The sequence below is a fragment of the Salvelinus alpinus genome, chromosome 32 (genome assembly GCF_045679555.1).
Source record: "Salvelinus alpinus chromosome 32, SLU_Salpinus.1, whole genome shotgun sequence".
Taxonomy (NCBI): domain Eukaryota; kingdom Metazoa; phylum Chordata; class Actinopteri; order Salmoniformes; family Salmonidae; genus Salvelinus; species Salvelinus alpinus.
Genome location: NC_092117.1, coordinates 17232853 through 17362658, shown reverse-complemented (window position 1 = coordinate 17362658; position 129806 = coordinate 17232853). Strand labels below are relative to the sequence as shown.

Genomic DNA, 129806 nt, shown 5'->3' with positions numbered 1-129806 from the left:
TTCTGCTGTGTGATATGAACCACAACTGGCCATTCGGCTCTCTAAAGTGGGCATTGATTGTAGGTCTGGATCCAAACCAAACCAGGGTACAGGTCTTTGAGTCCATAACACAATACCATGTAGACAATTCATTGCAATGACAAGATGATGTGAATCATCTAAAACCAGCGATGAAAATGTGGTTGTTTTCATTACATGTCATTGAAAGGACACTTGTCGGTCGATAGAGCATATCAGGTTTTTGACTCTTTATAAGCCAAGGGCAGACAAAATGGTGCGCCTTTGGCCTTGCATTGGAATCAACAGGAGAATGGAGGCAATGTAAGGAGCTTGCAACATCACAACAAACGGTCAAAGCAATATTTTCACCATATCTTGCACATTATTCCAGAGCTGTGTTGTACACGACATGCCGTAGATCAACGACATCCCACACTGCTTTATAATTGGCCACATCTCACAATGTGACTGCCCATGGAAAAGTCGATTTTCTCAAAGAGAGAGCATTATCTGCTGAGCATGTTTGGGGATATTTGGAGTTGAGCGCACGCCGAATGGCGATTGGTTTTCATGCTCTGCAAGCTTACTCGATGATTACTTCTCTCATTACAATTCGCAGACACAATCTTAAATAAGGACTATCCGAAATGTGTGTCATGATTCTCAATTGAATGATTCCATGATATCTGTAGCAGTATTTCTCTCAGGTACAGTGACCTCATCCCAAAGGTATAGGCTCTCTGAGAATCAATACAGAGGAAACCAGACATGTGTCATCTTGGACTACTATAATCTTATTTCTTTGACTTTCTATTACATCATCACACAGGTGTTCTATCGATCACTTAAAAAGTAAAGCTGTGGCAATTACAGTAGATACCATTAAAAAGCAACATGTCACATAAAGGTTGGCGCGATGGATCATGAAAAGGAATACCTATGCAGTATTGTCCTAGACAGAGACTGGCCTGATATCATCATGGAGAAAGAACTAGATCCTACTAATTTGTATTTATTTTTTATATACAGTATAGGATCTTCTCCGTTAATCAGTGTTTCCATCATCCCTGCAGACTCCCTTCCACACACCTTCCTTTTTACATTGGTGAGACAATGATTTATTTAGCCAGACAAGATAAGCCTCCTGTCACGACTTCCGCCGAAGTCGGTCCCTCTCCTGGTTCGGGCGGTGTTCGGCGGTCGACGTCACCGGCCTTCTAGCCATTGCCGATCCACCTTTCATTTTCCATTGGTTTTGTCTTGTCTTCCCTCACACCTGGTTTCAATTCCATCAATTACATGTTGTGTATTTAACCCTCTGTTCCCCCTATGTCCTTGTCCGGAATTGTTTCTTGTAGTGTTTGTGTACGTTATGCTGGTGGATACCGGGTTTTGTTTGACCCATTCATTGATTGTTCTGTTTACGGTGGTTTTTATGTTTATTAAACGACACCGTTGTAAATCAGTTTTCGCTCTCCTGCGCCTGACTTCTCTGCGGCCAGTACGCACCCCGTTACACCTCCTTACTTCTTCCTGCGGCAAAAACCCCCCTGCTTGGTTTCCTCATTGATTGATGCTCACTTCCATTTTGATTGGCACATCCTCTGGTACTATTGGTCACACACTAGGCACACTAGGCAGCTGCAAACCAGTGTTGACAAACCTGCCAGGGAGAGTACAGTACATTCTGTTTTGTAGGTCTGAAATAGCAACTCTTTGACTCTTTTGTTTCACAAAATGTCAGTCTATTTCCCATTAAAAGACTGAATCGATGAATGAAATCCCTTAATCCATTCATTAAAAAAGCTATTTGATTATAATGACAACAATACAGTGTTCAATTAACATTGCGTGGGGGTGTTCATTCATGTCTAATCAAGGTGAAGATAAGACGTCATCCCCATGGATGCAAAGCCTCAGTCACATAACACATGACAGCCTAGTTCTCTCATCTTTCCCAAATCTTTTCTCATGCCACCTCTGGAAATACATTTGTTTCTGGGGATGACTTCAGTATACCATGACCTCTTCTCTAGGTAGGCCAAATGGCTTTTCTCTTACTGTGTGTGATGGTTACATATACTATAATGGCTTGATTCAATCCATTGTGCTGAAGAGCTGCACTACAGCGCAATAGAAATGTAAAGGCAATGTTCCTGGCTTCCCGCGTCAGCGGAGAATGCGTTCACGGTAAACGCTGGATATTTTGGCTCAACGTTACATTTCAATCGCACTATAATACTGAACTTCAGCTCTACGGATTGAATCGTGCCCTAAGTCTCAAAAGGCTATACTTTTTCAGAGACCAGCTAAGCTGGGGGGCTAATGCAGCCTTCCCCAAAGAACTCAGTCCTGTGAATAAACTCACCACCTCAAAGAGACGTTTTATGCATAATGAAGCATGTATAAAACATGCCAACGATGTCGTCATAGAGAAGATAATGCAGAACATATAATGCTATCTAATGACTGAGTCATAACCTTTTTACTGTTCCATTAGAGAGCATTGTATGAACATTGCAAGGTTATAACCCTAGCCTATTAACTGGGTGTAGCCTCAACACGGCCCAAGTCATTCCAAAAAGATCATACAACTTGTATGATGTCATTGAAATGCATGGCTTCCCTCACAACAACACTTCAGATGCTAGCTCTGGGGCATGGCTGTATTTGGTGGAGCTGTATGTGTATGTGTGCGTCTGCGTGCGCGCGTGTGTGTGTGTGTTTGTACGTGCGTCTGTGGTGTGTGGGGGGGGAGTTTCACCCTGGCAATCCTGGCCTTCGATCGTAAGGAAGAGCAGAGCCCCAGACCTGCAACACACTACACACACACCAAAACCCCTGCTGTTGTTTTCAAGACTAGAACCCTCCAGGTTTGACCTTTCAGACAGACTATAGATCGTTTTTAAAGGAGCAATCTACAATTGGTACACACATTTTTTTACTTTTAAATTAATGATATTGTTACAGTCATACGTCACACATGTTCATGTGTGCTATCTGTGTACTGTATCCTATCTGGGAGAGTTGTTATCCGACTGAATGAAGGTTAAATTATGCTCGCATGGCAGTGCATGATGGTGGATAATGTCCCTTGTGCTAGAGTTACAGCACCTGCCTGTAGAAGTGAGGGTATATAATAAACCATAGATTTGTGTTAGTATACTACATTGTCGTGTGATATTGCGCCTCCTGTGAGTATTAGTTGTCATCTAAATGGGATGCTAGCTGTAGACGACATAACGCTCTAGTAAAACCATAACAATATATACCCATTGACTCGTGAAGAATATAACTTATAAATGCCTCCATTCAACTGCCGTAACCCATCAGCACCCAAAATATGAGCTGTACTCCATTGTTTGTTAACAATGCGATTGTAAACAAACCATATATAGCCTCAAAACATGGTTGAAACTATAATTTTTATTTCATGGATGGTCAGTCCTCAAATATTTAGCTTTGTCTATGAATTTGACATTTCTCCAGTTCCATCCCTCAGTGTTTAAGCAATATACTTGTGGTTTGACCAATTGTTTGAACTGCAGACTGCCATTTTTTAAAATATTTATACATATTTATTTCACCTTTATTTAAACAGGTAGGCCAGTTGAGAACAAGTTATCATTTACAGCTGCGACCTGGCCAAGATAAAGCAAAGCAGTGCGACAAAAACAACAACACAGAGTTACAAATGAGATAAACTAACGTACAGTCAAAAACACAATAGGTAAATCTGTATACAGTGTGTGCAAATGAAGTAAGGAGGTGAGGCAATAAATAGGCCAATAGTGGCGAAGTAATTACAATTTAGCAATTTACACTGGAGTGATATACAGTATGTGCAGATGAGGATGTGCAAGTAGAAATACTAGTGTGCAAAAGAGCAGAAAAACAAAAACAGAATATGGGGATGAGGTAGATAGTTGGTTGGATGGGCTATTTACAGCGATCGGTAAGCTGTTCTGACAGCTGACGCTTAAAGTTAGTGAGGGAGATATAAGTCTCCAACTTCAGTGGTTTTTGCAATTCGTTCCAGTCATTGGCAGCAGAGAACTGGCGGGGGGGGGGGGGGGAGGGGGGGGGGGGGGTGTTCCTATGGTGACCAGTGAGCTGAGATAAGGTGGAGCTATACCTAACAAAGACTTATAGATGACCTGGAGCCAGTGGGTTTGGCGACAAATATGTAGCGAGGACCAGCCAATGAGAGCATACAGGTCGCAGTGGTGGGTAGTTTATGGGGCTTTGGTGACAAAACGGATGGCACTGTGATAGACTGCATCCAATTTGTTGAGTAGAGTGTTGGAGGCTATTTTGTAAATGACATCGCCGAAGTCAAGGATCGGTAGGATAGTCAGTTTTACGAGGGTATGTTTGGCAGCATGAGTGAAGGAGGCTTTGTTGCGAAATAGGAAGCCGATTCTAGATTGGAGATGCTTAATGTGAGTCTGGAAGGAGAGTTTACAATCTAGCCAGACACCTAGGTATTTATAGTTGTCCACATATTCTAAGTCAGAACATCCAAACAACTCCCAGGCTTGATTTGTCAAATCTCAGCGATCGGTTGAAGAGCATGCATTTCGTTTTATTAGCATTTAAGAGCAGTTGAAGGTCACGGAAGGAGTGTTGTATGGCGCTGAAGCTTGTTTGGAGGTTTGTTAACACAGTGTCCAAAGAAGGGCCAGATGTATACAGAATGGCGTCGTCTGCGTAGAGGTGGATCAAAGAATCACCCCGCAGCAAGAGCGACATCATTGATATATACAGAGAAACGAGTCGGCCAGAGAATTGAACTCTGTGGCACCCCCATAGAGACTGCCAGAGGTCCGGACAACAGGCCCTCCGATTTGACACACTGAACTCTATCTTAGAAGTAGTTAGTGAACCAGGCGAGGCAGTCATTAGAGAAACCAAGGCTGTTCAGTCTACCGATAAGAATACGGTGATTGACAGAGTCGAAAGCCTTGGCCAGGTTGATGAAGACGGCTGCACAGTACTGTCTTTTGTCGATAGCTGTTATGATATTGTTTAGGACCTTGAGTGTGTTTGAGGTGCACCCGTAACCAGCTCGGAAACCAGATTGCATAGCGGAGAAGGTACAGTGGGATTCGAAATGGTCGGTGATCTGTTTGTTCACTTGGCTTTCAAAGACTTTAGAAAGGCAGGGCAGGATGGATATAGGTCTGTAACAGTTTGGGTCTAGAGTGTCTCCCCCTTTGAAGAGGGGGATGACCGCGGCCGCTTTCCAATCTTTAGGAATCTCAGACAATATGAAAGAGAGGTTGAACAGACTAATAATAGAGGTTGCAACAATGGCAGCGGATAATTTTAGGAAGAGAGGGTCCAAATTGTCTAGCCCAGCTGATTTGTAGGGATCCAGATTTTGCATCTCTTTCAGAACATCAGCTGTCTGGATTTGGGTGAAGGAGAAGCTGGGGGTGCTTGGGCCAGTTGCTGCGGGGGGTGCTGAGCTGTTGGCCGGGGTTGGGGTAACCAGGTGGAAAGCATGGCTAGCCGTAGAAAAATGCTTATTGAAATTCTCGATTATCGAGAATTAAGTTTGAATGGGTGATTTAAAAAGCAGACATTACTCCATCAAACACTTAAAATATTGTTTCAATATCACAAATAACTCTCAAATGTTACCTGTCTATCTACAAGGTGTCGCTAAGACTTCCCCAAAGGATATATATTTTAAATGGAAGTTTACCAATAGCTTCTGCACCCCATATTATGAGTTTTCTGCTTCTCTGCTTTTCATACAGACATGACTGACTGCTGTTTGAACTCATAGTGAAAAGCACCTAACACACCAAAGAGAAGTCAAAATAATCAAACTATTTAATTTCCGTTGCCGGAGAAACCATGAATAACCCTCCAAATATAAAAGTACCCAGATGAAAGCGCATTATGACTGTCAGCTAGAGAGGAGGCATAAGCAAAGATGAACAAAAAACAATGTGTGAACTGCTCTTTGTGTCTGTCGGGTAGTGAAGCAGACGAGGGGGCGTTAGGGTAGAGGGGATGATCATGGGTATCACACCTGCATTGATTACTAGGCCACAAGTGCCACTGGAATTGCACATTCCGATGGTGTTTTGCTCTCTCTCACTCTCTCTCGCTCTGTCTCTCTCTCTTTCTCGCCCTCGGAAACCACTGCCTCAGACTCTGTGAGATTAGATATCTGATGTTTGTGGTGGTTTGTGGACATAGGGAAAAGTCAGAGATTTCAATACACGTCTTGAGGGTGGGACGGAAAGCCCCTCAGATTGCATCTGACAATGACATTGTCATTAACTACTACAGTACCCTGGAGCATCAACAGAACAGGAGCCTTTAGATCAGTGGTCACCTCATTCAACTAAATCAAAAAGACCTCGATTAACTGATTGCCTCGCCTGCAGCTCTCCAAGACTGTTCTTTTTTATTTTATTTTTTTTATTTTTTTTTAGGGGTGGATCAGCTTTAATATTTTAGAAAGATTGTGGCTTCTGTCGATGTAATCGTCTGCATAATTTTCAATCCCCTATATATATTTTGGTCAATATAATATTTAACATATATTTTTGTTATATATTTTCCTTCTTTATTATTTTCCCCTAACCCTACCACCCCTCCCTTAATTGGAATATACAAACGGACATCAAACCTTAGGTTTAGACTTCCAGCTTATACATACTACACACACTGACAGTGTATTTTATATTAGTTACCTTTTGTTTCATTTTTAGTCCCAGCCTTCAGCTACCCTCAACCCCTCCCATCTATCTCTGAAGACCATACAGTTTTGATTTCTAGCTGTCATATATTGTTCCACTGTGCTGTGATGTTTCACAAAAGTTCAGAACCTTTCTATTCTCATAGTTTCTACAGATTGTAAATTAAAGATAAAAACCTTTGCTAAGAGTATTATTATAATATTGATCGATTGACAGTGACTTATCAAATCACTCAGCAGTGCTATTGCAGAGTTAGCTCCAAGTAAACGTTGCATTTTAATAGCCATTCCTGAACCTGCGACCAAAAACAAGCTACACTTATTTTGGCAGTACCAAAATAAGTGATCTAATGATTCTGTCTCTTCGCAGCAAAATCTGCAGAGCTGGGATGGTTGTATCTCCCATATATATATATATACAGGAGCCTTTAGATATATATATAACATCATATTGGTTGCAAGAATTTTGTATAATAATTGACATTTTAAAAACTCTACGTTTTGAATCCGGCGTCATTTTGTGTATCAGTTCATGTAATCGGTACATCAAAAATCTCATCCCAACTATTTTGCCAGCTGTATGGTGGAGCTGTCCATTTTGGGGTCCTTAAATGAAACTGTTAACTGCATTTGTGACTTAACTCCACCAGGTCTATTTATGATATAATTTAGAAAGATTATACCGTTTATTTTTCAATTTTATTATCAATTAGTATATTTGAGTTTAACCATAATATTTGTTCTCATATTTGTTCAGTTTTTTTTCTGGTGAATTAAACTGAAATTGCAACCAGCTTTCTATTGCTTGTTTTAAAAGTAACCATATTTTGGAGATTATTTCATTTTCAAATAACCTGAAAGTCAGAAGATGTAATCTGAATGAAGGGAAAAATACTGTTTATTTCCTTCTATGATCAAAAATGAACACTAACAGTGGTAAAGTTCACATTATCCTCTGTTTAGTGGTATGTGCACACATCACTGTTTGATAGCATCACAACAACGTTTTTTTTAAAAGCACATATTTAGTTAATCCAAGAATACCTGTGTTGTTGTCAGGGTTATCTGCCTCTAAACACACTGTGTTGGTTAATCACAGCCCACTTTAATAAACGTTGTTTCAACGTAATTTGTCAACATTTTGTGACCTGGAATCTAAATGGAAAATACGTTTTATTTGAAAAAACTTTTGTTGAGAGGGGTGAAATTTAAACCACAGAATTATGCCATCATGGTAACCAAATTTCAACATCGACAAACATTGTATAATATATGTTGAGAATTTGTACCTTTAAAACAATGTCAGATCTTCAATGTTATATCCACTACCAGAAAAAAAACTGTGAGCTGAGCAGCACCTCCTACTGGAGAATTGATCTCTTCAGTTACTCTTTGGTCTCCCATCAAGGGTTTTAACCATGCCCAGCCCTGCTTAGCTATGATATTTCCCACTGGTGACAGGTATCATTTCAACGTTTATTCCACATTGGTTCAACGTAATTTCATTGAATGACGTGAAAACCATGTCGATTCAACAAGTGTGTGCCCAGTGGGTTGTCACTGACTATTACCAATGTGCTAGCATGAGAATTATTGTTGAGAGATCGCCACTTTAAAAGTAAATGTATTTGCTCACTGTTGCTATCAAAATCATTCCAAAGGGTAGGTAACAGAGCAAATGAAATGTGACCTTCCAGACTTGGAATTGTATCAACTCGCCGCCCAAGGCTTTTACTTGCAACATATAGTTAAATACACTAAAGAGGAACAATGGGTATTTAATGAAGATGCACATGATCATCCCCATAATGTTTTCATGTGTCTATTTTCAAAGGATAAAGATAAGAACATGAATAACTTCATAGTTAAGAACACTATAACAACATGGAAGAAAATCCAACATATTGTACAAGTACCAATATCACTCCCTAAACATAACCATATGGAACAATCCTTGGATAGCATTTCCGAATTCACCCATAATTTTGGTAATAGGAAATTCATTTATTTCCATGAGAGCATTAATAAGCCATTTTGGATTGACCAATGTAGATATTTTCAAAATACATGCAACTTAAAAATGTTATATCCCAAAATGTCGATTTGAAATCTTTCGGACATCAGAGCAATCTTAAAGGAATCCTATTTGGGTCAGAAAAGGATATTAATATGATAGGTAAGCTACACAAAATCTTGCAGAGAGCCTATCCAACTGACTATCTCTTAGAAACAAATACAAACTTTTGGAACCAAGACTTAAAAATAACTGATTTTGGCACAAGACGGAGGGAATGTTGGAACATAAATAATACAATTACAGTTAACTAAAATGTATGCTTAATCCAGTATAAACTAACGTATAGAATGTATAATACAAGAGACAAAATTCCCAAATTCTACAGCACAACGCCAGAGTCATTGTCACGAACGTCAAAGGGAGAGAGAGAGGACCAAGGCGCAGCGTGTGAAAAATACATCTTCTCTTTATTTAGAAGAAGAAAAACTAAACAAAACAACAAATAGACGAACGTGAAGCTATAAATGACTAAGTGCAAAAACATGCAACATAGACACAGACATAGACAATTACCCACAAATGCATGATGCCTATGGCTGCCTTAAATATGGCTCCCAATCAGAGACAAATGAAAGACATCTGTCTCTGATTGAGAACCACTCAGGCAACCATAGACATACCTAGAAACATTCACTCAACCATAGACATACCTAGAAACATTCACTCAACACAAACCCATACACTAAACCCAACACCCCCTTTACCATATAACCACCCAAAACACAAACATTCCCCATGTCACACCCTGACCTAACTAAAATAATAAAGAAAACAAAGAATACTAAGGCCAGGGCGTGACAGTCGTGTCTTAAGTGTAAAACGAACAATGACTCAATAATCCACGCCTTCTGGGAATTATATAAAGTCCAAAAGTTATGGGCGGAGTTAGAAAGTATTACAATGTAAATTTAAATTGAATCCATCTGTCTGTATATTTCAAGACATGGCATATAAGGGTGAAGTGAGATATCTGATGGGTTGGACGATGCTCTTCTCGTCAATCATCTTGAAAAAAGGTATACTTTAAAGCTGGAAATCAACCAATCCTCTGTCGTTAACACAATGGAAAGGTCAATGCGTTGAAAGTGTGTGGGCGACGGAGAGAAACAAAATGGTGCCATTTGAGGCCATGTGACAGAGAGTAATGCGGGCACTAGAGATGTGAGCATGTGGGTCTGGGCAGGTGTGATGTCAATGTTTGTGTGATGTTGTCGGTTGTATGCTATGTGTTGTAAAACACAAATAATAATAATCTCATCAAAAATAAAGAAATGTGTCCATACTTTGTCACTCATATATAATCAATTATGCTATTTAGGCCTATATAGCATTTGCAAAGTCATCAACAGCTTTTGTTTCACTTCAACCCTGAATTCAACTAAAAATAGGCAAAAATAGGCAATACAATAGGCCTAGAGTTTCAAGCTCTGGTTGATTTAAATGTAAATATCAATATTTGAAGGAGTATCTTCTGCTTGGATAGTTATTGTTGATTGATATTGAAAACCAAACACAATTCAATATCACTATTGAAATACAATATATAGCATATTAACTTGTCAAAAAGGTACCAAATGATATGTTCGATTCACGTCTCCAACTCAACCAAAAATAAAAGTTAAATAATGGGATAAAGCCATTGGCTCAGACAGAACTATCTAAGCAGTAGATACCTTTTTTTATATATATATATATATATTTCACCTTTATTTAATCCAGGTTAGCTAGTTGAGAACAAGTTCTCATTTACAACTGCGACCTGGCCAAGATAAAGCAAAGCAGTTTGACACATACAACAACACAGAGTTACACATGGAATAAACAAACATACAGTCAATAATACAGTAGAAAAAGTCTGTATACGGTGTGTGCAAATAAGGTAGGATAAGGGGGTGAGGCAATAAATAGGCCATGGTAGTGAAGTAATAACAATATAGCAATTTGACACTGGAATGGTAGATGTGCAGAAGATGAATGTGCAAGTAGAGATACTGGGGTGCAAAGGAGCAAGATAAATAAATAAATACAGTATGGGGATGAGGTAGTTGGATGAGTTATTTACAGATGGGCTATGTACAGGTGCAGGGATCTGTGAGCTGCTCTGACAGCTGGTGCTTAAAGCTAGTGAGGAAGATATGAGTCTCCAGCTTCAGTGATTTTTGCAGTTCGTTCCAGTCATTGCCAGCAGAGAACTGGAAGGAAAGGCGGCTAAAGGAAGAATTGGCTTTGGGGGTGACCAGTGAGATATACCTGCTGGAGCGCGTGCTACGGGTTGGTACTGCTATGGTGACCAGTGAGCTGAGATAAGGTAGGGCTTTACCTAGCAGAGACTTGTAGATGACCTGGAGCCAGTGTGTTTGGCAGTGAGTATGAAGCGAGGGCCAGCCAACGAGAGCGTACAGGTTGCAGTGGTTCTCTGGCAACAGCTCTGGTGGACATTCCTGCAGTCAGCATGCCAGTTGCATGCTCCCTCAAAACTTGACACATCTGCGGAATTGTGTTATGTGACAAAACTGCACATCATAGAGTGGCCTTTTATTGTCCCCAGCACAATACACCTATGTGATGAGCATGCTGTTTAATCAGCTTCTTAATATGCCACACCTGTCAGGTGGATGGATTTTCTTGGCAAAGGAGAAATGCTCACTAACAGCGATGTAAACAAATGTGTGCACAACATTTGTGAGAAATACGCTTTTTGTGCTTAAGGAAAATGTTGGGATTTTTTATTTCAGCTCATGAAACATTTTACATGTTGCGTTTATGTTTTTGTTCAGTGTACTTTTGTAATCTTAACTGCAATCCAGGTCATTTTTCTCTGCTATTATACGAAGTGCATTGAAAATACATTAGACTGTTTTATAAATAAAAACAATATATGACATTGTACTCCCATTTTAACTTTGCTGTGCTTTAAAATTGAACCCAGTTAGGCACTGAACAACAGTAAATTGAACCCATCACTCACTCTCTCTCTGACTGTTTCTCTCTTTGTTCTTTCCCTCCTTTTTCTCACTCTCTCTTTTTATCTTAAATCTTCTTATTCTCTCTTTCCACCTCTCTCTCTCTCTTATTCGAAAACGTAATTGTTGTGCTATCATGTAAGTGCTATTCATATTCATCACTGCAGGTCAGAGACAGACTGAGGGCCGGTAGATTCCTTTGTCCAGCGGGTGATTCGCTGGTTTGTTGTCATAGCCCGCTGGGACTTAATTTGTCATGTTCACCTCTGCTGTGATGTTTTCATTGCCTTAGTGTGAAGATTGAACAGACATGTCTTGTTACTGTATTCACAATCAAGATCATTCTGCTGAAGACCGATGACTCTTACCGTAAAGCAGCAATCTAGTCAATGTCGGTCTAAAACCCTTTGTCACCAAATCTGTTTGTGAATTATTTGTTCAATATATTATGTACTATTTCCCATAAACTTCAAAACAAGTATATTTTTGCAACAAAAATACTCATATTTTGCTGTTTTTACAGTTTAATAATGGATGTTGAATGTAATTGTGATACCAAAGGAGTACAATACTGTGTAAATGGGCTTTATATACACTGAGTGTACAAAACATTAAGAATAATTGCTCTTTCCATGACATTGACTGACCAGGTGAATCCAAGTGAAAGCTATGATCCCTTATTGATGTCACCTGTTAAATCCACTTCAAACAGTGTATATTAAGGGGAGGAGACAGGTTAAAGAAGGATTTTTAAGATTTGAGACAATTGAGACATGGATTGTGTATGTGTGAATCAAAATATTTAAGTGCCTTTGAATGGGGTATGGTAGAAGGTGCAAAGCGCAATGGTTTGAGTGTGTAAAGAACTGCAACGCTACTGGATTTTTCATGCTGAACATTTTCCCGTGTGTATCAAGAATGGTCCACCACCCACAGGACATCCATCCATTTTCACACAACTGTGGGAAGCAATGGCGTCAACATGGGCAAGTATCCCTGTGGAACGCTTTTGACACCTTGTAGAGTCCATGCCCTGACAAATTGAGACTATTCTAAGGGCAAACGAGGGCGTAGAACTCAATATTTGGGAGGTGTTCCTAATGTTTTGTAAACTCAGTGTATATGAGGCACCTGACATGCCTGTAACTGTTGCTTTATTTTCCCCAACGGGTATCAAGATCAACTCTATGACTTCTGTTTTCCTTTCTGGGAGTGAAAAACTCCACCGCATTGGTTTCTTCATTCTATCCTGCCTTCCAGTGTAAATGAAACGTAAACTGGCTCTTGCCATGCCAAGGCTTAGCATCAATATAGCCCTGTGTCTGGAACGAAAACCTCCGTCTCACAAACAATTTCCATTATTAATGATCTCCAGCAAACAACCGCCAACGCATCTCAGCTGCAGTGCTGTTCTCACCTAACCTCTCTCCCCCGACAGAGAGAGAGGGAGACAAAGAATGAGAGAGTTAGAGAGAGACAGAGTTCGAGAGAGAGGCAAAGAGAGAGAGAGAGAGTAAGAGATATAGAGGTAGACAAAGAAATACAAGTGAGAGAGAAGGAGAGGGAGAAATGGAGAGGTTTGAGTAGGAAGAAAGGAGATATAGCGAGAAAGATGCAGCTAGGAGGAAGACAGGAGAGACACAGGAGAGAGTGTGGAGGAGGGAGAGAAAAGATAAATAGAGGAAGTTAGGAAGAAGACAGGTGGTGGCAAAAAAAGACAGAGACAGAGATATAATCCTGCCATTGTTATTCCACACACACTCTCAGTGCGAATGTAGGATAATTGGAAAGGGAGAAACAAGCGGGAGAGGTGAATACGTTGTGTCCCTTAATGAATTAACTTCCTCTGAAAAAACCTTGACATGCAAATCAAGAGAGGGAATGAATCAGTCATCCCACTGGGCACACACACTGGTTGAATCAAAGTTGTTTCCACGTCAATGAAATGACGTGGAATAGACATTGAATTGACGTCTGTGCCCAGTGGGATCTGGAGAGAGAGAGAGATTAGACACAGAGCGATAAAGAAGAGACAGTATGAGAAAGACAGTAGGCAGAGATAAATAAGAGAAACAGAGAGGCAGAGAAGGCAGCGATAAAGAAGAGAGAGAAATGGGAAGAATGACAGTAAAGATAAAATAAAATTACTATAGCTTGACAATTAAAGACAGTTCATCGTCAGATTTGATTCACTTTGGCTGATTCACTGTGACTTGAGTACAGATGGTGTATTGAACCTGTGTGGAGAGGCATCCATATAGCCTACAATGTTTGACAGGGGGATCCCTTGTCACCAACCTTGTTTGGGCAGTAATGCTCTATATCCTTGGCATTCATTTATAATCAATGTCTATCATATTATTCAATCACCATTTAAGCATTGTGAAATGACCGTGGAAGGTGTTGCTACCCATTGTCATCAGACAGGGAGTTCGTCTGGGTTATTAGTGGTCTGTTTTAATTGCCATTACCGGTGGAGAATACAGAGTGCCCCTGCTTGCCAAGCTCCTCAGAGTCTGAATACCAGGCCCAGCTCTAATTAGACAAATATTTGTCTAATTTACTCTATGAGCTGGATGAGGTCCTCTGATACTGAAATAGGCACTCTCATGCCAAAGCACCCATTCCAGCACCTGCCTAGTTAACGCATAGGTCAATCACACCTATCCTGGCCCTTCTGGCCAATTACCAGACGAGCTGAAAGGTGTCATAATGTGTAGCCTTCCTGTGTTTATGTGGCTTCCGAGAAGAGGTCTCGACCTTTAATGGCACATGAGGGATGTCTTGACAGTCACAGGAAAGAGTGCACTTGACCTATGACTGCAGGGTCTCTGGTGTGAGCCTTGCTCTGGCTTTCCCCACTGACTTGCTTGACATGCACAAAATGTAGAATCATGATTATGACAGTAAATGTAGATATTACTTTCATTTACCCTTCAAAATATAAAAAATTATGTATATATATATATATGAAATATATACTTAAAAAAATATATATATATCAGCATTTACTGTCAGTTAGAGAGGTATATTTCATTTTTCTTCGACAGCGCCTATCATAAGTATTCACCCCGCTTGGATATCTTCACATTTTATTGTTACAAAGTGCGATTAAAATGGATTTAATTGTTATTTTTTTGCCATTGATCTACAGTGAATAGTCTGTAATGTCAAAGTCAAAGAAAAAGTATGAATATAAAAAGATAAATGAAAATAAAACACTAATATACCTTGATTAGATAAATCTACTCACCCCCCTGAGTCAATATATGTTAGAAACACCTTTGAAAGCGATTACAGCTGTGAGTTTTCTTGGGTACGTCTCTAAAGCCTTTTTCACACTGCAGGCCGTAATGCTCAGATCAGTTTTGTTGTTTTAAATCAGTTTTGGAATACTGACTGTCCAAACAGCAAATCAAATGTGACCAAATCAAATGTGTGTGTTCAGACAGCAGTCATTTTCTGACATGGCTATGCTAGTTGTCGTAGTAATGTCGGGTGCGTGCGCAGTGGTGTAGGCTGATTGGTGGTGATGATCGTGCTTCCTAGCACTCAGAAGTTAAGTAGCAAGCTAAAGGGACAACAATGCCTGCTATGGATGTTTCCTAGTTGCTTTGAATGTTAAAAAACATAGTGTAAGAACACCTTTAAAGCCTCAAAGTGTAAGATGACCCAACTTTCAAAACGAGTCCTTATTGGCTAGCCACAGCAGTCAACTAGCTAGCTAGCTGTTAGCTTTCTAGCACATTCATGTATTTGTTTGTAAACAATTAACAAAATAGTTAGCTACCACGTGTTAATGTCAAACTGTCAACACAGCAGATTGGAAGCAACAAGATATGCCAAATAACAATCTAAAAACCACTTGAGGACAAATAAATCAGATTTGACTGTTTCGACACAAGTCGCATGGCCAGGAATCGGATTTGTATGAAATGAGGCTTGAAGTATCTGATTTTATGTGCTTATTAGCTGTTCAGACTGCAGGAAAAATATTTTAATCAGATATGCAAACAAATAGGATTTGAGTCACTTCAAACTGTCAATGTGAACAAGGCTTACTGTAAGAGCTTTGCACACCTGGATTGTGCAATATTTGTCAATTATTCTTTTCAAAATTCTTCAAGCTCTCAAGGTGTTGGGTATAAACTTGGCCAATCAGGAACATCCACTGGCTTCTTGGTAAGCAACTCCAGTGTAGATTTGGCCTTGTGTTGTAGGTTATTGTCCTGCTGAAAGGTGAATTCCTCTCCCTGTGTCTGGTGTAAAATAGACTCAAGCAGGTTTCCTCTAGGAATTTTCCATGCTTAGCTCCATCCCATTTCTTTTCATCCTTATAAACTCCCCAGTTTTTGCCGATGTCAAGCATACCCATAGCATGATGAAGCCACCACCATCCTTGAAAATAAGGAGGCAGAGATTGGTGCCAAACATAACACTGCATTTAGGCCAAAAAGTGTATTCCTTTGTCATGTTTTTTCCCCCCAGTATTACTTTAGTGCCTTGATGGCACTATATTTTTGTTTTGTATTTTTTTAGGTCACTATTGTGGAGTCACTACAATGTTGTTGATCCATCCTCTGTTCTTTCCCATCACAGCCATTGAACTCTGTAGCTGTTTGAAAATCACCAATGGCCTCATAGTGACATCCCTGAGCAGTGTCCTTCCTGTCCTGCAGCTCAGTTCAGAAGGATGACTGTATCTTTGATGTGTCTGGGTGGTTTAATACATCATCCACAGCATAATTATTAACCTGACCATGCTTAAAGAGATATTCAATGTCTGATTTGTTATTGTTACCCATCTACCAATCACTGCCCTTCTTTATTAGGCGTCCTGGTCTTTGTAGTTGAATCTGTGCGTGAAATTCACCACTTGACTGATGGACCTTTCAGATGTTTTATGTATGAGGGACAGAGGAAGGGGTAGTCATTAAAAAATCATGTCAACCCCTATTATTTAACATAGAGGGAGTCCATGTAACTTATGTAATTTGTTAAGCCACATTTTACTCCTGAACTAATTTATGCTTTCCTAAACAAAGGGGGTGATTGAATATTTTATGCAAAAACTCTATTTTAGTTACTCCATTTTATTCGTATTTTGTGTAGGACAATGACAACAACAAAAAATCACAATTTAATCTATTCCAACAGAATTTGAAAAAATCCAAGGTGGTGAATACTTATGATACCCACTATATCTGTATTTTAATGGCAGATTGGGGAGTCTACTGCTACATCTGCCTGTCACTCCCAGATGGGTGTGAGCTTTTCCAATCATGCCACAAGACCAGCTGAAGACCACCTGTCAAGACCTGACGGTTAGGTAGGTGTTTGTGTGCATATATATATATATATATGTATGTATGTGTGTGTGTGTGTATGCTTTTCAGCCTAAGCCACAAAGCAAGCGACACCTGCTTCTACTTAGTCCACAAAGACATATTATTCAGTGGGCTAATAGAATGATTACACAGCTAACAAGGGCAAATAAACACTTGGTCTGGAATGTTCTATTTACATTACCCAACGCATCATCATAAGCTTATATACAGTGCACAGTGTACATTCTGCCAAGTGGCTAATTGCTCATGTGAGAGAGCTCTGACGAAGGTAGGAACCGGGAGGGCAGCTGACCTTGTACAAAAGGAGATGACGATAGTACCGCATCACGCAATCACCACAAAGCAGCACGCAGAGCAGCATGTTTGTGTGTGGGCCCTGATGGTCTTTCCCTTTTAAAAGGACATTAGACCTGATGGTAATGGTATCTCCAAGCTTTCCATCTTCTCTCCACATAAATAGTAGCCAGGCAGCCTCAGAGCACAGTCCATTAGGAAAGTAAACAGCAGGTATTTTTCATAGGTAAGAATCGAGGGTCAACATGGCTAAACCAGACTCCTGGGATACAGTCTGTGATGGTGCTGTAAGTATGATGATAACACAGGCTTTTAACACCACTGATAAACATGTAGATGGAAGGAATAGAAAGGTGAAATGGAAAGTTAGAAAGTGGACAGAGGCAAGAAAGACGAGAGCAAGGTAAATAACATCCCGTTTGCATTTCAGCTGTGAGAAAAATTATAATACAATGTGATAATGTATGTGCCACCAGTCAAACATTGTGCCTCACGTAGCTACATCTGTGGAGCTGTCATCACTTTGATTTCATACACGCCTTGAAAGATCTTGCGTTGCTGTAGGTGTGTGAGTGTGTGTGTTTGTGTGTGTAAGTGTGTGTGTGCAACTGTGTGTTTTTCCATGGCATGGTGTCCCCTGGCTTTCTCTGATTCCTCATGGTCCCATTGTGGGTTTAGCCTCCAGTCAGCACCCTCTGTCCATCTGTCCATGGGTCTGATGGAAACGAGAGACAGAAGGTGCACTAACAGGAGAGGCTCTTAGCAGAGAGGTGAGAACATACACACTGATCCCCTCTGGATTACTGCTGGTCACTGTCTCTCTGTGACTCAGAGCCTGCCTGCACTGGATGGTAGCAAACACAATAAGCTCTCCAATGTATATAGTGGCTTTAAATATTACCTTTTCTCTTCATTTCAGTCATATACAGTGCCTTCGGGAAGTATTCAGACACATTCACTTTTTCCATATTTTGTTACATTAGTCTTATTCTAAAAATTATTAAATTCAATTTTTTCCTCATCAATCTACACACAATACCCTATAATGACAAAATACCCTATAATGTTAGAAAATAAACAGGAATACCTTATTTACATAAGTATTCAGACCCTTTTCTATGAGATTCGAAATTGAGCTCAGGTGCATCCTCTTTCAATTGATCATCCTTGAGATGTTTCTACAACTTGATTGGAGTCCACCTGTGGTAAATTCAATTGATTGGACATGATTTGGAAAGGCACACACCTGTCTATATAAGGTCCCACATATGACAGTGCAATGTCAGAGCAAAAACCAAGCCATGAGGTCGAAGGAATTGTCCGTAGCGCTCCGAGACAGGATTGTGTTGAGGCACAGATCTGGGGAAGGGTACCAAAACATTTCTGCAGCATTGAAGGTCGCTTCTTCCATATTTCTTAAATGGAAGAAGTTTGGAACCACCAAGACGAAGGGCCTTGGTCAGGGAGGTGACCAAAAACCCGATGGTTACTGACAGCGCTCCAGAGTTCCTCTGTGGAGATGGTAGAACCTTCCAGAAGGACAACCATCTCTGCAGCATTCCACCAATCAGGCCTTTATGGTAGAGAGGCCAGACAGAAGCCACTCCTCAGTAAAAAAAAAAGGCACCTAAAGGACTCTCAGACCATGAGAAACAAGATTTTCTGGTCTGCTAAATTGAACTCTTTGGCCTGAATACCAAGTGTCACATCTGGAGGAAACCTGGCACCATCCCTACGGTGAAGCATGGTGGTGGCAGCATCATGTTGTGGGGATGTTTTTTAGTGGCAGGGACTGGGAGACTAGTCAGGATCGAGGGCAAGATGAGCGGAGCAAATTACAGAGAGATCCTTGATGAAAACGTGCTCCAGAGCGCTCAGGACCTCAGACTAGGGCGAAGGTTCACTTTCGAACCGTAAGCACACAGCCAAGAGAAATGCAGGAGTGGCTTTGGGACAAGTCTCTGAATGTTCTTGAGTGGCCCAGCCAGAATCCGGACTTGAACCCGATCGAACACCTCTAGAGAGACCTGAAAATAGCTGTGCAGCGACGCTCCCCATCTGACCTGACAGAGCTTGAGAGGATCTGCAGAGATGAATGGGAGAAACTCCCCAAATACAGGTGTGCCAAGCTTGTAGCGTCATACCCAAGACTCGGGGCTGTGCTTGCTGCCAAAGGTGCTTTAACAAAGTACTGAGTAAAGGGTCTGAATGTAAATGTGATATTAAAAACATATATAAATTAGCAACATTTTCTAAAAACCTGTTTTTGCTTCGCCATTATGGGATATTGTGTGTAGATTGATAAGGGAAAATGTGAAAAAAGTCAACGGGTCTGAATACTTTCCGAATGCACTTTATTTAGTGCTATTGAACTGATACCACTGTAAAAGTTTTACCTATCAACTATAGGTATTTTGACCATGGTTTTCAAATTACTTATAGTCTTACATTTCTGTGTGGAGAATGTTTACCAATCTCCCAGGCTGCAATTTATAGGCCTTTTTTAATGTTGCCTTGATTTAATATAATAGACCCTGCAATGTTCAGAAAAACAAGCAACAGAGAAAATAAACCAACAATGAACTTATTTGGTATATTCAATTTGGTATATTCTGTCTAATATTTGTTAGAACAGAGAGATAATCTATCCAATAGACTATTTAAGATTCATCGTCCCCTTGTTAAACGGAAACACAAACACAGAGGGATATACGGCACTCCAAACAAACCCTACATTATCCATTACGAGGAGGCCAATAAAACTAGAGTCTGGATTGTGTCTGGATATGTTGAATAAGAATCCCATTGCTCAATCCCTGGCTGCGATGGGGAAGGATACACAAACTAATCAATACAAGGTCCATTAGGCTTAAACCCAGCTCATCCATAAACTGCCATGCAGAAGACTGTAAATGAGCAACAGAATACCCAGGGACACACAGATAGGATCCTGGTTTACTCATACAGTTGGAACAGGAGGGGTTTGGTGATGGTATTGTGATATATAGTATTCTATAGGGCACTTCAATATTTGGGTTTCTATTTTAACAAACCTAAAGCAATGGTAAATATTAGCGCTGGCGGTAGCGTTATACGCTCAGAGGTGTGTCTGAAATATTTTAGCGATTTTCACATGGAGGTAATAGCAATAGCTGGCGGTGGCGCGAAAGGGCTGCGTTTTGATGAATAAATTAGTTGTCTAAGGCTTGGCACTTCAGTTGCCATTCAGAAGATGCTCCATGGCTAAATATGTGGTTGTTCAAGTTGTGTATTTCTGTTTTTTTTTATATATCAATGCCAATTCAAATGCTATTCTGTTACAAATAGCCTACAGAAACAAAAAAACAAAATGTAGGCCTATCCCATATTTGCTAAATATGTTAAACATGTTTGCAGTCCACATTGTTCTAAGTAGGCTAATTGCATGGCTTCAATATGAAAAAAAATAAATAATTAAACATAGCATTAGCCAAACTTTGTCAATACGTACGATTACATTCACTATTGATAAGACCTAAAAAAGATGGTGAATTAAACAACTTGTTTTAATATAGACTGTCTAAATACAGATACAGCACAGGAGGTTGCTGAGTGGAGGACGGCTCATAATAATGGTTGGAAGGGAGTGAATGGAATGGCATCAAACATGGAAACCAAATTCTCAAAGATGCTAACGAAACCTTGACAACCTTGTACCTAGCAGGTGTAGATTCTGGTGGGGTGACCCCACCAGGTAGTGACAGTGCTGGCAACACTAGCTGCAGTAACCCATGGGGAGGGGGTCACATTTGGACAATCAGAGAGGGGGCATATTATTGTGGCCCTGGTTTCACAAAATAATCAAAGGTCTGACTGCACAGAGATGCTTGAGGAAATGGTCACAAGGTGGGACCAGCGTGTGTGTGTTTCAGGGGATATGGGTGTATCTGATCTCACCTAGGACTTGACAATGGTTAATCAAATCTCCCCATTTTTGCATGCCTTCTCAAACAGCTGCAACTGTACACTATATGCATTCGTAAATCAAGTCCTTTCTTGAGTTGGCCTCAGGAACAGAACAACTGTTGAGCATCTGCGCTTATGGTTGTTTGTGGGGCAAAGGGGTTGTGTGTGTGTGTGTGTGTGTGTGTGTGTGTGTGTGTGTGTGTGTGTGTGTGTGTGTGTGTGTGTGTGTGTGTGTGTGTGTGTGTGTGTGTGTGTGTGTGTGTGTGTGTGTGTGTGTGTGTGTGTGTGTGTGTGTCTCCATCCCACATCTGTTGCTAGGGGGCAATGATGATAGGGACAATTTTTTAAATATTATTATTTTTTTCACCTTTATTTAACCAGGTAGGCCAGTTGAGAACAAGTTCTCATTTCCAACTGTGACCTGGCCAAGATAAAGCAAAGCAGTGCGACACAAACAACAACACAGAGTTACACATGGAATAAACAAGCGTACGGTCAATAACCCATAGAAATAATAATAATAATAAGTCTATATGCAGTGTGTGCAAATGGCGTGAGGATGTAGGCAATAAATAGATAGAAAGATGTGCAGATGATGATGGGCAAGTAGAAATACTTGTGTGCAAAAGAGCAGAAAAGTACATAAAAAAACAATATGGGGATGAGGTAGGTAGATTGGGTGGGCTATTTACAGACGGGCTGTGTACAGCTGCAGCGATCGGTTAGCTGCTCAGATAGTTGATGCTTAAAGTTAGTGAGGGAAATATAAGTCTCCAACTTCAGCAATTTTTGCAATTCGTTCCAGTCACTGGCAGCAGAGAACTGGAAGGAAAGGCGGCCAAAGGGGGTGTTGGCTTTGGGGATGACCAGTGAGATATACCTGCTAGAGCGCGTACTACGGGTGGGGGTTGTTATCGTGACCAGTGAGGTGAGATAAAGTGGAGCTTTACCTAGCAAAGACTTGTAGATGACCTGGAGCCAGTGGGTCTGGCGACGAAGATGTAGCGAGGGCCAGCCGACGAGAGCATACAGGTCGCAGTGGTGGGTGGTATATGGGGATTTGGTGACAAAATGGATGGCACTGTGATAGACTGCATCCAGTTTGCTGAGTAGAGTTTTCGAGGCTATTTTGTAAATGACATTGCCGAAGTCGAGGATCAGTAGGATATTGGATGAATCACAATAATTCTTTGCTAAAATAATAATTGCTTGCCAAAAATGAATGCAATCCTGGTTATAGGTAACAATCATTTGCATGAACTGCCTACATTATTAGGCATATTATTTGTTAATTATGGAATTTTTATATATATATTTTTAAATAGCGATATATAATGCAAATCGAGGTGAGGGCGATGTGTTATTGGACCATAAACAGATATGGCTCATTTATAACGTTCGTCGTCTGGAGGAGAAGAAGAGGACCAAGATGCAGCGTTGTAAGTGTCCATAATGTTTTAATAATAAAACTGAACACTGAAACAAAAACAATAAACCGACAAACGAACAGTCCTGAGAGGTGAAACACAAAAACACTAAACAGGAAATAACCACCCACGAAACCCAGGTGGAAAAAGGCTACGAGGTATGATTCTCAATCAGAGACATAGATAACCCACCCAACTCACGCCCTGACCACACATAAAACAAAGAAATAACAAAAGAACTAAAGAACTAACGTGACATCATTAACCTATATGGTCCAAATAATAATGATCCATGCATCTTTGAAAATATATATAATAATTTATCAACCCTACAAGCAACACAAGACTATTGTTATGGTGGGAGAATTTACACGTGGGCGAGGAATGTAATCAAAGCCTAAAATCTTACTTTTTCCGACATAACATAGGTACAGCAGATCCCCTTATTGTATAGGACACTTTTAAATGTGCCTTTAGAGGCCATGCAATTCAGTACTCATCTCTAAAACAAAAGAGTCCATATTAACAAAGGAAATGGAAGGACTAACAGTACAGATACTGTAGATAGCAATAAGAAACTGTACCATAGAGGCGCAGAATAAGTTAGAGGAAAAACGTGTTTTATTATTCCAAAAATGGAAAAACAGAAAAGTATTTTTTTGTTCTCGATTTTTGCATATAAACGAAAAAACAACAACTTTATATTTCAATTTTCACAAGTGGGTGGGGTTAAATGTTGAATGCCTGTCATTGGCCAAATGAACAGCCAACACTTCCTGTCCCTTCAAAATAACAGTTCAACCTTTTAACGTCGTTGTATTCATCTACCATCTATTAATAGCTATTAATTCATCTATTAATTCCAAGATGAAGTGATATTTCTCCATTTCTATTACGTATTTAAGATGTAGTTGTCACAAAAATGTAAGTGTTTCTTGACGCATCCATTAGCGGTGAAATCCTCGCTTCCTCCATCCTTGTTTCCACCATTCCTCGACTCTCAAGGTGTATTGGAGGAGTAGGTCCGCGGGGAGGAACTTTCAAACCTCTCCCCCAATGTGCCTTGAGAGGGAGGTGAGAAATGAAGGAAACAAGGGCAGGAAGGAAGCATTTCAAAGCAAGTGGGTGGGTGAGTAAAGTGTAATATAACCATAAAGAAAACATAGTGATACAAAAGTCTGACTGCTAGTACAATTTTTAGACAGTGCCTGAGAGTGTAGCCGTGATATACATGCCCTGTCTAGACACAACAGTCAAATTCTTGCTTCCTCTTCCCTTCATTCCTCACCTCCTTCTCAAAGCACATTGGGGGAGAGTATTGAAGGTACCTCCCCTCGGGCCTCTTCCTCTGATGTGCTTTGAAGGAGAGGTGAGGAATGGAGGAAACAAGGACGGAGAAGGCAAGGATTTGACGGCAAGTGGGTGACTAAAATGCAATATAAATATAAGGAAAACATAGTGATACAACCGTGGTACTGCAGGCATTGTTTGAAAAATACGTCTTATTTTGGTTGATATTTGGATTTATGTTGACATCTGATTGAACAGTTGTTGCAAATACTACTCAATTAACCCTAACACGGAACTCAAACCGGCTGCGCGCGTTCGCCATCGTGCATAAATGTATTTTGTCCCCCTACACCAAACGCGATCACAACACGTAGGTTAAAATATCAATACAAACTCTGAACCAATTACATTAATTTGGGGACAGGTCGAAAAGCATTTAACATGTATGGCAATTTAGCTAGTTAGCTTGCACTTGCTAGCGAATTTGTCCCATTTAGCTAGCTTGCTGTTGCTAGCTAATTTGTCCTGGGATATAAACATTGAGTTGTTATTTTACCTGAAATGCACAAGGTCCTCTACTCCGATAATTAATCCACACATAAAACGTACAACCGAATCGTTTCTAGTCATCTCTCCTCCTTCCAGGCTTTTTCATCTTTGAACTTATATGGTGATTGGCATCTACACGTTCATAGTATTACCACGACAACTGGCAAAACATTTCATCTTTTAATCACCCACGTGGGTGTAACCAATGAGGAAATGGCACGTGGGTACCTGCTTCTATAAACCAATGAGGAGATGGGAGAGGCAGGACTTGCAGCGCAATCTGCGTCAGAAATAGGAATGACTTCTATTTTAGCCCTTGGCAACGCAGACGCTCGTTGGTGCGCGCGAGCAGTGTGGATGCAATAATTGAATAACATGGATCTCTAAATGTATTTTGCAACGCTCGCGCACGGGATGTGTCCGGTCTGGTCAGCATGTTTGGTCCATGTCTGCGCCCCCGCATACATCAAATTAGCATAATACCAAAATCCCCATAAAAATCTGTCAGTTTAAGCTAGATATACAGTGCATTCGGACCTGTTGACTTTTTCACCATTTGTTACTTTAAAAAAAATCCTCATCAATCTACACACAAAATCCCAAAACGATTTTTTGCTGATTCATTAAAATGTCAAAATGAAATCACATTTACATGAGTATTCAGATGCTTTACTCAGTACTTTGTCGAAGCACCTTTGGCAGCGAGTCTTCTTGAGTAGGACGCTACAAGCTTGGCACACCTGTAGTTTAGGGAGTTTCTCCCATTCTTCTCTGAAGATCCTCTCAAGCTCTGTCAGGTTGGATGGGGAGCGTTGCTGCACAGCTATTTTCAGGTCTCTTCAGAGATGTTCGATCGGGTTCAAGACGATGCTCTGGCTCCTGTGTTATCTTGGCTTTGTGCTTAGGGTCGTTGTCCTGTTGGAAGGTGAATCTTCGTCCTAGTCTGAGGTCCTGAGCAGGTTTTCGTCAAGGATCTCCCTGTACTTTGCTCCGTTCATCTTTCCCTCGATCCTGACTAGTCTCCCAGCCCCTGCTGCTGAAAAACATCCCCACAGCATTTTGGCAAACTCCAAACAGGCTGTCATGTGCCTTTTATTGAGAAGTGGTTTCTGTCTGGCCACTCTACCATAAAATGCCTGATTGGTGGGGAGCTGCAGAGATGGTTGTCATTCTGGAAGTTTCTCCCATATCCACAGAGGAACTCTGGAGCTCTGTCAGTGACCATCGGGTTCTTGGTCACCTCCCTGCCCAGGTTCTTCTCCCCCGATTGCTCAGTTTGGCTGGGCGGCCAGCTCTAGGAAGAGTCTTGGTGGTTCCAAACTTCTTCCATTTAAAACCTCTTAAGGATCTGAACTTTTTTTTTCAAATTTTTGTCTAAAATTACATACCCAAATCTAACTGCCTGTAGCGCAGGACCTGAAGCAAGGATATGCATATTCTTGATAACATTTGAAAGGAAACACTGAAGTTTGTGGAAATGTGAAATTAATGTAGGAGAATATAACACATTAGATCTGGTAAAAGATAATACAAAGAAAAAAACATGGTTTTTTTTGTTGTTTTTTTCATAATCTTTGAAAATGCAAGAGAAAGGCCATCATTTATTATTCCAGCCCAGGTGTAATTTAGATTTTGGCCACTGGATGGCAGCAGTGTATGTGCAAAGTTTTACACTGATTCAATGAACCATTGCATTTCTGTTCAAAATGTTGTATCAAGGCTGCCCAAATGTTCCTAATTGGTTAATTATTAAATTTTATCTTTCATAACTGTGCACTCTCCTCAAGCAATAGCATGGTATTCTTTCACTTTAATAGCTACTGTAAATTGGACAGTGCAGTTAGATTAACAAGAATTTAAGCTTTCCGCCCATATCAGATATGTCTATGTCCTGGGAAATGTTCTTGTTACTTACAACCTCATGCTAATCACATTAGCCTACGTTAGCTCAAACGTCCCGGGGTGGGGGACCAATTCTGTAGAGGTTGAATGATGGAGGCCACTGTGTTCTTGGGACCTTCAATGCTGCAGACATTTTATGGTACCCTTCCCCAGATATGTGCCTCGACACAATCCTGTCTTGGAGCTCTACGGACAATGCTTTCAACCTCATGGCTTGGTGTTTGCTCTGACATTCATTGTCAACTGTGGGACCTTACATCGACAGATGTGTGCCTTTCCAAATCATGTCCAATCAATTGAATTTACCAAGGATGATCAATGGAAACAGGATGCACCTAAGCTCAATTTCAAGTTCATAGTAAAGGATCTGAATACTTATGTAAATAAGCATGTAAGTGTTAATAATTGTGAAAAAATTTGCTACAATTTTTTACTGTTGATCTTTGTCATCATGGGGTATTGATTTTAAAAAGTCTGTAAATAACAAAATGTGGAAAAAGTCAAGAGGTCTGAACATTTACGAATGGACTGTATCTGTTTATTTGCATTGGATGCATCTCAATCCACTGTTAATGGAATTTATCTGTTAATTGAATGATTCGAATATTCCACTCTGAAACCATGTAATTGTATGGAATTGATTAGAATGTATAAAATTATAATGATGTGTGTAGTTTTAGTCAGTCAAACAATATGTCTATTATAGTGTCTTGAACACAGACTGTCTGAGCAAGATTCGGGGCCTACCTTGGCTAGGAGCCACTGAGAGATTGGGGAGAGGACAGGGAGTGATTCTCACGGTGTTCTCACGGTCCCTAATCTTTGTCGGCTGGGTAGCAGGACAGTGTGGGCGTAAGATACCTACTGTTTGTGTGCAAATGTATGTGCGTAGCTATAAAATGGATGTCTTTGTATTATTGACTTTAGAACGTTCCCGTGAATAAACCTTATTGACTATTTTAGCTGGTCCTCTGTCTGTTTCATTTCAATCAGTATCTTACAAATCCTGATTAGCAGACTGAGTAGTTTAATTGAATTGGTTTATGAACATTGAGAACATTATTCTCTCGACATCCACCCGATCCGCCGATGTAGCACTTTTGCCTAGGCGGTGAAAGGTAACAAAGCTAGAGTGATGTTTGTCAGACCATGATCATCTGTAGCATCCAAACGGTGTGGTCTACTTTTTTGACCCCTCTTTTCTTTTTTTGTACTATTTTCTACATTGTAGAATAATGGTGAAGACATCAAAACTATGAAATAACACATATGGAATCATGTAATAACCAAAAATCTAAATATATTTTATATTTGAGATTCTTCAAAGTAGCCACCCTTTGCCTTGATGACAGCTTTGCACACTCTTGGCATTCTCTCAACCAGTTTCATGAGGTAGTCACCTGGAATGCATTTCAATTGACAGATGTGCCTTGTTAAAAGTTAATTTGTGGAATGTCTTTCCTTTTTAATGCGTTTGAGCCAAACAGTACTGTTGTGACAAGTTAGGTTTGGAATACAGAAGATAGCCCTATTTGGTAAAAGACCAAGTCCATATTATGACAAAAACAGCTCAAATAAGTGTAACGCAGGTCAACTAATGTTGAATACTTTAGATGTTGAATAAAATCGTTACTGGTGAGATTCCAGTAACCAATCATATTATACTATATTGCTATTGATATGTTTACGTTGACAGCTATTACAAATCAGCTGTCAGAAGCTGCATGATGAGCAGTTTATTTTGAGCCAATCAAAACTCAATATTCTCTTAGTCCCTCTCCTAACCTCACGTTACTCACCAGTCGGCATCAACATCTTCCTTATACACCAGTCTGCGCCAACATGCTGAAAACGAGCTAGAATGGAACGTGAAGAGCTACCGCCATTCCATGGAAGAAAAACAAAGTTTCAAATTGTTGAGAAGTTGTATAAAACGGAACTAAACAGAGAGAACTGGATATTAACACTCACGTATCTATTCCAATGCGCTGTGAAGGGATTGGGGGAAAGATTGACGGCAGGATTTGGTGAGTTTTCGTATGTAGAACGAAATGCAAGTGATTAGGCTAGCTAAGCTATTGCTAGAATTTTGTGCGTGTTCATACTGAACCAAGCATACGCACAAGCCGCTAACATTTAGGCTAGCTCAGCTATCAATCAATTGAAATAGCAAACGTTAGTGATCATGCTAATCATGCATGGCGAACTATTTTATTTTTCATACTTTTATCAAATGTGATTAATTAGTATCATAATCCATTTTTGTACACTGTTATGTTTTAGATGACTTTATAAGAAATGACGTGTAGGTGTAAGCACTAGTACTTTTCATTTGCCCGGGCTAGTCTATTGTTCAGTCCACGTGGGCCTGGTGCTGTAGTTGTGTAAAGTCCTTTGCATTGCCCAGGCTAGTTATTGTTCAGTCCACATGATCCTAGTGTTGTAGTTAAAGTGTAAAGAATTTTGACTAGGTTTTATTTTCTTAGTCCTGTAAGAGATTAAAGCTAAGCACTATATTAATGGTTATATGAAAGTAAAACAGGCCAGGTTTTTTGAGTAAGGATTCAGTTCCAACAAGGATGGCGAGCCGCACGAATCCAGGACATTGATAAAATGATTTGCATGCAAATATTTATTTTCCTTGGAGGACACTGAATTGGCACTGCCATGCTACGGTGGGGTAGGATTTTTCTTACAAGACATCATTGCATCATACATTCCAGTGGGATTGTTATAAGCACATGCTACACTTAAACACCTTGTAGTGTTTATTGATAGGCACAGTCACTCACATTTGATTCCATCTCATATTGGTTTATGTCAGTATTTATGAATTGGTTAGTGTTTTTCTGTGGATTCATGTTTATTGTATTGCTATTGAACTTTGAACAGTGAAATCTGAGAGACCCTCAGATTAAGATAGAGTTGGGTGCACCCTAGTGAACTGTAGGCAGGATATATGGCCGATATTGTCTCCCTGTTCGGGCAGTGCTCGGCGGTCGTCGTCGCCGGCCTACTAGCTGCCACCGATCCATTTTTCTGTTTTTTCTTTACACCTGTGTCCTATGATTTCGGTGGCTCCGCTGCCTGCTATTCTTTGTCCGGGATTATTGGCTGTTGTTGCTATGTTAGGGGTGCGTGTTTGCGCCACAGGGTTTTCTTTCTCACGGTCGTTGTTGTCACGGCCGTCAAAGGAAGTGGACCAAAGCGCAGCGTGGTGAGTGTACATTTTCCTTTTAATTTAGAAATGTCGCCAACAAAACAACAAACGAAAGAAACAACCATGAAGTTTACAGGGCATTAGTGCCACAGACAAAGTTAACTTCCCACACAGAAAGGAGGGAAAAGGGCTACCTAAGTATGGTTCCCAATCAGAGACAACAATAGACAGCTGTCCCTGATTGAGAACCATACCCGGCCAAAACAAAGAAATACAAAAACATAGAAAATAGAACATAGAATGCCAACCCAAATCATACCCTGACCAAACCCGAAATAGAGACATAAAAAGCTCTCTAAGGTCAGGGCGTGACAGTACCCCCCCAAAGGTGCGGACTCCGGCCGCAAAACCTGAACCTATAGGGGAGGGTCTGGGTGGGCATCTATCCGCGGTGGCGGCTCTGGTGCGGGACGTAGACCCCGCTCCACCTTTGGCTCACCACACTTTGGTGGTGCCTCTGGTGCGGGGACCTCCGTCGCCGACCCCGGTCTGGGGAACCTCGTCACGGGCCCCGGACTGGGGACCCTCGTCGCGGGCCCCGAGTCTGGGCACCCTCATTGCGGGCCCCGGACTGGGCACCCTCGTTGCGGGCCCCGGACTGGGCACCCTCGTTGCGGGCCCTGGACTGGGCACCCTCGTTGCGGGCCCCGGACTGGGCACCCTCGTTGCGGGCCCCGGACTGGGCACCCTCGTTGCGGGCCCCGGACTGGGCACCCTCGTTGCGGGCCCCGGACTGGGCACCCTCGTTGCGGGCCCCGGACTGTGCACCCTCGTTGTGGTCCCGGACTGGGCACCCTCGTTGCGGGCCCCGGACTGGGCACCCTCGTTGCGGGCTCCGGACTGGAGACCGTCGCTGGAGGCTCCGGACTGGAGACCATCGCTGGAGGCTCCGGACTGGAGACCGTCGCTGGAGGCTCCGGACTGGGGACCGTCGCTGGAGACTCCGAACTGGGGACCCTCACTGATGGGAGGAGACGTATAGACAGCCTGGTGCGTGGGGCTGCCACAGGGCCCACCAGGCTGGGGAGACATATAGGAGGCCTGGTCCTTAGAGGAGACACAGGATGAACCGGGCTGTGGGGGAGCACTGGAGATCTGGTGCTTACCACGTGCACCTCTCTAAGGACCAGGAGGCACGTAACAGATATCTAAGTATATTGTACTATTGATGTATTTCATTCATATTGAGCTCATTGTACACATTTCACATATCAATATTTACTCAAGGTGAATGATTTTTTGTAAGTATTTTTATTTACAAAATACAAGCCGGTGTTCTTTTCCTAATTTATTCACATGTGCGGTTTTCATTTCTCCCTACTGCTCCAGTAGTGAACCTAACTGGTCCAATAGAGTTTAAGCTTAAACATACTAGTGTTATATAATAGTGTTAAGCAATTGTTACATAAGCAAAGAGAAACGACAGTCCATCATTACTTTGAGACATGGGCAGTCAATAGAGAAAATTTCAAGAACTTTGAAAGTTTCTTCAAGTGCAGGCACAAAAAAACATCAAGTGCTATGATGAAACTGGCTCTCATGAGGATCGCCACAGGAAAGGAAGACCCAAAGTTACCTCTGCTGCAGAGGATAAGTTCATTAGAGTTACCAGCCTCAGAAATTACAGCCAAAATAAATTATTTACTGTGTTCAAGTAACAGACACATCTCAACATCAACTGTTCAGAGGAGACTGTGTGAATCAGGCATTCATGGTCGAATTGCTACAAAGAAACCACTACTAAAGTACACCAATAATAAGAAGAGACTTGCTTGGGCCAAGAAACACGAGCAATGGACATTCGACCGGTGGAAATTGGTCCTTTGGTCTGATGAGTCCAAATTTGAGATTTTTGGTTCCAACCGCCGTGTCTTTGTGAAACACAGAGTAGGTGAACGGATGATCTCCCCATGTGTGGTTCCCACCATGAAGCATGGAGGAGGAGGTGTGATGGTTTGGGAGTGCTTTGCTGGTGACTGTAATGGGTTAATTATAATGCCATGATATGTGCCTGTGTTGATGATGTGTGGTATGATCCCATGTACTGTGTTGTAATGTAGATGTAATATCCTTGGCATGTTAGTGCAGTAAATTGAGATGTGTGATTTACAACAGTCAGAATGACTCATAAAAATTACAATTGAACAGGTAAAGAGATATGCTTAGATAATTTATGCAGAAAAATATACATATTTTTTACATAGAATTAGGCATAATGATCATGGCTGTAGATTGCAGGCAAAATATGTTTCAGGGGTTTGAAAAATACTATATTCCCCACCACCCCACCTCCATCCTCACATACTTTGTGCCTCCTGTTAAATAATTGGTGCGTGACACCTCTGAGTGGGAGCCTGGCAACAATGGAGCTAATGGAACTTATTCATGGTTTTGACTTAAATTGGTACAATTCTGGTGTCACGACTTCCGCCGAAGTTGGTCCCTTTACTTGTTCGGGCGGCGTTCGGCGGTCGACGTCACCGGCTTTCTTGTCGCCACCGATCCATGTTTCATTTTCGTTTGGTTTTGTCTTCATTATACACACCTGATTTCTATTCCATTAATTATGTTCCTTATTAAACCCTCTGGCTTCCCTCTCTGTTTTGTGCGTTATTGTTTGTCATGTGGGTTCTCGTTGTTCGTGCTTTTGTTGATTGTATACGTTCCTTGTTGGAATCTTACCTTTTATTGAGTAAATCTTGGATTATTACTCAGAACTGTGTCCTGCGCCTGACTCTGCATTTATTCTATTTTACCAACAGGCTCACATCTGGCTTCTGTTAAGATATCTTAATGTTTTTTGAACGCCTATACATCTATTTCCATGATCAATTTCCATGAGGAGTAGGAATTATGTCCCAGCTAATCTAATTATGGATTATATAGAGAAAAACATGACGGATGCAACAATGTTTAAATGACAATGATGTCAGTTCTGACTTTTTCCATATACATGTGCATTTTTACAATTGAAATATCCATTGCAGCAAAGCGGTAATGAACGTTAAAGTGCATTATGTAATATGTAGGTAAATTAGGGTGCACAATACTGACCATGCAGGCTACATTATGATACACTGACACCCGGTTCTGTCTCCCAGTAGGGGTTACAGTACACTGGCTTGGCTCTCTCAACCATTCCACTGGATCATTCACTCTGTATCACTGCCACAGTCACTGCCACAGTCACAGCTACACACCCACTATATATTTACGTTTAATCCAGAGCGATTTGCAGGAGCAATTAGGGTTAAGTGCCTTGCTCAAGGGCATATCAACAGATCTTTCACCTAGTCAGCCTGGGGTTTTGAACCAGCGACCTTTTGGTTACTGGCACAATGCTCTTAACTGCTAGTCTACCTTCCTTTCACATACACTTTTGTTTCACCACTTAATTGCCTTACTTAGCCTTGCTGCTCGTGCAGTGGATAATTGGTTGTTATGACAAACACTAGGCCTACACTGAGCTGATACATGTACAGAGTACTGCAAAACCACCATTGCCAAAAAGGAGCCAAAATACCACTGGAGTGACAGGGCCGATTTCTGATGGAAACATGCCACATCCCCAGAGCTAAATGGATGGAAGTTATGAACTATTTCTTTCTGCTCTCCTGTCTCCCCGGTAATCTGTAAATCGATTTGAGGGGGAGCTATGGTGAGGATAAAGGGTAAAACCGAAGCACTACCGTAGCCTTCCCCGCTCCACTCGCAGTGAGACAGTCATGTCTAACAGCCCTATCTCTTGACATTCAGACTCATGTCACGTATGAGGGGAAGGTTTAGATTCAGCGGGAGGGGAGAGTCCACACGCTAGGGAAACTGCCACCTAATGATTGGGGAAAGTGTCAATGCTATCATGCATATTCATTGGTTATTATCACTCTTTAGAAAAAAGTAAGTGAGATGTCAATGTATTGGTGCTTCATGTGAGAAGGACTGCCTGGTGGAGTCTTTAAAATATTCTGATCGTTTAGCTTCTCAGTGCACTGCATCTTGACTTGAACAGCATCTCGAACCTGAAGAAAAACCTGGTGATGAGCATCACATGGCAAATTCATTTCAAATGCTGCTATTTGGATTGACTCTGTTGTGACACATCAGTTTGCTTAGATAATGCACATCAACTCTATTTAGCTCTCTCACTCACTCTCTCTCTCTCTCACATACACAGCTGTGTTTTCGTGAAATGTCAGGACTTTTTGGAGTGTATATTTTTTTTCCCATTACAAATCCTATTTTCCCTAACCCCTACCCTAACTCTAACCCTAACCGTTAACCTATCCCTAACCCCAAAAACCCTAAACATAACCCTAAACCTAAACCTAACCCTAATTCCAAAACCCTAAACCTTAAGTTTAAAATTGCATTTGAAATTGCATTTGACCTGACTTTTCAAGAAAGTTATTGTTTTCTTACCTTTCCCAGACATTAAGGGGAAATGTTAGGACATTGGGGTCCTGATAATGTAGGAAAACATGTGCACATACACACACAAACCCACACACAAACAAACACACACACACAACACACTCTAACCTATTCCCCCTCAGGAGACTGAACGATTTGGCATGGGTCCTCAGATCCTCAAAAAGTTATACAGCTGCACCATCAAGAGCATCCTGACTGGTTGCATCCCCGCCTGGTATGGCAACTGCTCGGCCTACAGAGGGTAGTGCATACGGTCCAGTACATCACTGGGGCCAAGCTTCCTGCCATCCAGGACCTCTATACCAGGCGGTGTTAGAGGAAGGCCCTACAAATTGCCAAAGACTCCAGCCACCCTAATCATAGACTGTTCTCTCTACTACCGCACGACAAGCGGTACCGGAGCACCAAGTCTAGGTCCAAAAGGCTTCTTAACAGTTTTTACCCTCAAGCCATAAGACTCCTGAACAGTTAATCAAATGGCTAACCGGACTATTTGCATTGTTGTCGTCCTCCCCTCCACATTTTTACGCTGCTGCTACTCTCTGTTTATTATCTATGCATAGTCACTTTACCTCTACCCACATATTACCTCAATTGCCTTGACTAACCTCTGCCCCCGCATATTTACTCTGTACCGGTCCCCCCTGTATATAGGCTTGATACTGTTATTTTATTGATGCTCTTTAATAATTAATTTTTCTATTTTCTTCTCTTTTTTTGCATTGTTGGTTAAGGGTTTGTAAGTAAGCATATTACTGTTGTATTCGGCGCAAGTGACAAATACAATTTGATTTGATTTGATTTTGAATTGCCCAGAGAAAACTGCTCTCTGACATTGCTCAGCATGTCTCTGTCAGCTCTTTGCCTGTTCTCTCAGCTCTGCAGTAGGTACCTCTAGTCTAGCAACCTCTGATCTGATTGCTGAAGCACTGGTTAACATTAGAGGAGAGACTGGTCTGACTCTAAAGAAACCCACCCTCCATAGGTCTGATTGGGAAGAGATTGACTTGCATTGCCCAAGGTGAAGTGCTATTTAGGTCTGATTCCTACTAAAGTTAACCTTGCTTAAAACTGTATTATTGTGTGATTTTGTCTTTAATAACCAAACAATCAGTGGTCTTGTTTATTAAATTGGAATAGACATTCCCTGAGGATTCCCTGACCACACAGCCATGGCTATTTATTTGAGTAGCTCAGACCATATTAACTTGGGGTCATGGCAGGTCCATTGTGACCCGAAATGGGATTGTGGGGGTGTGAAACGTCAGGCTCAGGTGATCACTGTAGTACAGATGTGGACTGAAGCGTCACCCGGAAATTGTACAAAGAGCCTGATGTCAATTCACATTTAACCAGCTAACCAGCTGCCAATGATATCTAAATAATACCATTGTAACTGTAACATATGAGTGCAGAAATATTAGTTGTCAATGTAAATATACTATCGGATATCGGAAAATAATTTAACATTAATTTAAACACAATCCTTCCACAAAGGTTTCAACATATTTTGGTGTTGTCCTGAAAATATGATTTCAGTTGCTGACATACTATCTTTCATGTAGGCAATAGTTTTCTCAGGGTACGTAACCATGGCGATAGTGGTACTGTATAGTAAAGGTCAACTACTGGGATGAGCAGTTCTTCAGACTGCCAGTAATGTATTATATGATGTCTGTTTCCTTTATGTGAATAGACTGTGAACTATAGATACAATAGGTATTTTCATGGCAATCTTCCTCCTGCTTTCTTTGCCTTCTCAGGGTCACAGACACCTGGCCTCGCTGAGGCGAGAACTTTGTGAGGCTTTCTAAGGCTCAGATACACACACATCATATTTTAACACACTGCATTTATGACAGAGTTTAGAGACAGTTTATTGGTGTTTCTCTTGTTGTTGTATTCAGGTGGCTTTATCTATGGCTCTGAATATATTGTTCTGTTGCAGTTTTTGTCAGAGATAATTGCGGTATCTACAGTATATAATCACAATATGTACGTTGTACGACAACAGCATTACATGAATTTTTGTATCAAATCTCTGAAAGTTAAAAACGTCAGATGTTTTTCTATCTACCAGTTCATCTATTTTTCCATAAAGCCCATCCAGCTGATGCTTGTTACACAACCTGCTTCAGACGGAGGTCAAAGACTCTGGAAACGCAAGATCTATCTGGAGCCTGTCACGATTATATTGTGGCTTTCACTCAATACAACCCTTTCCACTGCTGAACATGGGCTGTAGACATCCCCAAACTAAGAGGATCAGAAAAAAACGTATGAATCCATATACATAAAAACAGGTGTTCATAATCAGGGAGTGTCTATGGTTAGAGAAAGGTCTCTGCAAGTCGTATATTTTGTCTTGTACGGATGCCATAATGACGTAGGTGCTTTGCTCCTACTTGTGATGGTGTTATGTAGAGGGAACTGCGCTGCAAATGACCAGAAGCTACCAGAACAACAACATGGCTGCCGTGGGTGTGAGAAATTTACCTCACAAAGTTCCATCCTTTTTGCCCTTTCACATGCGTCACTACAGAGCAAACGAATGGGCTTTGGGGGAGGCAGGAGTCCGACAAACAACAACCAAGTGATCCATATTCTGAACGGACTGTGTGTGATGTGTGTATTACCTTGAAAGGACACCGCCGCTCCTGAACCAAACTCCTTATTGACAGACAGGTGCGGTCATTTCTCCTCACCTGTCACACACACTGTCCTTCAGGAGAGAGAGAGGACAGATTACAAAAGAGCATGATTACCTCAAACAGCCAAAGCACTAAGACCGAGTCCAGTTTAATATACCCTTTCATAGCTTTTCTGATCGATGTACTGTTAATACGGCTGAAATTTACATAATGATTTTATGAAATGCCTATCTTATCACTATAATATTCATTTATTCTCTATTGTTTCCCATTGAATGCACTGTTCCATTGCTCCAGGCAAATGGAGAGCCTATATGGCCAAGTAGCCTCCGGTTGTCATTCAATTGTTCTTACTGTCTTATATTTTCAGCACATTACTTTTGACCTTTGACCCTTTGGTGACCTCATTACTGCTAGCCAGGAGGATTGTTTCTGTGTACCAGAGTTAATGGCTGAATAGCCAACATCTTTAATGGCTGTGAATGGAATGCAGGAGAGCCTTCCGTTATTGGTCTCTGACTGACTCTGACCCATTTCCTTTTCACGAAGCACTCACCTTTAAACCACACCCCCTGATGCCAATTCCCTGAATCATTATGGTAACCATAGGGATGATTCATAACAGAAAGGCATGGTTGGGAGCAAGGGCTCTTGTCTGAATGCAGTTTATTCAGGTGTGACATAGTTCACTGTTCATCATGGAAACCAATTTGATGGACTAGTATGAGAAAAGGCCACTACACAATTGAAACCCTTAAACACACACACACACACACATCATAGATGCACTCTAGGTGATAAATCATTACCGTCATGGTGACAGCTATGACGTTTCCGAACTCAGGAAAAGGAAAGAAATGTTAGGTGTTGATGTCACAGGAGATGTGATTTTTCATCGAGAAGGGAAACACTTTACAGGTCTTCACACCCGACAGCAAATGGTGCGTAGAATTGCAAAGAAAAGTATGCACAATACTTTATATAAATGTTGGAAGTGGATAATTAACTATAACGTCCATTTGTACAGTCAATTTATCTAATGTTTTGCACAGTCGATTTCATCTTTTTCAAGAGTAGCCACATAAAAATTGCAGTTGAAGTTGAAACCATGGTAATAACATGACAGCATCAACAATGCCATCTGTGTGTCTCCAAAATGAGTGTGAAAAGGCCAAAGAAACATTAGCCAACACAGTTTAACAGGCACACACACACACGCACACACATGCACACACGAGTTTCACGTTTTGGGGAAGCTCTTTTTTCACCATACAAATTCACCTTTATAATAAAGCATTGAATGCATCGATCATGGCATTTGCAGACTAATGTAAGCCTAACATACCTAATGTGATGAGTAGATTGGATAATCATCATTTCGGCTATTAATATAGCTCAATATAATCACTGTGCGTGGCTGAGCGTGTAGTAGCATAGGCCTATAAGCCACATCAGATATGTTTCTTCTCTTTCCTTTGCACGGGAAAAAATGTGGCCTTTGAAAAACACGTCATGCAATTCTACTACACTTTATATGACTGGAGACATTACCAGAATACTTTTTTTATGCAACAAATCACAGGGTAGCCTAGGCCTACTCTGTTGTCACTGACAAACAGATCAATAAAAACGACCTCATCTTGAATCCAACCATCTACTTTAGGTCCACGAAAAGGGGAGACACAAATTGTACAATATGACCTCCATCTAGCCTGGTGGAGGACATTATTGTCCAAAAAAACTCTCCAGTGGCACTGACCCAATTATAGTTTGTTGAGAACTTTATTCATAAGAGGAGGGAACATTTATGGACATTACAGCATAGGACAAAGGCCTCAATGGGATAGGACAACCTGCTGTGTCGACTATTGGTTGTTCCAGCCCAGCAATAGATTACATTTTTATATGACACTAAAACACCTGAATTAATTAAACACAACCAAACAATCAAGAGCCCTGATGGTATAGGTGTCCTGAAGGAGTGATATTTTAACATTAGGTGTGATTTTCATTTGTTTATGTACTGTATGTTGGTTCACCAGCTGACCTCTATCAAGACACCCATGTCGACTGGATTCCCACTGTGAAGATGAACAAAGCTGCAGCAGCATCAGTTTCTACTTCTACTACTTTGTCCAAGTTTAAACACCTTACTTCGAAGAATCAACACTTTATTTCATAACATTTCAAAGTGTATGGTAACTCATATGTAAAGTTTTGACATTTTAGTAACAAGTAGCTAGGCTATTATTACTAAAGCATAATTATAGGTGAACAAAAAAAAGGCAATACCAGAGGTGGCCAACCTCACCGCACTGATCACTGATTTAGTTAGAGTGACCCGGCCTATAGAGCGCCCGTCCAGCGCTCTAACATCCATGGGAATGGAGAGGGGTTGAGTGGGGATGCCCAGCTCGGATATCAGGGTAACGTCCATAAGACACACATCGGCCCCCAAGTCGATGAGTACCTGGAGAGACTTGGACTGGTCGCCCCAGAGCAGGATAGCATGGAGAGGGGGGCGAGTAAGGGGAGAAGAACAATTATCTTTAAGAACCACCAGAGTACTCACTCTAACGAATGAGCTAGGTCTCTTGAAGGGACAGGTAGACACAAAATGACCGGCAGTACCGCAATACAGACAAATCTGGGTGTCAAGTCTGCGTACACATTCGGCTGGAAACAGCTTAGCCTTGCCGAGCTGCATCGGCTCGGGAAGAGGTGAATCGGCAATCTTCAGAGGCTCTTGGAGGAACTTGGGTAAGTTCGAATCCTCTCGGGGACGTAGACGCCGGGGACTTCCGGAGTTCATCAGATGCAAGGTGGGATCCATGAGTGAGCGATTGGGACCTCAATCAGACCTCTTCTCCCTCTTACGTTCCCGTAGGTGACTATCGATCCGGATGATTAAAGCGATGAGTGAGTCGAGATCCGTCGGTAGTTCCCGGGCTGCTAGCTCGTCCTTTACGTCCTCCGATAATCCGTGCAGGAACGAGTCAAACAGAACTTCTGGGTTCCAGGCACCATCCGCTGCTAGCGTGCAGAAATCCACCGCATAGTCCGCTACACTGAGGGAGTCCTGCCGAAGCTGGAGTAACTTCCGGGCAGCCTCACTCCCGGACACCGGAGCCTCAAAAACTTTTGTCACCTCTGCCACGAATCCCTCCAGACTGAAGCATACGGCCGACTGTTGTTCCCAAACAGCCGTAGCCCAGGCGAGGGCTCTCCCGGACATCAGTGTGATGAGGTATGCTATCTTAGAGTGGTCCGAGGGGAAGGAGGAAGGCCGCAGCTCCATGACGAGAAACGCCCGACAGGTGTCCGACTCTCCATCGAAGCACTCTGGGGGAGGTAAGCGGGGTTCCCGGGAAACCGATGTGACGGGGCTGCTACCAGCCAGATTACTAAGGGGCTGGGAGGTTACCATCATGGTAGGCTGCCTAGAAGACAACCCACGGAATTGCTCCCGCAAAGTGTCCAATGCTTGGTCGTGACGTTCAGGGGTCAATAATCCAAAGTAGTGGGGCAAAGGTACAGGACAGCAGGCAGGCTCAAGGTCAGGCAGAGGTCAGTAATCCAGAGTAGTGTGGCAAAGGTACTGGACGGCAGGCAGGGTCAGGACGGGCAGAAAGGTCAAAACCGGGAAAACAGGAACAATCGAGAGAACAGAAGCAGAGGGAAAAACCGCTGGTAGGCTTGATGAAACAAGATGAACTGGCAACAAACAAACAGAGAACACAGGTATAAATACACATGGGATAATGGGGGAGATCACAAAGACAGGTGAAACAGATCAGGCGTGACAGACACAAACTGAAGGAAAAAAAGCACCCCAAGGAAAAGCAAAGCAAAAAATATGTGTTTTGCCTGACTTGCCTAGTTAAATAAAGGTAAAAAATTGCCTGTGAATTAAATTTGCGGCTAGATTCTCACTCTGTTCTTTGACTCGAACAATAAGTACCTCGGTGTTCTCTTGATTAAGCTGGAGGAAGTTGTGAGCCATCCAAGTATTACATTTATTTATTTAACCTTTATTTAACTAGGCAAGTCAGTTAAGAACAAATTCTTATTTACAATGACAGCCTAGGAACAGTGGGTTAACTGCCTTGTTTTTTTTTTGTTTTTTTTTACCGTTATTTTACCAGGTAAGTTGACTGAGAACACGTTCTCATTTGCAGCAACGACCTGGGGAATAGTTACAGGGGAGAGGAGGGGGATGAATGAGCCAATTGTAAACTGGGGATTATTAGGTGACCGTGATGGTTGAGGGCCAGATTGGGAATTTAGCCAGGACACCAGGGTCAACACCCCTACTCTTACGATAAGTGCCATGGGATCTTTAATGACCTCAGAGAGTCAGGACACCCGTTTAACGTCCCATCCGAAAGACGGCACCCTACACAGAGCAGTGTCCCCAATCACTGCCCTGGGGCATTGGGATCTTTGTTTAGACCAGAGGAAAGAGTGCCTCCTACTGGCCCTCCAACACCACTTCCAGCAGCACCTGGTCTCCCATCCAGGGACTGACCAGGACCAACCCTGCTTAGCTTCAGAAGCAAGCCAGCAGTGGTATGCAGGGTGGTATGCTGCTGGCCAGGGGAAGAATGACAGATTTTTACCTTGTCAGCTCAGGGATTCGATCTAGCAACCTTTCGGTTACTAGCCGAACGCTCTTATCCTTAGCCTACCTGCCGCCCCTCAATAATACAGTCTAATAATTTATCTGTGGAGCTAAAATCCTCCAAAATCTTTACAGTATGTAAAGTTAGCTAGCTAGCTGGCTAATTATAAATTGTTTTTTTAAATCATTTTCAAAATATATTTAGTTGCTTGAAAAAGTTCTCCCACTGCCTCTGTTTTCTTGGTCCTTCGAAAACGAAATATTGCGCAATTTTCCCTATGCTTCACGGGGTAGCAAAATGCAGCGAGCCATGTGGGTGATTGGAGGACACAGGGCAACAAAGTTCCACCAGACTGACTCTGGTCTTCCAACATGGCCGCCTGGTGTGGTTGCTAGTCTATTTGTGATGCAACTGCGACCCCTCTATAACTGTCACGTTCCTGACCTATTTATGTTATTTTTGATTATGTTTAGTTGGTCAGGGCGTGAGTTGGGGTGGGCATTGTATGTTGTGTGTGTTTTGGTGAGTCTATGGGTGTTGTATGTGTATGGGATAGAGTATTGTTAGGTTGTCTAGTTATGTCTATGGCTGCCTAGATTGGGTCTCAATCAGAGACAGCTGTCATTCATTTGTCTCTGATTGGGAGCCATATTTAAGGTAGCCATAGGCAGTAGGCTTTTGTGGGTAGTTGTCTATGTAGAACGTTTGTAGCCTGTGTGTGTGCACTACGTTATTTAGCTTCACGATCGTTTGTTGTTTTGGTAGTTTGTAAGTGTTTTGTTTCGTTTTGCCTTCTTCTATAATAAAGAGAAGATGGCTTATTTTCCTCATGCTGCGTTTTGGTCCGAATCTCTTCCACACGATCGTGACAGAATTCCCCACCACAACAGGACCAAGCGGATTGAGGAAGGAGAAAAGGAACTTAAACAATGGAGAGAAGAGGAATGGAGTTGGGAGCAAATTTTCAATGGAGAAGGACCCTGGGCTAAGGTTGGTGTGAATCGCCGCTTGCGGGAGGAGAAGGTAGCCACAGCCCAGGAGCGCTGGTATGAGGAGGCAGCACGTAGGAGAGGCTGGAAGCCCGAGAGGCTCACCCAAAAATTTCTTGGGGGGGGCTAAAGGGGAGTGTGGCGAAGCCGGGTTGGATACCTGAGCCAACTCCCCGGGCTTGCCGTGGAGTGAGAGGGCGTCGTACTGGTCAGACACCGTGTTATGCGGTAAAGCGCACGGTGTCCCCAGTACGCGTGCTTAGCCCAGTGCGGGCTATTCCACCTTGCCGCACTGGGAGGGCTAGGTTGGGCATCGAGCCGAGTGCCATGAAGCCGGCCCAACGTATCTGGTCTCCAGTACGTCTCCTCGGGCCGGCGTACATGGCACCAGCCTTACAGGTGGTGTCCCCGGTTCGCCTGCATAGCCCAGTGCGGGCTATTCCACCTCGCCGCACTGGCAGGGCTACGGGGACCATTCAACCTGGTAAGGTTGGGGAGGCTCGGTGCTCAAGAGCACGTGTCCTCCTTCACGGTCCGGTATATCCGGCGCCACCTTCCCACCCCAGTCCAGTACCACCAGTGCCTACACCACGCACCAGGCTTCCAGTGCATCTCCAGAGCCCTGTTCCTCTTCCACGCACTCTCCCTATGGTGCGTGTCTCCAGCCCAGTGCCTCCAGTTCCGGCACCACGCACCAAGCCTCCTGTGCGTCTCCAGAGCCCTGGACGCACTGTTCCTTCTCGCCCTGAGGTGCGTGTCCTTAGCCCGGTACCTCCAGTTCCGGTACCACGCACCAGGCCTATAGTGCGTCTCAGCCGGCCAGAGTCTGCCGTCTGCCCAGCGGCGCCTGAACTGCCCGTCTGCCCAGCGGCGCCTGAACTGCCCGTCTGCCCAGCGGCGCCTGAACTGCCCGTCTGCCCAGCGGCGCCTGAACTGCCCGTCTGCCCAGCGGCGCCTGAACTGCCCGTCTGCCCAGCGGCGCCTGAACTGCCCGTCTGCCATACGCCGTCTGAACTGTCCGTCTGCCATGAGCCTGCAAAGCCGCCCGTCTGCCATGAGCCTGCAAAGCCGCCCGTCTGCCATGAGCCTACAGAGCCGTCCGCCAGACCGGATCAGCCAGAGCCTTCCGCCAGACCGGATCAGCCAGAGCCTTCCGCCAGACCGGATCAGCCAGAGCCTTCCGCCAGACCGGATCAGCCAGAGCCTTCCGCCAGACCGGATCAGCCAGAGCCTTCCGCCAGCCATGACCGTCCAGAGCCGTCAGCGAGCCATGACCGTCCAGAGCCGTCAGCGAGCCATGACCGTCCAGAGCCGTCAGCGAGCCATGACCGTCCAGAGCCGTCAGCGAGCCATGACCGTCCAGAGCCGTCAGCGAGCCATGACCGTCCAGAGCCGTCAGCGAGCCATGACCGTCCAGAGCCGTCAGCGAGCCATGACCGTCCAGAGCCGTCAGCGAGCCATGACCGTCCAGAGCCGTCAGCGAGCCATGACCGTCCAGAGCCGTCAGCCAGCCATGACCGTCCAGAGCCGTCAACCAGCCAAGAGCGTCCAGAGCCAGCCAGCCAGGATCCGCCAGTCATTCTGGTGTTGCCCCTCATTCTGGTGTTGCCCCTCATTCTGGTGTTGCCCCTCATTCTGGTGTTGCCCCTCATTCCGGTGTTGCCCCTCATTCCGGTGCTGCTCCTTATCCTGATGATGCCCCTTAATTTAGGTGGGGTTATTTGGAGGGTGGGCATTGTGAGGGGGATAAAGAAGCGGGGATTGATTATGGTGGGGTGGGGACCTCGCCCTCAGCCTGAGCCACCACCGTGGTCAGATGCCCACCCAGACCCTCCCCTGAACTTTGTGCTGGTGCGCCCGGAGTTCGCACCTTAGGGGGGGGGTTATGTCACGTTCCTGACCTATTTATGTTATTTTTGATTATGTTTAGTTGGTCAGGGCGTGAGTTGGGGTGGGCATTGTATGTTGTGTGTGTTTTGGTGAGTCTATGGGTGTTGTATGTGTATGGGATAGAGTATTGTTAGGTTGTCTAGTTATGTCTATGGCTGCCTAGATTGGGTCTCAATCAGAGACAGCTGTCATTCATTTGTCTCTGATTGGGAGCCATATTTAAGGTAGCCATAGGCAGTAGGCTTTTGTGGGTAGTTGTCTATGTAGAACGTTTGTAGCCTGTGTGTGTGCACTACGTTATTTAGCTTCACGATCGTTTGTTGTTTTGGTAGTTTGTAAGTGTTTTGTTTCGTTTTGCCTTCTTCTATAATAAAGAGAAGATGGCTTATTTTCCTCATGCTGCGTTTTGGTCCGAATCTCTTCCACACGATCGTGACAATAACTCTGCCATATACTCAGATGTGTGAGATTATGGGCATTTTGCCTTAGTCTTTTTGCTGTCAAAGTAAATGTATTAGTTTTCAAATAAATTATTTCTTTCAACTATTTTCTTCACTTTTTTCATTATTTTCTAAATATTATCTGGATTCAGTGTTCTCATGACTATCACTGTAAAATTAATGGCACATATTTTTGCACCTGATCCTCCGACTCTATCTGAACTGTTACTGCGCCACACCAAGTAAAAAGGCTGCCGGGTCCTCTATCTTAAACAACTTCTTCATCTAATCACCTGAATCTTCACAGAGCACTTGGCTGATTTTATACTAGCCACGCTGTATTCTGTGTTGTTGCTCCCATATTGATGCGGTAAGCTATTTGAGGAGCAGGTGTTAGGAGGAAGACGTATTTGAAGGAGATTTGTGCTGACATACCTGGCCATCCATGCAAGGGAGAGCTGACTAGGACTGGCAATATACACACATTCACGCACACACGCACACAGGAAAAGCAAGATAGGGAAACAAACAGAGAGAGAGAGAGAGGGTGGGGGAGTGGAAAGAGAGAGGGGGGTGGAGAGAGAGAGAGATGAGATGTGAAACAAAGCACACACACACTTACTTAGCAATCAGTTTATCAGCCGTGTACCCAATGGGCACCTACAAATGGAGTCCTCTCCTTGCCATTGTCCTGAGTAAATATCTACTCTCCTGGGACAAAGGCTGGGATGTTTGCCCGTCCAGAAAAATGAACAGTTTCAACAACAGTAACACCCCCCGGTCATATTAGGGCCCAGGAACCAAAGTGTTTGCACTTTAAATGTTCTGCCCTACTGCTTTAATCTTTTTCTCATTTCGACTTCAATTCTATCCAATCTGCAGCAAGTTAGGCTTTCATCAGTGGAAGACGTGACTCCCCACTGGGCGAAAACTGGTTGAATCAACGTTGTTATACGTCATTTCAACCCCCAGAAAATCAATGTAATGACGTTGAATCAATGTTGAAAACTGATTGAATTTGCAAAAAGTCATCAACGTAAGGGCATTTAATCTTTTAACCATGTCATGGTGACAATTTTTTGTTGATTTTACGTTGAATTCATGTTAGTTGTCAACTCAACCAAATGTAAATCAAAACTGATGTCGGTGCCCAGTGGGTCAGTTCTGCTCCCCTCTCTTTACTGTACTGAGAGACTCTCTGTAGTAGTCTTAGGTGAGTCCTCCTTTTGAGTCTTATCCCTTCAAAGTGTTATCTAGCTCAGAGTTTTGGTCCTACATGAGTTTACATGCAAAGATGGTCTATAATTTATTTTACGCGCATAATATAATACCATAGTGCTTGTTTCATATAACATCTGTCTAACAATATTTGCTCAAATTGAATTATTGCTAGTACAATCTGGAACAGTTATAATATCCAGATGTTTACACTTTATTACACTGCATATTTGATGTGATATTTTTGTGATATTATTTTATCTCTACTGCACATGGCAGGATCAATAACTTTCCCTGACTGCAGTTATCATAATGTGGGGATGAAAAAGCCACAGTCATGTTTCATTTCCCTCCTGTCACACAGTGAGTGACTCAGATGCTATACAGAGTAGAGGCCATCCATTGATTTATCTGGAAAACTCTGCAGTCATTGGGTGGTTGTGGTGTGGGTATGGGAGTGTGTGTGTTTCAGGTGTGAGCAGGGTTGCTGCCCGCACACACATAGAAACACACACACACAATCAGTGAGGTTCTCCCATGACTTTCTGTCACAGCAGCCCTGCCTGTCACCATGGCAACCCCCCAAAGCTAATGTCGTCTGACTGGAGAATAGACATAGGGCCCGAGGAGACATTTGCTTTGACATACACGGATGCATGCACACACATACATGCACGCACAGACGCACGCACGCACGCACGCACGCACGCACGCACGCACGCACGCACGCACACACACACACACACACACACACACACACACACACACACACACACACACACACACACACACACACACACACACACACACACACACACACACACACACACACACACACACACACACACACACACACACACACACACACACACACAAACAAGAGAGACACGCACAGAAACACACTAACGTTCACATATTCCTAAAGGAGCACACTGTTTCTGATTAAAAACAGCCACTACTTGCACTTGTAACAGTGCTGGCTTTATTCCAGACAAAGTCTATTAAAATGTTCTGTAGTGAAATTGTGCTCTGGGCTCCAAAAACTCAGACCAATTTGCAGAAAGGTGTGGTGAAGTATATTGTAGCGACCCTAACCCAACACCTAGTGACCTCACAAAGATCTCTTGGTGTAATTTCTAATGTGTTGGGTTAACAGTCACTGGACCTGTGTTTGAGTCCCGGCCGCGGCCCAAATTTATTACACTATTAAAACATGTCGCTAAAATAACACACTTCAATCAAATTCACCGCCAAAATATGGAACCTGGTTTCTAAAAACAAAATAACTACTTAATAGGACCCCGGCCATTTCTGAGGACATAGCTGGAGATCTTCAGTCCTGTCTTTTGTCATTCATAGCTTAGGCATACAGAGACAGTATGGTAGAAAAGAGACACAGCCAGATGCTACACCACATCACTGGTACTACATGTACACTGAGTGTACAAAACATTAAGAACACTTTCCTAATATTGAGTTGCGCCCTCCCCTTTTGCCCTCAGAACACCCTCAATTCGTCGGGGCATGAACTCTACAAGGTGTTGAAAGCGTTCCACAGGGATGCTGTCCCATATTGATTCCAATGCTTCCCACAGTTGCGTCAAGTTGGCTGGATGTCCTTTGGGTGGTGGACTGTTCTTGATACACACGGGAAACTGTTGAGCATGAAAAACACAGCAGTATTGCAGTTCTTGACACAAACCTGGCACCTACTACCATACCCCATTCAAAGGCACTTAAATATTTTGTCTTGCCATTCACCCTCTGAATGGCACACATACACAATCCATGTCTCAACTGTTTCAAGGCTTACATTTTTTTAAAACCTGTCTCCTACCCTTCGTCTACCCTGATTGAAGTGGATTTAACAGGTTACATCAATAAGATATCAAAGCTTTCAGCTGGATTCACCTGGCCAGTCTATGTCATGGAAAGAGCATGTTTTGTACACTCAGTGTATATCCCCAGAACACCATGTACTTCACTCGCCCCCCTACTCCGCTGAAGTGGTTGTTTGAGGTTTCAGAATGAATGCAACCTATTTCAGTAAGGGATTTTATTTTAGGATGAATGTTTATCAAGAGAAACAAAGGATATGGGAGAGTACTGTTTCATCTTCCAATGTCTAATGCTGTTGGGCAAATACTGCAGTTTTGAGAGCCATGGGCTATAGCTGTGCAGCTATAAATATTTTCCCTTGGTGACATTTTGCAGTTGAAGGGAACATAAACAGGTTTGTATTGATCTGGACAGATAGAGAGAGGGAGAGACTATTGATTTTTGCTTGTGACAACGCTCTCTTCTTCACTGGTTAGCCGTCAGTATCCAATGTGCTTCTGGTCAAATGAATAAATAGAATAATGAGTAAAAAAATAAATAATAATAAATCTAAAAGGATAAGAAATAAACAGATCTTGGAATTATCAGGAATAAACAGCCTTGGACAGCATAAAACACATTTTGTTGTTTAAGTGTTTAAGTGAAACTGAAGAAAATCGGATGGACACGTTGATGAATTTAATTCCTTCCCAGCTGTAACAGGGCGGTGGAAATGACGGTTTCACAGCCAATCAAACGGAGAGGAGAGATAAATAATGTCCACACATCCTGAGGAGGGAGTCTTAACTGAGAAAGGAAATATCAGGGCATGTTAAATCATGAAGGCCATTGTATGCAAAAGCATGTATTCTCTGAAAAACCTCTGTGTGTTTGTTTGTTTGTGTGTGTGTGTGTGTGTGTGTGTGTGTGTGTGTGTGTGTGCGTGCGTGCGTGCGTGGATGTAAGCGTGCATGTTTCAAAAGTGAGTCACGCTGAGCTATCACTTTAAAATGAGCTCATAAAGGAGACATTTCGATCTCTGGTCACGTTACTTTCACATCATGTAAATGATTCCCCACTGGGTGAAGATGTGTTCCTTAATAAACAGACAATGTCTAAACTACTACGAGCATCTCAATTTTCTTGTTTTTGAACATTAAAGTTAACTGCATGATTGATTCATTTCTAATCTCATTTTTGATTGGAGTCGTCCTTGATGTCTCCGGTGTGGGAGTTTATCCTTTGAAATGTAATGAGGCCCCTGGACAAAAAAGAAAAAGCGTATTTTGTTTCTTAATGATGAAATAACTGCACAAATCCCTCCTGTTGGCCTGGCTCCAAACTGAATCATCAGATTTTCTAAGGCATAGGGTTGCATTTAAGGGGCAATCTGTGATTTCTACATTTTTTTACTTTAAAATGAATGATGTATACTGTACATTGATTCTTGAAGAATATAACTTATAACTCCTGTTGGCCTCATGAGCAACTCCCTCATTAACCCAAATATAAGTGTGTTTAACTCCGTTGTTTGTAAACAATGTAACTGTAAACAAACACTGTATAGTTTTTAAAAAATAGTTTAAACTATCAGGCCAATTTCAACCATTATGGGCCTAACGTATTACCGCAAGTTCATCTCTTGTTAAACTGTCAATACGGGCTATGACCAGCCACACAGCTGATGTCAGTCGCAACCATTAGGCCTATTGGCCACCGTATTACCATTTCCGCTAAAGCCGAGATCAGTGTTAACTTAAAACCTGCTAATTGAGCAGACTAAGAACAGATGTACAGTATCTATTTGATAGTCATTCTGTAAAACTAAAATAAAGTATTTCCTCGTTTACCACTAAAATCTACTGTGGCAATTTACCCTACACATTGTATTAATTGAAAACTCATGTTGTTTAGCCTATAAATACTGTAGGTCTAATACATTTAATTAAAATTGCACAAAAATTGCATTCTATGTTGACATCAAACATTTTATGATGTATACTCCATTATTACATGATTACATTAATTCATTACAGGCCTTTGATGATTTTCGATGTTCTTAACGTTCGTTATTTAATTGGTAGCAGAAATAGAGAACCTAGACGCAGAACCTAGAATCAGTTGTCTGGTATCAGAAGCCATAACAATGAGAGATCAGTTCATCTACTCGTAAATTGTTGTGTGTTTTTCATTGGAATCAAGACTATTTTAGCAAGCAGGTGCATGTCATTTCCCGTTACTATTGTTTTATGAAAACTAGCGCTAATACACTGCAGTTCAAGTTGTTCGTTGCAATTTGCCAATCATTTTGATGCTGATCAAATGGTTAATGGATACATGTACAGTATGTATAAGCAACATAGATCAAATACTCAAATATTAGATGCAAGTTTAGCAAAATCACACCATTTTTCCAGTTAGTATTAATTGGGACTTTATCAATCACTATTCAAAAGAGGATTTGGGCACCCACTCTTGCTCTGATGCAAATTATTAATTAATAGTCACCAAAGTTTCGGAAGCTGCCTTCCTCGGGGTGTCATTACCAACCCATAAGCAAATGCAGTAACATTAGGAAATTAAAAACATGACATTTCAAATTCATATGTTTAGAATTCCAAAGCTGATCTGCATTCTCTCTCAAGGTGAGCATGTAGGCCTGAGTACCATTGCCATGGCAGCAGATGGGTCATTACCATACCTCAGTATCTCACCTTCACCACACATCCACGATGACCTTACACTGCCTTTAACACCTTTACATACCCTTCACACTCATACACACAGTGAATGTTCACTCACACCGAATAACACAATCAGTGTGTCGATGCGTTTATGAGTGTAGGTGTGTCTCTGTGTGTGTGCGTGCGTGTGTGGTGCGCGGACGCACACACATACAGTGCTTGTTCCACATTTTGTTACGTTTCAGCCTTACTCTAAAATTGATTAAATTGTTTTTCACCCTCATCAATCTACACACAATACCCAATAATGACAAAGCAAAAACAGGTTTTTAGAAAATGTTGCTAATTTATTATAATAAAAAACGGAAATATTACATGTATGTAAGTATTTAGACCCTTTACTCAGTACTTTGTTGAAGCACCTTTGGCAGCGATTACAGCCTCGAGTCTTCTTGGGTATAACATTTTTTTTTTTAAATTAATTTTAGAATAAGGCTGTAACGTAACAAAATGTGGAAAAAGTCAAAGGGTCTGAATACTTTCTGAATGCACTGTAGGTGCATGCATGTGTGGGTGCATGCTTGCATGTGACAGAGAGCGAGAGACAAGACTATGCAACCACATTTCTAATTAGCCTCATTGTAAGGGTATACTGGGAAAATTGGTTTTCGTGTTTACCTTTCTCACTGTGTTAATAAAATATATGCAAATATGCAAATGTTTATGAAAGAGGCAAGGAAGAGGAAACAAATAATATTTACTATATTTTAAAGTGACCTAATCATTTTTCCACTGTGACACTCAAATATTTTGTGTAAAACACAATATGCTTACTTTTTTCTGGCTTATAACAACCTTTGCTTGATTACGTAAATGCAGGTTTGACACTGCTACAAAGAGTTTCATTCAGGATAACAAATGAAATGAGGTAATACCATTAATACCACTACAGCAGGAGGAAGAGAATGTGCTCTTAAACATAATTAACTTCAATTTTCAGCCATTCAACATCCACAGACCAGGATGCATCCCCAGAGAAATTCCATCACCACAGATAAATACACAACTTGTCTGGTGTTCACGCTCCACACGGCGCAAAAAAAACTCATCTTTCTATTTCCACTGCTTATCTGTAAAATATCTTCTTGACAAATCTTCACATAATATTTCTTCTAGAGGTATTTACTACTCTATAACCTGATATCAAGTCGTTAGGTTGTTTCTAATAAATGTGTCATACCCAGCCAGATGATGAGGTTTTGCCTCATCAACTGCAAAATCAATGACACGCTTTCTCCTTCCTCTATCTGTTTCCAAGCATATCAAATTGATATTATCTTCCACTAACATTTAATCAGAATGTTTTCAGTGGTGCTTTTCATAACACCTAATCCTATGAAACAAGGTAACTCCCATAACCCTGGCAGGCTGACTCCGCGATCCTGTTTACTGAGGATCTAAACACATCCAAAATATACAGGAGGCTTTCCAACACACAGCAGCAGTATCCTACCCTCACTGTGATATTGTTGTATGTTTGGGTACTTGGAAACATAGAATTTCCACTCAGCCAAACTCCAACAACTTTAATATAGCCTACAGTAAGCTTAGAACATTTGTTTTCGTCATATTAGTGATAATTTGATCCCTGATTTGAGAAGATACAACATGTACAGTACAAACATTGGGATGAAAGGGGTTTTATTGAAACATTTTCGATATCAAAATACAAGAAAAGTCTTTGAAATAATAAAAACCTTGCTCCGCAGATCATAAGGATCTCTACTTCCGCATATTTCCTTTGTAATTCCCAGAAAAAAGCTAAACAGTTGATCAATAAAGAGACCTACATCATCCAGAGATTCAGAAACAGTAGAAGTCAACGTCCTGCAAGAGAGAACAAATGTAACAATGATCAAAACTACAACAATAAGTAATACTTCAGGATCTGTTGATTACCTGTGAGAATGTACCTACTGAGCGAGAATGAATGGAGACAAACAACATGTTGTTGGTAGCTATAGTGTTGAATGCGTGGAAGTTGAGGTAATACTCACGGCCGTAGGGATCTCCACAGTATCAGTATCCTTCTTAAACTTGGTAGTCTCCTTCACCAGGTTGCTGGGGAAGTAGCCGAGGATGCCCATCTGGTCCACATAACGCTCACTGTAAACCTGCCAGAGAGAGGAACATGGTGCTAGATAGATGTGCTCAGGTGTTTCACCATGACAGAAACATTCATATCTAGGGGGCAGGTTTAGGAAGAGCAGAATAGATGCATTTGTGTGATCGAGTCATATATCTGTGAGTTTCTGCCCAAATCTCACACATTCCACAACTCAAAATGATTAAACAATGTGACAGGCACAGCAAAATGCACCTCAAAAGGTATGAACCTCATACCTGGATGGAGCATAGAATCACCTGACTTGATTGGTACATTATTCATATGGAAAATGTCACTAGGGTCTTTACATTTCAACATGAATTGACAAAAACGGTTTGGATGGACCATTTTCTAAAAACATATTTTGAATAGTGATGAAAATGTTTCTGTAACTCTGGAAACAAACCAGTCATCACAGAACATACACTTCCAGACCAGAAGACTCCAGTGCCCTCCTCTGGTGTGAGTTTGGAGTACACATAGATCATCTGGTCCTTCTTGATGTTGATGAATCTGCAGTCAGGAGCGGTGAAGTCATCCAGAGCCACAGCCATAGAGAGAGCATCTGAGAGGGAACAACAACAAAAACAACATGAAAGCAAATGACCTACAGTATATGAAATAAGAAAACACATTGACTGTGCACTCTTTTGTCAAATCACATATAAAGCCAGTATTGACTGGATTGATTGATGGGTGCATGGTATTGTCACATCCCTCAAAAAATCCAGAATGTCTGAATAGAGAACAGAAATCCATACTCTCCAACAATGGTCTTCTGATCGGTAAGGTGCATAAAATCTACTGTACTCACATGAGCACTCCTCATCTGCACAGATTTTGCTGTTTGCCAGTTTGTCCATAAGAACAGCACTGGTGGTGGTCCGGTACAGAAATCCCAAAGAGAGGAGCAGGAGAGTGAAATGCAGTGGATGGTTCATCCTGAAGACTGTGAGAAAGTGAGTGTACTGTATGTGTGTGAGTGAGTGCGAAATAACTCACGACTGTAAACTTCCACACACTTCTTCTCCTATGTCTGGATGGGCAGAACCCTTTCATCACAGGCATTCTGACCAATCAGAGTTGACTGGCTCCACATTCCACATTCCTAAAAGAAAAAGAAAAAAAGTGGGCTGCAAGTTTTATGGGAAAAACAAAAGCCCTGCAGTGAGCTCTTATCAAAAACAGACAAGGATATTTGTATGTTTTCTTGTTTGTTCTTTTTTGTTTGGCAACATGCAGCTGCCTCAACAGGTATATCCTTAGTGCTTTATAGAACATTTGAGATTTGAGTATGATTGAACCACATCCACTTGATTTCTCCAGAGTTACATAAGAAACAGATAATATCTGTGAATTCTCCTTCTCCGCATTCTGTTCCTTCTCTAAATCCGAGGGTGTTCAGTGGCTTCCGAGTGGCGCAGCGGTCTAAGGCACTGCACCTCAGTGCTAGAGGCCTCAATACAGACCCTGGTTTGATTCCAGGCTGGGAGTCCCATAGGGTGGTGCACAATGGGCCCAGCATTGTTAGGGTTTGGCCGGTGTAGGCTGTCATTATAAATAAGAATTTGTTCTTAACTGACTTGCCTGGTTAAATAAAAAATGTAATTCAGGACATTACTGCATTTAGGGAATATATTCTTTCTGCCCTTCATTTCCACTAGTTCCATTTAGGCTAACAGGTTTGTTGTTTTGCAGACTACACCTTGGTGATATCCCAGCAGGAGCCTACAAAAGATGGGCCCTGTCTTCAAGTTTTACCTACATAGTAGCTGGAAATGGTGTCAGTAAAACTGGATTGATCATGCGTTCTAAAAACTGGTCAATTCTTAAATACCAGCATACGACTGGGGAAAATGAACTTCAACGCCCCTCCAACTTGTAATTACTAGTGGGAAACTTGTCTATCATCTCTGAACTCTGACGTCACATACTAAGGAAATTACCTGATAACAGCATTTTCTGCAGTTAAATGCAACAATAAAACATTATTTATAAAAGACAATCTATTAATGTGGATTTTTAACTCTTAATTTGTTAATGAGCATAATAGCTGTACTTTTAGTTTATGGTTGACGCAGCTTGTTTGCCATTAGCCAATTGTAGTTCTCTATGAGTTTAAAGCACGTGAACGCACATAACTTGTTTACAATATTGTTTTCAGAGCCTCTCACTTGTTTTGAGCAAAAGCACTAGATTCAATCTATATAGTCGAAGATCTGCGTTATAGTGCGATTGAAATGTAAAGGTAATTTCCATTTGAGCCAACCTATGCAGTGTTTACCGTGAATGCAGTTTCTGCGAAAGCAGGAACATCGCCTTAAAATTTAAATCACGCTATAGCGTGGATCTTCCGCGATACGGATTGAATCTAGGCCTAAAATTTATCTGCAGTTACGTCACAGATGTGACTTATTTGCATGTCAATAAAATATGCCTTGCTATTGGACAATTGTCTTGTCATGAGATTGGAGCAGTGTGTATTTAACAAATAGATGTTAAGTCTCCTATAGATGGGACTTTGAGTGGGTCTGGACCGGTTCCGACCAATGTTTCTGTGTACAGCGTGCTCTGTGAACAGCCCAACATGAATTGCTTTAGACTCCCGAAAGCGCTGGTTGTCCCGATTCATTTGTGCTATTGCAAGCGCAGCTGTGAGGTTCACAGACACAGGAAATCATCTATTTGCATAGGGAGCAACGCGTCACATGTTCTGGCCTATCCAGACAAAGGAAAGGTTTTCTAAGACTGTGAACCTCATATCTGTGGTATGGGAGAGTCTAGCGGATTCAAAAATAGCAGTTTCATCTAGCTTCATCTAGCTGTAATATAACATTCTTTTCTAGAATTGATTATTTTGCACAAAAGTCTTTGTCGTCAGTTATATGAAATGGTGCCAATATTGTACTGTCACTAAGAATGATCATATTTATTTTACAGTTATAAGAAAGGTGAAATCGTATAGTAAGTGGTCTATAATTTGATTGTTACTATGTTTAGAAAGCATTTCAGTCATTGCAAGCCCTATTGCCCCAATATGTTGAATAGGAAAAAAATCATATGATTTTTAATATTTTCATAATATTTTTACTTTGTACTTGAGCTTGTGTCCTCAAAAGTGAGTACACCTCAGCAATTTATAACTATTTTTATCAGAATGGTGAGTTCCAGACATTTCTAAAACTATGCACCATTACCAGTTATTGTTTATGGCTATCTCATGAAAAACAATTACTTTTGGGCATGTCTATTTACGCAGAAAATCTACATTTTGCCCTAACATTCAATTAAGTAACTATCCAGTGAAATTCTCACTTTTTAAAGTTCAAATTCTGTTAACTCCTACCCAAATAATGTTGTTGACTCATCCTATACTCGTATTTGTGGCCAAAGTATAAATAGGAGAAAAACCTCTTCAAAAACCCTACCTCAAACTTGTATCTCAAACATATCATTTAAAAATGTTTGCTATTTCCTCATAGAGTATGATGTCATACTCCTGAGGAGGATGAGATGGCCAATCAGCGGTCTACTCGCATTATATTTCAATGACTGGTGTGTGCCCACACCTTTCTGTTGTTAGGGTGCACCCGTACCATTCCAACACAGAAAATCCTTTTTTTTTTTTATAAGAAATTACCGTTTTTTTGGAAGGAAAAATATTTCACTCATATTGCAATTTATTATAGGTCATATTTCATAGATATCTGGAAACACTGGACTCGTCACGCCCTGATCTGTTTCACCTGTCCTTGTGCTTGTCTCCAACCCCCTCCAGGTGTCGCCCATCTTCCCCATTATACCTGTGTTTTCTGTCTGTCTGTGCCAGTAACGTTTTGTTCATCAACCTTACCAGCGTTTTTCCCCCCTGCTCCTGTTTTGCATATTGTTCCTGTTTGCCCCTCTTGACCTGTCGTTTGCCTGCCCCTGTTGCTGTAATAAACATTGTTACTTCAACACAGTCTGCATTTGGGTCTTACCTGAAACGTGATAGGACTGTTACTTTAAACCCATTTCATTTTGTGTTCAAGGTGGCTGCCGACAGGAGGTGATGCAGTCCAGAGGCATGGTGGATCCTTGGTTTCCAGAGCACGTTCGCTACTCTGTTTGGTGAGAGCATGGCTTATGGAGCTTGTAAGCTGAAATGTGAGAAAAAAATGGATGTGTGCCTCCTGGGCTGCACCACTTCCTGTGCCCCTTTTGGTTTGTTGGTTTTGTGTTAGTTTTAAGTGTAGCAGATGGGAATATGTGAAACTCACTCCTCAGCCTGAAGGATCACCACTTGCGCTATTAAATTCAGGAGCGTGACCTGTTAAAACCCTTCAGGACGGTGGTCACGTGTGTTTGCGAGGCAGAGGTTCGAGTCTCGATATGAGCTGGTTTGGAAGGGAGCAGTATGTCTAAGCAAGCAGCATGACGTCCTTTACAATGGTGCCACGACCCGGATTTGCAGGTGCAACTTGCACTCAGCATAACACTGGGGACTGCCATGTAAGAGGTTCTCCGCAGTCTGCAGCGTCTCGAACACCCCCGAGAGACGTTACAGCGGAGGATACTCTAGAGCCCGTCTACCTAGCGAGTCAGCGCAACAGCCCATTCAGCAACCCGCTCAGGTCAGCGGTGTGCGTCTATCCCTCCTGGAGAAATACGACGGTATACCATCCAAATGCCGTGGCTTCCTCCTTCAGTGCTCCCTCTATTTTTCACACCAGTTGGGAGCCCCCATCACCGAGAGGTCTAAGGTTGCCACAGTTATTTCTCTGCTGACCGGGCAGCATTGGAATGGGCTATGGCTCTCTGGGAGAGAGGCGAGGAGGAGATAGATTCTTATGAGGGGTTCATGGCTCTGTTTAAATGCATTTTTGCTCATCTCGCAGAGGGCAGAGAGGGAGGTGAGTGTCTGCTTCAGCTACAGCAGGGGAATCAGACGGCTGCTGAGTATGCGCTCACCTTCCGGACAGTAGCATCTTCCAGTGGATGGAATGAGCCAGCGATTCACACGCTATTTAGAAGAGGTCTGGGCGAGGAGGTCCAGACGGAACTGGCCTGTCGTGACAATAGCCTCACCCTGGACTCACTCATTGCGATGGACATCCATCTGGATTCCCTTCTTCCGGGAGCATCGGCATTCTCATCGCTTCTCTCCCTCCAACGAGCACTCGGGATCAGAGCCTGAACCCATGGAGGTAGGGGTCACATGCATTTCCGCGGCAGAACGACGCAGACGGATACAGCTGTGGCTATGTCTGTACTGTGGGCAAGGAGGGCACAAGGTCCAGTAGTGTCCAGTACTTCAGAATCTGGGATCCACTAGAGCAGAGGTACGGTCACGTGATGTTCCATCCCCTGGACCAGGAGTGAGTATTCCAGATTCAGCTCTTCCTGCTAGACTCTTCATGGTGTCCATCACTCTGGCTGATTGTCCCTGATGTACAGTGTCTACAGCTTTAGTGGATTTCGGCGCCGCAGGGAACTTTATGGATCAGACCCTTGCCTCCTCCCTCAACATTAGCATCTACCTGCTCTCCTCTTCTTTTCCGGTTCAAAGTCTCGACTGTCAACCATTAGGATCTGGCACCATCACACACATCACTCAACCACTTACCCTCACGGAGTCCAATCACCAGGAGAACATCCCCTTCATCACCAGTGCACCAGTTCACAAAACCATCCTCGGCCTCACTTGATGAGAATCAGACTGGTCACCTGAATGCCGGAGGAACTGCTTCCCTGTCCCCTGTGGTTCCACATCAGTTGAGAGTCCTGTGGTTGACCTTCAGCCCAACATCCCAGAGGAAAACCAGGACCTAAGTGAGGTATTCTCCAAGACCCGCGCTACCTGTCTCCCTCCTCATTGCCCCTGGGACTGTGCCATCGACCTGTTTTCCGGTGCTACACCTTATCGCAGATGCATCTACCCTCTGTCTGTGGCTGAGACCCAGGCCACGGAGAATTACATTCAAGAGGCCCTCCAACAGGGTTTCATCCGCACATCCACGTCTCTGCGTCGACTGGTTTCTTCTTCATGGCCAAGAAGGAGGGAGGATTATGCCTTTATATTAATTATCGGGGACTCAATGACATCACCACAAAGTATCCCGTTGGTGCCACCGAGCAGCTCAAGTTCTTCATCAAACTAGACCTGCGGAGTGCCTACAATCTCATCCGCATCCGGGAGGGGGATGAGTGGAAGACGGCGTTCAGTACGATCTCGAGCCACTTCGAGTACTCGGTTATGTCCTTTGGCTTAGCCAATGCTCCGTCAGTGTTTCAGGAATTAATCAAAAAGGTGTTATGGGACATGCTTGGACATCAGGTGATTGTATACATCGATTACATCCTGATCTTCTCGACCAACCTGGAAGATCACATCACCCACATTCGAGCAGTCCTGGAACGCCTCTTGGCCAATCGCCTGTTTGTCAAGGCGGAGAAGTGCCAATTCCATCAGGGGGTTGTATCCTTCTTGGGTTACCAAATCAGCCCGCAGGGAATGAAGATGCAGGACAAGAAAATAGATGCGATGAGGTCATGGCCAGTCCCAACCACCATCAAGGGGTTACAAGGGTATGACAATTAGAGGTCGACCGATTAATCGGAATGGCCGATTAATTAGGGCCGATTTCAAGTTTTCATAACAATCGGAAATCGGTATTTTTGGACACCGATTTAGCCAGTTTTTTTTTTACACCTTTATTTATCCTTTATTTAACTAGGCAAGTCAGTTAAGAACACATTCTTATTTTCAATGACGGCCTAGGAACGGTGGGTTAAATGCCTTGTTCATGGGCAGAATGCCAGATTTTTACCTTGTCAGCTCGGGGATTCAATCTTGCAACCTTACAGTTAACTAGTCCAACGCTCTAACCACCTGATTACATTGCACTCCACGAGGAGACTGCCTGTTATGCGAATGCAGTAAGAAGCCAAGGTAAGTTGCTAGCTAGCATTAAACTTATCTTATAAAAAACAATCAATCAATCATAATCACTAGTTAACTACACATGGTTGATGATATTACTAGTTTATCTAGCGTGTCCTGCGTTGCATATAATCGATGCGGTGCGTATTCGCAAAAAAGCACTGTCGTTGCACCAATGTGTACCTAACCATAAACACCAATGCCTTTTTTTAAATATATGCACATATTGCACTTTTACTTTCTTCTCCAACACTTTGTTTTTGCATTATTTAAACCAAATTGAACATGTTTCACTATTTATTTGAGGCTAAATTGATTATATTGATGTATTATATTAAGTTAAATAAGTGTTCATTCAGTATTGTTGTAATTGTCATTATTACAAATACATTATTATTATTATTTTTTTTTTTAAATCGGCCGATTAATCGGTATCGGCTTTTTTTGGGTCCTCCAATAATCAGTATCGGTATCGGCGTTGAAAAATCATAATCGGCCGACCTCTAATGACAACTTCTACCTCCTCTTCATCAGGATCTTCAGTGCCGTCGCCGCCCCACTCACCTCTCTCCTCAAGGGTGGGCCTCGTAGGTTGGTGTGGTCTCCAGCAGCTGACGAGGCCTTTCGTATCCTCAAGGGTCATTTCACCTCCGCCCCTTGCTAAAACACCCAGATCCCACGCTACCTTTTGTGGTTGAGGTAGGCGCATCTGAGGTGGGTGTGGGGGCAGTTTTGTCACAAAGACAGGGTAACCCATTGAAATTGCATCCTTGTGCTTTTTTTCTCCAAGAAACTGTCCTCCGCAGAGAGGAATTATGACGTCGGCGATTGGGAGCTCCTGGTGGTGAAGTTGGCATTAGAGGAGTGGAGACACTGGCTAAAGGGCGCCAAGGAACCATTCGTCATCCTCACTGACCATCGGAAGCTAAAGTACATACGGACAGCAAGGAGACTGAATCCGCGCCAAGCCAGGTGGGCACTTCTCTTCACCAAATTCGACTTCATGCTGACCTATCACCCAGGTTTTAAGAACATCAAGGCCGTTGCCCTTCCCCGTATTTATGATTCGGGAGAGGTTCCTGTCCAGAGAGAACCCATAATCCCATCCTCCCGAGTCATAGGTCCAGTGGTTTGGGACGTAGATGTGGACATCCGCCAGGCTCTAGAGAGGGAGCTCGCACCCAGGAATTGTTCTCACGAGTGCATCTACGTTCCCACAGGAATAAGGGATCGGCTGCTGACATGGGCACACACAGCTGTCGTTACTGGACATCCAGGTATTTCTCGCACAATCCACTCCATCGCTGAGAAGTACAGGTGGCCCACCTTGGTGCAGGATGTCACTCGGTATGTCAACTCCTGTTCCATATGTGCTCAAACCAAGTCTCCCCAGAATGCTCCAGCAGGTAAGCTCCTGCCGCTTCCCGTGCCTCAGCAACCTTGGTCACATCTATCCATTGACTTTGTAACCGATCTTCCTCCCCTCTGATGGTTTCACCACCATTCTGGTGGTAGTGGATAGATTTTCCAAGTCATGTCGCTTAATCTCTCTTCCTGGTCTCATCATTTGCTCTCCAGGTCGCTGAGGCAGTCTTCCAGCAGGTCATCCGGCATTATGGCCTTCCGGAGGACATCGTCTCTGACCGTAGCCCCCAATTCACATTACGAGTATGGAGGGCCTTCATGGAGAAGCTCGGGGTCACGGTCAGCCTCACTTCCGGATATCGGCCTCAGTCCATCGGACAGGTGGAGAGGATGAACCAGGAGCTGGGGAGGTTCCTGAGAAGTCATTATCAGGACCGGCATGGTGAGTGGGCACGATTCCTTCCCTGGGCAGAGTACGCCCAGAACTCCCTACGTCACTCCTCCACTGGGTTGACCCCCTTTGAATGTGTTTTGGGTTTCCAGCCGGCCCTGGCCCCGTGGACCCCGGGCCAGACCGCGGCTCCTGCGGTAGATGAGTGGTTCCGGCGCATGGAGGAGGTGTGGTGCAAAGCACACGTGAGACTCCAACATTTCCTACCCTTTATATGTCACTCTCTTATGTTCACTCACCAGTTGGTATTATTCTTGTGTAGCCACATGGAATTGTCTCATTCCAGGTTTTGGTTTATTAAATGTTTCACCTGCTTCCAAATTCATAGCTCCATTATTACAATGATACAACTTAAACAAGTTGTAAATGCAACAAGTACTGATATTGTATCATATAATAGCACTAATAGCTTTCCAAGAAAATAGAATCTGAGACATAATTGGTGCAATAAATGTTGACTAATTATTTATGGAAATAAATGACCTAAAAATAGGGTTTTGTAAATCCTGGTGGATTGTAGTATGACATTGAAATATCTAAAAAAAAATGTAGTCAGTCATAATAGAACTTCCAAAACAGCATTCAGTTGAACAGAATAAAATGTGCAGCACAATAAGCAGTGCTATTAGCTAACACATAAAATATTACAATTAGAAGCACACACAGCAAGCTAACAGTTATCATTAATTAAAAAAGCATTTCATTGTACTGCAGTTTTATTGCAGTTTAATGGCAGTGCATTTTTGTAATGTTATTATTGTACATGTTTCTTTAATGCTGGCAGCCTAAAACAAATGTTATGGAAGCGATTGTTGCGAAAGCCAACATCACCTACAACAGAGAAAGGTTGATTGTCAATGAATTCAATTATCTTGGCGTTATTGGATTTTGGCTTTGAGTTGTCTCGCTGAAATGTTCTTACTCTTTCAAATGACTGCTCGACTTGTTGACTGCTCGATCCACACAGCAGACATTGTGGGCTAGGTTAGTGTAACAGTATAACTTTAGACCGTCCCCTCGCCCCGACACGGGCGCGAACCAGGGACCCTCTGCACACATCAACAACAGTCACCCACGTGTAGTATCTGGGATCTACATCTGTTTATATTAGTTACTATGCTGTTACTAAGCGGTGATGTATTACGACAGTGTTACGTTACTACACCTAATAGGAAATGCACATGCGCAATAGTGTGCCCGGGAACTGTAGAGCACGACTAAACGAAAACTAAGTGTACTCCCGTCTCCTGCCTGGTCATTTCTCCACAACACAAATATTACAGTGGCGACGAGGTGATTAAACTTCTTTAACGGACATTGCTTGAAGGGAAGAATGTTGCGTGAGTAATGAAACTCAAAATAATTATGTAATTCGTCAGTTATTTTTTATTTTCTTTCGCCAGTAAAAAAAGGCTAAGCACTACTAGCAGGTACAGTGTTCAGGAGCTGCCAAGTAGCAAGACTATTGGAGTCCAGAATAGCGACACTGCCCTCTGGTGGTTAAATAAAAAAGACTGTCATTGAACCCATTGAAATTAGGCGATCTCGGTGGAGAAATATTGTCAAGAAAGAAAAAAAAAAGGAAGAAGGAACGTAACACGGTGTGTACATTATTACAAATGAGTGCAGTGAATGAAGTAATTGCAGAAACTTCCGAAGTGAAGAATTAGATGAAAATTAAGGAATACAAGGAATAAGGAAACTGGAATAAGGAAAATGGCAACCATTGGTCGAGTACCAGAGTTTGGTCGAGTACCAGAGTTTGAGGCTACAAAAGAGGATTTTGATTCCTATTTGGAGCGTTTTGAGCGTTGGCTGGCTGCAAATGAAATCAAAGCTGAAAAGAAAGCAGACGTATTTCTCAGTGTTTTGGGTCCAACTGAGTATGGATTGCTGAAAGGTCTCATTGAACCAATAAAAGCAGTGGAGTTGAACTATGCAGAACTGACTGAAACTCTTTCAAGGCATTTCAAGCCTAAGCCAATTCTCATTGCAGAACGTTTCAGATTTTACCAACGTCACCAGAGTCAAGGGGAAACCGTGGCTGACTACATCCTTGCTTTGAAAAGGCTGGCAAGTACATGTGAGTTTGCACAATTTCTTGATGATGCTCTTCGAGACAAGTTTGTATGTGGTCTCACAGGTGAAGCATATCACAGAAGGCTTCTGTCAGAGAAGGACCTGACCTTTCGGAAAGCCTGTGATATCGCACTTGGACTCGAGCTTGCCCACAGGGATACTATTGAGCTATCGGGATATGCAGAACGTCAGAAAGGTGTTCACAAGGTCAGTGATGCACGTGGTGAAAAAGGCTCACAAAATTCACACTTTTCTCAGTCCCGTCCTCAAGGTTACACAAGAACAAAGCAGCCCACATCTCAAAGGTCTAAGCCAAGTTGCTACAGATGTGGGGGAGATAATCATCAGCACAGTGAATGTCGATTCCAAAATGTAAAGTGCCACAATTGTGGAAAGGTTGGACATTTACAGAAAGTGTGTAAAGCCTCAAAACGCACAGCAAGAGCGCACAAAGTGTCAGACGCAGCACAAGAAGAGGAAGGTACAACTGAAACAGTATTGGAACTGTTCACAGTGTACACAGCTCAACAACAAAAAGATGGAATCTATCTCAACATGGAGTTAGCGGGAAAACCAGTAAAAATGCAGCTGGACACCGGAGCGTCTGTATCTCTGGTTCCAGAGAGACTCTACAAAGAAAAACTGAAAGAGTGCCCTCTTCAGCCAGCGTCCATCCGCCTTTCTTCATACACTGGTGACACTATTCCTGTGTTAGGGCAGATCCAGGTACCAGTCCGGTATGAGGGGAAGGAGTGGACGCTACCGCTTGTCATTGTTAAAGGAGAAAAATCAGCCTTGCTAGGCAGAAACTGGCTACAAAAGATCAAGTTGAACTGGGGAGAAATCTTCAGTCTGAGAAAGGACAAACCAGTGAGTCAGGCTACACTCACTAACATGCTGGAGAAGCACAAAGAACTTTTCAAAGATGGCTACGGCGAAATACAAGACTTCACAGCAAAAGTCAGAGTGCAAGAAGGAACCAAGCCTATCTTTCACAAAATGTGCGGTGACTACAAGGTCACAGTAAATCGCTGCATACTACCAGAGGAATATCCACTACCAAACGCTGAAGATCTGTTTGCCACTCTAGCTGGTGGGAAGGTTTTCAGTAAGCTGGACCTGGCATTCGCTTATCAGCAACTGAAGCTGGATCCGGAGTCAGAACAGTATCTGACCATCAATACACACAAGGGGCTATTCAGATTCAATCGCTTGGCCTATGGAATCTCGACAGCTCCAGCGATATTCCAACACACAATGGGTCAGATCTTGGACGGTATAGACAACGTTGTGTGCTTCATGGACGACATCCTCGTGTCCGCACCAACCATTGGAGAGCACCTTGCTCCTGAACTATTACGGAAAGTTTGTGGCAAACTTGTCCACATTGTTGCATCCGCTTCACCAACTGCTGCAGGCAGATACAAAGTGGAATTGGTCCCCACAATACGAAGAAGCATTCAAGACTTGCAAACAGCATCTGCTAAAGAGCAAGTGGCTTGCCCACTACAACACAGAGATGAAGCTGAGACTCGCGTGTGATGCATCTCCATACGGAGTAGGAGCCGTCATCTCACATGTTCTATCGTCAGGTGAAGAACACCCTATTGCATTTGCATCACGGACTCTGTCACCAAGTGAGAAAAATTATGCTCAAATTGAGAAGGAAGCCCTGAGCATAATATTCGGAGTGAAGAAGTTTCACAAATACCTGTACGGAAGGAAGTTCCAACTGCTGACAGATCACAAGCCTCTGTTGGCCATCCTTGGACCAAAATCAGCTATACCAACCCTTGCTGCACTTCGAATGCAACGTTGGGCTCTGATATTGTTAGCCTACGACTACGAGATTGAGTACAGACGATCCATGGATCACGCAAATGCAGATGCACTATCAAGACTACCATGCAATAGTGAATCCGACAGTGAAGATGATAGAGCAGTCTTCCAGATCTCTCTCATTGACGAACTGCCCATATCTGCTTCAGGCATAGCAGAGGAAACAAGGAAAGATCCAGTGCTTTCCAAAGTCTTGGACTTAACATTAGGAGGTTGGCCAACCTTCGTAAATGACGATAACCTTCGTCCATTCATCGACAAGAAAGACCAGTTGTCCACTGATCAAGGATGTGTTCTGTGGGGATCAAGGGTGGTGGTACCTCACAAATTCCAGAGGAGACTGCTATCTGACCTGCATGAGGGACATCCAGGGATCACTCGAATGAAAGCACTCGCTCGCAGTTATCTGTGGTGGCCTGGACTGGATCAGGACATTCAACAGCATGTAGGCCACTGCTCACCTTGTGAAGCTGTTCGCAACAAGCCTGCTGCTGCACCTCTTCATCCATGGTCCTGGGCTGCTACACCTTGGGAACGCATCCATGTGGATTACGCCGAGATTGACAAGCAACATTTCCTTGTTGTCGTCGATGTCCATTCCAAGTGGATGGAAGTGTTCCCTACTCAACTGACCACAGCTGAGAAGACCATCAATCTTCTCAGACACCTGTTCGCATCCTTTGGACTAGTCAAGGAGCTCGTATCGGACAATGGCCCTCCTTTCACGTCAAACGATTTTGAAATGTTTCTCAAGAACAATGGAGTAAGGCACATCCTGTCACCACCTTATCATCCGGCATCAAACGGAGCAGCGGAGAGAGCCGTGCAAACCTTTAAGAAGGCCTGGACTAGACTCGAGGTTCAGTCTGTTCCCACCCAACAAAGGCTTCCCCGGTTCCTGTTTACTTACCGCAACACACCACACACAGTAACGGAATGTACACCAGCTGAACTGTTTCTGAGACGCCAACCACGTACCCGCCTGACATTGTTGAAACCAGACTTGTCAAGCACTGTGGCAAAGCACCAGCTACAGCAGAAGAAAGCTCATGACAGACACTCAAAGACTGTCAGAGAATTCAAAGAGGGAGAGAGGGTGATGGTACGTGATTTCAGACACCCCAAGCACCTGTGGAACTCAGGTGTGATCTTGCAACGCAAAGGACCTTTGACTTACCAAGTCCAAATTGGTCATCGCCAGGTCAACGTTCATGTGGATCATCTGCTACGGTCCAACGCCCCAGCAGAGAGACGCCGAGAGAACAAGAACAATAATGACCCCCAGGACTATTCTCACCGGAAGCCCAGGAGGAGTGGAGATATCCTATTCGACAGCGAAGGGCACCTCAAAAGCTTGACCTGTGAGTTGAGCTGTTTAAGGTAACAGACAGTAAAACAAACAAACACTTTAATATGTCCTAGATAAAAGGAAAGAAAAAGGACATTACCTGGGTTAGTTATTAGGACACAAACTCCATCTTCGGGGCAGAATAATCCCCTGGATTTGTGCTGGGCTCTGAAAAGTCTGCTTCAACCCAGTAGTTGAAAAATGTTTAAGAATGCATTGTTCAGGTATTGCATTATCAATCAATCAATCAAGTTTATTTTATATAGCCCTTCGTACATCAGCTAATATCTCGAAGTGCTGTACAGAAACCCAGCCTAAAACCCCAAACAGCAAGCAATGCAGGTGTAGAAGCACGGTGGCTAGGAAAAACTCCCTAGAAAGGCCAAAACCTAGGAAGAAACCTAGAGAGGAACCAGGCTATGAGGGGTGGCCAGTCCTCTTCTGGCTGTGCCGGGTGGAGATTATAACAGAACATGGCCAAGATGTTCAAAATGTTCATAAATGACAAGCATGGTCAAATAGTAATCAGGAATAAATGTCAGTTGGCTTTTCATAGCCGATATTTAAGAGTTGAAAACAGCAGGTCTGGGACAGGTAGGGGTTCCATAACCGCAGGCAGAACAGTTGAAACTGGGACAGCAGCAAGGCCAGGTGGACTGGGGACAGCAAGGAGTCATCATGCCCGGTAGTCCTGACGTATGGTCCTAGGGCTCAGTTCCTCCGAGAGAGAGAAAGAAAGAGAGAAGGAGAGAATTAGAGAGAGCCAAGATGTTCGAAATGTTCATAAATGACAAGCATGGTCAAATAATAATCAGGAATAAATGTCAGTTGGCTTTTCATAGCCGATCATTAAGAGTTGAAAACAGCAGGTCTGGGACAGGTAGGGGTTCCATAACTGCAGGCAGAACAGTTGAAACTGGAACAGCAGCAAGGCCAGGTGGACTGGGGACAGCAAGGAGTCATCATGCCCAGTAGTCCTGACGTATGGTCCTAGGGCTCAGGTCCTCCGAGAGAGAGAAAGAAAGAGAGAAGGAGAGAATTAGAGAGAGCATACTTAAATTCACACAGGACACTGGATAAGACAGGAGAAGTACTCCAGATATAACCAACTGGCCCTAGCCCCCCGACACAAACTACTGCAGCATTAGTAGTTCCCTAATATATTTACCTTGTTCTCTGGGAGTTAAACACTATGGGGGAGGAGTGTAGTATCTGGGATCTACATCTGTTTATATTAGTTACTATGCTGTTACTAAGCAGTGATGTATTACGGCAGTGTTACGTTACTACACCTAATAGGAAATGCACATGCGCACTAGTGTGCCCGGGAACTGTAGAGCACGACTAAACGAAAACTAACTGTACTCTCGTCTCCTGCCTGGTCATTTCTCCACAACACAAATATTACACCACGAAGCATCGTTACCCATCGCTCCACAAAAGCTGCGGCCTTTGCAGAGCAAGGGGAACCACTACTTCAAGGTCTCAAAGTGAGTGACGTAATCGATTGAAACGCTATTAGCGCGCACCACCGCTAACTAGCTAGCCATTTCACATCCGTTACATTAGGAATGCTGTGTTGCAGGTGTAGTGCAAAATTTTACGTGGAGTCATTATGTCATGTACCCACATTATATAGGTATGCACGTCAGCTTTGACATCGTTTTTTCACATCGACGTTAAATTAGACAACGGACAATACCGATGTTGGAATTTTTAGCTAATATTGTCCGATTCCGATATGTTCACGGATATATCGTGCATCCCTAGTAAACAGCCTGAGTCAACTATCTTAATATATTCACCATATTTGTGTAGCCAAAGATGATCTATTATATTGCTCAGCTCAGTCGTGACTAGCAAACTTTGCAGGTGTTTATCATTAATAAACAACGCCAAGCTGGTGGGTGGTACCGTTCAAATAAAACCCAACCCTGAAACGAAACGTAGGCTAAAAATAATGTACACATAATTTCATAGGAAAAGACACGTCATTGGCACGAATTTGTCACTTCAAGCCCAAATATATCAGTACAACAGCCGCGTGCAACACGGCATCTCGGAACACGCAACTTGTGTTCCGAGATGTCCTTGTCACTGATGGGCTATTGCAGCAGACATCCACACCAGGTTCCACTCCTATCAGCTAAAAACAAGAAGAAGCGGCTCCGATGGGCATGCGCTCACCAACACAGGACAATTGCGGAGTGGAAAACATTGCCTGGTCCGACAAATCCTGGTTCCTGTTGCATCATGCTGATGTACTTCTGCTACTCTCTGTTTATTATTTATGCACTGTCACTTTACCCCTACCTGCATGTACATATTGCCTCAATTACCTCAACAAACCCGTACCCCGGCATATTGACTCTGTACCACTTGTATATAGCCTTGTTGTTTTATTGTGTTAATATTTTTCCTTTAGTTGATTTAGCAAACATTTCTTACCTTTATTTAACTAAGCAAGTCGGTTAAGAACAAATTCTTATTTACAATGACAGCCTACCCCAGCCAAACCCAGATGACACTGGGCCAATTGTTCACCACCCTATGGGACTCACAATCACAGCCAGATGAGATACAGCCTGGATTTGAACCAGCGACACCTCTGGCACTGAGATGCAGTGCCTTAGATCGCTGCACCACTCGGGAGTCCTTTTGTTTTTAAAACCTTGCATTGTTGGTTAAGGGCTCAAAAGTAAGCATTTCACTGTAAGGTCTATGTGACAAATAACATTTTATTTTAGATGGTTGTACCTTATAAACTGGACAATGAGTGCATATTTACAGTTTGTGTGTGATATGAGGGTTGGATACATGCTTATTTCAAAATTACAAAGGAAAACTTTTATAAACAATGGCAACACTGCCATGTTGCACTGAACCTTGCTGTTGGAAAACGAAATAGTGTGCAACCTTTGGCTGTCACAGATGCACCTCCCCAAAAGCCAATATATTTTTTTGTGTATGACCACATGGTGGTACTATTGAACAATATACATGTTCATACAAATTGTTCCCAGTAGTAACAACGTAACCTCATGAAGTTTAGGCCTATTGGTTAGGTTAAAATACATATCTTAACTTGTATTAACTCAATATTTCTAACAAATGGTATTGCTACACAATCAGTTGGAAAGTTATTTAAAAGTTTACTTCATCTTCAAATATAGGTAATATGAATACACCTCTAAGTAGCTAATTTTGGCCGTGTTAAAACCGTGATGTAGCCTACAATGTGTAAATTGTTATTGACTGAATGATCTAAAAATAATATTGAGTCATTATTTATGATGCAAGTTGATTTGTAGATCAATCAGTCGGGAGTCGCTTGCACTGTGGGCTGCAATGTCGAACAAGCCCAAATATTTTGTATTGATAAAATATACTGACGTAGCAAGCTAGTTTAAATATGAATAATATAGGTCTGACGTAGATCCGCTGTCAACTCAAAACGAGTCAACGACGCGGAGTTGTTATTGTCCACTTTGTTGTTGGTGGGCAGGAACCCTAACCAGCTGGCGGTTGAGTTGTTCTTATCGATTTTTTAAAAACATTTTTTTGAAACTCTCCCCGTTAAAAATACGCTTGAATGTCTCGGTTTTAGGACGTTTTCTATTTCAAATCGTGCATAGCTAGCGTACACACGGTTCCGAAGTAATGGATTCGCGGGTATCAGAGCTTTTTGGATCAGGTTCCGGGCAGAAGTCTGGTTGCCAAGGAGTTGGATCTAACGTTAGTTCGGGGAATGGCTTCGGAATGAGTTCTAAAAAGTGTTTGAAGAATGCCAAAAAAGCAAAGAGTCGGTCATCCCGAAACTCCAAACCAAGCAATAACCCCCCATATCTTCCCCCGGCGAATCTACCCCCAGAGGTAAGCAGATATGCTTCCGTAGCCTGCAATTGGGTGGTACAGTAGCTAGCTAACGTTAGCTAGCTGACCAAAGAGAAATGGCTTGCAAGTTTATTACCCGCCAAATTTTTTATAAACACTCTTACAATTAGTTTGTGCATAACATACTTGTATGCATGCATATTGTCCAAAAACATGTTTGTAACCATCTTCTGTTTGAAGTTCTTGTGAACTGACTGCCCGTTTGAAGCAAGTGTCAGCAAGCAGAAAGTCATTTTTACACTATTAGCTAGCTTCCTGGCTACAGATGCAGTGACACGTAGGAAGTAGCTAAAGCTAGCTAGCTATGTTAGCTAGCTCTACAAAATACATTATGTAGCAACGTTGGTTGTTTATTGAACTGAATAGTTGCAGTAAAACTACTATAGCCAAGTTAGCCAGATCGTTCCCTTTTAATATATTGTATAATTGGCTCCAATGGTTTGTTGACTAGCTAACGTTAGGTAGCTAAAAAAATCTGGAACAGCTGTGTTTGTAAATAGCAAAGGGACGGCTTGCCTCGGCTGCTGAGTGTAGAGGACTGAAGCAAAGGCAGACGCCACTGAAATCATCTGCAGAGCTGATGAATTGCTTTCTCCCCCAGAGAGATTGAGAGATTTTGATAGAATAGAACCTCCTCACATAATAATTAGCTGTAGTTTATTACTTAGTCTTTTAGCTTTATTTCCCATTGACTTTAACTTGAGCTGCTGTGTGTGTGTATATATCTCTAAAACAAATTCATCAAAAAAATAAACGTCCCTTTTTCAGGACCCTGTCTTTCAAAGATAATTTGTCAAAATCCATATAACTTAACAGATCTTCATTGTAAAGGGTTTAAACACTGTTTCTCATGCTTGTTCAATGAACCATGAACAATTAATGAACATGCACCTGTGGAACGGTCGTTAAGACACTAACAGCTTACAAACGGTAGGCAATTAAGGTCACAGTTATAAAAACTTAGGACACTAAAGAGGCCTTTCTACTGACTCTGAAAAACACCAAAAGAAAGATGCCCAGGGTCCCTGCTCATTTGCGTGAACGTGCCTTAGGCATGCTGCAAGGAGGCATGAGGACTGCAGATGTGGCCAGGGCAATAAATTGCAATATCTGTACTGTGAGACGCCTAAGACAGCGCTACAGGGAGACAGGGCGGACAGCTGATCGTCCTCGCAGTGGCAGACAACGTGTAACAACACCTGCACAGGATCGGTACATCCGAACATCACACCTGCGGGACAGGTACATGATGGCAACAACTGCCCTGGTTACACCAGGAATGCACAATCCCTCCATCAGTGCTCAGACTGTCTGAGAGAGGCTGGACTGAGGGCTTGTAGGCTTATTGTAATGCAGGTCCTCACCAGACATCACCGGAAACAACGTCGCCTATGGGCACGAACCCACCGTCGCTGGACCAGACAGGACTGGCAAAAAGTGCTCTTCACTGACGAGTCGCGTTTTTGTCTCACCAGGGGTGATGTTCGGATTCGCGTTTATCGTTGAAGGAATGAGCGTTACACTGAGGCCTGTACTCTGGAGCTGATCAATTTGGAGGTGGGTGGTCACAGCATCATCGGACTGAGCTTTGCAGGCAATCTCAACGCTGTGCGTTACAGGGAAGACATCCTCCTCCCTCATGTGGTACCCTTCCTGCAGGCTCATCCTGACATGACCCTCCAGCATGACAATGCCACCAGCCATATTGCTCGTTCTGTGCGTGATTTCCTGCAAGACAGGAATGTCAGTGTTCTGCCATGGCCATTTAGAATCCCCATTTATGTAGGGCAGTGGTCACCAACCGTTTCTGAGTCAAGATCACTTTCTGAGTAAAAATGCAAGCTGAGATCTACCGCTCAGATTTGTAATTTATTTATTAACATGACTTAAAAAATGTAAGCCTATGCAACAATACATTTCAATATTTTGCTTTTTGTTTTTATTTTACTGGACTGATGGTCAGTCTCAGTGGAGGTAGAGAGTAGCAGACAAAGGGTCCACCTGCCTTTCCTCTGCTGACACTGACCAAAAAGCAACAGTCTTCCAGCTGATTGAAACTCGAGTCGCACCGGATTATTTCTACCTCGTGCACAAATTCATGTTACTCTTATGAGCAGAGAAAGTGAAATATTCCTTGATATCAAAAGATACAAACTGTTAATAATAACAACGCAAACCCATCAATACACTTTCCTACTCATTCATTACAGCTGCAGTGCTGGTTATAGCGCAAGTGGATGTAGGAAGAACACCAATTCTATGGTTGAATAAAAAGTGACAGTGCTGATTAAGAACAAACATGAACTTGCTCATAAAAACAAAAACAGCAGCTCTTTGCTGTATTCGTTGAGTATCTCACTATTAATGTTGAAACACTTTTTTATCTCACCGTATCAACTTTGCTATAGCTTTCTTTTATGCCTGCTACGTTACTGCCGACACTAATCTGAGCCAGCCAGCGATAGGCCTATAGTGCACATGATTTGTACCTTCAGACACATGAGATGGTACAAAATGGGAACACTTCGCCTACCCAGCCTCAGGGCAGCTGAATCGGGTGCACTTACCGCCAACTGCGCGAGAAGCACTTTATTGTTGGGTTTTGTGGTATGTGGTCTTTAGTTAAGAGAATAATCACAATCTCTACTCAAAGAGCAATTTAAGCCAACATTGCATCACATTACAGTTCTATTTGCATGTAGACTCTTTTATGGCTAGTTGAAACAATGTAGCAGCTTTAAAGTTCTTCCAACCACCCACTCCATTCATTTACTGTTGGATACTGCTCTTTCAGTCAGATTGTGGTTCTTTGTGCCTTTTTAGAGAACATTAGGTACCATTTGTCTCAGTTCTCTTCTGTCCAACATAACAATGCTGTCCTATCCTCTCTTTCAGGCTGAAGAGGGGAATATAGAGTACAAGGTAAGCTGAAATAAAATGTTATACATGTGTCATGACACACACCTTTGCTCACTCATTACTGGAGAATAGCAGTTGTCAGCTGATGGAAGGCCTACCAGTTTCCAATAATCTTACCTCCATCATTTTTTGTCTATATTTCAGCTTTACTTTACAAGTGAATAGCCTAGCCCTAGTTTATCACTGCAGGTGAAGGAGTCGGATGTGGAGGTCCTGGTCTGTGGTTGAGGCTGGTTGGACGTACTACCAAATTCTCTAAAATGACGTTGGAGGTGGCTTATGGTAGAGAAATGAACATGCAACAGCTCTGGTGGACATTCCTGCAGTCAGCGTACCAATTGGACGCTCCCTTAACTTGAGACATCTGTTGCATTTTGTTTTGTGACAAAATTGCACACTTTAGAGTGGCTTTTTATTGTCCCCAGCACAAGGTGCACCTGTGTAATGATCAAGCTGTTTAATCAGCTTCTTGATATCCCACACCTGTCAGGTGGATGAATTATCTTGGCGATAAGGTTTTTGTGTGTATGGAAAAGTTCTGGGATGTTTTATCTCAGCTCATGAAACGAGGGACCAGCACTTTTTACATGCTATTTTTTCCCCTGACTGTCTAGTTTTTATTTTGGTGATTGTTAGTTCTACGTACTTTATATCTGAATACTTTACACAAACGTTACACTGAGAACGTTTTACCATCCTGAAAATATAGGGCAAACACTGTAAATGAATAAAAGTCTTTGGGTGTTTTCCATGCTCAATAAAGGACAATGTGCCCTCAAATATTTGAATCACTTGGGTGTGACAAATATTCAGCTGACACTTTAAGGGCGGGCTTTAATCACACCTTACTGTTGTAACTAGAGGTCGACCGATTATGATTTTTCAATACCGATACCAATTATTGGAGGACAAAAAAAGCCGATGCCGATTTTTATTTTAAATAAAAAAATATATATATATATCATACACACACACATTTTTGTAATAATGACAATTGCAACAATACTGAATGAACAATGAACACTTTTATTTTAACTTAATATAATACATAAATACACACACACGCACACAGCTCTGAAGTGACAATGATACTGCTTAGGAGACAAATACTCTCAACTGTTTGAATAAAAATTGAGTTTAAGTTACCTGTGATGAATGTTGAAAACAGAAACTTTAATTTCTATATGCAGGAAATCCTATTTTAATAATGGGCATGGTAAGAATTGACAACCAAAGTGCGAGTCATAATTCCCATGACACCTTCTAGCAAAATCTGAAAAGCGGTTCCTTCATTTATTCCATAGGATATTTTTTAGATTCACTTAAAATAAGGTCTGTGTTTCGTGTAGGCTTACATCACTGCCAATTTTATAACTGTGTAGATATCCATAGGACAAGGTAACTCTGATCAATATTGGCTAAATATAAGCGAAGATAAACTTTTTTGTAGAGTGGATTTATGAAAATATGTTGACAAGCGTTACCTTATCCTAGTGAGATTTACACGGGTATCAAAACGTCGAGGCGGTTTAAGCCTGCATGAAACACAGACCTTATTTGAAGTAGATCAAGACATTCTCTATGGAAGACATGAACGGTAAACTAACGAAGGAACCCCTTTCAAATTCAGCCGCAAGTTATTACAGGAATTATAACGCGTCGACTATTTCTCTCTAAACCATATACCTTTGACTAATCCGGAAACTATCACCTCGAAAACAAAACGTTTATTCCGTTCCGTATTTTATCTAACGGGTGGCGTCCATGAGTCTAAATATTCCTGTTACATTGCACAACCTTCAATGTTGTCATAATTACGTAAAATTCTGGCAAATTAGTTCGCAAAGAGCCAGGCGGCCCAAACTGTTGCATATACCCTGACTCTGCGTGCAATGAACGCAAGAGAAATTACACAATTTCACCTGGTTAATATTGCCTGCTAACCTGGATTTCTTTTAGCTAATTATGCAGGTTTAAAAATATATACTTGTGTATTGATTTTAAGAAAGGCATTGATGTTTATGGTTAAGTACACATTGGAGCAATGACAGTGATTGATTGTTTTTTATAAGATAAGTTTAATGCTAGCTAGCAACTTACCTTAGCTTACTGTATTCGCTAACAGGCAGGCTCCTCGTGGAGTGCAATGTAATCAGGTGTTAGAGCATTGGACTAGTTAACTGTAAGGTTGCAAGGTTGAATCCCCCGAGCTGACAAGGTTAAAAATCTGCCCCTGAACGAGGCAGAACATTCCTAGGCCGTCATTGAAAATAAGAATGTGTTCTTAACTGACTTGCCTAGTTAAATAAAGGTGTAAAAAAAATGAAGGGGGGCAAATCGGCGCCCAAAAATACAGATTTCCGATTGTTATGAAAACTTGAAATCGGCCCCGATTAATCGGTCGACCTCTAGTTGTAACGGTGTGATTCGTCTCTTTGATAGATGAGATTCTCTGACATCCCTTTGCTAGTAGCAGTTGATCAAGATCAAACAAACATTGGATAACGATCTAGTGTGTGTGTGAACAAAATGATAAAAAGCCAAGAAACACAAAGACTAAGTCAAACTTCAGTAGACTTCCGGCTAAATTCGACAAACTTCTATGCTGGTGCGGTTCTAAAAATGAATCTTTCAGCACTTCACTCAGTGCACGCAATGCCCCAGGCACTGTTGCTGCATGTGAGGTGGGTTATATGGGACTCTACATAGTTGTTTGCATAGAAATTAGACATCATTCTGATTTTATATGGTTCTTTGTGTGATTAGCTACCCACTATGAAACAAAACGCAGAAATACAGTTGAAGTCGGAAGTTTACATAAATCTTAGCCAAATACATTTAAACTCAGTTTTTCACAATTCCTGACATTTAATCCTAGTAAAAATTCCCTGTCTTATGTCAGTTAGGATCACCACTTTATTTTAAGAATGTGAGATGTCAGAATAATAGTAGAGAGAATGATTTACTTCAGCTTTTATTTCTTTCATCACATTCCCAGTGGGTCAGAAGTTTAAATACACTCAATTAGTATTTGGTAGCATTGCTGTTTAAACTGTTTAACTTGGGTCAAACATTTCGGGTAGCCTTCCACAAGCTTCCCACAATAAGTTGGGTGAATGTTGGCCCATTCCTCCTGACAGAGCTGGTGTAACCGAGTCAGGTTTGTAGGCCTCCTTGCTCGCACACGATTTTTCAGTTCTGCCCACACATTTTCTATAGGATTAAGGTCAGGGCTTTGTGATGGCCACTCCAATACCTTGACTTTGTTGTCCTTAAGCCATTTTGTACAACTTTAGAAGTATGCTTGGGGTCCATTTGGAAGACCCATTTACGACCAAGGTTTAACTTCCTGACTTGATGTCTTGATGTTGCTTCAATATATCCACATTTTTCTTTCCTCATGATGCCATCTATTTTGTGAAGTGCAGCAGTCCCCCCTGCAGCAAAGCACCCCCATAACATGATGCTGCCTCCCCCGTACTTCACAGTTGGGATGGTGTTCTTTGGCTTGCAAGCCTCCCCCTTTTTCCTCCAAACATAACGATGGTCATTATGTCCAAACAGTTCTATTTTTGTTTCATCAGACCAGAGGACATTTCTCCAAAAAGTACGATCTTTGTCCCTATGTGCAGTTGCAAACCGTGGTCTGGCTTTTTTTATGGCGTTTTTGGAGCAGTGTCTTCTTCCTTGCTGAGCGGCCTTTCAGGTTATGTCGATATAGGACTTGTTTTACTGTGGATATAGATACTTTTGTACCTGTTTCCTCCAGCATCTTCACACAGTCCTTTGCTGTTGTTCTGGGGTTGATTTGCACTTTTCGTACCAAAGTACGTTTATCTCTAGGAGACAAAACACGCCTCCTTCCTGAGCAGTATGACGGCTGCGTGGTTCCATGGTGTTTATACTTGCATACTATTGTTTGTACAGATGAACGTGGTACCTTCAGGCGTTTGGAAATGGATCCCAAGGATTAACCAGACTTTTGGAGGTCTACAATTCTTTTTCTGAGGTCTTGGCTGATTTCTTTTGATTTTCCCATGATGTCAAGCGAAGAGGCACTGAGTTTGAAGGTAGCCCTTGAAATACATCCACAGGTACACCTCTAATGACTCAAATCATGTCAATTACCCTATCAGAAGCTTCTAAAGCCATGACATAATTTTCTCGAATTTTCCAAGCTGTTTAAAGGTACATTCAACTTAGTGTATGTGAACTTCTGACCCACTGGAATTGTGATACAGTGAAATAATCTGTCTGTTACCAATTGTTGGAAAAATGACTTGTCATGCACAAAGTAGATGTCCTAACCGACTTGCCAAAACTATAGTTTGTTAACAAGAAATTTGTGGAGTGGTTGAAAAACAAGTTTTAATGACTCCAACCTAAGTGTATGTAAACTTCCGACTTCAACTTTACTTTTCGCTATGGCAGCTATTTATTTTGGTATAAACCACAACTTGCACATATGCTCATACTTTACACCTTGCGAACTGAAAAAGTATAGGTGTATATGCAAGTAAAATGAAATTCACTCACAGAGAAGATGAAGAAGCATCATGCTCTCCCCCTGCATGTAAAGAAATTTGACTTCAACCAACCACAGTGCAGACAAATCACACTGCACACAGGTATCGGAAAGGCGAGACAAAGCAGTTTTTCCTGTCATCGCTCGCTTTGTGAGTGACAAGCGCCTATTTTTATTTTTTTATTGAACCTTTATTTAACCAGGTAGGCCAGTTGAGAACAAGGTCTCATTTACAACTGCGACCTGGCCAAGATAAAGCCAAGTAGTGCGACAGAAACAACAACAGAGAGTTACACATGGAATAAACAAGTGTACAGTCAATAACACAATAGGGAAAAAAAGAAAGTATATACAGTGTGTGCAAATGACATGAGGAGGTAAGGCAATACATATTCCATAGTAGCAAAGTAATTACAATTCAGCAGATTAACACTGAAGTGATAGATGAGCAGATGATGATGGTGTGTAAGTAGTGATACTGGTGTGCAAAAGAGCAGCAAAGTATATAAAAACAATATTAGGATGTGGTAGGTAGATTGGGTGGGCTATTTACAGATGGACGATGTACAGCTGCAGCGATCAGTTAGCTGCTCAGATAGCTGATGTTTAAAGTCAATAGATTGCTAGAAAGATGTATGTTTCTTCTAGCGGGAGAGGGATCGGTTGACTTTTTTGAAAGTAGCTTAGTTAAAGTGGAAAAAGTAGCTGGCTGAAAATGAGCCTGTAATCGGCTGTTTAGCCGACACCCGGCGCTAGTGGAAAAGACTGGACGTAGCTTTGTTTCACTCTTCTGTTCTGTATGTAAAGGTGTATTATGACCAAAGAGCAGTGAATAGTCTGGCTGCAACCCGAACATGTTCATGTTCTACCACAGTGGATTAGCACTGTCATTTTTAGGACCAGGGGCAGCTGCTGCCTCCAAACAAATGTACAAAGACATCCTACTTACAGTATTAGTTATTTTCACCACCTGCAAAATGCAAACTAGAAACATTAATTGGCCTGAACAGAGGCGTTAGCCATTTATTAGCCTGAACCGAGGTATTAGCCATACCATTCCTTCAGCTCTTTAGTCTCAGCTTCCTCTCCCCCTCTACAGCTGAAGCTGATCGACCCTACGCAATACCGCTTTGAACACCTGGCCACACAGATGAAATGGCGTCTACAGGAGGGGCGTGGTGAAGCTGTCTATCAGATTGGTGTCGATGACAACGGCATGCTGGTGGGCCTATCAGAGGAAGACCTGAGGTCATCGCTAAAGACCCTAGGCAGGATGGCAGAGAAGTACGACCCACACACCAACTGTTTAGATTAAATGTTTTTTTATTTAACCTTTATTTAACTAGGCAAGTCAGTTAAGAACAAATTATAATTTACAATGACTGCCTACACTGGCCAAACCCGGACGACGCTGGGCCAATTGTGCGCCTCCCTATGGGACTCCCAATAACGTCCGGTTGTGATACAGCCTGGATTCGAACCAGGGTGTCTAGTGATGCCTCAAGTACTGAGATGCAGTGTCTTAGACCGCTGCGCCACTCTGGAGCCCTGCCAGAATTCTCGTATACTCCATTTTTTAAAAGATGTGATGAAATTGTTTGTGCAATTCTTGTACCAGAAGTATTTCTGTGTTGATGTTGTACGTGTAATTGACTCTTTTCATTTACTTTTGACTTGAAGGGTTGGGGCTGACATCACCATTCTCAGAGAGAGAGAGGTGGACCACGATGCTGATATCCCTCGTAAGATAGCTGAGGTTCTCATAAGGAAGGTGCCAGACGACCAGCAGGTTAGTGACCTCATGAGAAGCTCATAAGCTGTTAAGTGTGTTTACATTGGCTGTAGACAGCGAGAGTCACTACTTGTCGTACTACTACTACAACATTTGCTGATAAGTTGGCTATGTGACTAGGTCAACATTCATACTATGTTATACGTGTGTTTTTGTATTTAGTTCCTGGACCTGCGGGTGGCTGTGCTGGGTAACGTGGATTCAGGAAAGTCCACCCTGCTAGGTGTGCTGACACAGGGTGAGCTGGATAACGGGCGAGGCCGGGCCAGACTCAACCTCTTCAGACACCTCCACGAGATCCAGACAGGACGCACCTCCAGCATCAGCTTTGAGATTCTCGGCTTCAACAGCAAAGGAGAGGTGAGGGAAAGGACTGGCCATGTCCCAAACTCTCAAATGTCTTTTTCATAACCACTAATAGATGAAAGGACTAGATAGGTTGGCTTGTGATTATTTATTTTTTTATACCTTTGACCTCTTGTGTCCCTCAGGTGGTGAACTACAGTGAGTCGCGGACAGCAGAGGAGATATGTGAGAGTGCCTCTAAGATGATCACGTTCATTGACTTGGCCGGCCACCACAAGTACCTGAAGACAACCATCTTTGGCCTGACCAGCTACTGCCCAGACTTTGCCATGCTGGTGGTCAGTGCAAACACGGGCATCGGTGAGTCTGACTGCTACACTTGACCCAGACTCTGTGGTTGTTTGTTAAAATCGCTTTTTGTTGGTTTACGTCAGGGGTCGGCAACAGGCTGCCCGCAGGCCAAGACCGGCCACCTGTGATTATATTTTTTTGCTCTCCCAAAGTTTTTAGCAAAACAATTGTCAACCCACGGCTAATTCTAGTTGCCTACCCCTGGTTTACATGAATGCTGTGCCTCTGTGCTTGTCCACGGCAGGTTATGCCTCCTAAAGGTCACAGTTATTCGTGTTTATCGTTGAAGGAATGAGCGTTACACTGAGGCCTGTACTCTGGAGCTGATCAATTTGGAGGTGGGTGGTCACAGCATCATCGGACTGAGCTTTGCAGGCAATCTCAACGCTGTGCGTTACAGGGAAGACATCCTCCTCCCTCATGTGGTACCCTTCCTGCAGGCTCATCCTGACATGACCCTCCAGCATGACATTGCCACCAGTCATACTGCTCATTCTGTGTGTGATTTCCTGCAAGACAGGAATGTCAGTGTTCTGCCATGGCCATTTGAGCACGTCTGGGATCTGTTGGATCGGAGGGTGAGGGCTAAGGCCATTCCCCCCCCAGAAATGTCTGGGAACTTGCAGGTGCCTTGGTGGAAGAGTGGGGTAAAATCTCACAGCAAGAACTGGCAAATCTGGTGCAGTCCATGAGGAGGAGATGCAATGCAGTACTTAATGCAGCTGGTGGTCACACCAGATACTGACTGTTACTTTTGGTTTTGACCCCCCCCCCCCCCCCCCTTTGTTCAGGGACACATTATTATATTTCTGTTAGTCACATGTCTGTGGAACTTGTTCAGTTTGTCTCAGTTGTTGAATCTTGTTATGTTCATACAAATATTTACACATGTTAAGTTTGCTGAAAATAAACGCAGTTGATAGTGAGAGGACATTTCTTTTTTTGCTAAGTTTATTTAGGTGCAGGAGCTCCACAATACTTTTGAGCTAATATTCTATAAGAGGAACAGGAACTCAAGCAGTAGAACATTTGAGGTGCCGGTACCAAGCTCCGATGAGCTCCTGCCCAAATCAAGCACTGCTTCTTATCCATTGCGCAAATATCCTACAGCTGTGTCTGTCCTGTGCTCACTGGCTCAGGAAACTGAGGTCCCAGAATATTTTATACAATGTTGCAAGTTTGCTAGTGCAAGCTTTGGGCTGGCCCAAGTTAATAGTTGATACAATGTTTCAAGTTTGGCTACACATGGCCTGTCTGAAATAAGGTGATTCATAGGAAATGTATTTTTAATCAGGATATTTTCTAACTACAGGCTGGAATGTTTTTATTTGTTCGCTTTGTCGGCTATTTTTACATAGTTGGCAACGGCATTCAGTTACTTTTTAGGTTTGTACCATTTTCATTTGGATAGAATTTTGATTAACGACATATGAATGATTTTGAGATATGAAGATGTTATTATAAATTAAACGAAACTGTTTAACGAAAATGTGCATTTGAAAACCATAACTGTCATGCATCTCGATAGAAATTGTCAAATAAATTGGCATTCCACATGAAAGGTTGCAGCCTCCTCGTGTAGCCTATTACCGGCAACTTCAGGAGAGTAATGGCAGAAATTGCGAAAGCCAACAGGAGTGGGAGGAAAATAGTTCAGTCTAGTTAAGTAATTTTTCTTCTTCTGGTTATCTAGATCTCTGGCGCCCTCTTGAGGCTTCAAACCCTTTAAAGTATCAGACGAGTTCAATACAAATAGTTGATTTTATTAAAGCGCATACTGTGTTTTTTATATATGGAAAATACACGTTTAAAAATGTTGAGCAATCGATTGTTCGGAAGAACAGACTTTCGGTCGACCAAGATTTTCTTTAGTAGGGGACAGCCCTAAGCAGGAGTATTGCACAATCTGACTCCAATCTACTCAAGTCCAACCCTCTTGTCTCTCTTCTGTAGCTGGCAGGCTAGCTATGTCCCAAGCTGGGCAGTACGGCTGTACAAACACACTGCAAAAAAACAAAAATGCACTGCTGTCTGGGCTTATGTAACAGACTACCCCTGCCGCCCCCTCCCCCAGTCAAAATCAAATCAAGTCCCAGACTAACCGCCGTTCCTCTGAGCCCCCTAACAGATGCTGGTCTGTAGATCACCAAAGGACGGACACCTGTTGAGTTAGTAAGCAGACACTTGGGATGTCAGTGCTGACACTAAAGGAAAGGTTCCGATTCTTGAAGTTCACCACTGTCCCAAGGCTTTCAAAGGCATTCTGCTCTTGTTTCCTTTCCGTTCCTTTGTACTAATACTTGAAGGGACTGGATAGGTGTCCTTAATATTGCTTTCACCTTTCAAGTCCTCCCAGATCAGTGGTCATGACTGAGGAAGAGGAGACAGTCTAAAATAGCTTTATCGGGACGTAGCTGAAATCTGAGCAAAGAAAGGAAACTGACACACACCCTTGCTTAGCCTTTTTTCTTTATTTAGAGATTATCTTTCAGTGGTTACTGAATAGCTCATTACTTTTTTCCTTTATTATAACACTATCCATTTGATCTGTCATTTGCCAGGATTAGCTAAAAAAAATTGTCAAGTGGGATTCGAACCCACGCCTCCAGGGGAGACTGCGACCTGAACGCAGTGACTTAGACCGCTCGGCCATGCTGATATGTTTAGCTTAATGTGCAACTGTTATATCGAACAGTCACGACCCTACCAAGACTCCCTCTCTCTGGGTTTCTAACTCTGTAGATAAGCAGTGGTATCTGCTTGTCTGCCAACAACATACTTTACTGCCTGGATATCAGAGTGAGCTTGAGTGCCTCAAGGGGAATGTAGGCAGCCTGCCAAGTTAACGCCTCTTGCCCTGTTTCAGGTTTTGGCTGTTAATCCTACATTTACAATAGGTATTTAGTATGACACTATTGATTTGCACTCTTAGTTGCCAGGAACAACCAAAATATTGTCTGAAGTGGGATTTGAATCCAAGCCTCCAGGGGGGACTGCATCCTGAACGCAGCGCCTTAGACCGCTCGGCCATCCTGACATGTTTATCTTTCCTCCTAACTCACCTACATGTCTAACGGTCAGGCGCCATTGGCTGCTTCTGGGTTCTAAGATGATTTGAATACCTTAGGGCAAAGATTATCTATTATATTGACAAAATAAACGGAGTGACCGCTCTAACAATAGAAATACATGTCCTCAATGATTAAGGCAGGCGAGATCAGGTGGTACCATTTCTAGCCAATGAGAGGCCAGATACGCTTGTGAACAACCAGCACAACTTAGTAGTTTTTCTCAAAGTTGCCAGAATGCCAGGTGCATCCACTTATGTCATTACTTTTGTAATAGCCTAAACATTATGGAACGTCTATTAGATCAAATAAGCATCACGTAATTCAGCACTCTCATAGACCAATAAAGGGCTTATGTCATGCAGACAGATTTTGTACAAGATTAAATCTCCTCGCTTTGCCTCTCCTCTCTGCTTAAAGCTACAATAGGCAGAAATCGCTCTGCCATTTCCTGGTTGCTAAAATTCGACTGGTTCGCCTAATTTTAGTTTATTTGACAGAGAATCATTGTACTGTCTAAATTGCTGTGAAATCTATTCAATAAACAAAAATATGATATTTTCTTCTGTTTGAAGCTGGGGTAAAAAGAGCAAAAACAACTTGCCCCCTTGCTTTCAATGAGAATGACAGATCAAGAACTCTAATTTCTACGTGAATTTGTTCAGGTCACCCATAAAGCTTACCTACTGTTCCTTTTAAGTGCTCTTTTGACAAGCGTATTAATTTGCTCACTACTTGCAGATGTGTTCATAACTTTCCAGACATCATGGCTGGTTCTGGGTTCCAGGATTATTGAATACCTTTAGGCTGTGTTGTTGTAACAACATTATTCATTTGTTCACCTATTAGTTGTGAGGGTTAACCAAAATGTTAGTGTCAAGTGGGATTTGATCCTACGCCTCCAGGGGAGACTGCGACCTGAACGCAGTGACTTAGACCGCTCGGCCATGCTGACATACCTCACCCTGCCTCTATTTCTCCCAGAACAGTGACAGGTGGAAACTTTTCAGCTGCAGCTGGTGAATACGGGCTCTCTTCCGTTACTGAATTAAAATGCATGAGATTTGCAGACAGTTTGTATGATTTCTTCTGAATTACATTATTGGGAAATTATTCAGACCACTTTACTTTTTCCACATTTTGTTAGGTTACAGATTAAACCCCCCCCCCCCCAAAAAAACGATTTGATCAATCTACATACAATACTCCATAATGACAAAGCATAAATACAGGTCTTTAGACATTTTTGCTAATGTATAAAAAAAGGATATCTAATTTAAGTATTTAGACCCTTTTACTCAGTATTTTGTTGAGGCACCTTTGGCAGCGATTACAGCCTTGAGTCTTCTTGGGAATGACGCTACAAGCTTGGCACACCTGTATTTGGTGAGTTTCTCCCATTTCTTCTCTGCAGATCATCTCAAGCTCTATCAGGTTGGATGGGGAGCGTCGCTGCAAAGCTTTTTTGAAGTCCGGCTCTGACTGGGCCACTCAAGGACATTCAGAGACTTGTCCCGAAGCCACTCCTGCGTTGTCTTGGCTATGTGCTTAGGGTCGTTGTCCTGTTGGAAGGTGAACCTTCGCCAAGTTTGAGGTCCTGAGCGCTCTGGAGCAGGTTTTCATTAAGGATCTCTCTGTACTTTGCTCTGTTCAGCCTCAATCCTGACTCGTCTCCCAGTCCCTGCTGCTGAAAAACATTCCCACAGCATGATGCTGCCACCACCATGCTGCTGCCATCATGCTTCACCGTAGGGATGGTGCCAGGTTTCCTCCAGACTTGATGCTTGGCATTCAGGCCAAAGAGTTCAATCTTGGTTTCATCAGATGAGAGAATCTTGTTTCTCATGGTTTGAGAGTTATTGGGTGCCTTCTGGCAAACTCAAAGCAGGCCTTTTACTGTGCCTTTTACTGATGAGTGGCTTCTGTCTGGCCACTACCATAACGGCCTGATTGGTGGAGTGTTGCAGAGATGGTTGTCCTTCTGGAAGGTTCTCCCATCTCCAACTCTGGAGCTCTGTCAGAGTGACCATCGGGTTCTTGGTCACCTCCCTGACCAAGACCCTTCTACCCCGATTGCTCAGTTTGGCTGTGCGGCCAGCTCTAGGAAGAGTCTTGGTGGTTCCAAACTTCTTCCATTTATAAATGGAGGCCACTGTGTTCTTGGGGACATTCAATGCTGCAGACATTTTTTTGGTACTGTTCCCCAGATCTGTGCCTCGACACAATCCTGTCTCGGTGCTCTACGGACAATTCCTTCAACCTCATGGCTTGGTTTTTGCTCTGACATGCACTGTTGGACATTTATATAGACAGGTGTGTGCCTTTCCAAGTCATGTCCAATCAATTTAATTTTCCCCAGGTGGATTCCAATCAAGTTTTAGAAACATCTCAAGGATGATCAATGGAAACAGGATGCACCTGAGCTCAATTTCGAGTTTCATATCAAAGGGTATGAATACTTATGTAAATAAGGTATTTTTTATTTAAAAAATTGCAAACATTTCGAAAAACCTGTTTTTACTTTGTCATTATGGGGCATTGTGTGTGGATTGATAAGAGAGAAAATGGTATCCAGTTTAGAATAAGGCTGTAACGTAATAAAATGTGGAAAACGTCAAGGGGCCCGATTTTACTTTCCTGTACTGTATGTTGGTTGGTCAAAATAGTCCACCGAACAGATACATTTATCCATGAAAATATTGTAAGTCTAATGTCCCAAATTCCTGAGCTGTCTTTATACTCTAATTTTACATTTGCATAACTAGTAACCAGACACAGGTATGTTTGTTTGAAAAGTGACCTTCAGCAATGTGTTTACTTGTCTGCCTGCCATACCACCTCCCTCCGTTTCACTGGCCCAGCCAGGTAGTGATTCTGAAGTCAGACTAATGTCCTGGGGGATATGGGTCAGGTATAAGGACCATCCATGGGACACACAGACAGACACACCTTGCAACGTCAGAGCACAGACTTTAATTATAAAACAGAGAAATGGATCTATGTAAGGAATAGGCCTAGTCTGGTCTATTCTCTGTGACCTGCCAAAAGGCCATGGAGAAGCTGGCCCATATTGGCTATGGGCCCAGATATAGAAAACTATCAATATTCAAGCATGTTGGATAAGAAGGGGACCGGCCCGCTAAGTCGAGGACAAAAATGTTCCTGAGCAGCTTCTACCCCCTAAGCCATAAGACTGCTAAATATACTGAACAAAAATATAATGCCACATGCAATAATTTCAAACATTTTACTAAGTTACAGTTCATATAAGGAAATCAGTCAATTTAAATAAATTAGGCCCTAATCTATGGATTTCACATGACTGGGAATATAGATATGCATCTGTTGGTCACAGATACCTTAAAATAAATAGGGGCGTGGATCAGAAAATAAGTCAGTATCTGGTGTGACCACCATTTGCCTCATGCCGTGTGACACATCTCCTTTCGCATAGAGTTGATCAGGCTGTTGATTGTGGCCTGTGGAATGTTGTCCCACTCATCTTCAATGTCTGTGCGAAGTTGATGGATATTGGAACACGCTGTCGATCCAGAGCATCCCAAACATGCTCAATGGGTGACATGTCTGAGTTTGCAGTCCATGGAAGAACTGGGACATTTTCAGCTTCCAGGAATTGTGTACAGATCCTTGCAACATTGGGCCATGCATTGTCATGCTGAAACATGTGATGGCGGCGGATGAATGGCACGACAATGGGCCTCAGGATCTCATCACGGTATCTCTGTGCATTGACATTGCCATCGATAAAATGCAATTGTGTTTGTTGTCCATAGCTTATGCCTGTCCATACCATAAACCCTTTGCCACATAGGGCACTCTGTTAACATTGTTGGCATCAGCAAACCACTTGCCCACACAACGCCAGTTGGACATACTTCCAAATTCTCTAAAATGATGTTGGAGACAGCTTAAGGTAGAGAAGTGAACATTCAATTCTCGGTCAAAAGCTCTGGTGGACATTCCTGTAGTCAGCATGCCAATTGCATGCTTCCTCAACTTGAGACATCTGTGGCGTTGTGTGACACAACTGCACATTTTAGTGGCCTTTTATTGTCATCAGCACAAGGTGCACCTATGTAATAATGATCATACTGTTCAGTCAGCTTCTTGATATGCCACACCTGTCTGGTGGATGATTATCTTGGCAAAGGAGAAATTCTCTCTAACAGGGATTTAAAACAAAATTGTGCATAAAATTTAAGCAAAGCTTTTTGTGCGTATGGAACATTTCTGGGATACGTTTTTTTTCAGCTCATGAAACTTGGGACCAACACTTTGCATGTTTTCATTTGTTGTTTTTTCAGTGTAGTTAACCAAATAGCTACTCGGACTATCTACATTGACCTTTGTTTTTAAATGTATTTTTAACACTCTCTTTGTCTATGCACTCTCACTGGACTCTACCCACACACTCACAAATCAAATCAAATTTTGTTGGCCACATACACATAGTTAGCTGGTGTTAATACCAGTCAAAAGTTTGGACACATCTACTCATACAAGGGTTTTTCTTTATTTTTACTATTTTCTACATTGTAGAATAATAGTGAAGATATCAAAACTATGAAATTACACACATGGAATCATGTAGTAACCAGAAAAGTGTTGAACTAATCAAAATATATTGATTCTTCAAAGTAGCCACCCTTTGCCTTGATGACAGCTTTCCACACTCTTGGTATTCTCTCAACCAGCTTCACCTCTCCCTTAAGTAAGCATTTCACTGTTAGTCTACACCTGTTGTTTACGAAGCATGTCACAATTAAAGTTTGATTTGACAGTGACACACAGACTTGGACATGGATCAGCTGATCGGCGAAGCTGCAGGCTTTTCAAGGCATGCCTCTTTTGCTAGTACATGCACACACAGATACTTTCCACTCAGTGAGGTGGGGTGTTTACAGAGCTCTGAGGCATCATGTTGAGCCAAGACATGCCTCTTGATGGGGCCCATAAAAGCAGAGGAAGAGGTTGGCTCATTATGACACCATGTTGCCTTGCCCCCTAACACACACATACAGACAGTGTAAGTTATGTTTGGTTTGCCAGCATGCAAATACAATCTGTCTCAGCTGAGAGGGTACGTTTATTTCGGTCCCGCCAGACTGTTTTGGGTCAGTGCCCTTGACCTCTCTGTGGCCTATATCCAGACCCAGCCGTACATCTCTTACATCTCACCCACCGGGGGGTGCTTTGCTACTAGTGTCAGCGCAATGACATGCTAGCTGTTCCCTAAGACTTCCAGTCATTGAGCTAATGACTATCCATTTAAAAGCTTGTCACTATAAATATTGACATTTTTTGCAGTGGTGGCAAGAATTGTGCAGTGTTTGGCCACTGTTGCTAAATGAATATAGGGGAGACACTGGCTTAGGATACAGACATATTGTTGATATACAGAAATGGCAGGTTTTTCTTCAATGGCAAGAACTACTGATTAAGATGCCCTTAAGATTATTCTTATGAGCATAAGCATAGTTGTTTTGTTTACTTGTCAGCAGCAGTGTTTTTCTACACACACTACAGGATGCTTGAGGTGATGTTTTAGTGTCACACAGTAGGCTACACCCACTCTGAAGTTCTCACTCTCTCCCTCACCCACGCTCTGTAGCTTCTCTCTCTCGTACATGCTCGATCTTGCTTTCCTCTTCTCGTTCTATTTTTTTGTGTCCTTATGCTTTCTCTGCAATAGGGCCTACTGTCTGTTTCTCCCTCAACTGTAGTCTCTCCTTATCTGGTTTTGTAGTTCTTGTTTAAACTATACTGAACAAAAATAAAATGCGAAGTTTTGGTCCCATGTTTAATGAACTGAAATAAAAGATCCCCTATGCACAAACATTTCTCGCAAATTTGGTTTACATCCCTGTTACTGAGCATAGATTTATTTTTGCCAAGATAATCCATCCACCTGACATGTGTGGCATATCAAGAAGCATGATCATTACACAGGTGCACCTTGTGCTGGGGACAAAGGGCCACTCTAAAATGTGTGATTTTTTTCACACAACGCAATGCTACAGATGTCTCATGTTTTGAGGGAGCATGCAATTGGCATGCTGACTGCAGGAATGTCTACCAGAGCTGTTGCCAGATAATTATATGTCAATTTCTTTACCATAAGCCACCTCCAACAACTTTTTAGAGAATTTGACAGTACAGCCAACCGGCCTTACAACCACAAACCATGTGTATGGTGTCGTTTGGGCGAGTGGTTTGCTAAAATCAATGTTGTGAATGGTGGGGTTATGGTATGGGCAGGCATAAGCTACGAAATCGAACACAATTGCATTTTATCAATGGCAATTTGAATGCACAGATAACGAAATGAGATCCTGAGGCCCATTTGTAGTGCCATTTATCCTCCACCATCACTTCATGTTTTAGCATGATTATGCATGGCCCCATGTTGCAAGGATCTGTACACTATTCCTGGAAGCTAAAATGTTCAAGTTATTCCATGGCCTGCATACTCACCAGACATCATTGAACCCATTGAACTTGTTTGGGATGCTCTGGATCGACGTGTATGATAGTGTGTTCCAATATCCAGCAACTTCGCACAGACATTGAAGAGGAGTGGAACAACATTCCACAGGCCACAATCAGCAGCCTGATCAACTCGATGCGAAGGCGATGTGTCGTGCTGCACACTACAAACTGGCAGGTTTTCTGATCCACGTTCCTATTTTTATTTTTTTTAAATGTCTGTGACCATCTGTATTCCCAGTCAAGTGAAATCCATAGATTAGGACCTGATGATTCTATTTAAATTGACTGATTTCTTTATATCAACTAACTCAGTAAAATCTTTGAAATTGTTACGTTTTATATTTTTGTTCAGTGAGTGATAAGAAGCGTATGACTGTGTACAAACCGTCTGGCTCCAGAAAGCTAATTACATTTGCAGTGTGTGTTTTAGTTTTTAAATGGGTTCCTATGTGATGATTATCTAATGGAATCAGACCGTGATGATTTGACTCCACGTGTAGTAGCATGTGACGGAATTCTCCAGTCGCTCAACTCTCTCACGTTCCTTCTAAAAGTCACACCCAGCAAAAAAACATGCACAGTGACCTCATCAACTTTGAGGTAGCCAACATATGGCTAGGGTCAAAGTTATTGTGAAATATGTATACAACTTTAGGCTATATCCATATCAGATGGCCGGGGATCTCAAATTGTTGAGATTGTGTCAAAGTGTGATTATGTCTCTCGGTTTATCTGGTCTCACCTTTGCACACTTTTTTCCATGACATAACAGTCATAACCGACGTCATGGCTTGTTTACCTGATGTTATTAACCTGGCCTCATGTCCCAGTCTCTTTCTATGGGGTTTAAACTCTAGATAAGCAGTCTCATCTGCTGGCACCCCAACACTGTACTTAACTACATGGATATCAATAAGCTTCAGATGCATGCTTTTTGAATCAGTGATATAAGCCAAAAGCTGCACCATACAGAACACTTGATAACATACTATATGATTAAAGAGTGTTAAGAGATCTGTGTTGACACATCAATGAAATGTATGGACATGACTCGTATTAACCTGCGCCCCCCTCTCTGTGCCCCATCCAGCCGGTACAACACGGGAGCACCTGGGTCTGGCCATGGCTCTGAAGGTACCCATCTTCATTGTGGTCAGTAAGGTGGACCTGTGTAAGCGCGACACGGTGGAGCGCACGGTCCGGCAGCTAGAGCGCATCCTCAAACAGCCCGGCTGCAACAAGGTGCCTCTGGTGGTGTCCACTGCTGACGATGCCGTCACGGCCGCACAGCAGTTCGCTCAGTCACCCAGGTACACACTAGGAGCTCGGATGCAATAATTTAATAACCAACGTTTTGACAGACAAGCTGTCTTCATCAAGGTATAATGACACACACTGCGGGTCACTAGCTTATATACTTTGAAAGGACACACAGGTGTCTGTAATCATGGCTGGGTGTGGCTTGATTACAGATATACAGATATAAATATACAGATCTAAGTATGACAGATATAAATATGACAGATACAGATATAAATATTACAGATATATAGATATACAGATATATATATGACAGATATATATATATATATATATATATGACAGATACAGATATAAATATTACAGATATACAGATATAGATATACAGATCTAAGTATGACAGATATAAATATGACAGATATAAATATGACAGATATAAATATGACAGATATACAGATATAAATATGACAGATATACAGATATAAATATTACAGATATAAATATTACAGATATAAATAGGACATATAAAAAGCATGAATGGAAAACATACGAGCATAGATACAATTTGGCTACATAGGCCAACAAACATTTACAATGAATATCAAAAACACAATCACAAGAATGGCTTCAGATCAAGTCTACGTTGAGACCGAAGGGAGCAAGCGTATTTAAATGAAAGATCCAGGCGGCCTCTCATTTTAACAATAAATTGTCACGGTCAATCCTCCACACACGTACAGTGTCATGATCAGTACTTAATGTACTGTACGTACACAGCCACACAGGGTTCCAGCCATAATGTTAGCGTCATATCATTGTATTGGTCATTTGATGTTGGTCATGGTGTGCGTTGTCATAGCCCTGGTCATGTGACGGTGGTGGTGCTGTTTCCTGTGCAGCATCACTCCCATCTTCACCGTGTCCAGTGTGTCTGGGGAAAGTCTGAATCTGCTCAAGGTCTTCTTCAACATCATCCCCCCACTCAGCAACAGCAAGGAGCAGGAGGAGCTCATGCAACAGCTCACTGAGTTTCAGGTAACACACGCACAAACACGCACACACACACACACACACAGTAAATGAATAGCAATAATGTAAATGTGTGTTTTGACAGTGTGCTTTCCCTGTAGGTGGATGAGATCTACACAGTGCCTGATGTGGGGACAGTGGTGGGAGGAACTCTATACAGGTCAGTGCACTGTTATAGGAGCCTCAGTGTCTTGTCCTCTCCTCTCTGTCATGTTCCTTTTTCTTATCTAGTTCTCCTTGTAGAGTAGCATCTGTCTGACCTTCCCTCTTTGTCTTATTACATTTCTCTGTGTCTCTCTCTCATGTAGTGGTGGTATGTCTAACTGTCCATCCATTGGTATCTGTCAAACTCTCCTTCCCCTCTCTTTCTCCCTCTCCATTGGTATCTGTCAAACTCTCCTCCCCCCCTCTCTCTCCCTCTCCATTGGTATCTGTCAAACTCTCCTCCCCTCTGTCTCTCCATTGGTATCTGTCAAACTCTCCTCCCCCTCTGTCTCTCCATTGGTATCTGTCAAACTCTCCTCCCCCTCTGTCTCTCCATTGGTATCTGTCAAACTCCCCCCCCCCCCTCTCTCCAGTGGTATCTGTCAAACTCTCATCCATCTCTCCATCCATCCAGTGGTATCTGTCGTGAGGGGGAGCAGCTGGTTGTGGGTCCTACAGACTCCGGTCAGTTCCTCAAGTTGACAGTGTGCAGCATCCAGAGGAACCGCTCAGCATGCAGGGTACTGAGGGCCGGCCAGGCCGCCACGCTCGCACTGGACGCTTTCGACCGCTCGCTGTTACGCAAGGTGAGACGCTCAAACTGTGTGTACTTGTATGTCACCCAAGCTGCTGAAACTGAGTTGTACGTCTCTGTCCATCGTGGTTTATGCAGTAGTGTTTGCCTTAAATTTCTAATATCAACATATTTTCCATTGTTCTGTTTCATTGTGTTTAATGACTGTACTTCCTGTGTGTTCCTTCCCAGGGTATGGTGATGGTGAGTCCAGAGATGAACCCCACTATCTGTTGGCTGTTTGAGGCGGAGATCGTGCTGCTATTCCACGCCAAGACCTTCCACAAGGGCTTCCAGGTCACTGTGCACGTGGGCAACATCAGACAGACTGCTACTGTGAAGGCTGTGCACGGCAAGGTCAGTCCTCCACCGTTCCACAATCCTCTCTGTCTGGAGAAACACTGCAGTCACAGACAGAACATTTTATTAAGTAGGTTTGCACGGTATACCGAAACTTCGGTACTTTTTCGATACAGTACCAAACGTTTTTTCATGTTTTAGTATCTTTTTTTACTTTCGGTACTTCACGGATCAAGCCTGTCTATCAACGCCCCCTACCCCTTATTATAGCGTGAACCTTGCCTGCTCCCCCTTACTCATTGCTAGCCTGCGCTGGGAGTCTGGGATGTATCATGTTAGCTCCCCTCTCATGCTGCACAAAAGTTAACACACTTAAATATTTCTGGTATCGTGTCAACACTAGTTTGAAGGATTTGTAGAATGAATAGTTGTGAAGTGTTAACATAGTGATGCTATTCTATACAAGTCTTCTATGAAACTAATACAAGGCTTCCATGAAACTACTAATCCATCTATCTGTGTACCACAGGAGGAGCTGAGGACAGGTGAGAAGGCAGTGGTGTGTTTTAAATTCATTAAGCACCCAGAGTACCTGAAGGTGGGGGCCAAGCTGCTGTTCAGAGAGGGAGCCACCAAAGGCATCGGCCAGGTCACCAAGCTGCAGCCTGTCTCCCAGTCACAGCCCTCACAGAGTGAGGAGGAGGACGAGGCCTAGAACCCAGAACCGCCCAGTGGAACAGGAGAACCACAGCCGTCCCAGCTAGATCCCAGGATCTAGAACATCGGAGGAGAGGGTTCCGTCTCTTTCTCCTGTCATCTTCAGCCTTCCTGCTTCTTCCAAAGCCCCTCTCCTGTCATCTCAGCAAAGAACTGACTTTTCCCTCAACTTTTGTCTTTTACTTTGTTTTTCCAAAGCCTTGTTGTCACCAAACCTTTTCTCAAGCCTTTTCAAGAACTGCTATTTCGATTGTTTTCTTTTGCTTTTCTAGATACTGATGAGGGAAGTATATTTTGTCTCCTGTGTCACCTAGCAACAGTCACCACGGTGAGGTTGAGGTGTAAGGAAGACCTGGTTACAAAAGGCACAGAGATCTATCCAATAGTAAATATGGAAATGAGTGTAAAGCAGCAGTCACCTTAAACACAGTTGATTCACACCTCTGGGTGAAGTGCTTACACACACTCTCCTCTCACTCAAACATACATTCGTGTACTGAAACATAAGTACACAGGTGCGTCCACACACACCGAGACGCCTGTATTTATCACCTGAAAAGTCACTGAGTTCTGTTACCAGATGTCTGGAATGTTTACAAACTAAAAATACAGACAGAGGACTGACTGATGGCAGATCGATGTGAGTTTTCTTCTATTGCAGCTACAGAACTAGGATGTCAGAGGTTAGAATTGTGATGCCTCTTCTGTCAACTTCATAATCCCACATCATCTGGTTTGTATGACCTGCACAGTGCCTGGCTGAAAGTGACAAAAGTCCTCTTATACCATGTTTGAATATGTTGTTCACATTGGCACTTTATGATGAGGCATTTCCTTTTAGCTTGTGATGTATGGGTAAAACTTGACCTTGTGATAAACTGGCCAAGATGGCCAATGATCTCGCTGACATTCATCCCCAGTAACGTTCCTCTGGCACAGTTTGAGAATTATGTTTGTAACTCGCAGCAATGCCTCACGATAGCCCGACTAACCAACGAATGGTGTTGCTACCTACTTTTCAAGTGCTTTAGTTACTCAGGTCAGTATAGTTCATACAGTATAGACACCATTCCACTCTCTCACAGAACTACTCCAATGATTGAGATTTTATTGATCATTTTGAGTGTCTTTGAGGAATAGTCAGCCATTTCTCCCAAAGAGAGTGACTACTTTGTGTGTTTTGATTATGCTTATTGTTTAAAAAGCGGCCACTTTGTGCTGCTATGTTTAAACTGCCCTATTTGGCAATTGTGTCTGAGGTTGTCTTTTTCTGTCGTCTTCTCCCTTACGTTACTGTTTCTGATTTATGAAGGGGTAAAACACAGTGCCTAGTGGAACTACTTTTGGAGTACCTTTCCATGACACCCCAAGGTTTTACAACTTTTTAGGTAAATCAACTTGATTTGGTGCTACTCCTTGAAACAACTTTTGATATCTAGATGATGAATAGGGAAAGGTGTTGATTGCTGAATTTGTTTGTTCAAGTCTGCTGTTGACCATATAAAGTGTCAAGTTATTGCATGTTAGAAAGAATGACGCAGAGAAATCACTCGCTCATTTATGCCTCGTTCTCACGTGCTTCAGAACTCTGGAATTTCCAACTTGCTAACTGGTTGAACGCGGTACGTGTATCTACAACCAGTTAGCAAGTTGGACATTTCTGAATTTCCTATTTCCAACTAGCATGTGAACGCGGCATTAACTATTTAAGAGGGGCAACTAAATGTGCTCTTTTTGTTGCACATATGGTATTATGTGTGCACTCATAGAGGTGAAAATGACTATTTGAACCAAAATATGAAAAGAGCTGATCAGATGTTGTAAATTGATTTTTGCATCTAAGTAATGCTTCTGGTTTTTTATAGATTTGTAGTGGTTTCTAATTTCACTCAATTATATATCACCTGTTGTTCAGACTGTTTTAGTCCAGCACCAACAAGTGTCACGTATTCTCTACCTTGGATGCAACGATTGTTTTCCTTTAAAAAAAAAAGTTAATTCTATTAAAAAAATGAGGGTGAAGTACCACATATTTATGTACAGATCCAGTTTGTATATTATGGCACACACAAATAAAAAGTTGTTACATTTATTTTTGTTTGTCTTTATTTTTGTCTGTGTTTTCTATAGATTCTACACCTCAATGGTGTAGTTAGGCTGTTTACCTGAAGGGTGCTCTGGTGAAAAGCTATAATAAATGGGTCCATGAAGTTCTTTCGCCTCCCCTTTGTTAGCTGCCTCCCTTTCTATTACTCAGCTGATGCAAGACACTAGAAACTGTGAGTCAGACTGAAACACCACTGTGTTATGAAAGGGATGATCACTTGATTCTTCACGAATGGTGCAATGCCACTCATCATAGAGGCAACCAGGACTGTACTGAGGTCAAAGACCTGGTGTGACCTGATGTCAACAGTTAAAACAAGACATTAAGATTAAACCTCAGTATTAAGACCCCATTGAAATTGTCGTTCCAGTGTATGGGAATAGTTCTATTCGGACACTTCCTATTGTATCATATCCCGCTGTTTAACATCTTGTTCTGCCCGTTGCAAGACTGTTGTTGTATGAGGCTAAGGGTACGGGCTGCTGGTTTCTCCCGAGTCTTCCTGAAAGAAGGAGATGCCAGTCTGGTGGCTGGCTGATAAGCTTTCTACACAAGAAGAGTGACAATATGTACTAGATAGAGTTGAGGTTGGGGTTTCATTCTCAGACACACACCTCTCTACTACAGAGAAAGACACAGGAAAAGAGGAAGGCGGGAGAAAGGTTCCACAGTCCCTATCATTTTCTTAATCTCCCTCTTCCTCCCTTTCGCTGTAGCTCTTTGGAAGAAGGACTGGATGGCGCCGGATCTCTTGGAGGTGGAGTCCTTCTTTGAAACAGAGCGAGACTAAGTGGAGGCCTGGTTGGAAGTGACATCACTGGACAGGAAGCTGGTGATTCCTCCGGCCCCGGCAGAGGGTGCGTCATTAAATTGACTGGCTGAAATGTGGAGCAGGGTGAGGGGAGGAGTCCTGGATAGCAAGATAAGGAAAGAGAGTGACACATATACATTCGACAGTGGTGGAAAAAGTACCCAATTATCATACTTGAATAAAAGTATAGATACCTTTAATAGAAAGTTAATAAAGTAAAACTGAAAGTCAGCCAGTAAAATACTACTTGAGTAAAAGTCTAAAAGTATTTGGTTTTAAATATACTTAAGTATCAAAATAAAATGTAATTGGTAAAATATACTTAAGTATCAAAAGTTAAAATATAAATCCCTGCATGGCCAAGCACGCCTCCAACTCAATCATCAAGTTTACAGACGACACAACAGTATTCGGCTTAATTACCAACAACTACGAGACAGCCTACAGGGAGGAGGTGAGGGCACTCGAAGTGTGGTGTCAGGAAAACATCCTCTCACTCAACGTCAACAAAACAAAGGAGATGATCGTGGACTTCAGGAAACAGCAGAGGGAGCACCCCCCTATCCACATCGACGGGACAGCAGTGGAGAAGGTGGAAAGTTTTAAGGTCCTCTGCCTACACATCACGGACACACTGAAATTGTCCACTCACACAGACAGTGTGGTGAAGAAGGCGCAACAGCGCCCCTTCAACCTCAGGAGGCTGAAGAAATGTGGCTTTTCAACTTAAACCCTCACAAACTTTTACAGATGCACCATTAAAACCTCTTTGGGCTAGGGGGCAGTATTTTCACGTCCGGATGAAAAGCGTGCCCAAAATAAACTGCCTGCTACTCAGGCCCAGAAACTAGGATATGCATATTATTAGTAGATTTGGATAGAAAACACTCTGAAGTTTCTAAAACTGTTTGAATAAGCGCGACCTGGAACGCGCTTCACTTTGTTTTCATCCGGTATTGAACACAGTTTATTCCGTCTTAAATTTTATTGATTATTTACGTTTTAGGATACATACATTTGATTTAGGAACGTTGTTTGAAATGTTTGGACCAAGTTTACAGGTAACTTATTAGATACTTTGTAAGCATGTTGGGCGAGTTGGAACCGGTGTATTTCTGAATCAAACGCGCCAAATAAATTGACATTTTGGGGATATAATGAAGGAATTTATCGAACAAAAGGACCATTTGTGATGTTTATGGGACATTTTGGAGTGAAAACAGAAGAAGATCTTCAAAGGTAAGGCATGAATTATATCGTTATTTCTGATTTTTGTGTAGCACCTGCCTGGTTGAAATCTGATTTTTATGTGTTTGTATGCGGGGTGCTGTCCTCAGATATACGCATGGTCTGCTTTCGCCGTAAGGCCTTTTTGAAATCTGTCACTGTGGCTGGATTAACAAGAAGTTAAGCTGTATTTTGATGTATAACACTTGTATGTTTAATTAATTATTTTTATGAGTATTTCTGTTTTTGAATTTGGCATGCTGCAATTTCACTGGATGTTGTTAAATCAGAACCGTTGACAGGATCCGAGCGGGAATGGGGGTGAAGGGATCCCTAAAATGTTTTAAGAGCATCCTGTTGGACTGTATCACCGCCTGTTAAGGAAACTGGACCGCCCTCAACCCGCAAGGCTCTCTAGAGAGTGGTGCGGTCTGCATAACGCATCACTGGGGGCAAACTACTTGCCCTCCAGGACACCTACAGCACCCAATGTCACAGGAAGGCCAAAAAGATCACCAAGGACAACAACCACCCGACCCACTGCTGTTCACCCCGTTAACATCCAGAAGGCGAAGTCAGTACAGGTGCATCAAAGCTGGGACCAAGAGACTGAAAAACAGTTTCTATCTCAAGGCCATCAGACTGTTAACCTCACTAGGGTATGTGGGACGGTAGCGTCCCACCTCGTCAACAGCCAGTGAAACTGCAGGGCGCCAAATTCAAAACAACAGAAATCCCATAATAAAAATTCCTCAAACATACAAGTATTTTACACCATTTTAAAGATACACTTGTTGTAAATCCAGCCACAGTGTCCGATTTCAAAAAGGCTTTACGAAGAAAGCACACCAAACGATTATGTTAGGTCAGAGCCAAGTCACAGAAAAACACAGCCATTTTTCCAGCCAAAGAGAGGAGTCACAAAAAGCAGAAATGGAGATAAAATGAATCACTAACCTTTGATGATCTTCATCAAATGACACTCATAGGACTCCATGTTACACAATACATGTATGTTTTGTTTGGTAAAGTTCATATTTATATCCACAAATCTGAGTTTACATTGGCGCGTTATGTTCAGTAGTTCCAAAACATCCGGTGATTTTGCAGAGACACATCAATTTACAGAAATACTCATAATAAACATTGCTAAAAGATACAACTGTTATGCATGGAATTTTAGATTAACTTCTCCTTAATGCAACCGCTGTGTCAGATTAAAAAAAAAAAATACGGAAAAAGCACACCATGCAATAATCTGAGTACAGCGCTCAGAGACCAACACAACCCAAACAGATATCCGCCATGTTGTGTAGTCAACAGATGTCAGAAATAGCATTATAAATATTCACTTACCTTTGATGATCTTCATCAGAATGCACTCCCAGGAATCCCAGTTCCACAATACAGTGATCCCTCGCCACTTCGCGGTTCACTTATCGCGGATTCGCTATTTCGCGGATTTTCATAATGCATTTTTTTTTTTTTTTTGGTGCATTGTGCTCTGCATTCTGATTCGCTAAAAACTCACTCCCGCTTCTTGTATCAAAACATGCTACGAATTGTGCTATCATTTTGTCGTCTCGTGCAGTTATGTGTACGTACATAAAACAGCTTGGCAAATTTACATTAAGTTGGCCAAATTATCTTGTAATTTCGAACATCTCCTAAACCCATAATGTCGACGAAACGGCCTACACGTGAGTCACTGTATTTGTATACATGTAATAGTTGCTAATTGTAAAAAAAAAAAAAGTTTTCTATTTCGCGGATTTCACTTATCGCGGGTCATTTTCGGAACGTAACCCCCGCGATAAACGAGGGATTACTGTAAATGTTTGTTTTGTTCGATAATGTCCATCATTTATGTCCAAATACCTCCTTTTTGTTCGCGCGTTTAGCCCAGTAATCAAAATTCATGAGGCGCGATCACTAGGTGCAGACGAAAAGTCAAAAAGTGTCGTTACAGTCCGCAGAAACATGTCAAACGATGTATAGAATCAATGTTTAGGATGTTTTTAACATAAATCTTCAATAATGTTCCAACCGGAGAATTCCTTTGTCTGTAAAAATGTAATAGAACGCAAGCTAACTATTACGTGAACGTGCATGGTCAGCTCGTGGCTCTCTGGCAGACCTCTGACTCATTCCCCTCTCATTTGCCCCCACTTCACAGTAGAAGCCTCAAACAAGGTTCTAAAGACTGTTGACATCTAGTGGAAGCCGTAGGAAGTGCAATATGACCCTATAGACACTGTGTATTCGATAGGCAAGAGTTGAAAAACTACAAACCTCAGATTTCCCACTTCCTGGTTGGATTTTTTTCTCAGGTTTTTGCCTGCCATGTGAGTTCTGTTATACTCACAGACATAATTGAAACAGTTTTAGAAACTTCAGAGTGTTTTCTATCCACATCTACTAATTATATGCATATTCTAGCTTTTATGGCTGAGTAGCAGGCAGTTTAATTTGGGCAAGCTTTTCATCCAAAATTCCCAATGCTGCCCCCTACCCTGGTGAAGTTAAACAGCCATCACTAACACAGAGAGGCTGTTGCCTACATTCAGACTTGAATCATTGGCTAATTTAATAAATGGATCACTAGTCACTTTTAAACAATGGCACTTTAAATAATGGCACTTTAATATTTTTTACATATCTTACACTACTCATCTCATATGTATGTACTGTATTTTATATAATCTAATGCATCTTGCCTATGCCTCTCGGTCATCGCTCATCCATATATTTATATGTACATATTCTTATTCCATCCCTTTAGATTTGTGTGTATAAGATAGTTGTTGTGGAATTGTTAGATTACTTGTTAGATATTACTGACCTGTCGGAACTAGAAGCGCAAGCATTTCGCTACACTCGCCTTAACATCTGCTAATCATGTGTATGTCACCAATAAAATTTTATTTTATTTGTGAAGGCTGTGCATGGCAAGGTCAGTCCTCCACCGTACCACAATCCTCTTTGTCTGGGTAAACCCTGCAGTCACAGACAGAATATTTTATGAAGCAGTGTTGCACGGTATACCGAAACTTCTGTCCTATTTCGATACTAGAACATGAAAAAACGTTTGGTACTGTATCTTTTTTTACTTTCGGTACTTCACGGATCAAGCCTGTCTATCAACCCCCCCTACCCCTTATTATAGCGTGAACCTTGCCTGCTCCCCCTTACTCATTGCTAGCCTGCACTGGGAGTCTGGGATGTATCATGTTAGCTCCCCTCTCATGCTGCACAAAAGTTAACACACTTAAATATTTCTAGTATCGTGTCAACACTAGTTTGAAGGATTTGTAGAATGAATAGTTGTGAAGTGTTAACATAGTGATAATATTCTATACAAGTCTTCTTCTATGAAACTAATACAAGTCTTCCATGAAACTACTAATCCATCTATCTGTGTACCACAGGAGGAGCTGAGGACAGGTGAGAAGGTGGTGGTGTTTTAAGTTCATTAAGCACCCAGAGTACCTGAAGGTGGGGGCCAAGCTGCTGTTCAGAGAGGGAGCCACCAAAGGCATCGGCCAGGTCACCAAGCTGCAGCCTGTCTCCCAGTCACAGCCCTCACAGAGTGAGGAGGAGGACGAGGCCTAGAACCCAGAACCGCCCAGTGGAACAGGAGAACCACAGCCGTCCCAGCTAGATCCCAGGATCTAGAACATCGGAGGAGAGGGTTCCGTCTCTTTCTCCTGTCATCTTCAGCCTTCCTGCTTCTTCCAAAGCCCCTCTCCTGTCATCTCAGCAAAGAACTGACTTTTCCCTCAACTTTTGTCTTTTACTTTGTTTCCCCGAAGCCTTGTTGTCACCAAACCTTTTCTCAAGCCTTTTCAAGAACTGCTATTTCGATTGTTTCCTTTTGCTTTTCTAGATACTGATGAGGGAAGTATATTTTGTCTCCTGTGTCACCTGTTCACCTAGCAACAGTCACCACGGTGTAAGGAAGACCTGGTTACAAAAGGCACAGAGATCTATCCAATAGTAACTATGGAAATGAGTGTAAAGCAGCAGTCACCTTAAACACAGTTGATTCACACCTCTGGGTGAAGTGCTTACACACACTCTCCTCTCACTCAAACATACACTACCGTTCAAAAGTTTGGGGTCACTTAGAAATGTCCTTGTTTTTGAAAGAAAAGCCAATTTTTTGTCCATTAAAATAACATAAAATTGAAAATTGCAATTGGAAATTGCAGATTTTTTATGGAATATCTGCAAAGCCGTACAGAGGCCCATTATCAGCAACCATCACTCCTGTTTTCCAATGGCACGTTGTGTTAGCTAATCCAAGTTCATAATTTTAAAAGGCTAATTGATCATTAGAAAAACTTTTTGCAATTATGTTAGCACAGATGAAAACTGTTGTCCTGATTAAAGAAGCATTAAAACTGTCCTTCTTTAGACTAGTTGAGTATCTGGAGCATCAGCATTTGTGGGTTTGATTACAGGCTCAAAATGGCCAGAAACAAATAACTTTCTTCTGAAACTCATCAGTTTACTCTTGTTCTGAGAAATTAAGGCTATTCCATGCGAGAAATTGCCAAGAAACTGAATATCTCATACGCTGTGTACTACCTACACAGAACAGAGCAAACTGTCTCTAACCAGAATAGAAAGAGGAGTGGGAGGCCCCGTTACACAACTGAGCAAGAGGACAAGTACATTAGAGTGTCTAGTTTGAACAACAGACGCCTCACAAGTCCTCAACTGGCAGCTTGATTAAATAGTACACGCTAAACACCAGTCTCAACGTCAACAGTGAAGAGGCGACTCCGGGATGCTAGCCTTCTAGCCAGAGTTGCAAAGAAAAAGCCATATCTTAGACTGGCCAATAAAAATAACATTTTAAGATAGGCAAAAGAACACAGACACTGGACAGAGTAACTCTGCCTAGTAGGCCAGCATCCCGGAGTCGCCTCTTCACTGTTGACGTTGAGACTGGTGTTTTGCGGGTACTATTTAATGAAGCTGCCAGTTGAGGACTTGTGAGGCGTCTGTTTCCAGTTTGGGCTGTTATGTGTGGGGTGGAGTACCACATATTTATGTATAGATCCAGTTTGTATATTATGGTACACATAAATAAAAAGTTGTTACATTCATTTTTGTCTGTGTTTTCTATAGATTCTACACCTCAATGGTGTAGTTAGGCTGTTTACCTGAAGGGTGCCCTGGTGAAAAGCTATAATAAATGGGTCCATGAAGTTCTCTCGCCTCCCCTTTGTTAGCCGCCTCCCTTTCTATTACTCAGCTGATGCAAGACACTAGAAACTGTGAGTCAGACTGAAACACCACTGTTATGAAAGGGATGATCACTTGATTCCTCACGTAGAGAGAATGTACACAAAAGCATGTGACACCCAGAAATGGTGCAATGCCACTCATCATAGAGGCAACCAGGACTGTACTGAGGTCAAAGATAACAAAACAGACATTAAGATTGAACCTCAGTATTAAGATGTTATTGAAATTGTCATTCCAGTGTTAAATCCACATAATTATATTGTTAAATCCACAAAATGAAAGTAGTTCTATTTATTCTGTTAGTTCCCAGGCCTTATCATTGACGGGACTGGCGATGTGTCTGTCATACGTTTAGGGCCTCCTTGTTGCTCTCACACCAGCCTAACTCTGCCATGACCTGGAAGTAAACCCAACATGAGGTTTCCACTTACCTTCTCTTTTGTTTGAAACTATTAGGAAAATAATCTGATATGGAATAGTTTAAAGAAGACCACTTCAGTACGAGCATTATAGTGTTTAACAGCTGTGGAGATAGTCACACTACAGCCCACTTTCTGCAATATAGGCTACTGTTTATACTGATTACACTGACCCATTAGTTTATTCCCAAGGTGGGCCAAATGTCTGTTGGCTGACCTTTAACAATGTTTTCACAGCAAAAGCCCAATAGCACATGGGGACATTTTGCATGTTTGCCTTCTCTTAGATTTGCATTGGTAAAACTAAGCAAACCATTTCCTTGAACACGAATACTGTATCTAAGCTGAATAAGCATTAAATTGAGTGCCTTAACTTTGCGTGCGCTCGTCATGTGTGATGCTACCATCTAGTGGCAAAAACACATTTCACATGGTTGATAAAAAAGGCCCACAACACAGGGACTATTTTCAATGTTTAATGGAAACATGATCACAGAAATGTACAAGCTTCTCAAGACAACATATCCCTTGAAAGAGGACATCCAGGAAAGTGTGGCTTTACCAATATCTGTAGAACCATCATAAAATATGCTAATTTTCTATAGGTAAAAATATTTATTCTGTACAATAATTGCCATTACAATTAAACAGCATCTCGCCATACAATCACATAAATTGTTTTGGCAGTGAGTTTAGAATATTGTTGGTCAGTTTAAATAGCATCAGCAGAAGTAACCAGTCCAGCACAGTGTATTCTCTACCTCCTTTCATGGTCCGTCTCTTCTTTTCCTCCACTTTGTCCTCAGCTCCTCTTGAAGAAGGAGTCCAGCGTACCAGTATTACCACCTTGGGAGCGGGGCCGTTTAGGCTGGGGTGTTGACTGGCCCCTGGCCCGCGTCTTCCCCCGGGACAACTGAAGGGCGCCTGCCCTGAGAGGGGGGCGGGAGGCAGTTGAAACAGAGGAGGAGAGAGAGGAGGAATGAAGAGAGGTATTGGTGGTTGTGCTTGCAGAGGAGAAAGAGTTCTGTAGGTCCAAGGCAAAGTGGTAGTCATTATGTTCAGGCATCTCCCAGGCCAGCACGTCCTGGCCACAGCACTCACAAGTCAGCAGGTCCTCTTTGGCCACACTGGCCAGGCACTGAGGCGGGTCAGAAGGGGGATAGTAGGAAAACTCTGACCCCTCAGACTGTTTTTCCTCTGATAGAGTACAAGTTCCCTCCCCAGACCCCAGAGATTGGTCCTCTGCTTGGTTAGAACTAGTGTTCGCAGTCTGCTCGTCACATGTTTCAGCTCCGGGAGCTGTGTAACTTCCTGCTATTTCACACCCAACTGTGTCTGTTAAAAGTTGGACACTCCCTATTGTATCATATCCTACTGTGGAACATCTTGTTCTGCCTGTTGCGAGACTGTCGCTGTGTGAGGCTGCGGTTACGGGCTGCTGGTTTCTCCCAAGAGTCTTCCTCTGAAAGAAGGAAGTGATGCCAGTATGGGGGCTGGCTGATGAACTGACAACAGAAGAAGAGTGACAAGATGTACTAGAGACAGTTGAGGTTGTTTTTTCTCTCTCAGACACACTCCTCTCTACTACAGAGAAAGACACAGGAAAAGAGGAAGGCGGGAGAAAGGTTCCATAGCCCCTATCATTCTCTTCTTCCTCTCCCTCTTCATCCTTCCTCTGTTTCTCTGCAGATCTTTGGAACAAGGACTGGATGGCACCGGGTCTCTTGGGGGTGGAGTCCTTCTTTGAACCAGAGCAAGACTGAGTGGAGGCCTGGGTGGAAGTGACATCACTGGACAGGAAGCTGGCAATTCCTCCGGCCCCGGCAGAGGGTGAATCATTAAATTTACTGGCCGAAATGTGGAGCAGGGTGAGGGGAGGAGTCCTGGATAGAAAGAAACAGAAAGAGAAAGTGAGACACATATACATTCGAAAACAGACAGCCATGGGAAATCAACGTCTCTGAAGGTTAAGATTTCAGGGTGGCTATAGCTGTAGTGTTCCAAATAATGGTGTTATATTTGCCATGCTGTCTAGAGTTGGTTGCATATATAGCTAATGTCACGGCAGACTTCATTTGTGCAACTTGCCATGCTGCCTGATGGTTCCCTGCTGTGTTGAGACTCTTGAGGATTGCGAAGCTGTCCGAAGAGATCTTGGTGGCGTCGTAGCGTGCCAACGAGCAGCACCGAGAGAAACTGCTGGGCCTTTTATCACCCAACTGCCTTACACCCACAGTCAACTGCTTAGCCACACGACCATTCTACACAGAGGGAGAGAGAATGAGTGACAGAAATGGAATTTAGAGGAGTGATAGGCATGCAGGTGGGGAGGTACAGTTGAAGTCGGAAGTTTACATACACTTAGGTTGGAGTCATTAAAACTAGTTTTTCAACTACTCCACAAATTTCTTGTTAACAAACTATAGTTTTGGAAAGTGGGTTAGGACATCTACTTTGTGCATGCCAAGTAATTTTTCCAACAATTGGTAACAGACAGATTATTTCACTTATAATTCACTGCATCACTATTCCAGTGGGTCAGAAGTTTACATACACTAAGTTGACTGTGCCTTTAAACAGCTTGGAAAATTACAGAAAATCATGACATGGCTTTAGAAGCTTCTGATAGGCTAATTGACATCCTTTGAGTCAATTGGAGGTGTACCTGTGGATGTATTACAAGGCCTACCTTCAAACTCAGTGCCTCTTTGCTTGACATCATGGGAAAATCAAAAGAAATCAGCCAAATTGTAGACCTCCACAAGTCTGGTTCATCATTGGGAGCAATTTCCAAACGTCTGAAGGTACCACGTTCATCTGTACAAATAATAGTACGCAAGTATAAACACTATGGGACCACGCAGCCATCATACCGCTCAGGAAGGAGACGCGTTCTGTCTCCTAGAGATGAACGTACTTTTGGGCGAAAAGTGCAAATCAATCCCAGAACAACAGCAAAGGACCTTGTGAAGATGCTGGAGGAAACAGGTACAAAAGTATCTACATCCACAGTAAACCGAGTCCTATATCGACATAACCTGAAAAGCAAGGAAGAAGCCACTGCTTCAAAACCGCCATAAAAAAGCCAGACTACGGTTTGCAACTGCACATGGGGACAAAGATCGTACTTTTTTGGAGAAATGTCCTCTGGTCTGATGAAACAAAAATAGAACTGTTTGGCCATAATGACCATCGTTATGTTTGGAGGAAAAAGGGGGAGGCTTGCAAGCCGAAGAACATCATCCCAAACGGACTGGTGCACTTCACAATATAGATGGCATCATAAGGATGGAAAATTTTGTGGATATATTGAAGCAACAACTCAAGATATCAGTCAGAAAGTTAAAGCTCGGTCGCAAATGGGTCTTCCAAATGGACAATGACCCCAAGCATACTTCCAAAGTTGTGGCAAAATGGCTTAAGGACAACAAAGTCAAGGTATTGGAGTAGCCATCACAAAGCCCTGACCTCAATCCTGTAGAAAATCTGTGTGCAGAACTGAAAAAGCGTGCGCGAGCAAGGAGGCCTACAAACCTGACTCAGTTACACCATCTCTGTCAGGAGGAATGGGCCAAAATTCACCCAACTTATTGTGGGAAGCTTGTGGAAGGCTACCCGAAACATTTGACACAGGTTTAACCATTTAAATGCAATGCTACTAAATACTAATTGAGTGTATGTAAACTTCTGACCCACTGGGAATTTGATGAAAGAAATAAAAGCTGAAATAAATCACTCTATTATTCTGAAATTTCACATTCTTAAAATAAAAGTGGTGATCCTAAGACAGAGATTTTTTACTAGGACTAAATGCCAGGAATTGTGAAAACTGAGTTTAAATGTATTTGGCTAAGGTTTATGTAAACTTCCAACTTCAACTGCAGATTATCCTTCCGTCCCTCAGTCTCATGAGGGTGTGACCAGACAGGGAGGGATGAGACAAACAGAAGATGGTGAGATGAAGTCCCTCACCAGCTCTCTGTCCTTGGTCAGTCTCTCCTCCAGCTCCAGAGCCAGTTGATAGAGCCAGTGCTGCACCTGCAGAGATAAGACAGAGTATTTTATTCAGACATCAACAGACAACAGAGCTCAACAGGAATCAACACGGGAGACTGGCCATAATCTACTGTGATGCACCAGAGGCAGACAGAAGAACAGATGGAGAGAGGGCATGAATATAGCCAAGTACCCGCTCTCTGGTAGTGAGAGATGTCTTCCCAGGGAAGTTCTTGCTGCAGCCGATGGATTTAGGGAGTTGTCTGGGCTTCACTGCCTCAAAGTCAATCCCCCGACACAGGTCATACAGCCACTGGCTGAAGAGAGCAATATTTATTATATCAATATGGGAACTACAGTGCATTTGGAAAGTATTCAGACCCCTTGACTTTTTACACATTGTGTTACATTACAGCCTTATTCTAAAATGGATTAAAAAAAAAAAATCCTCAGCAATGTACACACAATAGCCCATAATGACAAAGCGAAAACAGGTTTTTAGAATAAAAAAAACATCTAATTTACTTAAGTATTCAGACCCTTTGCTATGAAATTGGAAACCTTTGCTCAGGTGCATCCTGTTTCCATTAATCGTCCTTGAGATGTTTCTACAACTTGCTTGGAGTCCACCTGTGGTAAATTCAATTGATTGGACATGATTTGGAAAGGCACACACCTGTCTATATAAGGTCCCACAGTTGACAGTGCATGTCAGAGCAAAAACCAAGCCATGAGGCCAAAAGGAATTGTCCGTAGAGCTCCGAGACAAGATTGTGCTGACGCAGAGATCTGGGGAAGGGTACCAAAACATTTCTGCAGCATTGAAGATCCCCAAGAACACAGTGGCCTCCATCATTCTTAAATGGAAGAAGTTTGGAACCACCAAGACTCTTCCTAAAACTGGCCGCCCAGCCAAACTGAGCAATCGGAAAAGGGGCTTGGTCAGGGAGGTGACCAAGAACCTGATGGTCACTGACAGAGCTCTAGAGTTATTCTGTGGAGATGGGAGAACCTTCCAGAGGGACAAACATCTCTGCAACACTCAGGCCGTTATGGTCAGGCCGTTATGGTAGATGGTCAGGACAAATCAGGCCGTTATGGTCAGGCCAAATCAGGCCGTTATGGTAGAGTGGCCAGATGGAAGCTACTCCTCAGTGGAAGCTACTCCTCAGTAAAAGGCACATGACAGCCTGCTTGGAGTTTGCCAGAAGGCACCCAATAACTCTCAGACCATGAGAAACAAGATTCTCTGGTCTGATGAAACCAAGATTGAACTCTTTGGCCTGAATGCCAAGCATCACGTCTGAAGGAAACCTGGTTCCATCCCTACGGTGAAGCATGATGGTGTGGGGTTGTTTTTCAGTGACAGTGACTGGGAGATGAGTCAGGATCGAGGCAAAGATAAACGTAGCAAAGTACAGAGTGATCCTTGATGAAAACCTGCTCCAAAGTGCTCCGGTCCTCAGACTGGTGCTAAGGTTCACCTTCCAACAGGACAACAACCCTACGCAACAACCCCAAGACAACGCAGGAGTGGCTTCGGGACAAGTCACTGAATGTCTGAGTGGCCCAGCCAGAGCCCAGACTTGAACCGGATTGAACATCTCTGGAGAGACCTGAAAATAGCTGTGCGGCAACGGTCCCCATCCAACCTGACAGAACTTGAGAGAATCTGCAGAGAAGAATACAGAAACTCCCCAAACACAGGTGTGCCAAGCTTGTAGTGTCATACCCAAGAATTGATGCTGTAATCACTGCCAAAGGCACTTCTGAAATGGTCCACCCACACAGACAGCGTGGTGAAGAAGACGCAATAGCGCCTCTTCAACCTCAGGAGGCAGAAGAAATTTGGCTTGTCACCGAAAACATTCACAAACTTTTACAGATTCACAAACGAGAGCATCCTGTCGGGCTGTATCACAGCCTGGTACGGCAACTGCTCCACCCACAACCGTAAGGCTCTCCAGAGGGTAGTGAGGTCTGCACAACGCATCACCGGGGGCAAACTACCTGCCCTCCAGGACACCTACACCACCCGATGTCACAGGAAGGCCAAAAAGATCATCAAGGACAACAACCACCCGAGCTACTGCCTGTTCACCCCGCTATCATGCAGAAGGCGAGTGCATCAAAGCTGGGACCGAGAGACTTAAAAACAGCTTCTATCTCAAGGCCATCAGACTGTTAAACAGCCATCACTAACATTGAGTGGCTGCTGCCGACATACAGACTCAAATCTCTAGCCACTTTAATAATTATTAATCTTCCCTATGCCGCACGGCCATTTCTCATCCATATATTTATATGTACATATTCATATTCATCCCTTTACACTTGTGTGTATAAGGTAGTAGTTGTGTAATTGTTAGATTACTCGTTAGATATTACTGCACTGTCGGAACTAGAAGCACAAGCATTTCGCTACACTCACATTAACATCTGCTAACCATGTGTATGTGACCAATAAAATGTGATTTGATTCAACAAAGTACTGAGTAAAGGGTCAGAATACTTATGTAAATATATATATATATATATTTTTTTTTATGAGCAAAAATGTCTAACACTGTTTTTGACTTTGTCATTATGGGGTAGATTGTGGGGTAGATTGATGAGGAACAAAATATTCAATACATTTTAGAATAAGGCTGTATCTTAACAAAATGTGGAAAAAGTCAAAGGGTCTGAATACTTTCCGAAGGCACTGTATATTAGCCACCACTGGCACCAAATAGTATAACATAATTAAGAGGATAGTTCCTTTCACAACACCAGATTGCAATATTACAATTTTAGCTAATAACTTAAAATGATCCACAGTATTACATAAGTGTGGTTCATTGAGGAAGAGTGGTTTATATACTTCATGACATGAAGGAAGTGTGTGTTGTTTACCCAGTCTTGTCCCCAAAGTGCTGTCCCAGCTGGGCCTGAGAGAAGCGGGTCAGTTCCCCCATGTTCTCTACCTCCAGGGTCTCTGTGATGGACGACCCCAGCTTACCCCCCAGGTTTCGGCTGGAGAGAGGAACAACAGGACCGGATCAGTCTATCTCTGAGTCTGTAAAGTTGATTCTGTATTCATCTGCATAGTCTGATGGTCCTGTAGTCCAGGAAAGATTGTATTGTATGTTGCATGTATAGTGAAGGATATGTGTAATTGTGTCACTTGTCTTAATTTTCTCTGTTACAGCACACGGTTAGTTTTAACTAGCAGTACACTCACATTTTGCCAATGGGAAGTGAGTTGAAGAGCTCTGGAACAGAGCCTAATGGCAGGAGTGTCTGGCGGTTGGGTTTGTTCAGACCACAGGCTAGTTTAGCCAGCACCTGGGGAGACATGATAAATTCAGTGATCATGACAGAAAGGACAAGTAAAGAAAGCTAGTAGAACTATTGACAGAAAGAGGTAGAACACACTGGTTGTGTTGAGAGGGGAAGAGAGTACTGACCTTGTTGTGGGATATCCCTGCCGAGCAGCGGAAGCCTGTGTGCTGCTCCACTGCAGCCCTCATCTCCTCGACGATCACAGCCCCCAGAGCCAACTGCAGCTCTGCACAGCCAGAGCCCCCTGACACAGAGGACAGCCACTGCTGCAGGCCACTGGACCTTCGTTCTTCTGGGGAAAAACATGGAGGAGCACCATGTTAACATACCTTTTTACCCACTTCATATGTATTTACTTTATTCTAGTCAAGGCCTATCCTATAGAACTACTGTTGTACACCCCTTTTCTATTCATATACTGCCCATAATGTCTATATACACCATCATATACATATACACTGAGTGTACAAAATATTAAGAACACCTTCCTAATATTGAGTTGCACCTCCTTTTGTCCTCAGAACATCCTCAATTCGTCAGGGCATGGACTCTACAAGGTGTCGAAAGCAGGGATGCTGGCCCGTGTTGACTCCAAGGCTGGGTGTCCTTAGGGTGGTGGACCATTCTTGATACACATGGGAAACTGTTCAGCATGAAAAACCCAGAAAGTTTGCAGTTCTTGACACAAACCGGTGCGCCTGGCCTTTACTGCCATACCCCGTTCAAAGGCACTTAAAGATTGTGTTGCCCATCAATTCTCTGAAATGGCAAACATACACAATCCATGTCTCAATTGTCTCAAGGCTTAAAACTCCTTCATTAACTTGTCTCCTCCGCTTCACCTAGACTGATTGAAGTGGATTTAACAGGTGACCTCACCTGCACACACTCCGACTCCTTTTAGAAGTAAGAGTTATTTTGTACCTCCAGCCAACCCAACCGCTCTATTGAGACATATCGCAGACTCGTTTAAAAAGATGTTGGTAATCTCTTTAAGAACAAACATGAGTACATATATTTCCATAAGGATGAAAAACAAGCTTTGCTTGACTTAGTCTGATACGGCAGTCCTTACCCGCCCTGCTGATAAGGGTGGGTCGGTAGTAATCATGGATAGGACAGTTTATGTAAATGAGTGTCAGACAACTGCTTCACAAAACCTTATCCAAGAAACTCAGAAGTGACCCCATTTCCCAATGTCAGAACACCATCTTTACTGTCCTAGATGGGTATTTAAGTTCTGGTCAAATCACCAAAAAAGAACACAACTTTTTGGCTATTCAACTCCCTAAAATTGCCACTTTCTATACTTTGCCGAAATTACACAAGAATGTTACAAAACCTGCTGGGTGCCCTATTGTAGCAGACATTGATGCAGTAACGGCCCCTTTATCAACTTTTTTTAATCAGACCACTCACAGAACAGCTCCCCCCTTTGTAAAGGACACCAGCAGTATGATCTCTATCATTGAATCTCTTGATCCTCTCCCTGATAATACTTTGTAAATTACTTCTGATGTTGAGTCGTTACACACAAATATTCCACACGAGGGCGGTATTGAAGCTATGGAACATTTTCTTCTGCAACATGACCATAATGAACTACATAACATTGGCTGAAATAGTACACACACAACAACTATTTCATGTTTCTAAAGGATTTCTTTATCCAGACGAAGGGTACTGCTATGGGATCCCCTATGGCTCCTAACCATGCTAATTTGTACGTGGGTTACATGGAAACAGTCTATTTTCCATCCTCTCAAAAATGTTTCCTTGTCTAACATTATTATGTGGAAACGGTATATTGATGATATTTTTGTTCAATGGAGGGGGTTATGCAAAACAACTCCAGGCGTTCCATGCTTTTCTTAACTCTTGTTCTGAGCACCTGAAGTTTACTATGTAATCTGAGACACGTCAAATCAGTTTACTTGATCTTTTGATTTTGTGTGGGGATAATGTAATATACACAGATTTTTACAGGAAACCATACTGATCGTAACCGTTTGTTGAGGGCTGATAGCTGTCACCCGCTTCCCTTGAAAAACAGTTTGCCCTACAGCCAATTCTGTTGAATCAAAATAATCATATGGCTGAGATAAAATTCAAGCAAAGGGGGTACAAAAATGGTCAGATTAATACTCCCATTGAAACAATCCAAAACAAATCAAGACATGATCTCTTTCAAGGACAGTCTCGCAAAAATAATCATTTTTGCCTTCTTACTACGCGCTATTCAAATTGCTTTGAACAAATTAAAGGAATTGTTCACAAACATTGGCACATTCTAAGATTCGATGACAGTATCGGTAATGTGTTTTCGGACCCTCCCTTGGTAGTATTCTCGCGGGGCAGAAATCTTAGAGATCAATGGGTAAACTGATTTACCACCCCAAAATTCCCCCGCACAACGTCTATTTGCACCTCTACTGGATGGAAACTACAAGTATAATGGCTGTGCTCAATGCAACAGCATGTACAAATGTAGATCCTTCAAACTGGGAAACAGATCCCAATCAAAGGTGTTATTACGTGCTCCACTAAGGCAGTTATTTATCTTATAACTTGTCCTTGTGGTAAACAAATTATGTGGGTAAAACGCTAATTAAAAGTAAGAATCCCGGAGCATCGTAGAACCATTAGGTGCAAAAACTCGATGTACCCAGGTGCGGCCAACTTTTTGGAAGCGAACCACTATTTCGTCCCTTCATTATATCGGCATCGAAAACAGTCACCCTCCCTAGGAGAGGGGGTAACCTTGATCATTTATTGTTAAACGAGAGGCTGCCTGAATCTTTCATTTAAAGACCCTTGTGTAACAGTATAACTTTAAACCGTCCCCTCGCCCATACCCAGGCGCGAACCAGGGACCTTCTGCACACATCAACAACTGACACCCACAAAGCATCATTACCCATCGCTCCACAAAGGCCACGGCCCTTGCAGAGCAAGGTGCAACACTACTTCTAGGTTTCAGAGCAAGTGACGTAACTGATTGAAACGCTAGTAGCGCGTACCCGCTAACTAGCTAGCCATTTCACATCCGTTACACTCACCCCCCTTTCAACCTACTCCTTTTCCGCAGCAACCAGTGATCCGGGTCAACAGCATCAATGTGGCAGTTTAACTTTATGCCACCCCCTCGCCCCGACACGGGCGCGAACCAGGGACCCTCTGCACACATCAACAACTGTCGCCCACGAAGCATCGTTACCCATCGCTCCACAAAGGCCGCGGCCCTTGCAGAGCAAGGTGGAACACTACTTCTAGGTTTCAGAGCAAGTGACGTAACTGATTGAAACGCTACTAGCGCGTACCCGCTAACTAGCTAGCCAGCCATTTCACATCCGTTACACTTGTATGTAGCCAAATTATATCTATGATCGTATGTTTCCCATTTATACTTTTTATATGGTTGTATTTATATCTGTAAATTAACCAATGAAATCAAGCCACACCCAGCCATGATTACAGACACCTGTGTGTTCTTTGAAACTATTATAAACTGGTTACAAATGTAATTAGAACAGTAAAAGTAAATGTTTTGTCATACCCGTGGTATACGGTCTCATATACCACAGCTTTCAGCCAATCAGCATTCCGTGCTCAAACCACCCAGTTAATACAAACTAGTGACCCGCAGTGTCTGTAATTATACCATGATGGAGACAGCTTGTCTGTCAAAACGTTGATTATTAAATTGTTGCATCTGAGCTCCTAGAGTGTGCGGCTCTCCTTTTCTTTTTCACGTGTTCTACTCTGCTAGACCGCACCTCGCCTAAACAGGTGTGCGTTTCTTTCGCCTCCAAATTGACCTCAATAAAGGATAATAGTTTTCGCCTGGATTCACCTGGTCAATCTGCCATGGAAAGAGCAGTGTTTTGTACACTCAGTGTATATTTATATTCCGAACTCTGACATTGCTCGTTCTAATATTTCTTAATCCCTTTTTTATGTGTGTGTGTGTGGGGGGGGGTATATGTATTGTTGGGTATTACTGCACTGTTGGAGTTAGGAACATCTGCTAAATATATGTATGCAACCAATAAAATGTAATTCAGTCTGCAATGACATGGTCTTTGATTAGAAACCCAGGGATGTGGACAGATACAGAATATCAAGATACCACATATATAAAATGAGAACACAGCACTAAAAGAGATAGGCCTAAATATTTTTCTGAAATGCTAAAACTCAACACTCATTTAGAGTTCTTGGGGTAAACTAACCCAATCCCAGCCCAATGACGACCGCGGTTTAAAACCCACCTTTATCAGTTGTGGTGTCCTGTGCTGCCACTTCCTGGTCAAGAGGAGCCAGTGGGTAGCCCTGGACGTGGCTGGTCTTCAGGAGCTGAGGGTCTACCTGCTGGTCAGTCATGCTTTTCAATCTCTGCTGTACCGCAGCAGTCAGGTCCATGTAGGCCTCGTCAATACTGGCCCTCTCGAGCACAGCGAAGCGTGACATCACCTCAAACACCTGTACACTCGCCTCCCGGTAACTACACAGGCGGTGACAGTTAGCTGGTTAGCACTGCAGGCTTTCTGAAGGGGTTCCTGGGGATTCACTTAGTCACCGAAGTCATTTAAAATATTGTATAATGGACACCTACTGGGTGAGGTCTGCCTTCCCATGTGACTCTCTGACCCTTGCAACCTGGAGATCTGGGCACAGTTTCTTGGCATCGTCTGCCCACATGTTCCTGGTGACACCATGGGCCCTGGCCTCATAACTCACAGCTATGATACTGGGTAAAGATAAAGTGTGAGTATCATAGTCAAGGCATGTTTTCTGAACAGTCCATGCAACAAAAAACTGTAATGTATGGGAGAGACAAACGTTTTGCAGAGCTGAGAACCAGGCGATGTAGGTATGCATCACAAGTCAGGCCCAGCCTGAACTAATGTTTAACTCCACTGACTGTCTCCATTACATTATAATGGACACTGGAGTTAAACCTTAGCCAGCCTGACCCATACAACTAAGAAACATGGGATAAGGGGAAACACCTACGAGTCACTCCCACTGTCCCTAGGTCTACATGTTTTATTCTGGATTGATGCGTGTATGCTAGCTACGCCGCTCTCAATACCATTGGCCTTGGGAAGGAGAATCTGTGTCTGTGACTCACCCGCCTCCCTTCCATGTTTTGTACTGTGCGACCACACACGGGGTGTTTTTCAGCGCTGGGTTCAGCCTCTGTTCCACCTGCACGTAGAAACAGTCCATATCCACCAACGCGACAACCCTCTCCTTCCCACAATCCATTCCAGAAGAGATGCAGAACGACTGGACAACACTGGAAGTTAAAAACGAATTGTTATGGTAGAACGCATGTTAGCTAGATAGCTTTTCTTTTTTTTTCACAGACCTACATAAGTTAGTTAGGCTATCTAGATTGCTAAATTAGCTAAATGTAAAATATGTAGCTTGAAACACCCAACGTTAAGATATTACTGTAGCTAAATAGCGAAGGAAACAAATTAGATAACGTTACATTACATTAATGCTACATAATGTAACTATGCCGCTCCCCGAATAATCTTCTTCGGTGGGGTTTAATGGCGGTTGGCATCCAATATTATTGGTGCATTACCGCCACCAACTGGAGTGGAGTATGAAACCATTATACTTTATCATTCAACACACCCTGTAACTCTTCTGCTGTAAAATCTCGTCATCCCACGTATTGTACTTCTCTGCAGCTGCCACCACAACACCTATTTTCTGTGACTTACATTCCATTCCTGCAGTAAAGTTGATAACCATGGTAATGAAACACTAAAAAGCCAACCTTACTGAAGCACTTTTAATTCGTAGGTGAAACAGTTTAACTTTAGTCCGTCCCCTCGCCCCGACCCGACATTTGTGGCCTGCTGGAGGTCATTTTGCAGGGCTCTGGCAGTGCTCCTCCTTGCACAAAGGCGGAGGTAGCGGTCCTGCTGCTGGGTTGTTGCCCTCCTACGGCCTCCTCCACGTCTCCTGATGTACTGGCCTGTCTCCTGGTAGCGCCTCCATGCTCTGGACACTACGCTGACAGACACAGCAAACCTTCTTGCCACAGCTCGCATTGATGTGCCATCCTGGATGAGCTGCACTACCTGAGCCACTTGTGTGGGTTGTAGACTCCGTCTCATGCTACCACTAGAGTGAAAGCACCGCCAGCATTCAAAAGTGACCAAAACATCAGCCAGGAAGCATAGGAACTGAGAAGTGGTCTGTGGTCACCACCTGCAGAATCACTCCTTTATTGGGGGTGTCTTGTTAATTGCCTATAATTTCCACCTTTTGTCTATTCCATTTGCACAACAGCATGTGAAATTTATTGTCAATCAGTGTTGCTTCCTAAGTGGATAGTTTGATTTCACAGAAGTGTGATTGACTTGGAGTTACATTGTGTTGTTTAAGTGTTCCCTTTATTTTTTTGAGCAGTGTATATAGCTAGATATAGTAGGATAATGTTAACTAGCTGGCTAATAATTGCCCATGAAAGGAAATTAGGCTAACGAGCAAGCATTTTTGCCAGGTAGTCTAGGACACCAAAAACTACAAGTGTGTATTGTATGACAGTCATAGACTGTTTAGAGGAGGATGGCATTGGCGTTTCTCTACAAGGCCAGCATCCCGGAGTCGCCTCTTCACTGTTGACGTTGAGACTGGTGTTTGCGGGTACTATTTAATGAAGCTGCCAGTTGAGGACATGTGAGGCGTCTGTTTCTAAAACTAGACACTAACGTACTTGTCCTCTTGCTCAGTTGTGCGCCGGGGGCCTCCCACTCCTCTTTCTATTCTGGTTAGAGCCCGTTTGCGCTGTTCTGTGAAGGGAGTAGTACACAGCGTTGTACGAGATCTTCAGTTTCATGGCAATTTCTCGCATGAAATAGCCTTCATTTCTCAGAACTCAGAGTTTCAGAAGAAAGTTTTGTTTCTATCCATTTTGTGCATGTAATCGAACCCACAAATGCTGATGCTCCAGATACTCAACTAGTCTAAAGAAGCCAGTTGTGTTGCTTCTTTAAATCAGAACAGTTTTCAGCTGTGCTAACATAATTGCAAAAGGGTTTTCTAATGACCAATTAGCTTTTTAAAATGATAAACTTGGATTAGCTAACACAACGTGCCGTTGGAACACAGGAGTGATGGTTGCTGATAATAGGCCTCCTTACGCCTATGTAGATATTCCATTAAAAATCTGCCGTTTCCAGCTACAATAGTCATTTACAACATATACAATGTCTACACTGTATTTCATATCAATTTGATGTTATTTTAATGGACAGAAAATGTGCTTTTCTTTCAAAAACATGGACATTTCTAAGTGGCCCCAAACTTTTGAACGGTAGTGTATATACATATCACTGTGGCAAGGCATATGAACTAACAGGTTATAGAGCAAACAACGCAATTATCACAACACATACTGTAGGTTGTAATATGGCTTTTTTCTTACCTTGGCTTTCCCAGTAATTTTACCCACGCACAGCTACTGCACAGTCATTGATCTACATGTCATAGGAATCATTTTCTTTGCACTGTTGCAACAGAGAGGAAGTACTTCATGGTCTAACACATTAACCGTATCATAAAAAGGAACTTAACCAAAAGAGAGAAGATCGCCACAAATGCGTATATACTGTACGTCACAGGACACACAAAAATATATCTAACCATGGGGAAGTGGTAAATGTTGAAAAAATAACAGATATAAATACAGATTTCTTTGTAATTTGGGAAACTAAAGTATTATTGTTAACCCAGACACCTGTCTCTGCTCTGATCAGTCTTTCTAGTCAGGTGCCCCACACCCTTACAGTATCACCATGAATTTTAAGAAGTGAGAGATATGCAACAGACTTAATACAACCTCTGGATCCTTTCCTGTCGCTTCTCGTCAGTTCCCCCATTGTTCTGGTCTGTAACAGAAGGGGTGACTATGGGCTGAGAAGTGTTAGACTCAACACTTGTTAGTGAAGTTTAGTAAGTGGTTGGAGCTTTTATCACTGTGAGAGGCAGAAATTATACAGTCGCTCCAATAAACTGACAGCGTATAATTTAGATTGATATGATTAAAACCGGTAATTGCGATGTTGATTACAGTTAATCCATATGGTACGAGAGCGATACAGATGGTAGATATGACATGGATTGGACATTGGATAAGTGTTTCATCTGTACTTACTCGTGGTGGTACTCTGTGTTGTGGTTGGTTGATTGACAGTGATATGAATAGGCATCTGTAGGTCTCCCTTTTCACACCAGTACTAGCCAGTGTTCTCAAACCTCAGTCCACCCATGGCCACCATAAAGACAAAGTTGCTGGAGTTAATTATTTCCTGCTTTAACATCGATTACTAGAGCTGAGAATATAATTAGATGCAATTTAAACCACCCATTCGTAGACATACGTAGGTTTTGAGTTGGTATCTTTAATGGATAATTTGATAAAGATAAGGTTTTAAGCACTATTAAACTAGTCTACAAAATCTGGGAAATTGAGCTCTAGAAACTGATTAGAGAGTGTTCACTTTTGGTTATCTTACCCTAACGATGGAACTATAAAATGCTTATTTGATTATCTTCGTCTGGGTACAACATTTGAAATAAAACTGCCCTTAAGGTCTGAAAATGTTTTGTTATTTCTTCCCAGTATGAGAGGAGTTGCGTGATTAATGTGAGTTATTAAAATTAGAGCGAATTCAAATGGAATCTCGACGTCATTTATAACAAAGCCTAAGGTTTCCATCAAACTAATTATCATTGCGTGATTAATGTGATGTAGTAAAGTAATGTTGCATGAGTAAACACAATCTACTTTTATATTAAAATGCGCAAGATCTGTTTCCTAGTCTATAAATGTCGATTTTATTCTTTGACTGCTAATCTATTAATTTGGCATGGGAGAATCATAGTTGGAATAACGCTTGGACCTTTAAATTAGGGCTATTTTTGGGGGAATTGTCTCAATAGTGACGTGTCTTGATAGTTACGAATACAGAGAATTGTAAAGCATTGGTTTTTTTCTGTCAATGATGTTTGCTTGATTTGATGTGAAGTCAAATCCAAACTGGCTTCCCTTGACACTTTTTTTGTTGTTGGTGCACCCAGACCATTCACAGTTGCGATCACTCAGTTTAGGTCAACACTGATTCGCAATTAATGAGTAAAAAAAAATATCAAGGGAGCCCAAATGCTCGCTGGCTTCCCTTACATTCAATGCTACGGGAGGCAACAATATCATACTCTTTTTGTCAAGACAGCATCAGATAGATGGGCTACACACACAGAGACAGAGGGGCACTGTTTCGCTCACTTGGATGCTTTCTCTGGCGAGATACATTCAGCCTCTAGGCGAATTGAAGGAAAATTATGAAACAGACAAAAGAGAAATTATTTTATCATAAATTATTTTTCTTTTTTTCTTGGTAAATGTTTTGGGGAAGCCTGGCTTCCCTTGGCATCCATGAAAACACACCACTGTGCCTGTGATTATCTATATATTCTATTTGATTGCATGTTATATTCCAGTTTGCTGGAAGTCCTGTTCATTCCTCTGAGCCTGTTGGTGGTGTTGATAGCTGGCACCTTGATCACATGGAAGATGTTGAGAAAACATAGTAAGTATTTGTTTTAATTTAATTACATTTAAAAAATGTTTTTATTGATGGTTACAGAATATTATAACTACAGGAGTGTTGTTGCTTCTACAAATGAAAGGTTTGACATCAAAGATCATTAGTACCAACATCCTCTTTTGTTTATTTCAGAGGACAAGAAGGCACAGGACCAACCAACAAACACCTCAGTAGTAAGCTATGATCATGTTATCTTGTCACTCATCTGTTCCTTTCTCTTCTTGATATTCTAGGGCTCGCTTTGATTAGTAGTTAGTCATAACTAATACTAAATCAATCCAATTTCTTATGTTTACTGAATTCAAGACTACTAAGATAAACAATGTAAAGATAACTGGGTTTCTTAGTAGTCCTGCACTGAGTATGTGTCTTTGACCAGAACAGACTTCCTCAAATCACACACCACAACTACTGACACTTGAACTATAACACATCGTGCTATCATTGGAAATAATTTGAAACTGCTAAAAAAGGTGCAAATTCAAATGTAAGTATGCATGAGGTACAACATCCTTCTAAGGCCTATGGTCAAACAGTTTGATGTTAACAAGGTTTGTTTCATTCCTTTGGCAGTCTGCTGACTCTGAGCAGGACATTACCTACAGCACTGTGAGTCACATCAGAGGAACAGCACAGCAGGTTAAACCTAACTCCTTTGACCCAACCCCCCTTCAACACAACCTAAACCCTCTGCAAACCAACTTAACAACCCCATCAAACTCAATCCAACCCAACTCAAAGTGAAAGTCCACAATGTGAGTCTCTCTGAGATGATGTGATCATGTTGCTCTCTCTCTTCCACCACACAGGACCTAAACCCTGAGAGCCATGGTGACTTATACAGCACTGTGATTCCTAAGCAGCACAAGACAGCACAAAGGGTAAACATTCAAATAAACACAAGTACTGCTGGTCTTGTAGGGTATTAGGGCTTGATTCAATCAATAGCGCAGAAGATCAACTTTACAGCCTGATTGACAGTAAAAGCAATGTTTCAACATTCGTGGAGACTGTATTCACGATAAACGCTGAATATGTCAGCTGAATAGAAAATGACCTTCAAATTTCAGCTGCGCTACAGTGCCAATCTCTGGCACTACGGATTGAATCTGGCCCTTATCTCTTTAAAAGCAGAACTTGATTTGACAGATGTGATGTGTTTTAGAATGTAAAAAGGATGTAAATGTTTTCTGAGTAAATCCCTGTGTAATTGTCTACCAGCAGGACCCATTTCCTGAAGATGCAGTAACATGCAGCACTGTGGTCACCAAGAACAAAACTCAACTAAATGTACAGACAAAGCTAAGGCTGCTTTACTGATGTTATATTCCTTGTTTAGCAGCGTTCTAGCCATAGCTAGGCTAATAGTTATTATGAACTAAGTTTTATAGTGTGACTTTTTAAAACCTCAAATCTAAGCCATTGGGGGGAATTTCTTAAACTATATCAGAAAATATTTGCGTTTTTTTGGACACATTTAACCCCTTATTTTTGTTGGCACCAAACTACCTCCATACTTCCATTCATTTGTATGGGTTACCTTCAGAAGAGTCCCGTGACACTTGAGCAAAAGACCATTGTGTTCGTGAGAGTCCCCCATTTCCATAGAGTGGTCATAATAGGCCCAGTTGTTCGGACCACACAGATGTTTTTGTGAGAAGACCGATTTTCGGGATGTCTCAAGGTCTGACAAACACCACTGTAGCTCGGCCACCTTCCACCGCAGATGCGGGAGGGCGACATAGGCGGATGAGAGCTTGAGATGCAGCCCATGCAAAAAAATGATGTCTCTTAAACTGACAGATTTTGATGGGGATTTTTTTATGATGTTACTTAGATTGACGCACATAACGATTAAGCATTGTCAATAATCACCTGTTAAAACATTTTAAACATCCAACTATTATGTGATTTGTGTTTTCTGAATAACTCTCTGTCTGTCTATGAGCAGGTTCCATTACCTGATGATGCAGTGACATAGAGCACCGTGGTCACCAAGAACAAGACCCATCGAAATGTAAGCCTACATAAAAAGCAGATATTCTGTTTTGATGATTAAAAAAAAAATATTCATGCCTTTGTGTCTAATGTGTACTGTGTCAATACAGAAGGCTCTCTATATCAACATTATAACTGTGTGTGTCTGTGTGTTCCTCCTGTCTTACAGGCAACAGAACAGTAACTTAATTAAATTCTTGGGCCTAAAGAACCAGACAAGCTTTATGAGGGAAAATACTGGAGGATCTCAGTGTACTAAGGCATCAGAAGAAAAGTGTCCAGATTGACAGCAAAACATATAATGTTATTTTATTTGTCACCCCCTGCCCCAACCCTTTCTCCTTATTATTTTATTGATATTGATCTCGTTTTATTTTTAAAGGATGAATCGAAATGTACAGAATGGTTACGTGGAGGGAAATGGGGGAGGGTCATGCTTTTTCAATTTCAGTTAAGGGGAGGGTTTAGTATTTTTAATTCTAGTCCAAGGGATGGTCATGTAATTTGTAATTGATCAAATTTCAATATTTCAGTTTTTTTAAATGAGTTGCTTATTAGTCTATATATTGATGTGTGCCCAATGCCACCCCTCATCTCAGATTTTCCGCTGGGCGCACAATATCAAGTACCCTTATAGGCTATTTTGTGTTGTCTCAATTAAATCCAAAGCCTGTAAGCTATAGGCTACGAAGTACATGCACGGAGAAGCACAGAGCAAAGTTATATTTCTAAGATACCATAGCTGCTGGAATGGTGTAAATAAAACTAGGCTGCATTAAAACCAAAACTCGAATTGAGGGGGTATGAGAGGGTGTGCCATAGACCTACCTTTAATTAAATAAAATGGCAAAAACCACAGGCGTAGCCCTTGCTAGCTTAAGGTTTTGAAGAAAATAAAATGGATCAGATTATTTAAAGTGATCTATAACATCGCTTTGGTCCGCAATGCTTTATCCTAGAAAAAAGCTGTAAAATATGCGGGGAAGACGTGCCTCTGCATATGGGGATACTGTATCATTGTTTAATTTCCATGACCTTGAGAGTCTGAGCTACAACCTGTAGCCGAGGAGACTTTGCTTGGGAAGTAATTTAATTCTATCACTATATATTGATTAAGCTATTCACTTTCTGTACAATAGAAGATGTTTAAACCCAGACAGATTTTAAGGAAATACTTGTAACCTTCTCTCATTGGGTTAACTCACGGAAGAAGAGTAGCCAGCAGTTAAATCTTAATTCTTTCTGCGTTTGTACACACTTAGAAAAAAGGGTTCCAAAGGGGTTCTTTGGCTGTCTACATAAGAGAAACCTTTCTGGCTCCAGGTAGAACTATTTTGGGTTCCATGTAGAAACCTCTGGGTAAAGGGTTCTACCTCGAACCCAAAACATTTTTTCAAAGGATTCCCCTATGGGGACAGCCAAATAACACTTTTAGGTTCCAGATAGGCCTACTTTGTCTATGGTGGAAAGGTAGGCCTAACTTTGTCTATGGTGGAAAGGTAGGCCTAACTTTGTCTATGGTGGAAAGGTAGGCCTAACTTTGTCTATGGTGGAAAGGTAGGCCTAACTTTTGAAAGTACCATTCTCAGAATCCTGATTTTAATTATTTTGCAAACAGGGACAGTTTCGTTGCAAACAAGACACACTGATTTGGCATTGGAGAATGATAAGATGAACACATTGGCCTATCTGTCCATTCTTAGCCTGTAATTTAGATACTTTGTGTGGCATCAAATATTCTGCTAATATGTAAAATGACAAAGAATTGCATGACATTTTTATAAAAGGCCATTTTTTCCACGGACCTGAAAATACCATGATTGATTCATGCAATACTTTTACTCTAAAGGAGATCTTTCCACCTCTACACTTGTGGCCTGTGAACCCATATCCTTCTGGCCCGCATTCTATCAAAATTCCTGCTTTGCCATGTAATGCTTACAATACGAAGAACAGTTTCTAAAACTGGATATCTAAGGCTCTGGTCTGTCCAAGAAGTGAGGGTAAACGGTAGACATGATCTTTGTTGTCCACTTTGTTTTAATTATTATTTTGGGTATAGAGGGTCACTTGTTTTCTTTCTAGGGTTTAGGTAAAATATATTTTGGTGAAGGGAGGGCAGATTTTCTCTATGTAACTCTTATTGTAATTAACGTTCACTCCCTAATATGTATATTTAATAGACTGAACATCTTGTACTTGTATTAAACTGTCACAATTATGCCCATGTAGACACATAACTGTACATGTGTGTTTATTCAATAAAAATGAAATAAATGCAATTGGTGCTATCTGCCACTGAGGGGGGCATTGGCACCCCAAAAAAGCAGGAAGAGAATAACAGATAATCAGTGATGTCTATGAAGATTACGAAATAGAGTCATTCTATTCGGTGTCTCAGATCTTGACACAGGAGTGTGCATAAGTACGACAAGACATACAGACTCCAAACCCACAAATGGTTCTTATACATCCCTCTCCCTCCTATTTATTATCTTCTCCAGACTCTCAGGTTAAACTGTTTATATCAATAAGAAGCAGTAGTGTTTTGCATCTCTTCTTTATTTACTGCATTTACTGTATAAAGTTGAAGTTGGAAGTTTACATAAATGAGTTTTAATGACTCCAACATAAGTGTTTCAACCACTCCTTAAAAGTCTTGATAACAAACTATAGTTTTGGCAAGTCGGTTAGGACATCTACTTTGTGCATGACACAAGTAATTTTTCCAACAATTGTGGGCAGTCCAATGTGCAGTGGTAAGACCCTTAATCACTGATGATGTCATCCACCAAATATTGACAGTGAGCTACATCTGGAGCCAGCGGACACTCTTTTGGTATCAAAGGAGTAGTGGATGACGACGTAAGAGTGTATACGATCTATATACTGCTAGCATCTGTGTTCAGTACAGCAGAATGAATAAGACGAAGAACAGTAATGTTCCACAAACTGTCCTATATAATGTGATGAATATGCTACTTTTCCCAATACCCCACACTTCACAGAAGTGCTTACTCGACTTGAGTGGGTTGAGTCACTGACGTGATCTTCCTGTCCGGTTTTGCGCCCCCCTCGGGCTAGTATGGTGGAGGATATCTTTCGTGGTCTATACTCTGCCTTGTCTCGGGGTAGTAAGTTGGTGGTCTATTGATATCCTTCTAGTGGTGTGGGGGCTGTGCTTTGGCAAAGTGGGTGGGATTATATCCTGCCTGGTTGGCCCTGTCTGGGGGTATCGTCGGCGGACAGGGACAGTTTCCCCATCTATGTGCCGCCGACGCGGCCCGCTACCAAGGACTGTGGGCTCTCCTTCTCCATGGCCAATGTGAGTAAGACATTTAAACGCATTTTCCCTCGCAAGGCTGCAAGTCCAGACGGCATCCCTAGCCATGTCCGTAGAGCATGCGCATATCAGCTGGCTGGTGTGTTTACGGGCATATTCAATCTCTCCCTATCCCAGTCTGCTGTCCCCGCATACTTCAAGATGGCCACCATTGTTCCTGTACCCAAGAAGGCCAAGGTAACGACACATTAGTAGGCTTGATTACCAATGATGACGAGGTAGCCTACATGGAGGAGATGAGGGCCCTGGGAAACAACCTCACACTCAACGTCAACAAAACAAAGGAGATGATCGTGGACTTCAAGAAACAGCAGAGGGTGCACCCCCCTATCTACATTGATGGGACCACAGTAGAGAAGGTGGAAAGCTTCAAGTTCCTTGGTGTACACATCACTGACAAACTGAAATGGACCACCCACACAGACAGTGTGGTGAAGAAGGTGTAACAGAGCCTCTTCAACCTCAGGAGGCTAAAGAAATGTGGCTTGTCACCTAAAACCCTCACAAATTCTTACAGATGCACAATTGAAAGCATCCTGTCGGGCTGTATCACCGCCTGGTACGGAAACTGTCCCGCCTGCAACCGCAAGGCTTTCCAGAGGGTGGTGTTGTCTGCCCAACGCATTACCCGGTGCAAACTACCCGCCCCCCAGGACACCTACAGCACCCAATGTCACAGGAAGGCCAACAAAATAATCAAGGACATCAACCACCCGAGCCACTGCCTGTTCACCCCGCTATCATCCAGAAGATTGAAAAACAGCTATCTCAAGACCATCAGACTGTTAAACAACCATCACAAGCACATTAGAGGCTGCTGCCTATAGGCATAGACTAGGAATCACTTGCCACTTTAGGGAATGGAACACTAGTCACTTTAATAATGTTTACATCTCTGGCATTACTCATCTCATATGTACTGTATATACTGCATTCTATACTATTCTACGGTATCTTAGTCACTTAATGTTTACATATCTGGCATTACTCATCTCATGTGTATATACTGTTTTCTATACTATTCTACAGTATCTCATTCACTTAATAATGCTGACATATCTTGCATTACTCATCTCATATGTATATACTGTTTTTCTATACTATTCTACTGTATCTTATTCCGTTCCGCTCTGACATATGTGTACAGTCTTAATTCATTCCTACTTAGATTTGTGTGTATTGGGTATATGTTGTGTAATTTGTTAGATATTACTGCACTGTCGGAGCTAGAAGCACAAGCATTTCGCTACACCCGAAATAACATCTGCTAATCACGTGTATTTGACCAATAAAAATTGGATTTGATGTGCTGGGGGTCTAAGGTCCTATCTGGTGAAATTCTGCTATCCTATCTGGTGTCCTGTGTGAATTTAAGTATGCTCTCTCTAATTCTTCCATCTCTCTTTTTTTCTCTCCCCTCCCGGAGGACCTTAACCCTAGGACCATAGGTAGGCCTCTGGCTATGGAACCGTGACCTGTTCACCAGACGTGCTACCTTGTCCCGGACCTTCTGTTTTAGACCCTCTCTCTTTCTCCCTCTCTACCGCACCTGCTGTCTCGACCTTTGAATGCTCAGCTATGAAAAGCCAACTGACATTTACTCCTGAGGTCCTGACCTGTTGCACCCTCTACAACCACTGTGATGATTATTTGACCCTGCTGGTCATCTATAAATGTTTGAACATCTTGAAGAATGATCTGGCCTTAATGGCCATAATCTCACCCGGCACAGCCAGAAGAGGATTGGCCACCCCTCAGAACCTGCTTCCTCTCTGGGTTTCTTCCTAGGTTCCTGCCTTTGTAGGAAGTTTGTCCTAGCCACCGTGCTTCTACATCTGCATTGCTTGCTGTTTGTGGTTTTAGGCTGTGTTTCTGAATAAGCACTTTGTGACAACTGCTGATGTAAAAAGGGCTTTATAAATACATTTGATCTGATATTGTATTTCAATTTGAATAAATTGTTATTATTGATTAGTTATATTGTCAATATTATATCGTTTATCTGACACATAATCTTTGTCTTTTTGTCTCTCAGAGAGTTCAGGTATTCCAGGCCTCTATGTAGTCCAACAACAAGTGAATGGAATTTTAGGGGGGAGTGTCATTGTCATGGTAATTCTGGAGCTATGAGGTTGTGCATGCTGGGTGGCTCGTGTGGAGAGTAGTAATTGGGAATTTAGATGGAGCATCAGTAGAACTAAAGCGGATCATTGATGCCAATGGTAAAATAGTTGTAACAGTGACTATGAGTGGACTAAAAATGAAGAACACAGGCTGGTACAGGTCTGCATTGGGAGACCTACAGATAACTGTTTGTATGACTGTCAATAAACAAAACACAACACAGAATCCCACCACCATAAGTAAAAACTGAGTGATAATTTACAACGATCCATGCTTTAATCCATGTTTTCCTAATTTAGAAGTTAGTCTCAGAAATGTTGAAAGTAGTGTTATTTTCTTAAAACCTTTACAGCAATGCAAATTCCAGCAACCCAAGACATCTCTGCAGTTATGACTGGAGATTCTGCAGCCACCTTTACCTGTCAGGCTTCAGTCAACAACATCTGGAGCCCAGATGTAAGTGTACAAAAACACCCCTAAAAGATCACCACTAATGTTAAACTCAATTTAAACATATACATGCCTGAAAATTGTTGAAAAGAGGCATGTTTTATATAAATAAATAAAATACATTCTTGCCTGCACAAGGTCTGCATTGATTCTGCATTGATATTATGAAAACTAAGACGTTAGAAAATAAATAACTAAATATGCAATTATATTCTGGAGAAGAAAGGTATAGTATAGGTAAGAAAGGAGGTAAGTATAAAGTGTCTAGAAATAAGAAGTGTCCCCTGTACACCTGCTCTCAAAACTGTCTGTCTGACTGAGTTTCAGAATGACTCGTAAAAACAATGTTCTTTATACATATTGGAACCAACACTTTTCTACCTGGTGAAAGCTGGAAAAGCACTCATCTTCCTCCTGTGCACCATCATTGCTGTGGTGAAGTTCAGGGAAAGCCAACAATGATGATGATGATGATGATGATACAGACAGTATATAGAAAGCCACATTCACCAACAGTTTGCAACAGGTGCAAAGCTTGAACCTTTTTTCTCAGCAGGAGATTAAACACACACAAAAAATCTGCTAAAAACTGTCATTATGCTTTACCTAAATGTAGTTTTCTTTATTAAAACCTTAACTTCATATACACTTTTATATTTCAATATTTATTTCCCGCTGGGAGTAACAGCTATAAATCTTCAATCTGGCCCTTCATGTTGTATGGTCATACTGTACATGTGTCAGATTGTATCACATTGTATAATTCTATATCCAATATCTGTCTAAACATCACACATTAACAATAAAAAATACTTGATGTGTGTACTTTAACTATTTTATCTGTACATGTTTATTCATGGTTTTATGTGAATTATACTTTCAGGTGGTGTGAAGTGAAACTCTTGACCAACGTCTTGTTGCCTGCAGTGCCTTTAACCCTTTCCTGTTGGTTGTTTCTAACTGTAATGTAACATGTCACAGCCTAGGTATACTGTTCCATTTATAATGACCAGCTTTATA

The 129806-nt window shown here is 42.3% G+C and overlaps 3 protein-coding genes across 4 annotated transcripts; 1 reads left to right on the top strand and 2 right to left on the bottom strand.

The window, feature by feature from the left end:
- Window positions 1-52160: 52160 nt before the first annotated feature.
- On the bottom strand, window positions 52161-53718 carry LOC139562322 (otoraplin-like). Its single transcript, XM_071379930.1, has 4 exons — window positions 53458-53718; window positions 53069-53208; window positions 52534-52650; window positions 52161-52363 (listed from the first exon to the last, which is right to left on the bottom strand). Exons 1-4 carry the CDS (start codon window positions 53582-53584, stop codon window positions 52340-52342), a joined length of 408 nt encoding a protein of 135 aa, XP_071236031.1. The 5' UTR covers window positions 53585-53718; the 3' UTR covers window positions 52161-52339.
- Window positions 53719-70081: 16363 nt separating this feature from the next.
- On the top strand, window positions 70082-96188 carry LOC139562115 (GTP-binding protein 2-like). Its single transcript, XM_071379473.1, has 12 exons — window positions 70082-70520; window positions 73437-73463; window positions 79085-79269; window positions 79666-79774; window positions 79940-80137; window positions 80269-80443; window positions 91103-91322; window positions 92172-92307; window positions 92403-92461; window positions 92921-93092; window positions 93272-93436; window positions 93909-96188. The coding sequence occupies exons 1-12, from the start codon at window positions 70308-70310 to the stop codon at window positions 94092-94094; spliced, it is 1845 nt and encodes a 614-aa protein (XP_071235574.1). The 5' UTR covers window positions 70082-70307; the 3' UTR covers window positions 94095-96188.
- Window positions 96189-104378: 8190 nt separating this feature from the next.
- polh (polymerase (DNA directed), eta) lies at window positions 104379-116507 on the bottom strand. 2 transcript variants are annotated; one of them, XM_071380425.1, is made up of 10 exons: window positions 116371-116507; window positions 115852-115986; window positions 115508-115740; window positions 111362-111528; window positions 111136-111239; window positions 110808-110927; window positions 108106-108229; window positions 107889-107954; window positions 106005-106177; window positions 104379-105799 (listed from the first exon to the last, which is right to left on the bottom strand). In XM_071380425.1, exons 1-10 carry the CDS (start codon window positions 116505-116507, stop codon window positions 104719-104721), a joined length of 2340 nt encoding a protein of 779 aa, XP_071236526.1. In that variant the 3' UTR covers window positions 104379-104718. The 2 variants fall into 2 exon arrangements, with proteins under 2 accessions (XP_071236526.1, XP_071236527.1); XM_071380426.1 differs by lacking the exon at window positions 115852-115986.
- Between the last annotated feature and the right edge of the window lie 13299 nt (window positions 116508-129806).

Excerpts from the sequence above, each read along its gene's own strand:
- LOC139562322 (XM_071379930.1), bottom strand. The coding sequence starts at position 53,584 with ATGAACCATCCACTGCATTTCACTCTCCTGCTCCTCTCTTTGGGATTT. Across the intron at positions 53,209-53,457 it reads TGCAGATGAGGAGTGCTCAT|ATGCTCTCTCTATGGCTGTG; the intron begins GTGAGTACAGTA and ends GTTCCCTCTCAG. Across the intron at positions 52,364-52,533 it reads CTGTGGAGATCCCTACGGCC|GACGTTGACTTCTACTGTTT; the intron begins GTGAGTATTACC and ends TCTCTCTTGCAG.
- LOC139562115 (XM_071379473.1), top strand. The coding sequence starts at position 70,308 with ATGGATTCGCGGGTATCAGAGCTTTTTGGATCAGGTTCCGGGCAGAAG. Across the intron at positions 79,775-79,939 it reads AGGTGCCAGACGACCAGCAG|TTCCTGGACCTGCGGGTGGC; the intron begins GTTAGTGACCTC and ends TTTTGTATTTAG. Across the intron at positions 80,444-91,102 it reads CAGTGCAAACACGGGCATCG|CCGGTACAACACGGGAGCAC; the intron begins GTGAGTCTGACT and ends TGCCCCATCCAG.
- polh (XM_071380425.1), bottom strand. The coding sequence starts at position 116,507 with ATGGATTGTGGGAAGGAGAGGGTTGTCGCGTTGGTGGATATGGACTGT. Across the intron at positions 111,240-111,361 it reads CAGGGATATCCCACAACAAG|GTGCTGGCTAAACTAGCCTG; the intron begins GTCAGTACTCTC and ends ATGTCTCCCCAG. Across the intron at positions 106,178-107,888 it reads TGACCAAGGACAGAGAGCTG|AATGGTCGTGTGGCTAAGCA; the intron begins GTGAGGGACTTC and ends CCCTCTGTGTAG.